General features: G+C 40.2%; 2 protein-coding genes across 11 annotated transcripts; one reads left to right on the forward strand and one right to left on the reverse strand.

The window, feature by feature from the left end:
• Positions 1-2,179: 2,179 nt before the first annotated feature.
• UCHL3 (ubiquitin C-terminal hydrolase L3) lies at positions 2,180-68,047 on the reverse strand. Of its 3 annotated transcripts, XM_008260063.5 has the most exons (10): positions 67,969-68,047; positions 67,846-67,857; positions 56,704-56,832; positions 47,989-48,145; positions 47,553-47,638; positions 45,563-45,610; positions 19,781-19,972; positions 15,782-15,857; positions 2,956-3,014; positions 2,180-2,387 (listed from the first exon to the last, which is right to left on the reverse strand). In XM_008260063.5, exons 1-10 carry the CDS (start codon positions 68,008-68,010, stop codon positions 2,304-2,306), a joined length of 885 nt encoding a protein of 294 aa, XP_008258285.3. In that variant the 5' UTR covers positions 68,011-68,047; the 3' UTR covers positions 2,180-2,303. The 3 variants fall into 3 exon arrangements, with proteins under 3 accessions (XP_008258285.3, XP_089159706.1, XP_089159707.1); XM_089303580.1 differs by lacking the exon at positions 19,781-19,972; XM_089303581.1 differs by lacking the exons at positions 15,782-15,857; positions 19,781-19,972.
• A 13,316-nt stretch (positions 68,048-81,363) lies between these two features.
• Positions 81,364-93,411, forward strand: COMMD6 (COMM domain containing 6). 8 transcript variants are annotated; one of them, XR_016212823.1, is made up of 5 exons: positions 81,364-81,459; positions 81,550-81,561; positions 82,644-82,837; positions 89,054-89,206; positions 93,206-93,411. XR_016212823.1 is itself a non-coding variant. In XM_089303592.1 (5 exons), the coding sequence occupies exons 3-5, from the start codon at positions 84,698-84,700 to the stop codon at positions 93,254-93,256; spliced, it is 267 nt and encodes an 88-aa protein (XP_089159718.1). In that variant the 5' UTR covers positions 81,364-81,459; positions 81,550-81,561; positions 84,634-84,697; the 3' UTR covers positions 93,257-93,411. The 8 variants fall into 8 exon arrangements, 7 of the variants coding, with proteins under 7 accessions (XP_089159718.1, XP_002713034.1, XP_089159717.1 ...); XM_089303592.1 differs by lacking the exon at positions 82,644-82,837 and adding an exon at positions 84,634-84,760; XM_002712988.6 differs by lacking the exon at positions 82,644-82,837.
• The last annotated feature ends 38,849 nt before the right edge of the window (positions 93,412-132,260 follow it).

The following is a 132,260-nucleotide window of genomic DNA, read 5'->3' on the forward strand; positions in this document are numbered from 1 at the left end:
GGTCCGGGAAGGCAGTGGAGGATGGCCCAAGTGCTTGGGCCCTGCACCCACATGGGAGACCAGGAGAAGCACCTGGCTCCTGCCTTCGGATCAGCGCGGTGTGCCGGCCGCAGCGTGCCGGCCTTGGCGGCCATTGGAAGGTGAACCAACGGCAAAGGAAGACCTTTCTCTCTGTCTCTCTCTCTCTCACTATCCACTCTGCCTGTCAAAAAAAAAAAAATACACTTCCTATAAACCACTTCCTCCAGGTTATGGCCTTAGGAACTGATGTATAACATCTATACTCAAGTACTGGTTCAAAACTTTATTCTGGACAAATCTGGTCTGCTCTTTCTCCTACCTATACTCATTCTTTTTTTTTTTTTTTTTAAGATTGACTTATTTATTTGAAAGTCAGAGTTACATAGAGAGAAGAGAGGCAGAGAGAGAGAGAGAGAGAGAGAGAGAGAGGTCTTCCATCCTATGGTTCACTCTTCAGATGGCCGCAATGGCTGGAGCTGTGCCGATCCAAAGCCAGGAGCCAGGAGCTTCTTCCAGGTCTCCCACGTGGGTGCAGGGGCCTAAGGACTTGGGCCATCTTCTGCTATCCTGGGCCATAGCAGAGAGCTGGACAGGAAGTGGAACAGCTGGGTCTCGAACCGGTGCCCATATGGGATGCCGGCACTTCAGGCCAGAGTGTTAACCCACTGCACCACAGCGCTGGCCCCTACCTATACTCATTCTAATTCAATGGTTTTGTGCGTGCGTGTGTGTGTGTGTGTGTTTTGTTTTAGATAAAATGTGTATACAGTGAAGTACAGATTTCAAATGTACATTTCAATGAGTTTTGAATATAAATGAATATACCCAACCAAACACTATGCCCTGTCAAAAGATATAGAACACAGCCACGATATCCACCCTGTTTTGACCCAACTCCATAATTGCCCTTTCACCTTTCTACTGCCTTTCACCTTTTCTTGAAGACTCAACTAAAGCCCTTCTTTCTTCAAAGAGCACCCCAAATTCACTCATGTATGTCCATCTAATTTACAACCACTTTTAAGACTCAGCCATCACCATCACTCACTGAACAACTCAGGGGGTTCCTGACAAGTATCCATGCTTGCCCCACTCCCTCCTCAGCAGATTTCCCTGTGAAGTTGTCAAAGTGATCTTCAAATAATATAACAAGGGCTGGCGTTGTGGCATAGAGGGTTAAGCTGCTGCCTGTGATGCCAGCATCGCACAGTGGTGTCAGTTTGAGTCCTACCTGCTCCACTTCTGATCCAGCTCCCCACTAATGCACCTGCGAAAGCAGTGGAAGATGGCCTAAGTGCGTGGGCCCCTGCACCAACATAGAAGACCTGGAAAAAGCCTCCTGGCTCTTGGCTTTGACCTGGCCCAGCCTTGGCCATTGTGGCTATTTGGGGGTGAACCAACAGATGGAAGATTGACTGATATCTCTCTTTCCATCTCTCTATAACTTTGCCTTTCAAATAAATCTTTTTAAAAATTTATACATCAAATTAATACATGGTCTTGCTTAAAACCCTCCAATGGCTTACCATCACACTTGTAATAGATCCAAATGCCTTTTCTTCTATCAGCAAGCTCCTCCTTCTCTGACCTCGCCTTTCCCTACTTTCTCCATTATTGTGAGGACTCCTCCTTGATTATTCCCTCTGTTCTTCCCACGCACCTTTATGACTGGCTACTTTCTGCCATTCAGATCTGAACTTCAAAGCTACTCCCTCACAGAAGCCTTACTGGTCAACAAAACCTAAAGTATCTATTAAGTCAGCCCCTGACACAAATCCTAATTAAATTTTCTACACAGTGTTTTCTTGATGTGTTTGTGATCCATGCCTTCTAACAGGAATGTAAGTTCCATGACTAATGGAACTAATCAATAGTGTTCGCTCCTACAGCTAGAACAGCATTCATCTAATTATAAGTAGATGCTCAGCAAATGTTTTCTAATAAACATGTTAACATTTATGATACAATACAAATTCATACTATGCAGATGAAAACTGTGCCTGGTGGCCCAATACATGACCTTCCATGAACCTGAAAAAGAATTAGAAAGCTATTGCTAGTTATCAAACAAGACAAGCTCTTCACAAAAGAGAGGGAAGAATAGAACTGCAGCTTTAATTTTGGGCAAAAGTAATATAAAACACGTGGTAAGTCAAAGTTTAATCCACATAAAGTTTAATCAGGTTAATGAAAATATCAAAATTTGTCACTTAGTGTATGGCAGCAGAAATTTAATTTTTGCTGTAAGTAATACAGTATTTGGTGTTTCCATTATTGACAAACTATGCTGCAGAAAGAGCGATCGCGTTAAATCTTAATTCATCAGGGTCACGTTCCATAAACTTCTTGCAAACTTCTATGGCATCCTATGGGGAAAAAGTATAATTTTTCATTTATAAACATGTATTTTATTTACAAATGATAAATAACAGTTCATACTTTTCTAATTCATGCTGATTTTATACTGCAGACTTCTTTTTCCAAATGAAAATAACACCAAAAATGTGAATAGTTGGTGGCCTAATTTTCCTTAAAATGCTTTTAAGAAACTTTTAACCTGAAAACTACATATTTCACTGATTCCAAGCCAAACAATTTGTCCATATTTTAATATCTCTAAAAACAGGATAAAGGTACAATTGATGGTATTTTGAACTCAATGAAACATGGGGTATAATGAGCAACTTTTTCAGTACTACTTGTCTTTTTCCAATTTGACAATTGTTCACATAAAGAGTTTTCTGGAAACTCCTCCAATTATTGTAGATTTCTAACATCAATTCAGATTTTTCTCTTTGGGTTTTCTAATAAGAATGAGGACGAAGAAGCATCCATATAAAGAGAAAGTACTACACAAAGGATCTTTACAGATATTTCAAGGATGACAAAGAATATTAACAATACTTAAAGTGAGTCAACAAGTTTTACTGTTACCTCTAATAAAGTTTCATCACTAGTTTTTCCATGGTTAATTGGAAATGGTTTCCGCCCATCTGTGGAAAACAAACAGTTGAATGCTTAGCTGTTTTGACAGGATAATGTACTTTCAACTTGCATTTTTCTCTTCCCAGAGTGAGAAAAAAAAAAACTTCAAAGATAATTTAAATAATGTCCTGCAACAAATATTATAAATGTGCTATAAATTTTTACTATTAAAGATTATCAGAGCTCGGCTTTCAAGTCTGAAAGCCTAGACTGTCCTCATGAATATAATTTTTAATAAATATTTGCTTTAATTTCCTGGGAAAAATGTGCAAAATTAACATAAGTCAATTTTTTAAAAGTGATGACCTCAGTTTTTACCCTGAGAAATATAAAAAAAATTTTTTAGCTTAAAAGTTAAGTCAGAAGATCTTAAGATTGACATGCTTAGTGGCATAGCAGGTTATGCCTCTACCTGCAATTCTGGCATCCCATGTGGGCACCAGTTCACATCCCGGCTGCTCCACTTCCAATCTAGCTCGTTGATAATGTGCCTGGGAAAGCAGCAGGGGATGGCCCATGCTCCCTGGACCCACATGAAAGACCAGGATGAAGCTCCTGGCTCCTGACATCGGCCTGGCCCAGTCCCTCATGTTGCGGCCACTGGGGAGTGAACCAGAGGGTGGAAGATCTCTCTGTTTCTCCCTCTCTGCCTTTCAAATACATAAATCTTAAAAAAAAAAAATTATTGACATGTTTACCCCAATAAAAGATAGCCATGCTGTTGTGGCTTACATAGTACTACTATATATCAACTTGTCACCCACATGGGAGACCAAGAATAAGCTCCTGGCTCCTGGTTTCAGCCTGGCCCAGCCCTGGCCATTGTGGCTATTTAGAGTAAACCAGCTGATGGAAGATTTCTCTCAGTCTCTCCTTCCCTCTCTGTAACTCTTCCTTTCAAACAAATAAATACATATTTTAAAAATATATATCCTAGGGCTGGCATTGTGGCATAGTGGGTAAAGCCACCTCCTGTAGTGCCAGCACCCTATATGGGCGCTGGTTTGAGTCCTGGCTGCTCCACTTCTGATCCAGCTCTCTGCTATGTCTGGGAAAGCAGTGGAAGATGGCCCAAGTCCTTGGGCCCCTCCACCTGCATGGGAGACCCAGAGGAAGCTCCTGGCTCCTGGCTTCGGATTGGCACAGCTCCAACTGTTGCAGCCAATTGGGGAGTGAACTAGCTGATGGAAAACCTCTCTCTGTCTCTCTCTGCTTTTCTTCCTCTCTCTGTGTAATTCTGACTTTCAAATAAATAAGTAAATAAATAGATAAATAAATCATTTAAAAATAAAAATATATATCCTTTTTGTGGCAAATGCTTTTTTTCAATATCCTATGTATTCTTCATTTATAAGAATCTATTACACTCAAAAGGTACACCCCATTTTGTATTGCTACATTTTAGTTTCTGCATGAAAGCAAAGGTATAAATAAATAAAGGTTTTTTTACCTTTTAATTAAATTATAAAACAATATATATTTATTTTTAGTATAATTTATTAGATTCTAGAGAGCTAATCGACTCTAGGTTTTCCTTCTTATGCAAGCTACTATTAAGTAATGTATAATTAGTTTCAAACATTAAAGTATAGATTAAAATTACTAAACAATTGATCTTAAAATGTCAAAGGAATAGAAACAAAATTAAACTGTATACTATTTCATACACAGCAGATTAGAGCAAAGATTATGATTTGTATTGTCATTGTTATACTGAGGTTGGCTAACTATATCCTACGGGCCAAATCTAACCCTCATCTGTTTTTACACACCCCTTAAGGATGGTTTTTTCAAGGGCTGGCGTTGTGGAGTAATAGGTTAAACCTCTGCCTGCTGCACTGGCATCCCATATGGGTGCTGGTAGGAGTCCTGGCTGCTCCAGTTCCAATCTAGCTCCCTGCTGATGGCCCAGGGAAACAGCATAGGATGGCCCAAGTGCTTGGGACCCTGCACCCACGTGGGAGACCCAGAAGAATCTCCTGGCACCTGGCTTCGGATTGGCCCAGCTCCAGCTGTTGCGGCCATTTGGGGAGTGAATCAGCAGGTGAAAGATATCTCATTCTCTGTCTCTCCCTCTCTCTCTGTAACTCTGCCATTAGAATAAAATAAATAAATCTTTTCTAAAAAAGATTTATTTGGGGGGGGCAGGTGTTGTGGCACAGGGGGTTAAGCCATCCCTTGGGATGCCTGCATTGCTATTGGAGTGCCAGTTAAAGTCTCAGTTACTCCACTTCCAATACAGCTTCCTGCTAATGCAGAAGATGGCCCAAGTACTTGAGGGGGCCTGCCACTCATGTGAGACCAGGACAGAGCTCCTGGCTCCTGACTTCAGCCTAGCCCAGACCTACAGAGGGGGTGAACCAGCAGATGGAAAATCTCTTTTTCTCCCCCCGACCCTTTCAAATAAAAATATAAATCTTTAAAAAGAAGGAGAATAAGAAGGAAGAGGAGGAGGAGAAGAGAAGAAGAAGAACAACAACAACAAAAAGGGACTAAAAAAAAAAGAAGAGACAAGTGTTTGGCCTACCAGTTAAGACACCCACATCTCATATTAGAGTACCTGGGTTCAAGTTCCAGCTCCACTCCCAGTTTCAGCTTCCTGCTAATGCACACTCTAGGAGGCAGCAGGTGATAGCTCAAGTGGTTATCCCAGCAACTCACGTGGGAGACCTGGATATTTGAGATCCTGGCTTTGGCCAAGCCTAGCCTCCATCATTGGGAACATTTAGAAAATGAACCAGTGGGTGGAATCTATTTGTCTCTCTGTCTCTCAAATGAATAAAACATTTTTTAAAAAATATATGATAGAGATGGTATGTAGCCCATAAAACCTAAAATATACTCATTTTTACATAAAAATATACTCATTTTTACATATACTCAAAAATATAGTCATTTTTACATAAAAGTTTTGCCAAAACAATGAGACCGGAAAGTCTAAACACCACCACTGTGCATTTAAGAAAATGCAGGCCCTGGAGAAGAATCCTTGGGGCTCACAGACTCACCACTACAGGCTCCTTCTAAAAAAAGGCAGGGAAGGGTGGGCGCTGTGGCACAGCAGGTCAAGTGAACATCACACTGGATGCCTATATTCCATATCAGGGTGCCTAGGTTTGTCTCCACTCCCTTACTGATTCTAGCCTCTTGCTCATGTGTATCCTGGGATGCCATAGGAGATGGCTCAAGTACTTGGGTCCCTGCCACCATGTGGGAGACCTAGACTGAGCTCCTGGCTCCCAACTTTGTGTTTCTCTCTGCCTTTCACATAAGATATAAATAAATATATCACCATCATCATCATCAAATGTCAGATGTCAGACAACTTTGGAAAAAGAAAGACTAAAAGTCTGCAGGATTTTAGGGGAGGAACAGGTGACATACAAAGGATTAAGAAGCAAAATAACTTTAGGTTTCTTAACAGCAATTCAAGTAAGCTAAAATACAACAGAGCAAGACCATCATAATATGAAAGAGAATTATTCTCCAACCTAGAATTTTAGGCTCAGCCAAGTTATACAAGGATAGACTTCAAGGTCTGGGAATACTTACTTTGCTCCCATCTTTCCTTTTGGTAAAGTACTTGGGGTTGATATTAAAAAAAAAAAAAAAAAAAGTGAGTGAGCAGACTAAAGGATGAGGGTGACATGGCATCCAGGAACAGGTGTTTCAACAGAGGAGTGAGTAAAGGGCACCCCCAGGATGATGATTGAGACACATCCCATGATGACAACTGTATGTAAGGCCCAGGGCACAGTCTGCAAAGACTGGAGCAGAAAAGGCATGGAGAAATTTCTCCGAGGAGATGCAGTTAATAGAATGCCAGATGGTCTGAGACATTGAAAGGAGATTTAGATTATGGAAAAAGAACTTGAGAGAGACTTAGTGTTATGTTACTCCCCAAACTATCTCCTCCCCGACTCACCCCAAAACAAAGCCAATAGCAAAACAAGAAAATTATTAACTCTGGAGAAATAAAAAAGTTAAGGAGAAAAGTACATTGGTTACGGCTCAATTGAGAATAATGTTTCTGTGGTCAGAATTAGATAAACAACTCTTAAGTACATTTAGGAGAACAGGAAAAAGGAAAGTATGTATGTTGATGTATTTTGTAATTGGGAGAGAGAGGTAACAAAAAACCATAATGGAAAGCTTAAATCCTCAACTTCCATATGGGGAAGTCAACAAATAACATTTAAGCAACTTCTACCTCCAACCATGGCACAGAAACTGGCATTGGACTAGGAGTCCTGCTAGAAACAACTGAAAACATGAGCAAAACATATGAAACGGTTATTTGTCAAGAGTGGGAAACAGGTGCCCAGAACTGTAGGTAAGTCCTACAATAAGACCAGCTTTCTGCTGGGAGACATTTACTGGATTCTGGTGTGGAAAGAGAAATCTGAGCAGAGCACAATATTCTCAATGATCTGAGGAGGAAAAGAGTAGAATTTAGAGACTGGGGTAGCTGGAATCCGCAAAAGAACTGGTAAAAAGCAAACCAGATACTTTGGAGAGCTTCTGCTTCCTCTAGACCAGTGCATGATCAGTGTGCCAGGTAGGTGTGAGGAGTAGTGAACCTGGGACTGAACTTTGAATGAGTGTGGCCAAGAGATTGTTCATTTACAAGGGGAATGGGTGAACCAGAAAATCTATGAAGAATAATAGGAACCAGATTTCTCACTTTCAGAAAAGGGAGTTGAATCATAAATACGGAAAGAATGCCAGAATAAATTCATTGTATTATGTTAGAATTACAATTTAATTTTTAAATGTATTTGTATTTATTTGAAGGGCAGAAAGAGAGAAACAGACTTTACATCTACTGGTTCACTCCTCAAATGCCCACAACAGGCAGGCCTGGGCCAGGCTAAAGCAAGGAGCCTGGAACTCAATCTGTGTTTCCCACATGGGTGGTAGGGACCCAGCTACTTGAATTATCACCCACTGCCTCTCAGAGTATACAAGACTCGAATGAGAAGGGTTGATATAAATGAATGTGTTTTTAGTACATAGGTAGAGAAAAAGTAGGTATAATTGAGTGTACGTATACTCATATTCACATACTCATATTTCCTGGCTCTGGCCTCTGAGAAAGCCTAGAAGTGATGACATCGTGGTAGGAGAGTACATGTAGCATGACTCAGATCCTGGTTTGAAATACCATTTTTCCCTAAAAGGAATATGGTCTTCTTGAAAAAGTGGTTGAATATAGTAGGCTAGGGAACAGAGAATAAAAGATGACCCTGGAAGACCCTATTTCACTTGAAAGAAAGTACTCACACCATATCAAAAGGACACAGGACTTGTTTTCTTCAAAAGTCAAGTATGGGATAATCCGAGCAGCAAAATACATGAAATAATAGGTTATACACGTAATATGAATCAATGAGTCCATGCTGACAATAATAAATGAATGAATTTCTTGAGAGAAAATGGAAAGCTGCTAGTGTTGGAAAAATTTCTTTTTTTAAAATCACCATTGGACAAATATCATCATGACAATTCAGGTAAGAATCATGGATGGATGCTAAGTTTGGTAAATAAAAGCTTGATGAAAACCTGCATATTGATAGAGTTGCAAAATATCTTCTGAAAAAATACTTCGCAATGAAGAAATCAGATAATTATCATCTAAACCAAGCAGCAAAAGTTAGCATCACCAGTGATGAGACAAACTGACATCACGTGCCTCCTGATATGATGCACTGAGAACACAGCTTCACTTCTAGGGTATTCCTCTGCCAACAATACATACATCATCAGGAAATATCAGACAACCCAAACTGAAGGCTCATCTCAATTTAACTGCCCAGTATTCTTAAAAATAGATACAAAAGAAAACAGTGAGGAAGTGTCCTGAATTAAAGGAGACAAAAACAGCTGAATTTGAAACAATCCTACTGACTGGTTCCAGATCCTAAAGGATATTATTTTGGTAATCAGTAAAATCCGAAAAGCGTCTGTTGCTCAGGTGGTAATAGTGAGTCAGTGTTACTTTCCTGACTGTGACAGTCATACTCCCATCATAGAGGAAAGTATTGATGTGTTTTGAGGAAAAGCAGAAGTATTAAAGGATAATGGGGTACTATGTCTGCAGCCCATTTTCAGCTGGTTCAGAGACATTAACTGAATCTGAGTTATCAAGGGAGTGTAGGAGCTCTGTATCTTTTTTTTTTTTTTTTTTTGGTATACTATTTTTGCAACTTCTATGAACATTTAAAATCATTTTATAATAAAAAAATTATTAGCATTTCCAAGCTCCAAGTTTCTTTGTAGATGGGAATTCGTTAGTTAACAATTTTTTTAATATGATTGTTCAGTCAATTCTGAAGTTACTACCAAACCCCAATGCACTAATTTATCCATAAGGAGTCCACTACATCCATTTTAAAACATGTACTTCCTCTTTACATATGCCAGGACTGTGTGAGGCCCCAAGGGCAAGGATGGGTGATAACAAAGAGAAATTACTCAGTCTTTTCAACAATTAACCTTATAATTTGGTAGGAAGTGAATATATTAAAGACTACCATCATCCTCTGTTAAATAGTTGTTCTATCGACATTATTCTATAGGCATTAACTTGCACCATGTCTATACTCATATAGCCTTATTTTTTAAAATAAGATTACTCTGAAATTAACTTGTTCTTAAAAACTGTAAGGCTGGTGCTGTGGCGTAGCAGGTAAAGCCACTGCCTGCAGTGCCAGCATCCCATATGGGCACTGGTTCACTTTCGATCCAGCTCCCTGCCAATGTGTCTGGGAAAGCACAGAAGATGGTCCAAGTTCTTGGGCCCCTGCACCCACATGGGAGACCTGGAAGAAGCTCCCAGTTCCTGGCTTCAGATCAGCCCAGCTCTGGCACTTGCAGCCATTTGGGGAGGGAACCAGCGGATGAACATTCCCTCTCTCCCTCCCTCCCTCTCTCTCTCTCCCTGACTCTTCTTCTCTGTAACCCTGCCTTTCAAATAAATAAATCTTAAACAACCAAACAAAAAACTGTATACTGTTCTCTTCATCATTATTTTTTAAAAAAGATTTACTTATTTATTCGAAAGGCAGAATGATTGAAAGGGGGAAAGGGAGGAGAGGGGGGAGGGAGGGAGGAAGAAAAGGAGAAAAAGAGAGAAAGAAAGAGATCCATCCATTTTCCATCTGGCTGACTCCCCAAATAGTGGTAACAGACGGGACTGGGCCAGGTTGAGCCCTGGGGCCAGAAATTCTCTCTGGGTTTCCACATGGGAGACCAAGCACCTGAGCCATCATCTGCTGCCTCCCAGGTGTATTAGCAGGAAGCTAGACAGGAAGCAGGGCAGCCAGGACTTGAATTGGTTCTCTGATATGGAATGTGGGCATCCCAAGTGGTGGTCCAACCTACTGTGCCACAACGCCAGCCCCTAATCACTGTTTTTTCTATACAGTTATTCAATACTCCTCTTGCTTAATATTCCTTTTCAATGTGTTAGGTCCAGATAAGGGTTGCTGCCAGTTTCCCTTGCAAAAAATTAGCAACTGCTCACTTTCATTTGTTTTATACCTACCCTCCTTCTCTATGACCCCTCAAAGATTATGATTTTCTTTAAAACTCCAAAATTTTTAAAATTCATTTCAACAATCTAATCCCCATAGACCTCTAGTTCTCTTATCGGCCATATTGATCATTCATCTTGCTAAAGAACTTACGTTAAATTGTACATCAACAGTCAGGACAAGTGACTTGATCAGCCCTTGTCCTGACTGTTGATGTACAATGTAATACTTTATCCCTTTTAGTATTTGTTGTTGTTGTTGTTCTAGTTAATACTATTGGTTGAACTCTGTAATCAACACACATTTATTCTTAGGTGTTGAAATTTAACTGAAAAGTGATCCCGTTAAATATATGAGTGGGAATAAGAGAGGGAGGAGATATACAATTTGGGACATGCTCAATCAGACTTGCCCCAAATGGTGGAGTTAGAAATGTGCCAGGGGATTCCAATACAATCCCATCAAGATTGCAGGTACCAATGCCATCTCACTAGTCCAAGTGATCCAAGTGATCAATTTCAGTTCACAATTGATCATACAGATAGTTCTAAGAGTCAAAGGCATCACACAAACAAGACTAGTGTCTGCTAATACTAACTGACAGAATAAAAAAGGGAGAGAACGATCCAACATGGGAAGTGGGATACACAGCAGACGCACAGAATGTCCTAAATAGCACTCTGGCCTCAGAATCAGCACTTAAGGCATTTGGATCTGGCTGAAGAGCCCATGAGAGTATTTTAGGCATGGAAAGCCAAGACACTCTGGAAAAAAAAAAAAAAACACCTAAATGAAAGATCTCTGCGAGTGAGATCCCAGTAGAAAGAACGGGCCATCAAAGAAGGAGGTACCTTTCTCTGAAGGGAGGAGAGAACTTCCACTTTGACTATGACCTTGTCTAAATAAGATCAAAGTCAGCGAACTCAAGAGGCTTCCATAGCCTTGGAAACTCATGACTAGAGCCTAAGGAGATTACTGACGCCATAAACAAGAGTGTTAAGTTGTTAAGTCAACAACAGGAGTCACTGTGTACTTACTCCTCATGTGGGATCTCTGTCCTTAATGTGTTGTTCAATGTGAATTAATGCTATAACTAGTACTCAAACAGTATTTTACTCTTTATGTTCTGTGTGGGTGCAAAGTGATGAAATCTTTACTTAATATATACTAAACTGATCTTATGTATATAAAGATAATTGAAAATGAATCTTTATGTGAACGGAATGGGAGAGTGAGTGGGAGATGGGAGGGGTACGGGTGGGAGGGAAGTTATGGGGGGCGGGGAGCCATTGTAATCCATAAATTGTACTTTGGAAATTCATATTTACAAATAAAAGTTTAAAAAAAAAAGAACTTACGTTAAAAAAAAAAAAATCTCATCAGCTCTGCCTCTCTTCACTGAAGTTACATCAAACAAATTTTAAAATCCTTTTATGTTGCTCTCTGCCTGCTACAAGACAGCACCATTCTTTACATGTAGTTTGCTCTTCATATAATGGCCTTCCTTCTTCTTTTTTTTCTTAAGATTATTTTATTTGAAAAGTAGAGTTACAGACAGAGGGAGAGACAGAGAGAGATCTTCCATCCCCTGGTTCATTCTCCAAACTGCTGCAACAAGCTAGAAACCAGGAGCTTCTTCCAGGTCTCCCACATGGTTGCAGAGGCCCAGGGATTTGGGCCATCTTCTGCTGCTTTCCCAGGTGCATTTGCAGGAAGCTGGACTGGAAGTGGAGCCGCTGAGACTCAAACCTGCACCCATATGGGATGCTGGCACTGCAAGCCAAGGTTTTAATCCACTATGCCACATCACCAGCCTCAGGGTCCTTCCTTCTAACTGCCCTTTTAGCCCCGGAGTTCAGAGACCTATCTAACCAGCCAAATTGAGTTTTTAAAACAACACTCTCCTTCCCATTAAAATTAATGGATTTTTTTTTTGATCCAAGTATCTTTTAGTTGTTATTGTTTGCACAATGAGTCTCTCAATCCGAAAATCACCATCACTTTTATAATCTCTGGTTATGGACTATATTTATTTTTTATCTGGCCTTTTATAAATCTACTTTTTTTCCATGCCTGAAATACTCTCATGGGCTTTTCAGCCAGATCTGCATGTCTTAAGGGCTGATTCTGAGGCCAGAGTGCTGTGAGGACATTTGCCATTCTATGGGTCTGCTGTGTATCTCACTTCCCATGTTGGACCATTCTCTCCCTTTTTTATTCTATCAGCTAATATTTGCAGACACTATTCTTGTTTATGTGATCCCTTTAGTTCTTAGTCCTATCATTATGATCAACTGTGAACAGAAATTGATCACTGGGACTAGTGAGATGGCATTGGTACATGCCACCTCGATGGGATTGAATTCGAATCCCCTGGTATGTTTCTAACTCTACTGTTTGAGGTAAGTCAGCTTGAGCATGTCCCGAATTGCACATCTCTTCCCTCTCTTATTCCCACTCTTATATTTAACAGTGATCACTTTTCAGTTAAGTTTCAGCACTTAAGAAGAATTGTGTATTGATTACAGTATTCAACCAAAAGTATTAAGTAGAACAAACAAAAAAAATATTAAGAGGGATAACATATTAAGCTGCTCATCAACAGTCAGGGTGAGGGCTGATCAAGTCACCGTTTCTCCTAGTGTTCATTTCACTTTAACAGGTTTCCTTTTTGGTGCTCAGTTAGTTGTCACCTATCAAGGAGAACAAGTGGTATTTGTCCCTTTGGGATTGGCTTATTTCACTCAACATAATGTTTTCCAAATTCCTAACAGGGATCACTTTTCAGTTAAAATTTAAACACCTAAGAATAATTGTGTGTTAATTATAGAGTTCAACCAATGGTACTAGAACAAAAAAAAAATACTAAAATGGATAAAGTATTACATTGTACATCAACCGTCAGGACAAGAGCTGATCAAGTCACTGTTTCTCATAGCGTCCATTTCACTTCAACAAGTTTCCCCTTTGGTGCTCAGTTAGTTGTCGCCAATCAGGGAGAACATATGATATTTGTATTTCAGGCATGGAAAGCCAAGACACTCTGGGGGGAAAAAAAAAAAAACCTAAATGAAAGATCTCCACGAGTGAGATCCCAGTGGAAAGAATGGGTCATCAAAGAAGGAGGTACCTTTCTCTGAAGGGAGGAGAGAACTTCCACTTTGACCATGGCCTTGTCTAAAAATTATCAGAGTCAGTGAACCCAGGGGGCTTCCATAGCCTTGGCAGCTCATGATAAGAGCCTAGGGTGATTACTGATGCCATAAACAAGAGTGTCCATTTGTTAAGTCAACAACAGGAGTCACTGTGCACTTACTCCTCATGTAGGATCTTTGTCCTTAGTGTGCTGTACATTGAGATTTAATGCTATAACTAGTACTCAAACAGTATTTTTCACTTTATGTTTCTGTGCGGGAGCAAACTGTTGAAATCTTTACTTAGTGTATGCTAAACTGATCTTCTGTATATAAAGAGAATCAAAAATGAATCTTGATATGAATGGAAGGGGAGAGGGAGTGGATAAGGGGAGGGTTGCAGGTTGGAGGGACGTTATGGGGGGGAAGTCATTGTAATCAATATTCTGTACTTTGGAAATTTATATTCATTAAATAAAAGTTAAAAAAAAGAAAAAAAGAAAAAAAATAAATACTTTTTTTAAAGTTTAAAAAAGTTTGCTTATTCATTTATTTTCATTTTTACTTGAAAGGCAGAGAGAGAGAGAGAAAGAGAGAGAGAAACACACAGACAGGTCTTTCATTTGCTGATTCACTCCCCAAATGATCACAACAGTCAGGGTGTAGGCCAAGGCCAAGTCAGTATCCTGGAACTCAATCTGGTGCTCCACAGAGATGGCCAGGATCCAAATACTGAGCACATTAGCAGGAAGCTGAATGGAAGCAGAGTAGCCCAGAGTAGTCAAAACTGGAAACAGGCAACTCCAATGTGGAATGCAGGCATCCCAAGTGGTGACTTAAGGCCCAGCCCCAATCCTCTTTCTTGAGTCAACAGAATGTGTCTAGTAATTCTCACTAGTCTCTTTACTTCATTATCCACTCGTTATTCCATATTTACAAAAAATTCAGAATAGAAACTGCTTCCAGCAGTCAGACTTTGACATCCCCAGTCACTGTTATGCCCTGTTTGTGCATATTTTGTAGACAGAATTAACAAAGTATATCTTCCAACTGTTTTGTGAATCTATTACATACTCCCATAACATTTTTCATTTTAGTTTTGACTACTACTCAAATTACTCAACTATTGCAGACAACAGTTAGGGCTGTGCATTTCTATAAACATTTTTCTTTTCTTTTTCCCCATTAAAAGAGCCATTTATTTTCAATAAAGTATATGACCCTGTTGCTATATTCCAAACACAAAATCCAACTATATTGTATGGATCAGTTTCAGTCAATTTGAGTTCTTTCAGAACTCTTGTGCATTTAAACAAGTTAAGAAAAATCAAAGTGGCAAACTAACACAGAGATAGCAAATGAGAGGTAAGAGAACAAAAAATCATGATATCTAGCATTACTGAAAGGGACTTCCCTCTTGTTTCTTTATTTAGCTTTAAATGCAAGGAAGCTTTGTGGAAAAGGATGAGAAGTACCTATAATAAAAACTGCCTATCAGTTATGAAAAAAAAGTTGGACATTTCCTCTGAATACATTCATTAAAATTATGTAATCTCCTCTAACATGCCCTGAAATAGTCCACATATAGCTAACCCTAAAACAAAATAGGATAAAGTAAAACAGGTGCAGATACAGGCCAAAATCCCAAGTAATTAATCTTGGGTACTCTGACATATGCCTGAGGAAATTACTACTAGAAAACAGAAGCTTTTAAAACAAAATCTTAAAAAAAAAAAAGAGAGAGAGAGAGAATACACAGTGACAGATAAGAAGCCTGAAAATTAGCAATACTCATTACTGAATTTAAAACTTAATCATTATACTGTACTGTTTTAAAATTAAAGGTAGTTCATCCAAATGTTGACGTGTATTAGCTCAATAATTGATAATAACTGCTAAAGTGAGTTACAGAAGTTTCCTATAATGGTTTCTACTTTTCTGCTTTGCTAAAATGCAAAGGTGGTATGTAAGCATTCTCAAATTGTAAATTGCTTAAATGTAAAAAAAATGACCTTTTCTAGAAAAAAAATCTTGGAAGGAAAACATGTCAAGTCAATTTTATAGGGCAATCAATTAATTTAAGTAAACATAATAAATAGTTCTTACCTAATTCATAGAGATGCCCATCTACATGAACTAATGCAATAAAATGAAGATCTACTTTTTCATCTATATTTGGTGCCTGGAATAGGAGGAAAAATACATATTACATACACTAGTAGTCAAATAAACCAACCAAGTCCATATAAATACATACAAATAATATGAAATTACATAAAAGAACATTTTTGCAACATAATTCAAGATTTAATCGTTGATATAGTGGTCAACGGGTGGCCATGCTGATGTTTGTGACAATGTACTCATCCATCACAAAATCACACCTTAGTCTCTACTGATTTAAAGACCAAAAGTTGTGTTCACCTTGGAAGCCCCAGTATCAGGCACAACACCTGGTACATTATATATGTACAACACACACTTGCTGAATGAAACAAATGTATTAACTGATTTGTGTAATTTTAAAAATCTGAATAAAGTTTGAAAATTTTTAATAATGTATAAACAGAGTTAAAGAAATTCCTTTCAGTTAAATTTTAAGACATCAAGAAGGTGAGTTACTCCCTTGATGATCTTAACTTTTAAACAATGCAGAGTTGGCTTAGAATTAACTAATTATCTGAACTCATTCTACATTCAAAAAGTTTAAACATGAACAGATGTAGGAAAATAGCCCAGAAGAGCAACAGGAAGAGAAAAAGGTTAAGAGTGAATTAAAGTATAACTGACTGTGGCTTATGATTTTTCTTTTACTATGACTCTCAATAAACAATTTGAAGTTAAAACTACACCTGGGTTTTCTTAGCTTATCATATTCAATTTGGATGAACAATATCTATGTTTCTTAGTTAATTTTTGTAACATTAATGCATTAATTAATTAGCACTTTCTATGATATGCAGTAACCATACAGCTAACACCACATAGTGTTACTGACTCTAGATGATTCTGTTATGTCTCAAATCTAAATTATTTGGAATAATATACAATCACAGTTAAATCCAAGTTGAACACAAATTTTAGAGGTAAAAATTTTTAAGAGGCATAAACCAAATTATATCTCATACTACTTAACATCCTTTAAGTAATACAGATTTTATCTTAACTCAAAAGATTATACTTTTCACCCTCAGGTAATGATATATTTTCAAACAGCTGTGATATGAAGTCTTCTTACAGAAATTCAGTGACAGAACAAGCATGACTATCTTAGATTTACGGAATACTTCTACAAGATTTATAGGTAGTGGCTCACCAAATTGCACATTATCCCTTAGAGATTACTCTGAAACTATGAATAGAAGAAATTCAATATAAATTAATGTGGCAAACTAGCACTTTAATCTAGAACTACAGAATTCCAGAGTTGGTAGGAATCAGTTATCCAGTTTTAGTATTACTCCACTACTGCACTCCTCTCTACCACAGCCCCACCTTGTGGTAGCCCCTCCTATGAGAGGAACTGCCACCAGGTTTTGAGGCAGTTCATTCCATTGTTAGATCGTTCTGTTAGAACTACTCCTCATCCTGAAGCTAAAAGATGTCTCCTTGCATTTTCCCATCATCATAGAAAAAAAAAGATTAATCACTGTTGAATTTGATATTTCTTCAAATACTTAAAGACCATTATAATGAGTACTTTTTTTTTGTTTTGGTGAGGCAATCAAAAAAATACTAGTGATTACTGAATCCAACACTCTCATTTTTGAATCAATGACCACACCAGAAAAGAATCCAATTTGTGAAGGCTGTTGGCAATTCTACAAACTGTAAATTAAGTTCTATTACAAAAATATTAAAAAGAGTTCCTTATTCAGCTATGAAAAGGCTTTGTTTTACTCATTTTAAGATAATTTTCCAACAGGATATCACATATTTTAAATCTTCTGACCTAATATGTTTTCATGAAATATTAGTTAATTTCATATCCTCTCTCCTCAAAAATGAAACATCTCCTATCGTCTGTTTTTATAAGTTGCTAGTAACTACAATTGTGCCAGAGGTAAAAGCAGTACAGTTGGAATCAGAGAACTGAATATGTTCCCAATCCCTGTGAGTCTCTAATAAATGTTTAAGGTTTCTAAAAACCTCAGTACCTATTATGAGCTTTTTCCATTGGTCAGCTTCAGTCGGTCAGAGTCTAAAATTTGCAATTATTCAATTGCTTAAAATAGTGCTATGAAAAAAATAAATAAAAAGCAAATCAGAGCATGTCTTCTGTTTCAAAAAAATGAACAAAAAATAACTATATAAAAGAGAAAAACAGAAGCTATAGATTAGAACACTTTTGCCTATATTTCACACAAGAGCACTTTTAAAAATTTGTGGAAATGGAATTAAAACGTATATTTATTTTGGTGTAAAAACTTTTGAAATCCATGCCTTTGAGAGGTCTTAGTTAGCTGTTATATAAACCCAACAAGGTAGGTAATCTAATCATACCATCTTACTCTCAAGAAAACACAGCACAGAGGTATTAAGCAACATGCTCTAGGTCACAAAGCTGTTAAGTAATGGAGTCTGGATTCACATCCAGGTAGTGTGGTTCTGGAATCCATGACCTTAACCACTATGCACTGAAAATAATAGAGTTTTAAGGCAATGGAATTAATATGGAGCAAAGATCAACATCACATAAAAACAAAACTGAAAATGTCAACATTTATGACATGTTCATTTATACTTATAATATTTTAGGTACAAAAGAAATTATTCATATTTAGAATTAAATGTGCTCAGTTCAGAAATGACAGAGTTAGGATTTTACTTTGATCATCTAATATCTTATATCTCTCACTGTCAAACAGTACATGGCACAGTAAGGATGCAACAGATATCAAATGGATGAATGAATAAAAATGATAGATGTGATCCCATGAGAATGAAATACAGACAGAGAAACACCAATCTGTTGATACTCAGCACACATGAGAGGCTATTTGATGACCATACTGATATCTGGTGGAAGCAAATGTCTAAAGAAAACTATCAAGACTCCATTTCACAGTTTGAGTATAGCTCTAGAAGGGTGAGTAAGGAGGGAAAAAGAATGTTCAGCACTAATTTGTGTTTTTAAGTGCTAAATGTTTGTGTAATCAGACTTCCTCTGGCTTCTAAAGCAATGATTTAAGAAATGTCAAGTTTCTCATAAATGTATGACACACACCAAATTTTTCAGGTACTGCAATTCTAGGTAGGCTTTGCCAAACCAGTTATTGCCTTTAATAGTCTAAAATATAGAAAAACAACAGCTGCAGTTGCTTTATTGTGTAGTTTGTGTCAATTTCAAGTAGAAACCATCATCAATTTCAACATTTTAGAAAATGAGCAAGATGATGAGAACTAATGTACTTTTTAAGAGTTTGCTGATATTATCAGCCTACGTAAGAGAACACATAAAATTTGTAGGAAGGCCACATCAAAACACAAGAACATCTTCACTTCCTACTTGGAAAAGATCTTTAGAAATTGAATAGTCAGGGAAGATCAGATCAAGATTACACCATGTACCTGAGCCACCTCACGGAATAAAATAGCTGAGATGAAACACCTTACACCATGAAGGATTTAGATTGAGGGTAGAGGAAGTAAAGTGACTCCAGAGCATGGCAAGAGCCTACTGTCATGCTCAGAAACATGAAAAAAATAAAGTAATAGATGGCAAAGAACTCAGGATGCACACAGCTTTTGTTGACCTGAGTCAACTAAACGAAACCAGAAAGCTGAAGGGCAAGAGAACACATAACTCATTTTAACAACTGACAGGAAGTTAAACATTATTATGAATGTCCATAAGTGCTCATCAAAAGCAGGCGCCCTGACGTTGGCAGGATATGCAGTGGAAAGATGGATGTTCACCACAGTACTGGCAAAAGTCAAGCTAGACTGCAAAGCATTGAAGTATGCCTGCAATCTTACTGGGGGAGAAAAAACTAATGGTTGAGTGAACCAAGAGAAAAGCACTTTGAAGACTGAGAGTTTCAAGGAAAAAAAATGGACTGCCCTTGTCACTGGGAGAAGAGATGGAAGATTGACTACACTTACAACAGAATGGAGACCCAAAGATGGTAGGCGTAAGAAGGGTCGCCAGCGACGAAGACGGAGAGATGGACTGGTTGCCTTTGCAGGGCCTACATGGTTACGTTTGACCCAGGGCAGGGATGCATGGTGACACAATGATGAGGCCTTCGTTCTGCAGTGGCTAGAATGAGGCTGTGATGAGGATGGCGAGGACGACTACATAATTAAAAAAGAAAATATTTTACTTAGACCACGTTACTGAGTGATCATTTATTCTTAAAAGCAACGTATGGTCATACTTGTATTCATATGGTCTAGTAATTTTAATAGCTCAAATCTAGTACAAAAATCATGTGAATATTTGTTAAAACAGAAATGTGTAAATATATAATCAAGTACATCAGGTTATATGGCATAGCTTCTATAAGTGCACATCTGAAATATGTATACATCCTCATTTGCATAGCACAGACTCATGGAACTGAATATTTAAAAGCCACTAAAATAGGATTGTTAAACAAGTTTTTTTAATGCAACACTGTGTAACTGTAACTGTGTTTTATTGTGTAACACATGTAAAACAATGGATAATGAGTAGAAAAAAAGTAACATGATGGGCATTGGTAAAAAGAATTCCTTTAGAGGGCTTAAGTTCTAAAGAGAAAAAAAAGCTTTAAAAGATAAGCAAGAGTGAAATTAATTTCACTGAAGCTGATGACTTGAACAAACCATACTAATACTTGGGCTGACAAGTTAAGTTTTATGGAGAATATGATCTATTAGGCATCTTGTAATGAATATAACATTAGTTAATATATGTATCACTTATTTTATACCAGGTAACATTTAAGCACTATATATATATATATATATATATATATATATATATATATATATGAATTCATTTAAGGGCTGAGATTCAAATCCAGGAAATCGAGTTCTTTTTTTTTTTCAGTCTAACACTCTCCCAACTGAGTTATTTCGGCTCCAGAAAATCGAGTTCTATATTCCAGTGATCTTAATGACTATGGTGTGAAGCTCAAGTGACAAAGATTTCAATGCCAACTTACTAGAGCATATTCTAATGAATAGAGCAGCAGCTCTCACGAGGTCTGATATTTTCAGATTCACTTTATTGAACACTATTTTACCACAAAAGCTAAATGTGGTTCAACAGTTTGTGATAAAATACATATGGGTACAATAACTAACTTATTAATGATAAATGAAATGATTTTATAATTGTCACTTTTACTAAATTAGTACCAGTACATGAAACAAAAAATTTAAACCATGACAAAATTATAATAAACATGAGACTAAAAAGAATAGTAGTATATATCTTTGCTTAGTGATAAGATTTCACTATGACCTATTCTCTTTAAGAAAATGAGGTTAGTCTTCTAATCCTGAAGTTCTATGAACCGCCTTAGTATTTTCAATTTATGCAAACAATACACTAAACTAAAGCTATGATTTCAAACAAAGTTAAAAAATAAGTTTGTGTGAATACTTCATCTGCTTGTAATAAGAATAAAAAATATAAATGAACCCTGTATTTGGTTTTAAATGGGGATAAAGATGTATTTAATACAGTGTTCTTAGTCTACTCAATATTCAATATTATATTTAAATAACAGAGGAGAAAGAGAGGGGTAGGGAAAGAGGGCAGGGAAAATGAAGGAAGTAGGGGAAAGAGAGGGGCTGGGTGACTGACTAGTAACTAAGAGCTTGAGGAGGTGAGAGATATTACTAAGTGACAGAATGTATATAAGGTTAGGAAAGGTGAAATTAGAGAGGCTTTCCAGATGAGAATAAAGAACAGAAATGGGACCATGTTACTCATTCAAAGGAGCTGGTGAATGACAAGAGATTCCTGGGTCAGCAGAGGACTTTATTACTCATAGCACAAGGAATATGATCCTCAATGTGCTTGTGTCCACTCACATGAGGGTAATGCAGAGAGTCTAGATGGAAGTTGGCACTTCCCAACAGGAGAGATACAAGGAGCTTGGAGAAATGCTATTTTGGGGGCCTCTCTCTCTCTCTCTCTAACTCTGCCTTACAAATAAAAAAAAGTCTTTAAAAATAAGAACCTTAAAAAGTTTTTCTTTCAGAAATAATTCAAATTTACGAAGAGTTAAGAAAAGTAAAAATTGTGTAGGCAATACCCAGATTTGCTCTCACTTGCTGTATCAATTGCATTTGTACTATCTTGCTCTATCTATGTAATTGTTCCCCCTGAACCATGTAAAAGTAAATTATATACCTCATGGCCCTTTCTTTATCCATCCATACAATCATCACCTGGTATCCATGGGAGACTGATTCCAGAGACCTCTGCAGATACCCAACTTTTAGGATGCTCAAGTCTCTTATAGAAAATGGCATAGTACATGCATATAACCTATACATAATCTAGAAATCTCTGTATTAGGTATCACAAGTACTCTAAAGTAAATCTAAGCAAACAGTTGTTATACTGCATTATTTAAGGAATAATAGTAAGAAAAAGTGTGTACATTTTCAGTACAGATTTTTTTTCCTCATATTTTTGATCTGTACTTGGTTCAATCTGTGGACGTGGAACCCAAGGATACAGAGAGGCAACTGAGGTCAGTATTTCCTGACTGGCATTATTCCTATTATTGATATAATACTTTGGTTTGATCTCTTATCCATATTTCATCAATTTATCTAGTCACAGTCTTTATAGTAGTATTCCCCAGGATGTAACCTAGAAGCAGATATTGAATTACTCTTCATATCATTTTAGTACTCTTTAAAATGGAACATTTCCAACAGTTCTTGTCTTTTAGGGCATTTTAAATACCATCTCCTTCCCTAATTTTTTCTTGCTAATATTTTTTCCACTTACTACTCCAGTAGATAATTTCTCTGAAAGTGCAACACTAAATCACTCTTGTCAATGCCTCTGCTCCTTCTCCTTCGCAAATGCTTGAAAATTCAGCCTTAGAGCATCATGGGCCACAAGCTTCTCTTGGTGGGAAACTATTGCCACTGCCAGTGTCACAGGGAAAACACCAGAACAGAATAGAGACACTGGAGAGGAGCAGGGCCAATTCCAAACAGAAAATCCAGCAGGGGGCTCCCTTGCTGGTCACGTGGGTACTGGCAGAGCTTTCATCCCAACCATAGCCGTATCATATCTCAGCATATGAGGTCCATGGAGTCAAAATGAAGGAAAAGACCTCTTATGCTAGTTTGAAAAAAATAGGTTGTTTTGGACAAATTCTATCTCCCACTTAACACCTGTTAGGCAGAATCTCTGGGGAACACTGAGGTAAGACACTGACTAACAGATATTTTCTATACAAAAAGTCAAGCTCTCTGGGGCCAGCACTGTGGTATAGCAGGTAAAGCTGTTGCCTGCAGTGCCGGCATCCATGGGCGCCTGTTCGAGTCCCAGCTGCTCCACTTCTGATCCAGCTCTCTGCTATGGCCTGAGAAAGCAGTAGATGATGGCCCAAGTCCTTGGGCCCCTGCACCCATGTGGGAGACCAAGAAGAAGTTCCTAGATCTGAAGCTGCAGCTCTGGCAGCTGCAGCCATCTGAGGAGTGAACCAGAGGATGGAAGATCTCTCTCTCGCTCGCTCTCTCTGTAACTCTGCCTTTCAAATAAAATAAAATAAAATAAAATAAAATCTTAGAAAGAAAAGTCAAGCTCTCTGTGAATTCAGACAATTTTATTCCTTCCTTCCTTCCTAATCCATTATGTTCTTTATTCCTTTTCCAACCTTAATACATTGTCTAGGAATCTAGTATCATTATGAATTTCATCTCTGTTTGGTTTTACAGTTTGTCTTCCTTCTGCTTTCTTTGGGTTTAAGTTGTTCACTTACTACTTCAAGGTAAAAATTTAGATAACTGACTTGAAGCCTTTTTTATTTTTTACTTATAAGTTAATGCTATAATTTCTTTCTAACCCCTGCTTTCCTCTTCTACTGTAAATATCTAATGGTATACATTTTTCTCTAATCTCTGCTTTAGTTGCATTCTATATATTCTGATACACAAGGGATTTTCAAAAAGCTCATAGGAAATGCACATTATGAAAAAACCATTTTTCCAGGCTTATTGAGGTACCCCTAAATTTTTTAATTTCCCTTGCAAATTTGTCTTTGATCCATGAGTTCTTTAAAGTTCCGTTATTTAACTTCTAATTATCTGAGGATTTCTGAGATATTTTCATTGACTTTTAATTTAATTTTACTATAGTTAGAAAACATTCTTTGTATAATTTTAACTTTTAAAATTTTGTTAAGGTTTATTTTCTGAGCCGGAATATGGTCCATCCTGGTAAACATCTCACGTGTACTTGAAAAGAATACTATGCAGGGGCTGGTGTGGTGGCAGAGCAGGGTGAGCTGCCACTGTGACACTGGCATTCCATATGAGATCAGGTTTGAATCCTGCATGCTGTGCTTCTGATCCAGCTCACTGCTAACGTGCCTGGGAAGGCAGCAGCTGATGGCCAAAATATATGGGCCCTGTTACCCATGCAGGAGACCCAGATGGAGTTCCTGACTCTGGCTTTGGCCTGGCTCAGCCCAGGAGGAGTCATTTGGAGGAGTGAACCAGCAGACATAAGATCTCTCTTTCTACCTCTCTGACTTGTCACTCTGCCTTTCAAATAAATAAGTAATTTTTTAAAAAATAAAGAATATATATTCTGCTGTGGTTGTATGAAGTGTCCTGTGAATATCCACAGGGCTAAGCTGCTTGACAATGTTGTTCAAGACACCCATGTCCTTAACTAATTTTCTGTGTTCACTGTTCCATCAGTTCCTGAGAGAAATGCTGAAATCTCCAACAGTGTAACTGAGCATTTGTCTCCTTCTCTCTTCAGTTCCTCAGTGTTTGCCTCACATATTTAGAGTCTCTAATTTTCACCTGCAGGCACATTCTTTATGTGCATTTATGTTGTTTCCATTCTTAGGTAATATCCTCCTTTACTACGGGTGATATTATTCTTTGTTCTGAAGTCTGTTTCATCTATTATTACTATTCCAGCTTTCTTTTGATTAAAGCTTGCAATGTGTAACTTTCCCCATTTGGTTGACTGCAATCTTCCCATCTATGTTTGGGCCATTCTTTGATGCTGTTCCTATGCCACTAGCAGAGCTGGGTCAGAGGTGGAGCAGATGGGGCACAGCTGCCGCCTATCTGGGACGCCGGCATTATAGGCAGCAGCTTTACCTGCTCACCTCAATGCCAGCCCCTAAAAGTTATTTTTATAAATTTCTGACCTACACTTAGGTTTATTGTCCATACTTTTTTACCTTTTTTAGTAATTGCCATAGGATTTATAATATATCTCTTGTAACAGTTTACCTTCAAACAATATGATACCCTCACAATAGTATCACCCCCATTTCTCCCTTCCATCCTTTGTGCTCCTGTCATACGTTCATTTTTATGTACGTGATAAATTTGCAACACAGGATTACTATTTGTAATTTAGCTAGGCAACTAGCTTAAAAATATGAGTAAGATTTGTTTTATATTATTTACCTTCACTCGTTCAGTTTTCAGCACTTGCCAGTTTTTGATATGGATTCAAGTTTCTGGTATTTACATTTCTTGCAACATGGATCGGCTAATACTGGGTTCTCTTGGTGTTTATTAGTCTCAAAGATGTCATTTCTCCTTTATTTTGGAGAGAGAATTTTGTTCTACTGAATCTTTTCAGCACTTTTAAAAAAGTATCATTCCATAGTGTTCGACCTTGTGTAATTTCTGTTGAGGAATTTGCTATAACCCTTATCTTTGTTCTTCTGTATGTATGTATCTAGCCTGTTTCAGAGGGTAGAAATAAATATCCTTATCTAGTGTCTCTGGGATTCTTGAAGGTTTGGTTTGAGGTCTTTAATTCTTTTCAGAAAATGGTACATCTGTATCATATCTGAGTTTAGTCCACATGATAGCTCTGGCTTTTGGCAGTATGTTGGTGCTCTCGTTTTCTTCTTTGACTTGTAATTTTTGACTAAAAGTCAGATACCCTGTTTAGGAACATAAATAACATTTATGCCAAAGAATAGGCATATCTCATCTGCTAGGATTTTAATCTTTTGTGGCTGAAGAGTTTTAGTCAGGAGTTAAGCTGTTGGAGTTTTATTATTGCTATAGTTACCCTCAGCACACCAGTCAAATTCATCCAGCATTAACTTGTGCTTGGCATGGAACCGGGTTCCCAGATGCCTTCTTTTTCTTTCTTTTCTTTTTTCAAGATCTGTTTGTTTATTTGTAAGTCAGAGAGAGCTACACAAAGAGAGGGAGAGAGAGAGAGAAAGATCTATCTGCTGGTTCAGTCCCCAGAACTGAACCACATTGGCTAGGGCTAGGCCAGGCCAAAGCCAGGAGCCAGGTGCTTCTTTCAGGACTTCCATGTGAGTGGCAGAGGCCCACACACCTGGGCCATCTTCCATTGCTTTTTCCAGGTACATTAGCAGGGAACTGGATTGGAAGTGGAGTAGCCAGGACATGAACTAGCACCCATATGGGATGCCGGTACCACAGGCAGTGGCTTTACCCACTCGCTATGCCACAATATCAGCCCCAATGTCTTCTTTTTCAATGGTTTTATTCCACAAATAAGCTTTAGCCTTTCCCTCAAAGTCTATGCTGTAGACAGTCTCTCTGTGTTATTTACTTGTCTCCACACTTTCATCATTGCTTCTTAGTATAATGGTGGGGATGTTGAAGTATTCTTTGTTGTTCTGATTCGGCCTCTGTCATAGATAGGTCCGCTGTCCCCAGATAACAAGGACAAAGCTTATATGAGATTCTTTTCTCCACCAGTAGTAGGGAATCTCTCATAAAAGCTCCCAGGCCCCCCTCCAATGGAGTGATTTTCTCTGTTCCTTTCTCCAGGAAGGGTTCTTTGCCCGAGGGTCTTGGGCTTTGTTCTGTAGGAAGGAAGATTCCATGCGTGATGCTTTTCCCTCAGTGGCACTTGTTCCCTTCCCTAAGTCTGCACCACAGAGCCCCCTCTAGCCTTGTCTCAGGTCTAACTCAAGAGAACCCAGAGAGGTCCACGGAAAGGCAACATGAGGTATCCTTTTGAGGACACTAACAGGAATTTTTACAATCTTATTCTAGTCTACACCTGGCCTTTTGTAATCTGTTAAAATGTTTTGGCTATTTTGTTCCTTATAGAAAGGGATCATGTTCTGCTTATTTCATTGGTTATATATTTTGCACATCTATCCATCTCAGTAAGTATATCTCAGCATCACTTAGCACGCCAACACATTACACCTTATACAGATGAATCAGACATATGTTACTGTGCCTTTAGATGGTTTCCAGTTTAACTATCAGTGTAACAGATTTTCACAATTATCCTATAAGGTAGAAATTATGATCATTTCTATGCTAAAGAGGAAGATACAATTTTTGCCCAAATATTATTAGATTATCTATGGATGACTTTAGCCTTTTTGTTCATCATGGTTTTCAAGGTCAACCTACATAAGAGAGGAAGGAGGGGCAGGCACTGTGGTGCAGATAGTTAAGACACCAGTTGGGTCATCTGATTTCCATTATCAGACTGCCTGGTTAAGTACTGGCTAATCTGCACTTTTTTTATTTTTAAGATTCATTTTTATTTATTTGAAAGGCAGAGTTACAGAGAGAGGTAGAGACAGAGAAAGAAAGGTCTTCCATCCATTGGTTCACTCCCCAAATGACTGCAAGGACTAGGACTCGGCCAGGCCAAAGCCAGGAGCCAGGAGGTTTTTTGGGTCTCCCACACAGGGGCAGGAGCCCAAGGACTTAGACCATCCTCCATTGTTTTCCCAGGCACATTAGCAGGGAGCTAGATAAGAAATGGGGCAGCTGAGACTTGAACTGGTGCCTATATGGGATGCTGGTGCTGCAGGTGGGAGCTTTAACCAGCTGTGACACAGCGCTGGCCTCCTAATCTGCACTTCTGACCCAGCTTCTTGCCAATGCACCTGGGAGGCAGTGGATGATAGTCCACATATTTGAGTTCCTGACACCTAGACAAAGTTCCTGGCTTCAGCCTGGTCTAGCTCTGACTGTTGCAGGGATTTCAAATAAATCTAAATAAATAAATGAAGATGAATGAAAGAAGACAGGGTGCTAGCTCCAAAAATCCACTTCACCAAATGAGTTCTATACATTTGTGTGTGTGCCTGTGTGTGTGTGTGTATTTGGCTAGTGTTCTACATTATTAAAAACAGGATGTATGTGGGTCATTAGTTTGGCATAGCTTTGTCCCACTGCTTGGGACACTAGTATTCCATATCAGATTCAAATCCCAGCTCCATTCTCAATTCCAGCTTCCAGCTAATATGCACCCTATGAAGTAGTAGGTGATGGTTCAAGTAGTTGGATCCCTGCAGCCCACATGGGAGATCCAGATTAAGTTCTCAGCTCCTAGCTTTTGCCTGGTTCAGCCCTGGATATTGTGCACATTTGGGAAGTAAACAAGCAGATGGGAGATCTCTGTGTCTCTCTCTCACTCTCCTTGTCTCTCTGATTTTCAAATAAATAATGTGAAGTTTTTAAATGGATGGTATATTATTGTACTATATATTATGACTATTTCATTTGTAATTGCTTATATGGCTCTTGAGCAAAGAAATCTTTTGTTTACTATCTTACTGTTCCAATGCCATCATACTTAGCATTGTTTTTAAAAAGAAAATGAGAGGCTGGCACTGTGGCACAGTGGGTTAATCCTCTGCCTGCAGCACTGGTATCCCATATGGGCACTGGTTCTAGCCCCGGCAGCTCCTCTTCTGATCCAGCTCTCTGCTATGGCCTGGGAAAGCAGTAGAAGATGGCCCAAGGCCTTGGGCTCCTGCACCCGTGTGAGACACAGAAGGGGCTCCCGGCTCCTGGCTTCAGATCAGCCCAGCTCCCACCATTGCAGCCATTTGGGAAGTGAACCAGCGGATGGAAGACCTTTCTCTCTTTCTCTCCCTCTCACTGTCTGTAACTCTACCTCTCAAATAATAAATAGAATCTTAAAAAAAAAAAAAAGAAAATGAGTATGTTGAAATATTTAAGCATTAGAACCAACAGTGTTTAGTCATTTATTTACTTTCTAATGCTAAATGAATACTTACATGTTACCTTGAACTATACAATTTCAAAAGATAATTAATAATACAGAAATTACACTGTACAGCGCGTACATTTTCAGTTCCCAAAAAAGTTCATATAATTCAGGAAAAGATTTTACAAAGTATCATTTCAAGAGATCAGAGTACTTTGTAATGAAATGTAATATTATGGAATCAGGAAATTCTTGGGCTTTCTTCTTAGAAGCATGGAGATTAAAAACAAACACATCAACTTTTAACTCTTTAATATTAACTATCTTTTCAACTGCTTTAGTAACAGCTTAAATTAGGCCTGCTTTCAAATATGAAAACTGAAACTGTGAGCTGGTTCTTGAGCTAAGTATCTAATTTTTCAAATTATCTTCTATACTCACTAAATATGTATACATACACACACATGGTTTATTCCAGAGTATTTCAGAAGCAGAGTTTTAATAAAGAGCTCACTGTCTCATAAGCTTTCTCATTTTCTAGTAATTTCCATTAGATTTTCTATTTTCTATTTTCTCCAGTAATTTCTCCATCAGTTTTTTGCTTTCTCCACTAGCTTTTCAATTCTGGTGAGGAGTCCAAAAATCACTAATAATTATTTTATTTAATTAAAACTACTGACATGGGGCTCGTGCCGTGGCATAGAGGGTTAAGCTGCTGCTTGTAGTGCCAGTATCCCATATGGGTACCAGTTTGAGTCCTGGGTGCTCTACTTCTGATCCAGCTCCCTGCTAATGCACCTGGGAAAGCAGAAGAGGATGGCCCAAGCGCTTGGGCCACTGCACCCATGTGGGAGACCTGGAAGAAGCTCCTGGTTCCTGGCTCCTGGTTTTGGTCTGGCATAGTCCTGGCCATCGCATCCATTTGGGGAGTAAACCAGCAGATGGAAGATCTCTCCCTCTGTCTTTCCTTCTCTCTCTGTGTGTCTGCCTTTCAAATAAATAGATAAATTTTTAAAAAAAATAAAAGTAAGTAAAATACCCAACATCAAAGTTTGCCAGGACATTAACAATGATTTGTGCCCCCTCTAATATGTAGATATTGCAAAACTGTAGTGTAATTTCATGTACACCACTTTACGTGCAATATAAGCTTACCCATTATAGTGTTTAAAAAATCTAGCATGGGCTTTTCTGAAGCCCCACAAATGTTTACAAGCAGACAAAATGTTCTTGAGAATAATGCTAAGGAATTTAGAGATTGTTTCATGAAAGAGTTGGGTAAATTCAGTTTAAGAGACTTTTAAGCATTCTGATTCCGACTTAACTCCCCTCAGAGTTTTTAAAAAAGAAACAGGGTGAGCTCTGTGGACACAGTCTGTAAGCTTCATGGCAGTGTTATGTTTTTTTAATATGCATAGCACAAGGCCTTGGCAGACTTGCTCCAAGCCACATAACTAGTGACTGTCAGAGCCAGAGGCAGACCCATGACTCCTGGCTCCAAAGTCAGTGTTTTCCATCATACGGAAAGCCACTCATCCATCAAATGTCAACTAAATGAACTGAATCATAGAGGCACGTCTATTACTATCTTTATCTGTGTTCCCCAACCACATTTAAAACATATTCTCTAGTCATCAAACTTATAACTAGTTCAGAAGGGAAAAAAAGCCAAACCAACAAAATTTCAGGTCCTAAAAGGACAATTTACTTTCTTTCATAATGCATACAGTATATTTCATATATTTTTTAAAAATTAAGAAATTATTCTTTAAAATACTTAACATTAAGAAGGAATTAGAAGCCGGCGCCGCAGCACACTAGGCTAATCCTCCGCCTGCAGCGCCAGCACACCGGGTTCTAGTCCCGGTCGGGGCACCGGATTCTGTCCTGGTTGCCCCTCTTCCAGGCCAGCTCTCTGCTGTGGCCCGGGAAGGCAGTGGAGGATGGCCCAAGTGCTTGGGCCCTGCACCCCATGGGAGACCAGGAGAAGTACCTGGCTCCTGCCATCGGATTAGCACGGTGCGCCGGCTGCAGCGCTCCGGCCGCGGTGGCCATTGGAGGGTGAACCAATGGCAAAGGAAGACCTTTCTCTCTGTCTCTCTCTCTCTCACTGTCCACTCTGCCTGTCAAAAATAAAATAAAATAAAAAAGAAGGAATTAGAAATACTATGAATATTAACAAGAAATGATGCAGAGCTTTAAAAAGGGCAACAGAGGGGTCTACCTGAAGTGCTTCCTTATTAAGAAATTAAATGTGGGACTGGAGTTGTGGCAAAGCAGATTAAGCCATCACCTGCAATGCTGCGATACATGTGGGCATTCCTTTCAGATACAGCTCCCTGCTAATGTGCCTGAGAAAGCAGCTAAAGATGGTCCAAGTGGAGCCGGTGCTGTGGCGTAGCAGGTAAAGCCAATGCCTGCAGTGCCGGCATCCCATATGGGCTCCAGTTCGAGTCCTGGCTGCTCCACTTCCAATCCAGGTCTTTGCTATGGCCTGGGAGAACAGTGGAGGATGGCCCGAGTCCTTGGGCCCCTGCATGCACAGGGGAGACCCAGAGGAAGCTCCTGGCTCCTGTCTTCAGATCAGCACAGCTCCAGCCGTTGCGGCCAGTTGGGGAGTGAACCAGCGGATGGAAGACCTCTCTCTCTCTCTGTCTCTCCTTCTCTCTCTGTAACTCTGACTTTCAAAGAAATAAATAAATCTTTTTAAAAAAAAAAGGATGTGGTCCAAGTGCTTAGGCCCCTGCCACCCATGTGGGAGATCCATATGAAGCTCCTGACTCCTGGCTTCTGCCTGGCCCAGTCCTGGCTGATGTGGCCATTTGGGTAGTGAACCAGAAGATGGAAAATCTCTCTCTGTCTCTCACTCTCTATAACTCTGCCTTTCAAAAAAAAAAAAAAAACTTTAAATAAAAAAAGGAAGAAATCAAGTGTTTCATACAATATCAGAAGCACTTGAGTCTAAAGTATTCTGAAATGCTAAAATAAAGACAGCAGATTTTGGCTTATACCCAAAGCATTTTCTCAATTAAACTGACATGTTGTTATTAAGAAAAACATCATTATAACCATGTGATTTCCAGGAACATGAGAGATCACTAGCTGGTAGATACTTAAAAGAATTACTGTTTTCCAAAATATAAAAAACATAATTAGAACATAATTATCAAAGGGCAGTCATTGGTTTATAGATAAGATTTCAAGTTCTATATAAGAAAAAACCCACTACACTAAGCATCAACTTAGATATAAGGGTACAAAAGAACAAAGTATTCAGCGCAACTGTGATCATTTGTAATTTAATATATATAGGTATTTGCATTAAGTTAACTGCAATTTTAAATTTCAAAAACTTCATTTTCTTTCTGTTTTAGTAATTTTCATTCACCTATACATTTTGTTGCCTTAAGAGCACAGAAATAGTTGTCAGCTGTGTGACCTTAGGCAAGTTAGTGACTTCAGTTTTTCCACCTTTAAAATGGGGCAGTATCTATCTTATGGTATTGAAAGGATAAGATCAGGGTATATAAACATGTAGCCTCCCATCTAAAATGAATTCAGAAAACGGTAACTACCACTATAATAAGATGCCAGACACACTTTCAAAGTGGTGAGAATTAGAAAGGTGAGAATACTTGGAAGCAGGTAGGCACCTCAAAAAATTCCTACTGTATTCACCCATACATGATGCTTAAGGGCAGCCAAGAAAATTCTCACTGACAATGTACCATGCAGAAATGGTGCCCCATCTTTCCAACAACCCAGTCATCTCATGCTAAAAATTTTTTAGATTAACTGCCTATAATATTTGTGGCTCTCTTGTACAGAGTACAATAAGAACACAACTCATAAAAGAATAAGATTCAGCTCATTTTAAGGGAAGAATCTGGAGCCAGCGCTGTGGTATAGTAGGCTATGTGTCTGCCTGCCGCACCATCATGCCATATGGGTGCTGGTTTGTGTCCCAGCTGCTCCTCTTCCAATCCAGCTCTCTGCTATGGCCTTGGAAAGCAGCAGAAGATGGCCCAAGCACTGGGCCCCTGCACCCGTGTGGGAGGGCTGAAAGAAGTTCCTGGTTCTTGGCTTCAGAGCAGCTTAGCTCCAGCCATTGTGGCCAACTGGGGAGTGAATCAGCGAATGGAAGACTCTTCTCTCTGTCTCTCCCTCTCTCTGTAACTCTACCTCTTAAATAAATAAATAAAATCTTAAAAAAGAAAAGAACAAGAATTTTAGTCCCTTTATTATATGACCCTTAGAAATTTTGATTAGTTTTATCAATTTGTTGATAAAGTACACACTCAATGATAACAAATTTAACAGTTATTCCTTGAAAATGGCATGGCCTTTCAGATTTTGAAACAGCACTCAGTCTAAAAATTAGCAAATAAAAAGGGATACAATTGGGAACTTCTCTAAGGATGCCAAATACTATGAAAAGAAGGTTTTAGATATGTGCACACACATGGGCATATATATGTATATATATATATATATATGCATGAGAATATGTATACACATACAACAACTTTAAAATAAAAATTACAAATTAAGTCTAAATGGAATTCCATGGATTTTTTTCAAATTAAATTTCAGTACAATACTTCGGATTACAGCAAATATAAAGCTCGAACTTATTACAGGAAAGTAACATGAGATCAATGCGAGAGATGCAAACTTTCCTACAGAGTATCCATGTTCAGTTGGCAAAGAAGTCAAAGTCAAACATGGGCTAGATATCAAAACATACAAATACCACTATGTATTCCATGGAAAATCTGGATAACGGCAAATTTCTTTATTCTGTTCACTTAATATATCAAGATGGCCACAGACTCTGAGATGTTCTTGAAAAACTGTTTTTTCCTCCTACTGGATATGTAATTCTCCATGTATGAGGTCCATTTTAATAGCCTATATCTCTATACATTACATGAAAGTCAAGTTACCATTATTAAGCTCTCCAAACTAATTCCCAGAAATTCTTGGCCTTACAATTTGAGAGTAACCTCAAATAAGGTTCTAATTTATTACAAGTGAAAATAATCTTCAATACTAACATTATCCTCCATTCTAGAAAGTTTTGGTTTCAAATAAAACAAACAGAAAAATCTGCCTATCCCCAAACATAATCCCTCAACTCTATTTTTATTAGCGAAGGGATTTTGGATAGAAGAGTTACATCTAGTCAGATCTAGGAGGGTAAACGAGATAAGTAGTTTAACTACCTCCATTTCTAAAATTCTGAAACTGAAAAAGCAGAAAGAGAAAAAAAGAGAAAGGGGGAGAGGGAGAATCAAGGAGGGAGGGAGAGGAAGTGGCAGAGGGCAGGAGGATGAAGGAGAAGGGGAAGGCTCTACCTGAGGAATAATTCAATGCAAAAACAACAACCACCTAAAAAGACAGACACAAAAGTATAAGAGCGAGGATAGAACACAGACAGCATTTCTCAGTTTAAAGAATGGAATAAAATGGGGGCCTGGCACTGTGGCGTAGTAGGCTAAGCCTCTGCTTGCAGCACCAGCATCCTATATGGGTGCTAGTTCTAGTCCCGGCTGCTCCTCTTCTGCTCTCCTGACCCAGTTCTCTGCTATGTCCTGGGAAGGCAGCAAAGAATGGCCTGAGTGCTTGGGCCACTGCACCTACATGGAAGACCCAGAAGGAGATCCTGGCTCTGGATTGGCTCAGCTCTGGCTGTTGTGGCCATTTTGGGAGTGAACCAGTAGATGGAAGACCTTTCTTTCTCTCTCTCTCAAATAAACAAATAAAATGTTTTTAAAAAGAAAGAAAGAAAGAATGGAATAAAATGAAGTTGCCCCACAAATATTTACTTTCAGTCTTGCCGAAATAAAGAAAATGAAGCATGGAAAATAAAGGAAAACAAACCAACAAAGAAGATCAGAAAGCTACAGTGTCACACATGTTAACAAAGGTAGGGATATGGCCTAAACTGCATGACACTTTACATCAGTATGTCACTTACTGTTTCCACCTAATTCATCCAAGAAAGTTAGTAACTCCAATTTTATATTATGTAAGAACTAAGTTTCTTCCTATTCAAAGAGAAGAAAAGAAGGAAATAAATCCCTAAGGAAAAGAAATTAATATGTGAGCATTTTAATTTATGTGCATATAAAATATTTTTTGCTTACTGAGTTTTGCTATCATCTTGTAATTCTAACATACTGAAAACAACTAGGGGCCAGCGCTGTGGCATAGCGGGTAAAGCCATTGCTTACAGTGCTGGCACCCCATGTGGGTGCCAGTTTGAGTCCCGGCCACTGAACTTCCAATCCGGCTCTCTTAGATAGCCTGGGAAGGCAGTAGAGGATGACACAAGTCCTTGGGCCTCTGCAGCCGCATGGGAGACCAGGAAGAGGCACCTGGGTCTTGGCTTCAGATCAGCCCAGCTCCAGCAGTTGCAGCCAACTGGGGAGTGAACCAGCAGGTGGAAGATTCTCTCTCTCTCTCTCTCTCTCTCTCTCTCTCTCTCTGTAACTCTTTGCCTTTCAAATAATAAATAAATCTTTAAAAAAAGAAAATATCTAAAAACTGAACTTCAGAGTAAAATAGAGTCAGGTAAACTATAGTTATACACTGAATGAAAATGAAACTTCAAACTCTTTCCCTCTTCAGTCTGCCCTGTATGGACCAAAAAAAAAAAAGCCCAGAGGATTTTCTTAAACTAAAAACATACACACATTTACACAACATATTTTAATTATGTACAAAGGTACTTCAAATATCTCATGGAAGATATATATTGTGGGAAGAAAAAAAACTATGCTTGCATTTCAAAATCTTTTCACCAAAACAAATTTATTTTTTAATTCCATTTTCCACTATGCTTTTTAAAGTATTCTCACGAATGTATTTATGATCACCTGAAGCTGTAAGTTACCTGCTACTTTCCAGTGGTCAAGGTAAGCCTTTTTTATAGACCAATCACACCAACCACTTATTTCATTGTAAACTAATTATAAGTTTATATCATGATTTAAATTCATTTTATAAACTTTTACTAAAGCTCTCTGGAATATCGTTAGCAATCAAACATTATTTTTCTCTAGAACTCAACACTGGTAAGAACTGGACACTGTCCAAAGCTATTGTCTCCACAGAAGTAAAGGCTCTTTGAACCCACAATTAAGTCTTACTGTCTTTTCTATTTATAGCTGCTAGCACAGTAGGCAGTCAAACAGATTCTAATCAGACCCCTACAAACTACAGGTTCCATACCTATTGTTTCAACCAACTGCAAATTTAAACTATTAGAAGAATAAATTTGTGTTTATACTGAACATGCAGACTTTTTTCTTGTCACTATTCCCTAAGCAATACATTTATATAGTACTTACATTATATTATTAGGTATTATAAGTAATCTGGAGATGATTTAAAATTATAGGAGGATGGGCATAGGATATGCACAGATACCAAGCAATATTCTTAAAGGACTTGAGCATCTGTAGATTTTTATATCCTTGGGGATTCCAAACCTTGGAACCAGTTCTCAAATATTGTGGAACAATGGTATTTGGCTGATCAAATGAAAGAAAAAAAAATTCACATTACAAGAAACTTCAATATGTTCATTCCTTTGATTCAGGAATTCTACATATAAGAAACTTTAAAAAAAAAAAAAAAGATTTATTTATTTGAAAGGCAGAGTTACAGAGAGAGGGGAGAGTCAGAGATCTTCCATTGGTTGGTTCACTCCCCAAATGGTTTCAACAGCCAAGACCGGGCCAGGACGAGGCCAGGAGCCAGGAGCCAGGAGCCAGGAGCCAGGAGCCAGGAGCCAGAAGCTTCTTTTGGGTCTTTCACGTGGGTGCAGGGGTACAAGCCACTTGGGCCATCTTCCACTGCTTTCCCAGGCACATTAGCAAGGAACTGGATCAGAAGTGGAGCAGCAGGGACACAAACCAGTGCCCATATGGGATGCTGCCACTGCAGCCACAGCTTTAAACTGCTGAGCCACAGCAAGGGCCCCAAGAAACTATGTTAAAGAACCTGGGATGAGGGGCCGGCTTTGTGGAATGGTAGGTAAAACTGCCACCTGTGACAAAGGCATCCCATATGGGTGCCAGATCATGTCCCAGCTGCTCTATTTCTGATCCAGCACCTTGCTAATGGTCTGGGAAAAGCAGCAGAAGATGGACCAAGTGTTTAGGCTTCTGCCATCCATATGGGAGACCCAGATGAAGCTCCTGGCTCCTGGCTTTAGCCTGGCTCAGCCTTGGCTGTTGGGGCCATTAGTGGAGTACACCAGGAGACAGAAGATCTCTCTATGTCTCCCTCTTTCTCTTAACTCTTTCAAATAAATAAATAAATCTTAAAAAAAAAAAAAAAAAAAAAAAAAACAAACCTGGGATGAATTCTCAAATAAACAAAGATATTTAATGATGTTATATTTTGAACTTGAGAAACTGAAAATTAACAACAAGAGTTAAGGAAATGGAAAATAAATTATGGCTTACTCACATGATCATGTACAGTAATAAAGACTTAGAAAGATATTGTGATGAAATACGAAAATGTTCATGATGAAATATTAAGATAAAAATCCCACAAAATTGATCAACTGCTTTAAAGACACATACAAAGAAAAACTGAAAGTAAATGCAGATGTTCCTCAACCCACCAAGTGGTAGCCCAGTAAACCATGGTAAGTTGAAAATATCACTAAGTTGAAAATGCATTTAGTTCTACCCCAGCAAACATCATTACTTACCAGCAGAGTATACTGTAGGTGACTTTACCCTCAGGATCACATGTCTGACTGGAGGCTAAGGTTCACTACCACTGCCCAGCATTGAGAGAACACCCTACCGCTTACGGCTAGCCCAGGAAAAGATCAAAATTCAAAACACCAAAAATGGTTTCTATGGAACGAACATAGCTTTCACACCACTGTAAAGTAGAAAAATTGATAACTCACATCATCAGAAGGCAAGGATAGTCCATATTCATAAATGCTAAAAATATTTTGTTGTATTTTCCATACTGGAATGCTTATTGAAAAATATTGAATTATCTGGCCTGGCTTCAAGATTAACACAGACAAAAAAGAAACTTTTCAAAATTATTTGCTAGATAAATATCAACCAAGCAAAGGTAGAGCCTGAAGGCAAACAAAACAACCTTTTAGATTTACTGTCCTCACATTTTTCAGTTTCCATTATTGCACCAGTGATATTTATTCCCAATTTTTAAAATACATATGGGAATAATCTTCTCTGAATAGAAAAGCCTTAAAATAAGGAAATCTTTTAATCTGCTATGAACTTTAGTGGAAGCCTAGATCACATCAACTTGGAACTTCATGTAATCCATTGTTCTACAAGTCATCCTGAAAGGATTGGTAGGAATGAATATATAAATTTGGAGCAACGCTTGACTGAGCATATGTTTATCCAATTATAGTAATTTCAAAATTCAACATATTTAGTATAGGGCCAATACATGCTAGTGTATTACCATAATATATATGTAACTAACATCTTAGTTGATAGTTGTCTTTATATATCTCTTATTAATTTTTCTAACATAGTTTTTCAAAATCAAATCAAGAAACCACTGCAGAGAGAAGAAATTCATGAGAAACTGAAACTATCAATTTACCCTTTCTCACTCAGGCTGTTTCCTATCACAAGCTAGAGTACATATCACTACTTTAGACTAATACAAAGAACTGTTCTTAACAGAACATTTTGAAATCAGCTTATCAAAATGTCATTGAAAGTGATTGTTTGGAGATAGGGGGTAAGGGGAACACTGGGATTGCAACTGTACTCTGCAGCCAGACAATCTGATTTCATAATTGAAGTTCAAGGCCACTTAACAGGGATGTGGCCTTGGGTCAAGTGGTTAAACCTTTCTGTGTTTCAGTTGCTTCATTTATAAAAATGGGGTAAGTAACAACATCTATACCTCATAGGGCTGCTATAGGACTCAAATGGCACATAATAACAACTACTTCTGTAACATTGTTAAAGAGAAGCAAATCCAGTAGCACTTTTATACTCACTATCTATATCTAAAATATAGTACAAAATGGTGCTTACAGCAGGAGGAAAATCAAAGAGAAAACAAAGAACTCTTTCCAACACTGATAATTTAATTTCCTCATATTCCACTGTTGTTCTTTCATCTTTCTAATCTTAAGTGAAAAGTGGAAGGACTAACTTTCAGTGTAAGTTAATGAATCATACATGAGGTACAGCTACTATTCACATTTCTGTACTTGTCAATGTCTACAGGACAATCATGGTGCGATGGAAGGATGGGGAAAAACATGAAAGTAAAAATCACATTCTATCAGCACATCATAGCTGACCTTCTGAAAAAAGTACTGCCATTCTGATGGCTCAACTTAGTGATTCCTCACTTAGTCTACAAACCTCAGCACGCATTAAGGCTTCTGTCTCCTCTATTCCCAGAAAAATGTTCTGATATATCAGTGATGTCAGCAATGATGGCCATTGATAATACAACTGTATCATTACTGGCTCCTCTTCCTCTACTCATTTTTTAAAAATTTTTTATTTAAGTTATACAAGTTTCATGTATTTCATATATACAGAACATACTGATACTTCCCAACCTATCCTCCCTCTACCATGTGTCAACCCATCTTCTTCCTCCCTCTCCCATTCCCACTCTTAATTTTTACAGAGATCTATTTTCAGTTTACTTAATGATTGTAAAGTTAACCCTACAATAAGCAAAATAGTTCAACAAACAGTATGAAGAAAAAAAAATATTGCTCCTCAACAGAAGAGACAAGGGCTATAAACAATCACTGATGTCTATTCCACTCCAATACATTACATTTTAGGAACTCTAATAGTTACCTCAGATCAGGGATAATCTCTACTTATTCTTTTAGTATCTATGAGTCCCAGGGATTTCTCATTGGTCCTTGACTACTCTGCCTCTATAGAATTCTTCTTCTTTTTTTTTTTTTTTTTTTTTTTTTTTTTTTGACAGGCAGAGTTAGTGAGAGAGAGATAGAGACAGAGAGAAAGGTCTTCCTTTCTGTTAGTTCACCCCCTAAATGGCTGCTATGGCCAGCGTGCTGCGCTGCTCTGAAGCCAGGAGCCAGGTGCTTCCCCCAGGTCTCCCATGTGGGTGCAGGGCCCAAGCACTTGGGCCATCCTCCACTGCCTTCCCAGGCCACAGCAGAGAGCTGGACTGGAAGAGGAGCAACCAGGACAGAATCCGGCACCCCAACCGGGACTAGAACCCGGGGTGCCAGCGCCGCAGGCAGAGGATCAGTCAAGTGAGCTGCGGCGCCGGTGCCTCTATAGAATTCTGAAGGGTCTAACCACTACTCAAGTAAAAAAGACTTCATCTGTCTCCCCCTGATTTCTAGACCCTTACACAGATAAAAAAAACAAAACAAAACAAAACAACAAAACAAAACAAAAACCCTCACCCTTAACTCAATATGCTGAAAACTAAACACATCACCTGGGGTGGTTGTCTGTTGCCTATAAAACCCAAGCTCCTCTTAATCTGGTTTTACTGTATAATTTTGGCCTCATCTTCTCCCAACTTCTTCTCCCACCCAGATTCATTTTCTGGATACTTAATTAAATAAAATTACCATGTAATATTTATTGAATGCTCATTAAACACCAGGCAGCAATTTATATGATTAACTCATTAATCTTGATAGCACTCCCATAATGTTGATGCTATTATCTCAATTTACAATAAGGAAAGTATTGGAGTCAGTATGCAAGGCAAGCCTACATGCTGTGCTTTCACATTTATATTACGCAATTTCTTAAAAATGCCTCTGTATGGCCAGCATTATCCTTAGTATACAAAGTGAAATGACAAACAAGGCCCAGGTCCCCATGGAACATATATTAAGGGTGCAGAACAAACAAAAGGAAGAAAAAATTTACAATAAATTATTAAAATGTGAAAGAAAAAAAAATAAACAGGACTTTATGATAGAAAGTAAGGCAGGCAGACCTACTTCATAGTGATGAAAGAAGGTTTCCCTGAAAAATTTTTCAAGTCAAGACTTGAGAGATGAGACGACACCACCCTACAAAGAGGACAGACATACCCACAAGGGGACCAGGTCATTGGAAAGCACAATGATAGTGTTGCGGACTGAATTGTGCCACATTCTCTCAATTTGTATGTTGAAGCCTTTACTTCCATTGTGACTATATTTGGAGATAAGACTTTCAAGTAGGTAATTAAAGATAAATGAGACCATCAGGCTGAAGCCCTAACCTGACAGGACTGCTGTCCTTATAAGATGAGGCATCACATCTTTCTGTCTGTCTCTCTCCATGTGCACTGAGAGGAAAGGTCATGTAATGGTATAACGAGCAGGTGGTTGTCTTAAAGTCAGAAAGAGCAGCCTAAGATCTGGGTATTTGGTAGAAGCTGATAAAACCACCAACCTGGAATATAGAAGGCAATGGAGATAATAATATGCCAAAGACTCTTCAGCCCACAGGTGGTAGCTTAAATCTAAAATGAAATGACCAGAAAAATAATCCCTGGTATAGGAGTTTAGTTACTTGATTGGAAACATAAGGTGTGGGTTTTGTTCTCTCAGTCACTGGGAGACTAGAAAGCCACTATACTTCACCCTGGAATGAAAAAAATCATCTCACAAAACAAAGACCTGAATCTTCTCAAAATGTTAACAATGGCCTATGGAGAAACAATGGTTAACAGATATGTTTTGTATATTTACTCAGGAGACTACAGAAAACCAAGAGTTGGCCTCTTTAGGTAGTTACACTGCGGAGGTCAGTTCTTAGCTAACTGTGGTGTTGTGCCAATATGCGAAGAACAGCTGAGTAATCTGGAGCATGAATAAATGAGGCTGACACTAATCCTAGGCCTAAGAGCCACAGTAAGAGAGATATGAAGGTCTTCAAATAATTCATAAAGAATACATATTATGAGAAAAGCATGCATGCAATTCAAAAGATGTTTTGCACCATAATAAATATCTTATAATTCCAATTTCATGAATTTTTTTAAGTATTCTCATATCAACAAAATTCATCTAGCTAAAGCACCATTAGTTATACCAGGCATCATTTTATTTTCCACTAAGGGAATAGACCAAGAAAACTATGATATTAATTGTATGACAAATGTCAATTTCAGAGTTGTTAAAATGTGAAAAAACATAAACTTAGATAACTGAAGAATAATATCAAAATAAATAGCTAAAATGTAAACAGCTAAAGAGAACATACACAAAAGTTTTTAGAAAGGAAAAAACACCTCAAGACCTAATAATCAGGAACTGCTTCATATAGAAGGTCATATTTAAGGTAACTGTTAAAGAGTGGGCTGAAGTAGGAAGCAGAAAAACTGAAAGAATATTTGCAGAAAGAGGGAACGGTAAGAAGAAGAGCAACAACAAAACAAGAGATGAGGGTCAGCATATGGCACAGCAGGCTAAGCTGCCGTTAGAGATGCTGACATCTTAGGTGGGCTCCTGTTTGTGTCCTGGCTACTCCGCTTCCAATTCAGCTTCCTGCTAATGTGCCTGGGAAGGCAGCGGAAAAGGGACCAAGTACTTGGACCCCTTCTTCCCGCATGGGAGACTGGATGGAGTTCCCAGCTCCTGGCTTTGGCTTGGCCCAGCCCTGGCCATTGCAGCCATTTGAGGTGTGAACCAGCATCCAGATGAAAGATCTCTTTTCTCCTTCTGGCACTCATTTCTCTCTCTCTGTAACTCTGCCTTTCAAATAAACAAATTAATCTTAAAACAAAGCAAAACAAAACAAAACAATACCAGAAAATGGCTAAAGAGAAATATTTAAATATTAAATATTTAAATATTTAAAGTTGTTGCAAAGTTAAACAACATAAGAAAAACCTTAAATGGAGCTGGGTTAAAGAGGCTGAAGCTAACTGCATAGGTTTGAGGAAGGGATCTCAAACACTTTTTGTCATGCTAATACAGTCCAGCACTGTAATACACAGAAAAATATGGCTTACTCTAGTTGTGATTCTTAACTATGGAAGAATAGAAAAGATTAATCTTCATGGGAGTGTAGTTTGAAAAAGCCAGAAAATTCTAACTCCACCTCCATCCTACCTTGAGAATCACTACTTTATGCAGTAGGGAACATTAGAAAAATTTAAATAGCCAACTGATTCAAGTCACATTTCAGGAAAGGTAATCCAGTAGAATTGTATAAAAGTGAATGAGAATTAGAAGAGATGCTGAGGGCTGAGCACTGTGGCACAATGTATTAAGCTGTCACTTACAATGCCTACATCCCATATTGAAGTGTCAATTGTAGATCTAGCTATTCATATGATCCAGCTTCCTGCCAAAGAATTTTGGGAGGTAGCAGCTGATGGCTCAAGTGCTTATGCCCTTGATACCCACATGGAAGATCCGGATGCAGTTCCAGGATCTTGGCATTGGCCTAGTCCAGCCCTGGCTGTTAACAGGCATTTGGGTATGAACCAACACATGTCTATCTGTTGTGTGTGTTTATCTCTCTTTCTCTCCCTGGCGCTCTCTCTCTCTCTGTTGCTCTGACTTTCAAGTAGATGAAAACAAATAAAAAGTAAGCATTTCAAAAAAAAAAAAAAAAAAAGAACAAAGATTGAAAATATGCTCAAGAAGCTGATCTTTCAAACAAAAAGTTAAACAAATTTGTATTAGATTAGTGATAGTAGGGAAAACGTATGATCACACTATTATAAGAAACAGAGAAAACAAAGGAATAAAAACGTCTAAAACAGATGATAAGGTCCAACAAGGTAGCTCATCCAGGTGATGTCTAATAGGCATTCAAGATTGGTGAGAATGAGATTATAGGGCTAGAAAAAAGAGATGTGAATATCACCTAAGAAGATGTATTTAAAGTCATAATTTGTATGAAAGGGGCAAGAGAGGGTATGATAAAAACAAACTTTATTTTGAAGTAACTATATTTTAAAGCAGTTTTTATATTTAATTGATTTTTTTTTTAATTTGAGAAACAGAGAGACAGAAAGAGAAAGAGAAAGAGAAAAAGAAAGAGAAAGAGAAAGAGGAAGAGAAAGAGAGAGAGTGCTTCCATTTGCTGGTTCACTCCGAAAAGGCCTGAGGCCAAAGCCAGGAGACTGGAATTCCATTAGGTTTCCCACATAGGTGGTAGGAACCCAATTACTTGAACCATTACCACTGCTTCCCAAGGTCTGCATTAGCAGGAAGCTGGAATTAGGAACCAGGACCAGAAGTCAAACCCAGGTACCCTAACATAGGACTCAGGTGTCTTAATTGCCCCATTATCAATAATTCAAAACTATAAATCTGTACCCATCTATCATCATTAATTTTTAACATCACAAATTTGTAAGCCAAACCATAATGAAGATTAATAAGAGTATGCTCAGGATTATAGAAAGTAATACAGAAAACAAAGGATTTTATTAATTTCCAAGCTGGTCCTAAAGACATTTAGATGTGACACTTCCATGTCTATATGTATAAATATTGTAAAAAACAAGAAAAACAAAAATGTAGTATATACCTTTCAAAACAATAACAAAAGGAAGCCAGGAAAGTATGCATAATTATAGAGAGAACTATTATTTTAACTGCTAAATGATTTTAGTGTAATCATTCACAGTTATCCTGTTTAATCTAATAATTTTAGGGGGTTAAAGATGTGGCACAGCAGGTTAAGCCATAACCTGCAATGCTGGCATCCCATATGTGCACTGGTTCCAGTCCATTTCTAACCCAGCTCCCTGCTAATGCCATTGGGAAAACAGTGGAAGATGGATCAAGTACTTAAACCCTTGCTACCCACATGGGCAACACAGAGAGGGTTCCAGACTCCTGGTTTAGCCTGGCCCAACCCCAGCCATTGTGGTAATTTCAGGAGTGAACCAGCAGATGAAAGATCTCTGTCTCACTCTCTTTCTCTCTGCAACTTTGATTTTCAAATAAATAAAATAGATAATAAAAAAGAAGATTAACTGCAGTTTTATCATATTATAAAACTTTTCTTTAATTTTTTTGAATATAGAATGTTTTACAAGTATTTTTAAAGCATAATGTCAGTTTGTATATGCAGATGTGTGGTTTCAAGTCACATCTGGAAAAAGAAGTCTGTAATTCTCTGGTAGTAACTCTTAAGTGTGCTACAAACACACCATACAGCTTTAATTAAATTCTACTCATTTTGACTAAAATGCCTTTTGACATACTTTCCCCAATAATAGAACAGTGAAAGTTGTAGAGAAGGAAAGAGACAAGAAAGAAGAAATGGAAGGAGAGGATGAGAGAAACCAACAGGATGAAAAATGAAGCAGTGAATTGACCCAGCTGAAGTGGCTAACAGGAAAGAAATGCTGAAGATCATCATACTGCTCCAGAATGGACTTACAAAGAAAATGATGTATTTTTTCTGGAAGCTGAGCATGTTGAAAATCACACTGGCCATCGAACTATACAGCAGTGGAGATACAGTCCTCAAAATACTTTGAACTCAAAGGAATCTGATAAGGAAGACACAGCTACCTGTTAACCAAAGCACACAGCACACAATCCACCATCTGTCTAAACGATTAGACAAACTGAGATGAAGATATCAAAGCTGCATGCTAAGAGCTTGTCAAACCTGCTTTTGTGCTCTTGCATAAGCAAATTCTCCCAAAGGAAGAAAAAGACCAAGTAAATTCCTAAAACTACATGGCCTACAATAACACTATGGTTAAATGTACACATAGTAGAAGAATTTTGAAAAAATATGAAATACCTCAGTCTGACCTTCGTGGGCACTGGTCTCATGAGTCACTCGAATGGCCTGTAAGAAGAATACAAGGTATTTATAGGAAAAAGCTATTATATCCAACTTTTTAAATGAATGCAACAACAAAGTTTAACACTTAAAATCTTATAAATGAACAAAAAATTGATAGGAATTTGGGAACAGTTTAATATTGATATTTCAGGATGCTAACTGGATAAAGCAAATGAACTGCTGTTACTTTCCAGCCCACAAATCTCTGAATTTATTCAGAATTTATTAATTAGACACAAATCTCTGAATTTATTGTCTATTTATTAGACACTAAATATCCGACTATTTGTAATTTCCTGGAGGGAAGCAGGGTAATTTAACTTACTTAATTGTTAAAACCTGCCAACACTTAACACTTTATTCAAATGAGACTGGAATAAAGTGAGCAGCTCACGGATAGGGAGCAAAGAAGCTGATCTCATCTGCTTCTCCGGGCTCCATGCGCCTCTGCAGTTCTGCCTGTATTTATGCTTAATCATGCAACTTCAGTCAGCAGTTTAGAAACGTAGAGCAAAAAGCACGCATTTGTCAGAAGCTGGTATATCTGGTTTCCTGAACTTTCAAAAATGCTCTTATCATCCCCTCTGTTAGCAAAGATGCAGAGAAATGGGCACAACAGTAAACTGCAGGTGAAGGACAATCTTTCTGAGTGGCAGCGTGGCAGTATGTATTGAAGCCTTAAAAACATCCGAACTCACTTGACCCAGCGATTTCTCTTCTAGGAGTCTGTATATTTACAGATAACTGAACATAATTATATATAATAAAGGATATTTGTAGATTTAGTTACAATGATGTACCTAGCAGAGTTTTTAAAAATAATGAAAAAGGGGGAAACTATTAAATTTATGTATTGGTTAAATAAAACACTATTCAATGGAAAGCTATACAGCCATTAAATGATAAAGTCAAATATATACTTACTGGTATGTAACACATTTGTGATAAGTTTAACGAAAAAGAAATTTATAAAAACAATATTAGAGTGTGATCAATTTTTTAAATTGTATATATACATATATACTCCCTGCAGAAAATATTAATGGTAGCTACTTCTCATTGGTGGGGTTACTAGAGGCTTTCTATCTGTTTATTTTATTTTTATATAAAGACATTTCATGAAATCTCCAGGTTTTCTAAAGAAAAAGTCATTTAAAATAATTAAAGCAGATCAGATTGTTAAACATGATTTAATCAAATAATTTTATGGGAACAAATTCTGCAAGTGGCATTAGTTTAGTCAAATAATTTGTATATTACACTGTTAGTGCCAAAGAATTTATAATCTACTAAATAATGTTATTAGAAGGTAAGACACAAATGACAACCAGAGAATGTAAGCAGCCAATGTGTATCTGATTATGTTTTTAAATAAAGATTAAGAAAACTTGAAAAAAATAAAAGTTAAGACACCTTCAAAAGAAAAAGCAACCTCAAACATGCTAAACTTCAAGGAACCATTGTAAAATAGTGCTATGAAATGAGACAATCACTGAAAATTACGTTAAGTGACCCAGCTTTTAGGCTGATAAAATTGCTATGGTATATTGTGCGGTCTAATGTCTACCTTTAGATCTTTGTTTTTTCCTTTCACCTTCAGTCTAGTTCTAAATGCCTGGTGAAAGACATAAATTATTGCCGGAATACATTTATTATAGGGAGAAAACAGCAAGTAACAGTCAAACATAAGATGTTTTATTAATTCATAAATCAAATTGCTTTTATGTGCACCTTCAGCTCTGGATGTAGAAAAGAAGTAGCAATTTATCAGTATTTATGGCTAGTTTAGATTAAGTTACCTGAGAAGTACAGAAGGTTTTCTTAATAGACAACATAAAATCCATAATTACTCAAAACTAGTTTTTCTGACAAACTCCCTAAGAGAATCTACAATCCCACAAAACTTTGCCCACATACAAGATTGAGAAACAAAGAAGGTACCGACGTCATAGTTCTCCAAGTACTTGGCTCGTTCTTCAGGGCTCATTGACACAGACTCTTCCAGGAATTTTTTCAAGGTTGATCCAGATTCTGAGAACATCAAAGATAAAATTGAAAAGCCTTGATATCACAGAGACTAATTTGTGGAAATATTAGAAGTATGCTGGTTTTTAAACAAAATACTTTTATTGGTTAATCAGGAATATAAGAATATTGGGATAAATGACAGGGCTTAAGTTAAAGGTTTATTTGCGGAGTCTGTTTCTCAACAATATAAAAGAATTGAAAGGATTACTGCTTATTTCTATAGTACGGAAGGTCAGAGGATTCGGAGAGCCTACTTATACTTTATAGTTTGAAAGAATTAGAGCACCCCCTAGTGCTCGTTGACATTAGCTTACCTTAAGGAGGTAAAATAGCAGTAAGGAAAAGTTATTTACCAAAGTGCATCTTGTCTTTATTGTTCGCAATAGCATGGATCAATCCGATTGTTCCACAGGCATTGCTGATTGTTTGCTTCATGAAATATACTGATGATGTCACATCCTGTCCCTGAGATTTTATTTTTTCCTCTTCTTCTGTTCTGAATATTTCATACTATTAAAAAAAAAAAAGTCAACAGTCTACATGTAAAAAGTAACATAAAAAGGAGTCAGGGACAGGTGTTTGGTGCAGCTATTGAGACACTGCTTGGGACATCAGTATCCCAGATTAGAATGCTGAGGTTTGAGTCCCTAGCTTCCAGCTAATGTGCACCATGAGAGGCAACAGGTGATGCTTAAGCACCTAGGTTCTTACCACCTCTGTGGGAGACCTGGATGGAGTTCTAGGCTCCTGGTTTTGGCCTAGCCCAGCCCAGGCTCTTGTGGACATTTAAGGAGTGAACCAGAGGAAAGATCTGCCTCTGTATCTGTCTTTGCCCCTCTTTGTGTGTCTCTTTACCTTTTCATTCAATTTTTAAAATTTGTTATAAAACAAGAACTCAAGGTGGCATTTGGCCTAGCAGTTACTATGTCCACAAAATCAGCTCTAGCTTATGGATAATACGCATCTTGGGAGTCAGTGGTGTTGGCTCAAGCAATTGGTTTCTATCACACATGTGGGAGACAACAAATGAAACACTTTTTAAAAATAAAGATTTAAGTATTTAAAAAATTAATTTATCACCTACCAAGCTGACAAAATACAGAAGAAAGAACAGCAGTACTCAGTGATCATAAGGATATGGGTGAAAATACATTTTACTATGCCATTATTAAAAACATATAAGCAGGGGCTGGCGCTGTGGTGCAATGGGTTAACACCCTGGCCTGAAGTGCCGGCATCCTATATGGGCACTGGTTCTAGTCCCAGCTGCTCCTCTTCCGGTCCAGCTCTCTGCTATGGCCTGGGAAAGCAGTAGAAAACGGCGGAAGTCCTTGGGCCCCTGCACCCATGTGGGAGACCCGGAAGAAGCTCTTGGCTCCTGGCTTCGGATCGGCGCAGCTCCAGCAGTTGCAACCAATTGGTGAGTGAACCAGCGAATGGAAGACCTCTCACTCTGTCTCTACCTCTCTGTAACTCTGTCTTTCAAATAAATAAAATAAATCTTAAAAAAAAAAAAAAAAACATACAAGCAGGGCGGGTGCCGTGGCGCAGTGGGTTAATCCTCTGCCTGCCGCGCCGGCATCCCATATGGGCACCAGTTCTAGTCCCAGCTGCTCCTCTTCCAATCCAGCTCTCTGCCGTGGCCTGGAAAAGCAGTGGAAGGTGGCACAAGTGCTTGGGCCTGCACCCATGTGGGAGACCAGGAGGAAGCACCTGGCTCCTGGCTTCAGATCGGCACAGCTCCAGCCATTGCGGCCATTTGGGGAATGAACCAACAGACGGAAGACCCTTCTCTGTCTCTCCCTCTCACTGTCTGTAACTCTACCTCTCAAATAGATAAATAAAATATTTTTAAAAAATACTACAACCATATTAGAGGATATTCTGCAACATTTATAAGTCCTTTAAATGCTTATATCCTTTAACAGGAATTTCCTTTGTACAGCTTTAAAACAAAATCTTAGAAATGTGCAATTACATACATATAAACATATATACAGGTATTTCAAAAAGTTCATTAAAAATGTAATTCAAAGATAATTTTGGTACCAAAAACAAATGAAATCCATTCATAGTTCTTTCATAACACACATTTCCATACTTTTTGAAGACCCCTTATCTATATAATCTCACCATTTTTTTGTACCAAAATAAGATTAGCTTTGAATTCCAATTGGCCATGAAAATCTGAAGTACTCTCATTTAGTTCTTCTTCTTTTTTTTTTTTTTTTGTTTTTGTTTTTGTTTTTTTGACAGGCAGAGTGGACAGAGAGAGAGAGAGAGACAGAGAGAAAGGTCTTCCTTTGCCGTTGGTTCACCCTCCAATGGCTGCCGCGGCCGGTGCACTGCAGCCGGTGCACCGCACTGATCCGATGGCGGGAGCCAGGTACTTATCCTGGTCTCCCGTGGGGTGCAAGGCCCAAGCACTTGGGCCATCTTCCACTGCACTCCCTGGCCACAGCAGAGAGCTGGGCTGGAAGAGGGGCAACCAGGACAGAATCCTGCGCCCTGACCGGGACTAGAACCTGGTGTGCCGGCGCCGCAAGGCAGAGGATTAGCCTAGTGAGCCGCGGCGCCAGCCTGAAGTACTGTCATTTAGTTCTAAGGACATTAAACTGTAAAAATCCTAAATATTTATCAGTGGAGATTTGATTGTATGTGTATTTTATGCCAGATGATAATAAATACTATAAAGTATTTTAGAAGAATAAAGTAGATGTACATATTCTGACTTGGAAATCTGTCACACAACCATGAGGGTTTATAAGCTAGTATATATATATTTGATTCCCATTTGTGTTTTAAAACTTACACAATGAAAAGTCTGAAAGGGTATGCAAAAAACTAGCAAACATTATCTTTGAAGCAAGAAATCGTTGAAGGACTTGCATTTTCTAAATTTTGATTTCTAGGTGGCTTATTACGGCAAAAATATTTTTCTTTTCAAAAATACTATAAAGTTTATGCTGTATTTATAGTCATATAACATTCATAATAGTCCCCATTATCTGTAATAACTGGTTATAGAAGCAATTTGGTACAATAACCAAAGTCAGAAGTGAGGCTGGTATAGTTGACTACCTGGCTATAACATTATTAGCTGAGTGACTGTCGCAAATCATTTAATGTCTCTAAACCTCAGTTTCGTGATTGTAAAAAGGTGTTAAACATAACAAAGAGGTTAAAAAAAGTGAGCATAGTATAATTGTTTTGTTTATTGTTTTCTCATAATTTTCAGACTCCAACAGAAGTCAGAAAACCAAAAATCCCAGGCCACATCTGGCCCGCTGCTTGTTTACATACATAAAGTATTTTTTATGTATTGTCTATGACTGTTTTCAAGACAAAGTTCCATAAGGCCTAAAAAGCCAGAAGTATTCACTATCTGGCCTTTTCCCAGAAAAATCTGCTGGACTCATAGAATGACAAATGCCCTAAACAACACTCTGGCCTCAGAATCAGCCCTTAAGGCATTCAGATCTGGCTAAAAATCCCATAAGAGCATTTCAGTCATGGAAAGTCAAGCCACTGTGGCAAAAAGGACCTAAATGAAAGATCTCTGTGAGTGAGGTTCCAGTGGAAAGAAAGGGCCATCAAAGAAGGAGGTACCTTTCTCTGAAGGGAGGAGTGAACCTTCACTTTGATTATGGCCCTGCCGAAATAAGGTCAGAGTTTGTGGACTCAAGAGGCTTCCATAGCATTGGCAGCTCATAACAAGAGCCTTTGGTGATCATTGAGGTCATAAATAAGAGTGTCAATTGTTAAATCAACAACAGGAGTCACTGTGCACTTGCTCCCCATGTGAGACATCTGTCCTTAATGTGTTGAACTATGAGAATTAATGGTAAAACTACTCTTCAAACAGTACTTTATACTTTGTGTATCTGTGTGGATGCAAACTGTTAAAATCTTTACTTGGTATAGAGTTGATCTTCTGTATATAAAGATAATTAAAAAAATCTTAAGGAAGAATGAGATGAGAGAGGGAGTAGGTGAGACGGTTTGAGAGTGGGAGGGCAGATATAGGGGGAAGAACCGCTATTAATCCAAAAGTTGTACTTATGATATTTATATTTATTAAATAAAAGCATTCTAAAAAATCTGCTGAATCCTTATAAAAAAGAAAATAAATGATGTCTACAGAAAATACAGAATTAAAAAACCATGAATATATCTATGCTAAAATATGACTTCACAAATGTGCTTCTAAAGCAAATTTTTAAGTAGTGTTTTCAGAATAAACTCATGTAAGTTCAATTTATAAATACCGTGAAAGGTTCAGTATGTAAGTCTCATGCTGAAATGTTTTGATATAGTTTAGTCTATTGGTATTTAATACTAATGTTCCTGGCTGGCAAATAAAAATAAGATTTTATAACTTTTCAAGATTTAATGAAAAAAAACCTTAAAACAATACCAAATAAGTGTAAAGAAAAATGGAAAAATAATGAGGCACACCAAAGAGAAAACAGAAGGTCAAGGTCAAGAGATACAGATATCATAAACAAGTAAACCTATAGCTTCTTTACATATGATTCATTACCTGATAAGTAAGATTATTTAAAAACACAAAATTCAATGACAACTTCAAAGAGTAATGAGGTATCTGACAATTCTTTTGTTACTAGTATGTTTTAGTCATTCACAACTACTTATTTAATTTAAAAATTAGAGCTTGGAAGACTGAAACACTTTGTATTTCATATAACATGCACTAGATATCTTCTGAATGACTTTTGTAATACATTATTTATGAGCTGAAATAGAGATCTACCATAACTGTTTAGTGATTTCAAAAAGTGGGATCTGCCAGTTATAGTCTCTCTTTAGGTAAGAATTTATACTTACTTATATAAATACTTTACAATTGTGTTCTTCCTACCAATAGGCACAAATTTTTTCAGTTCTGATTATCCACTAAATGATGACGTTCTATTGATAAAGATAACATGCTTTTTAAATACTGATGACTCACTGAATGAAGGAGATCAAATTCAATTTATTCTTTATTGAAAAAAAGCATACGTCATAAAAATCAATGTTTGGGGAAATTTTCAATTTTGATCATAATATTTGTACCACATGAGCTCAGACAGCCTTAGCTTTAAGAAACCACTCCTTTTTCAGTTTTTGCTTGCTTGTTTGTTTGTTACTGCCCTTTACAAATAGGGATTTTTATCTACTGGCTTACTTCAGTAGTCAATGCTTCAGACCATGAGAATAAAAGAAGTTTTTGTCTTAACTCTTCCATAAATTTCAGAATAATTACAATCTCACCACAAAACATAAGGGCTTGATCTAATACTGAAAAATTTCTAAATTTCTAGGACTATTACTAGTAACAACAAATAAGAAGAATTACAACCTCGCCCTAAAAGTAAGGGTTTAATCTAACAGTGGATAATCACTAAAGAATTTCTAACTCTTAAGTATCTATGAATATTACAAGTAATGATAAATATGAAGAAGAACCATTTCTTTGATTCAGTATAGTCATGGGCTGTATAATGACATTTCAGTCAACAACAGACCACAAATAATAAGTGATCCCAAAAGATAATGATGGAAGGGCCAATGCTGTGGCACAGTGGGTTATGTGGCTGCTTGTGATGCCAGCATCCCATATCCGAGTGCCAGTTCAAGTCCCAGCTGCTCCACTTCTGATCCAGCTCTGGCTCAAGCACCTGGGAAAGCAGCAGAAGATGGCGCACATGCTTGGGCCCCTGCCATTCATGTGGGAGACCAGGATGGAATCCTGACTCTTATCTTTGGCTTGGTCCAGTGCCAGTCACTGTGGCCATTTAGGGAGTGAACCAGTGAATAGTTTCTTTCTTACTCCAGCTCTTTCTTCCTCTCTCTCAATCTCTCTCTCTCTCTCTCTCTCTCACTCTCTCTCTTACTCTGCATTTCAAATAAATGAAGAAATTGTAAAAAAAAAAAATTATAATGGAGCTGAATAGTGCCTATCACCTAATGAATTCATAGCTGGTGTAACATCATAAGCATAATGTATTAGTCACATGTTCAGGGTGATAATGGTATAAGCAAAACTGTTCTGTCAGTCACATAAAAGCAAGGCACATACAATTATGTATAATACACAACACCTGGCAATGACTAGGTTTCTGGTTAATGTATTTACCATACTATACTTTTATCACTTAAAAAATCATTTACTATAAAATAGCGTGCTCTATTAATTCAACAATAGCCTCATACAGCTCATGTTTACCACATCTCTTGAGTGCATCAAGAGACTGGCCTAGTGCTTGACCTATGTCATCTAGGTTTGTGTCAAGTACACTCCATGATGTTCACACAATGAAATCAGCTGATGACACATTTCTCAGAATGTATCATTCATCATCAAGTGACCCATGACTGTAATTTGTTTTGCAGAACCCTCAAATAGAAGAAAGAAAATGTTCAATGTTATTTATCTTGAATTAGGGCTAATCAGTTATGGCACAAACAAAATGATCCAGGTATTCCCTAATTTTAATTTCTGTTAGATTTGGCTACATTTATTCCTAAAGGTAGGATGACTTGACCCTATATATGCCATTTTCCCCCATATTCTCCCAAGCATGTACTCCCTTTTTACAGACACTGAGTTCTTCCTATTATTTCTAAGTTTAAATATAAAAATTAGAAGGATATAAACTCAAAAGCTGTTTTACAATGCATCAAAGTTCTGACTCCACCAAATATCACTCTAGAACAAAGGACTAAAATATGGATATTTGAATTCAAATACAGAGATCTAAAAATAACTATTACAATCACCAACACATGCTAAATCTCCCAATTAAATTGCATTTAAACATAGTGATTCCCACCCAAATCAAGTTAATTTTGAAAATAATGAAATTAGTGTCATTTCCCCTACTTCCTTAAAATTACAGACTTTCTAGTATAAAATTTTTTTTAAGGTGTTACCTCTGACCTTAGAATCAGCCCTTAAGGCATTCTGGTCTGGCTGAAAAGCCCATGAGAGCATTTCAGGCATGGAAAGCCAACACACTGTGGCAAAAAAAAAAAAAAAAAAAAAAAAAAAAAGCCTACATGAATGATCTCGGTGAGGGAGACCCCAGAGGAAAGAAGGGGCCATCAAAGAAGGATGCACTTTTCTCTGACAGGAGAACTTCCACTTTGCTTATGGCCTTGTCTGACTAAATACTGACAGAGACTGTGGACTCAAAAAGCTTCCATAGCCTTGGCAGCTCACATCAAGAGTCTCGGGTGATCACTAACATCGTACATAAGACTGCTAATTGTTAAATTAACAACAGGAGTCACTGTGCACTAACTCCCCATGCAGGACTTCTGTCCTCAATGAGTTGTATGATGAGAGTTGACTGTAAAACTAGTTCTCAGTTTTATGTGTGCGTGTGCATGTGCATGTGTATGCAAATTGCTGAAGTCTTTACTTGGTATAGAGTTGGTCTTCTGTGTACAAAGTTAACTGAAAATGAATCTTGGGGGCCGGCGCTATGGCGCAGCGGGTTAAAGCCCTGGCCTGAGTGCCGGCATTCCATTTATTTGAAGACAGAGTTTAGAGAGGTAGAGACAGAGAGAGAACGGCCTTCCATCTGTTGGTTCACTTCCCAAATGGCTGCAATAGCCAGAGCTGAGGCAATCCAAAGCCAGGAGCCAGGAGCTCCCATGTGGGTTTAGGGGCCTAAGGACTTGGGCCATCATCTGCTGCTTTCCCAGGCACTTTAACAGAGATCTAGATAGCAAATGGAGCAGCTTGGACTTGCACTGGTGCCCATATGGGATGCCAACACTGCAGGCTGGGGCTTTAACCAGCTGTGCCACAGCACCGGTCCTCTAGTATAAATTTTTTTAATTATATATTTTATATATTGAAAACTTGACTACATATCCTTTATTCATGTATTTCAATACAAATTTAAAATTATTCTACTACTTAAAATTTCTTAATAATCAAATTGTGATTCAATGTCTCATCAACACAGTTGTAGCAAATTAATTTTTTAATTTTATTTAATGAATATAAATTTCCAAAGTACAGAATATTGATTACAATGGCTTCCCCCCCATAATGTCCTTCCAACCCGCAACCCTCCCCTTATCCACTCCCTCTCCCCTTCCATTCACATCAAGATTCATTTTCGATTCTCTCTATATACAGAAGATCAGTTTAGCATACATTAAGTAAAGATTTCAACAGTTTGCTCCCACACAGAAACATAAAGTGAAAAATACTGTTTGAGTACTAGTTATAGCATTAAATCTCAATGTACAGCACACTAAGGACAAAGATCCTACATGAGGAGTAAGTGCACAGTGACTCCTGTTGTTGACTTAACAAATTGACACTCTTGTTTATGGCATCAGTAATCACCCTAGGCTCTTGTCATGAGCTGCCAAGGCTATGGAAGCCCAAAAGAGGTATCAAATGATATATTTTCTTCAAATGTGAAGGCTTAATAATAAACACTGGAATCATACTGAACACATAAATGTCTAACCTAAGTCTTTTTTGTCTCTCTATAAATCAAATTCTAAATATCATCTCTTAACATTGCTAAGATTTCCTCCTTGCCTAAATTGCCTGATTTTATGCAAGAGGGGGATGACAATTTGTTCTTAAAGACTGTGTGTATGTGTGTGTTTAAATATTTATTTATTTATTTATTTGAAAGTCAGAGTAACAGAGAAAGAGGAACAAAAAGAGAGGGCGAGAGAGAGACATGGAGAGATATGGAAAGAGAGATCTTTCACCCCTTACTTCAATTCTCATATATCCACAACAGCCAAGGCTGGGCCATGCCAAAGTCTGGAGCCAGGAACTCTATCCTTGTCTCCCACATGGGTGGCAGGGACCCAAGTATCTGGGCCTTCCCAGGCATATTAGCAGGAAGCAGGATTTGAAGTACAACAGTCAAGACCAAAACTGGCACTCCAATATGGGATGTGGGCTTCTGAAGCCGTGGCTTATACCTCCACACCACAATGCCTGCCCAAACACTATATGTTTAATTCAACAATGAAAATGATTTTGTCTTTATCAGAAATCTTATATCTTACTTAACACTTACCTTTTCTGTAATAGGGAAGAGAAGTAACACTGCACAAACTGGTCTTGGTACCATGCTAAGAAGTTCAGGATCCATTCCATATACATCAACAAACTGCCAGTTAGGATGCAGACCTAATTGCTTGAGAAACTAGCAAAAGAAAAAAAACAAAACAGAATATTAACTTATAAATTAAAAAATCAGTCTAGTGTTAACAGGGAAATGATCAACAATGATGTACTTTGTACTACGTATCTAATACATATAAAAGGATATAATATAAATATTACTGATGTTCAGAAAGAATACACTCAAGTAGCATACATCAAAATATCAGGTTGTACAACATAATGCATGCAATTTTACTTGTCAATTGCAATTTAATAAGGCTGGGGCAAAATGATACTGTAAACCAGGCAAAAAAAGATAGAAACTTATTTATATGATATAACATTTGAAATTCATAACATATGAAACAAAATCCCTTTTTCCAAACGCATTACACTGGGATTAAATGTAACTGCCAAACCTCATCAAATATATACAAGTTGGTTTGGCTGATGTTAACCTCATTTCCAGCACATGAAATTTAAGATGTTCTCAGTTCTTGCAAATAATTATTTCAGTAGATCAACACGGCTTATCCTGTTTACCAAAAATTATATCTGAGGTCTAAAGACAGTTAAGAATTAAATCAATGAGCAACAAATAAGATAAGCCAAAAAAATCTAAGTGTTTTGTGCGAACATCAGAAAATATTGGCTTTCTGACCACTAGTACACAATAAAATCTACTCAGAGTCAATGTCTCTTTCTTATCTGGCAAATGACTATAACAAATGATTAGTGTCTTTTAAAACTCTGTGATTTCATTATAAAATATCAGACCTTAACCTATCATACAAAAAAAAAAAAAAAAAAAGAAAGAAAGAAAATGAGAATGATGTCAATTTCACCACAAATTCTTCACAATTGTCTGTATTACAAGCTGATGATTTTTTTAAAGTAAATCATCACAGAATAAATTTTAGATGATAGGAAAAAACATAAGAAACAAAAATCATATTAAAACTGCATCATTAGGGCACGTATTGTGGCTCAGTGAGTTTACACACCACTTGGGACACCCCCATACCCTAGTGGCATACTGGTTCAAGTCCTGGATACTGCACTTCTCATCTAGCTTCCTATTAATACATCCTGGGAGGCAGCAGAAAATGGCTCCAGTACTCCCACCTCTGGCACCCAAGAAGACCTGACTGCTACAGGTACTTGGGGAGTGAACCAGCAGGTTTGTCTGTCTCTCTCTGTCACTGTGCTTTTCAAATAAACAAAAGTAAATAATAAGCATTTTTAAAATGCATCACTATATCTTCACCTCAAGAATACATGACAGGGGCCAGCACTATGGCACAGCAGGTTAAACCACACTTGCAATGCCAGCATCCCATATTGGAATACCAGTTCAAGTCCCAGCTGCTCTACTTCTAGCTCCTGGCAAACGCAGAAGACAGTGCAAGTATTTGGGCACCTGTCACCAATGTGAGGGACTCGGAGTTCCAGGCTCTTGGCTCTGGCCTGGCCCAGCCCTGGCCATTATGTCCATCTGTGGGTGAACCAACAGGTAGAAGACCGCTTTCTCTCTCTGTCTCTTCCTCTCTTTGTCACTCTTTCAAACAAAATAAAATCTTAAAAATAAAAAGTACATGATAGCTCTACCAATCTAACATCAGCTGAAAATTTAAAAATATTAAAAGGGGGTACCTTGTGCAACTGCCTCTGAAGAATAACATGTACTTAGACTATTAAATGAAGTCCTGTGAAACCAATGGAAGCCACATCATACTACCTAAACAGTATATTCATCTCACTCAGTTTCTGTAAGATAAGACCGTCCTGTTTAAAAGGTTACTCTCCATTTCCTCCATGTATCTCCCTATAGAAGAGACTCAACTTAACGGTCAAGATCATTGGCCAAAAATAAAGTCCTAGGACAGCATTTGGCCCAGCAGTTAAGATGTGGGTTAGATGCCCATGTCCCACATTGGAGTACCTGGGTTTGTTCCCCGGCTCTGGCTCCTGATGCCAGTTTCCTGCTAATGCAGCCTTTGGTAGGCAGTGGCTGAAGCAAGCTGGGTTCCTGATACTCATCTGGGTGACCTAGATTGAGTTCTCAGCTTCCCAGTTCTGCCATTGTTGGTATTTGGGGAACAAGCCAAAGGATGGGAGCTCACTGTGTGTGTCTCTGTCTTTTGACTTCTCAAAATTTCAAAAAAAAGAAAAAGAAAGAAAAAATAAATGTACTGAATTTTAGGTCTCTCCTGGAAGAATGTACTCATCTACTTAGTTACACAATCTAGAACAGTCCAGGGCTATGGAAAACAATTAATTCATCTACACCTATCCATTCTACATATGACTCCTATTCATGACTCTATACTTTAGTAAAATTCAATAAAACACTCCCAATTACTTCCTCTTCCCTTCTTTATGTCCTCCAAATTTCCAACTCCAGGTCCTTCACAATAATCGATTCTCTCTACAAATCAAAAAAGAATAAAAACTGACTGAAAGTCAAAGGAAGAAATTCATACTTAAGTTTTTAATCCCACTGCCTAGCACTGTATCTGGCCAAACCAGAGACCCTCAAGTTACATTTATGGAGCTGAAGAGCATACCTAGATTCTAATAGATAACTTAGTCACACCTATACTTCCATGTATGTCAGCAAAGCCTATGTTCATAGTGAATTCTTAATAAATAGATTTCTTCTCAACTTAAAGAGGTAGGAATGACACATTTAGCAATCATCTAAAGTTGGCATGCATTCAATCAACTCTACTACCTGTACAGAATTGACTGTCCTAAAAATCAAACCATTAAAGAAATTAAGATAGACCCAAGTAACAGGATTCAAATTAGTTACTGTCAACCAATGTAATACTGCTATAAAAATACATTTAAAATTCCTCTGATGTTATAGAGATACATGCACACTCATTCCCATCTCTGCTAAAATTACTGCATGACCAAAAAAGTGTACTTTGTCAAGGACAGGTAACAATTCTATGTTTTGGTTTTCTGGATCTTGTTGTAAGGCACTTCCTTACAAAAAGTACCAAGTCTATATTAGTAAACCAACACTAGGGTTATGGAGATAGAGAAGTGGGCTTTGGTTTTCAATCTTTTGGGTCCAGATCTCTGGGATAAGCAGAAAGATCCCAAGGCATCTGAGTAAAGTCACCCTATTTCAGATTTTTGCTTTCTTCCAGCAGTGAACTTTTCAAGTGTACTTTGCTTAGCATGCATTTTGGGGTTTCTTTCCTCAGAAGAAACTCTGGAGTGTATAATAGGATAATCAGTTTATTTTTAAATCTCTTTTTTTAAAGTGAGAGAGAGAAACAATTGAACAAAAAGTCATAAAGTTATAAAACAGGTAAAGCTGCCACCTGCGATGCTGGCGTCCCATTTGGGCACTAATTCAAGCAGTAGCCATCTGGGCAGTGAACCAGCAGATGAAGATTTCTCTCTGTCTCTTTCTCTCCCTTCCTTCCTTTCTTTCTATAACTCTGGCTTTCAAATAAATAAATAAATCTTTCCCAAAAAGTTATAAAATAGGATGGCATATGCAACAGAGTAATTTCATATCAGTGATGCAAACTAAAAGTAAGTTAAACATTTTAGTGAAAAAGCAGTCTAGAAAAAAATGGGTAATTTACTATCAAATAGAGGACTTTCCCTGTGAATCAACTCCATGTCAGTCTAAGCTAACCAGTACAGAAAGTACCAAGATCCAGTGCAGCAACTGTAGTGAAATTGGTATCCAACTGAGACACAATAAATGATATGATTATATTTTAACCAGAAACATACCTTATCTTTCTACACACATCACCAATCAAATGTGATCAATGCACAGAAATCCAATCCAATTAATATCTATTAAGTACATTACTAACGTCTTCTGACTCCAGATTGCCAGGAGTCGGACTCACACTGAAATCATCATATGAATAAAAGCGGCTTTCAACAGCAATTACCTCCAGCACACAGGAAAGGGCAGGCAAGAGGGTCTTCAACTGAATCTCTTATTTTAAAAAAATCATGAAAATGTCTACTTTCATAACTTAAAAAAAGAAATATGCTTAAGATGACCCTATCCAAATGAAGAAAATGAGAAGGAAATTCTCTAAAATATGAACAGCAGGTAGTCTGCCTGGTATAAACCCAACTTTTCACTTTCCGGTGCCTAAAAAATGTTATCTTTATAACAGTTAAATGTGGTTTTTAACAATCTGTAAAACTGACATATATGCATTTTATTTAAATTTATAAAGCTGGGAGTAAGTCCAAAAATGATAGTCTTAAACCTATGCCAAAAATCATTTCTCCAGACTACTTACAAAGAAAATGTTCTATATTTGCATTTTCAAAACCATCTGCATACTTAACTGGAAGCATCTTGTTTACTCAAGCAATATAAAGGATTTTGCAACCTCTACTACCAGTCTTCTGGTTTTCTACTTAAATACTAGGTAATAATGCAACAAAAAATTCTGACTGATTAGCTCACTAAATTTCAACAATGCCTTGAAAATGCTGGCCAATCAAGAAAAGCAATTAATAAACTATATATATATAGCATAAAAGAAACTCTAGACAACTTATTCATTTTATTCTAGGGCCTAAAGAGAAATTTCCCACCAGATAAAGGATATTTTACATTATTTTAAAGTATTTTTTGAGACTATCATGTGTCAGGAGCTAAGAGCTTCACTAAATCCCCCTTAACTCCCACTGGCAAGGCAGGTTTCATTAGGTCCTTCTCCCAGTGAAAAAACTGAGTCTGAGAAGTTAGGTGGGTTTTCAACTGCCAGAACTCACATGGAAGATTCTCAATGTTCTGGTATCTATTTTCTTTGCCAACCTCATCTCTCAATGTTCAGAGTATTTTTCGGTGCCTTGTCCTCAACTTGATTCAAATGTCTGTAACTATATTTTTCCTACATGTTTTGCACACAAACTAGATTGTTCTCTCTGTAAAACCGTTACCCTTGCCTGAGAATGAATTATTCCTCATTCTTCAGGTGATATATACAAAAACTCTGATTTTACAAATTTTTAAACAAGGAAAAATTAAATTTATTTGCCTTTCAAATTTGTTTTAAAGTTACTTTTTCCTGTCTTTAAAGAACTACTCAGAACAGCCACAGATTCTGCATTGTTATTAATATTTTAATCATTTGAATGACAGAAATTATACTTAACTAGTAATTGCTTAATATTCTTGCCAAACAGTGAGCTCACTAGGCTAATCCTCCCCCTTGCAGCGCTAGCACACCGGGTTCTAGTCCTGGTCCGGGCACCGGATTCTGTCCCGGTTGCCCCTCTTCCAGGCCAGCTCTCTGCTGTGGCCAGGGAGTGCCGTGGAGGATGGCCCAAGTCCTTGGGTCCTGCACCCCATGGGAGACCAGGAGAAGCACCTGGCTCCTGCCTTTGCATCAGCGCGGTGCGCCAGCCGCAGCGTGCCGGCCGTGGCGGCCATTGGAGGGTGAACCAACGGCAAAGGAAGACCTTTCTCTCTGTCTCTCTCTCTCACTGTCCACTCTGCCTGTCAAAAAAAAAAAAAAAAAAAAAGAGTATACTAACAGTAATTGTTAGATTTAGAAATATGACAATCTATATTGCTAAATTTAGAAATATGACAATCATTAATAGTTAAATGTGAAGTGGTACTTTGGAAACTAGCATAAGAGATTGAATAAAAAATAAAACAAAAATCAATGATTTAAGTACAGAATGAGGAAAACACTGAAAAGGTTTTACATGGGGATTAAGTAAAAAGGGGATTCAGTTCATGCAGGCTCTGTGTGAACTTACTACAAAATTGCCAATAAAGGTGCTATAGCACTAGTCTGCTTTAAAAGCAGTACCAGGGCTGGCACTGTAGCTGGTAAAGCTGCTGCCTGCAGTGCTGGCATCCCATATGGTCACCAGTTCGAGTCCCAGTTGTTCTACTTCCTATACAGCTCTTTTCTATGGCCTGGGAAAGCTGTAGAAGATGGCCCGACTCCTTGGGCCCCTGCACCCACGTGGGAGACCCAGAAGAAGCTTTTGGCTCCTGGCTCTGGATCAGCACAGCTCTGGCCATTGCAGCCAACTGGGGAGTTAACCAGCGGATGGAAGACCTCTCTCTCTCTGCCTTTCCTTCTCTCTGTGTAACTCGGACTTTCAAGTAAATAAATCTTTAAAAAAAAAAAAAAAAGCAGTACCATTCTAGACAATAAAGTAGCAGCCCAGTACACTCAACACAGACTATTCCGCATGGAATATATCAGCTCTAGGAGGCATATTTTCTGAAGGTCAGTGACAGAGAAAGCCTAAAGGAAGGGGACCAGGAATGACAGGGTTTCAGAAGACACCATGGCTGAAGATCTTGGGCATGATCAGAAGACTTGAATCATTATGACCCCTTTTCCGAAGGAATTTTAGTAATATTCATGGAAGAACAATTAGATTTACTAATGGTATGGCTTCTAAGGAAGGATAATTAGAGGAAGTTACCAAAAAGCAGCTTTTATTTCAATAAAAATATAATTTTTCTGATTATATATTATTATTTTTATAATCTGAAAAGTCACCTTATGAGACACAATACTGCTCACTGAAATATTCAAGCAGAGACTTCGGGGTCACATTAAAGATCATCTTGAGGCAGCTTTTCTAGAGCAGGTAAACAGCCTTATAAGATCTACTCATTCGTCTGCTTGTTAGCTGAAAGCCCTTTATGAGTCAGGAGCCATTCTCCATACTTCAGACAAGTCCCTGACCTCACAGAACTTAAGAGCCTCGTGCTAAGATGCACACAGTAAACCAGCAAACATGTTAACAGGATAATTTCCAAAGATGGCAAAGTATTATGAAGAAAATCAGACGGGATGACTGAACAGATCTGGGCTATACCTTAACCGTACAGAAACTACTCAGAGTAGAATGATCCAGGCAAAGGACGAGCAGGTAAACAGACTGAAGCACAACCAGGCTGGGCATCTGAACCTGAGGCATGCCATGAGCGGGAGAGAGGTGGGCCACAGTAACAAGCTAAGAGCACCCTAGATACAGGCATGGAGAACCACCAGAGTGCTTGATGCAGATGCAGAAAGGAGATCTGCATTCTCATAAGACCACTATGAGTGCATACGGAGAATAGATTTTAGGTAGGAAAAAGACGAAAAACTAGTGAGGAGGCTACTGCAGTTGCCCAAGCTAAAGGTGGAGGTGACTAATGTTGTGGTGTTAAAAAGGAGAGAATGGCCAGATTTCAGATAAATTTTAAAAGACATGTCCATAACAGTTACAGATCAAATGGATCTGAGGAACGAGGGCAAAAGCATATTAAAAATTAAAGTGCTTGGGCCCCTGTACCCTCGTAGGAAACTCAGAAGAAGTTCCTGGCTCCTGGCTTCAGATTGGCTCAGCTCCAGCTTTTGCAGCCACTTGGGGAGTGAACCAGAGGATGGAAGACTTTCTCTCTCTCTCTCTATCCCTTCCCTCCCTCCCTCTCTCTCTTTCAAATAAATAAGTATTAGAAAAAAAAGCTAACATTCATAGAGTACATGCTTTTTTCCAGCCATCATTCTGTACATTTTACACACAATTTAATGCCCACAAAAATTTTTTAAGATAAGGTGACTATAAGAAATTAAGAGGAGTGGGGCCGACACTGTGGCACAGCGAGTTAATGCCCTGGCCTGGAGTGCCGGCATCCCATATGGGCGCCGGTTGGAGACCCGGTTGCTCTACTTCCAATCCAGCTCTCTGCCATGGCCTGGGAAAGCAGTAGAGGATGGCCCAAGTCCTTGGGCCCCTGCACCCACGTGGGAGACCCAGAGGAAGCTCCTGGCTCCTGGCTTTGGATCGGCGCAGTTCCAGTGGTTGCAGCCAACTAGAGAGTGAACCATCGGATGGAAGACCTCTCTCTCTCTCTGCCTCTCCTTCTCTCCATGTAACTCTGCCTTTCAAGTAAAATAAATACATCTTAAAAAAAAAAAAAAAAAAAAAAAAGAAAGAAATTAAGAGGAGTTATTGCTGCAGGTTAACGCCCTGGCCTAAAGCACCAGCATCCAATATGGGCACTAGTCCTTCCTGCTCCACTTCTGATCCAGCTCTCTGCTATGGCCTGGGAAAGCAGTGGAAGATGGCCCAAGTCCTTGGGCCCTTGCACCCGTGTGGGAGGCCTGGAAGAAGCTCCTGGCTCCTGGCTTCAGATTGGTGCTCCAGCCATTGTGGCCATCTGGGGAGTGAACCAGCGGATGGAAGTCCTCTCTCTCTCTCTCTGCCTCTGTCCCTTCCTCTCTGTAACTCTGTCTTTCAAATAAAACAAATAAATCTTAAAAAAAAAAAAAATTAAGAAACTGAAGAACAAAAAGTGTCTTTAGTCATGAGGGATACTGATCTGCGTTTTTTCTTGTTAGGGTCTGTCTGATGTCAGAGTAATGTCGGCCATAAAATGAGCTGGGAAGTTTCCCTTCTTTGTATATTTATGCAGAATTGGCATTATTTCTTCTCTAAACAATCATCATCAGAAATGCAGAAAAATCATTTGAGGAAATTTAACATTGATCCATAATAAAAATTCACTGCAAACTAAGAGAAGAAGGGAATTTCGTTAGCCTGGTAAAAAAGGATCCACTAAAAACTTTTAGCTTGTGGGGATAGAGCAATGTTTTCCCACTAAGATCAAAAACCAGACAAGGATGACCCATCTCCCTCTTATTCAATTTTATATGACCCTAACTACGGCATAGGACAAGAAAAGGAAAAAAAGACATACAGATAAAGGAGAAATAAAACAGTCCATGCAAAGAGAACATGACTGTCTATATCCAACAGCACCTATGAAAAGGAGGAGACAGACAGAACTAATAAATGAATTTTCCAGGGCAGCAAGATACAAAGTCAGCATATAAAAAAATCAAGTCTTCATACAGCAACATACAACTAGAAATTGAAATTTTAAAACAGTACCATTTTCATTTTCAGCAGCACCAAAAACTATCAAATACATTAGTATAAATCTACCAAAATAGACCAAGATCTACTGAAACTACAAAACACTGATGAAAGAAATCAAAGACCTAAATGATAAGATGCACCACCTTTATGAGTTACAAGACTAAATAATAGTTAAGATACTAATTTTCCCCAAGGTCTATCTGCAGATTCAACAAACTCACCATCAAAATCACAGCAGGACATTTTGTAGAAACAGACAAGCTGATTCTAAAACTTGCACAGAAAGGCAAAGTAACTAGGACAGCCTGAACAATTTGCAAAATGAAGAACAAAGTTGAAGGATTCATAGTATTTGATTTGAAGACTTTCTATAAAACTACAGAAATCAGAAAAGTGTGGTACTGGTAAAGGAACAGACACAGACCAACAGAACAGAAAAGAGCTCAGACATATGGTAAACTGATTATTCTCAAAACCATAGAAGAGCTTTGGGTTAGCCTATGAAAAACATGCTTTCTCTTTTCCTACGGCACCAAACCACAAACTGCAAACACCAATTTCTTCAGCCTTAAGATTTTTCTTTGCAAAGATGAGAAATTATGTAAGGAAAAAAAATGAAGAGTGGATTTCAAAGTGGCAAAAAATGAAAGGAAAAATGCACCAACAGAATAATATAAAAATTATGTGCTGGGTTTTAAGCTCTGTACACTTATAGATGTCATAAGAAGTAAAGTCACAAGGCCAGCACTATGGCATAGCAGGTAAAGCCACCACCTGCAATGCCAGTATTCCATATGGGCACCAGTTCGAGTTCTGGCTGCTCCGCTTCCAATCCAGCTCTCAGCAATGACCTGGGAAAACAATGGAGGATGGCCCAAGTCTTTGGGTCCCTGTACCTGCCTGGGAGATCAAGAAGGTCCTGGTTTCAGATTGGCCCCACTCAGGCCATTGCGGTCATTTGGGAGTAAACCAGTGGATAGAAGACTTCTCTCCCTCTCTCTCTATCTCGCTCTCAGTGCCTCTGCCTCTCTGTAACACTATCTTTCAAATAAATAAATAAATCTTAAAAAGAAAAAAAAGTGGTAGAGTCGGGAGAATAGTAGTCATTTCAATAACATGATACTCTCTGCTCTCTCTCCTCTGTCTCTTCTCTCTTTTTCCTTCCTCGCTCCTTCCCTCTGGCCTGCTCGGTTTTCCCCAGTAAACTCTTTCCCTTAAAAAAAAAAAAAAGATAAATCTGAATAAGAAATTAAAGATAATGCCCATCAATCTACTTTCTTTATGTAGGGAATTTGCTTCAAATTTGGACACTGAAAGTCCGTTTGCAAAGCTGCATAATGAATCTATTTGTTGGTGATGAAAAGACACTGAGGGGAGGAGCAGTAAATTATATGATAAACAAAGAGAACAGTAAAAAGTAAGCGAGCTGTTGAGAATACAAAACCAAGATGACAAGACAGACCTCCGAACACCAAAAGTCTACACCTCACAGCACTTAAATTCTTTTTATCGACTATGATTAGACACTCCCTCTGCCCTCCCCAGACCTCAACCTCCAATACCTGAAACGAACTTTAAGGGTGGTGGGCGACAAAGGGTGTGGGAGCTACTCAGGTGAGCTCTCTGGGGTAACAAAACACAGCCAGATTCCCTGTTTTAAAAGACTGGAGGAGAAAGGGGGCGTGGTGAGGAAAAGCAGCGACCTGCTGTAGCAAGAGATGAGTGGAAGATGATTTCACAGTGCAGGCGGTGGATGCAATACAAGGGCTGGGTGGGCGAGTTTACAAAGCTTGGAGTCAGGAAATGCAGGCAAATTAGTCATCCAGAAGGTCCAAGGGTAGGAAAACTATGGAACTGGCGCCTGCAGGTGGCAAAATATAGAGGGGAAAGGGATGGGAATACAGGGTGAAAGTTCCTCCCATCTCAGAGCCAGGGACCCCGGCGGGCTGAAGCAGCTGGGAGCATCCCCGGGAGCCAGGTGGCTGGGAGACGGCCCTAAAAGGGGCGGACCCGCCCACAGCAGAACCGAAGCGCCCTCACGGTATCAAATCCCAGAATCCTTGGTAGCGTGGAGGCGAAGGCCAGCAGGGACGCTGACCGAGAAGGCAGAAAGGACTCCGGGCTCCAAAGCGACAGACACCTCACTCACCTGGTTGGTGACCTGAAACGAAAGACAGAACACGATTTAGGAACAAGCTGCCCCGCACCCAGGCAGCAGCCCGGCTCCCTCCGCCCGGCCGGCGACCCCAGCCCAGGCCCAAGCCCCGCCCACCTCTGGATTAGCCTCCAGCGGCAGCCAGCGCTGACCCTCCATGATCGCTCTGCCCGGCCCCTCTCCAGCTCTGACAGCCGCCGCCGCCGCTTCCGCCCCCGCGCGCCCTGACCTGGGCTCTTCCAATTCCCCAATATGCAGGGGGAATACAGAAGGATGAAAAGAAGCCTGACAACGCCCTGGCTCCTTTAGCACCCCCTGAAAAGCCAAAGATCATGTACCTGTATTTTAAACTAAGACAAAGTCTAAAAGAAAAGCAGCACCTGCCACTCCGCTATTTCGGGACAGAAACAAAACCTGACTCCATAGCACACTCCCCTCGAACTTGGATTCTCCCAATCCCAGCCGAGCGCTCGCGTTCTACGCATGCGCCATGTGCTTGTGTGGGACCGCGTGCTCCCCGGCGCCCTCCTATTCTTGCACCGCCAGCTAGAGGCGCTAGGGGGCGCGCCTCTGAGTTCCAGACAGCCAAGGCCGGACGAGTCACACCACCCGTCAGAAGGCAGCAAGGCCTGAGGAAGCCCCCGAGTTATTGCTGTGTTGCGCTTTACGAGCAGGTCTTCTCTGCTGTTGCAGACTGGGGAGCTTGTCATGTATCTATTCGGTCCTGTTTGACCAAAAAAATAAAAAAATAAAAAGATTGAGTACCTACTATTGGACCACGTACTAAGTGTTGGGACCCAAAGCTGTCCCCTGTAGAGGGGAGGCAGACAGGAGAACGGACAATCGCAATAAAGCATGGTTCTTGTGCGGTAGTGATCACATAACATGTGCTGGAAGTACAGAGAAGCGCAGCGCAAGGGGGGAGGGAGCATCCGGAATATTTCCTGGGGAATGTGGCTTGCTAGAGTGAACCCCTAAGAGATACTGCACGGGCAGAGAGGAGGGAGAGGAGGATGCCCTAAAGAAGGGAACAGGGTTGTGGCAAAGCGAATTAAGCAACTGCCTACACCACCACCAACCCATATGCGTGCGTGTTTTGAGTCTGGTTGCTCCACTTGTGCTCCGGCTCCCTGCTGATGGAGTTGGGAAACCAGCAGCAGATGGCCCAGCTCTTCCGGCCCCTGCATCCATGTGGGAGACCCAGATGGAGTTCCAGGCCCCTGGCTTCCACCTGGCCCAGCCCTGGCTGTTCCAGCCATTTAGAGAGTGAACCAGCTGATAGACCATTCTCTCTCTCTCACTCGCTCGCTCTCCCTCTCTCTCTTCATAATTCTCCCTCTCAAATAAATAAATAAATCTTTTTTTAAATGAAGAAGGGAAGCTGTCCGTGACTGCAGAGCCTGCTAGAGTGAAGGTCACTGGTTAGAGATGATGCTGGAGAGAGAAGCAGGAGCAACCCTGGGCTTCATACAGAAAACAGCAGGGAAACACTGAAGGATTTTAAGAAGGAATCATGGTCTCTGCTCCATTAAGCTATAAATTCCGGAAGGTCACAGCAATGTCTTTTTTTCCTCTTTACATTGTTTCCCGAGGATCTGATACACAGTTGATGTTCCATAAATATTTGCAGAATGATTGGCATTATCAGGTATGCAGAAACATCGTTTGTCAATAACGTGGAAAATCTGCAGGAGAGAAATGCTGAGAGGGTGAAGGCAGTAGCCATGGTGATGGAGAAGCAAATCCAGACAAAAGGGGTTACCCTTTGATGAGCAAGAGAAGAGTCATCAACTGATAACTCCTGAAAAATGACCCGGAATAGAGTGCATATTATTGCTCTGCACCCAAGAGAGGTGCTCTGGGGAGAGAGTCACTAAGGAAGTGAGAGATCTTTGGTTTATGCTGAGGTTGCTTTTGTTGGTAAATTCCATCTCTCCTATTCATATTTTGGCTACGTTTTTCCACATCGGTGGCATTTCCCATAGCATGACTCCTCTTTCTCCTCTTTGTCTTTATCTGCTGGGTTGCAACTACACCCACCCAGCTCTTTGACTTGGTATAGCGACAATTGAGCAGCTTTAGTTGCATAATCTCTTGCATTGTGTGACAGGATCTCAGTCTCTACCAGAGCCCAGGAGCACATTGCTTTTCACATGAATTTCTGCCAGATGAATGCTTTGCTCCAGACCCCTAAGGTTCTGTGGTGTGACAGCTTACCTGACACTGCACATACCACCTTTATGCACCATGGTCATCGCGAATGCCATTGGATCTGCCGAGACATTTAGCTGGCATCCCAGCATGGACTCTTACTTGAGGACCCATTCAAACTGGTAGCCCACCATACTATTGAATAAATGTGTTGGAGTTGTTTTCCCAAGTGAAGTAAGTACATGCTATCTCCAAAAGCTAAAGCAGCCCATCAGTGCTCTGCCTCTTTCCCATTAGGAATCGCAAGGTGCAATAGTGTCTTCCAACTTGGTGAGATCGACCTAGCACACATAAGACCTTTGGGCCCTTAAAGGTTTCACAAATGTATCAGGGATCTAATCTTTGAGTGGTTTAACTTCCACCCCCTAGCATAGATGTATCTCCCATAGTATCAAGAGCAGTAGTTCTCAGACAGTTGGATAGTGTGAAATGCACATATTGATTCAATAAGTTGGAGATGGGGCCCAAGACTTGGCATCATTGGCCCCAATCTTTTAACCTTCCTTTTACCCACATCCTTTGCCACGTAACTTTGAAATGTTTTGCACTCAGGAACAAAGTTTTGCCTATCCTTATTATTTGTGGATTCTGCATTTTGAATTTGTTACTTGCCAAAATTTATATGCATGTAACTCCAAAATCAATCATTATGGCTCTGTTGCAGTCACGCACAGACATGCTTAGAGTGGAAAAAATCTGAGTTCCCAGTTGAGGTTGAACAAGGTGATATTCTGCCTTCCTTTTTGAGCTCCCGTGTTGGAAAGAAGTGTCCTTTTCCTAATCTAATGCAATGCTTTTCTTATTTTTGTATTTTTTAGTGATGTCACTGTTTAAAATGGCTCCCAAGTGTGTTCTCAAGTGCTGTCTATATTTCTGTATTCTTTTGCCCATAGTTGAATATTAATGAATCAGAAACACTTATATCTATAAAATAAATATTGTGGTTTTAAACAGAAAAACACCTAAAATAGGACGATCTATTGATCATCTGCTAAAGATACAACCAGAGGCTCACAGGATCCTAGCCTGAATTTCCTCTAAGAGCAATGATTTCTTTATTAGCTGACTCAGTGTTTGTGACAACTTTATAGACCCTCAGCTCAAAACTGCTCAGCCTATTCTTCTGAATATGCCAAATGTCATCATGGGGCAAGATGTCATCCAATGTCATTTTACAATTTTAATTATTCATTTTTCATTTTATGGGAAAAACAGAGAGACAGAGACAGGTCTTGCACCTGCTGGTGCAAATGTCTGGACACCAAATGTCCAGAACAGCTAGGTCTCTGCCAGGCTGAAGCTAAGATACCAGAACTCCATGCAGGCCTTCTGAGTGGCAGGAGTCAAACTACTTGATCCATTACCGGCTGTCACCGAGGGTGCACATTAGCAGACAGCTGGAATCAGAAGCAGAACTATGACTCAAACCCAGGCACTCTGATAAGGGATTGGGAGCATCCTAAGAGGTGGCTTAACAGCTGCACCAAAAGTCACTCCAATTTTATAGTTTTAAATTAAAAACTGTTTGCCTATGCATTGTATCATAGTGACCAGCCACTTATTTATGTAAATCCATGCACTTTAATAATGACAGTATAATGTTGATGGTATCAAAAAAAATGTTCGGATTTATCAGAATCTTCTGCTTGACTAGATGCATAGTTTCATTTTTTTAGCAACTGGTGAATCACGCATCTTTGGAAATTCAGTAGGTAGTGTTCAAAAGACAGGAAGAAGTTTCTGACAAACTAATGTTTGATGCCTTCGCAAGAGTACATGTGACTCAAAAACTCCCCTTAATCCTTGTAAATTTTTTTCTTTTATTCTGAGGGCTTTAGTGGTTTCCAACCTTGAACTGAAAGAAGCAACGTTTTTGCTATGTTTGTTCAAGGCTTTCCACCTTCCTTTAGGATGTAAATAATTTAATTGCTTTGCAAGAGAACATAAAACTGTGGTCATTCCTCCAATAATTCACATTTGCCTTACCACTACAGCTTTACAAGTCCACACTTTTGATTCCATGTGGTTTCTATACCCAGTAACCTTAAGATTAAGATTCATTAATTAGAAAGGCAGAGTGATAGAGATGAAGAAAGAGTGGGAGAGTGAGGGAAAGAGAAATATCTCACATCCACTGATTCACTTCCCAAATTGCTGCAGTAGCCATGGCTGGGCAAGGCCAAAGTCAGGACCAGGAACTCCATATTGGCTTTCTATATGGATAGCAGGGCCCCAAGTGCTTGGGCCATCCTCTATTGCCTTTCCGGGCATATTAGCTAGAAGCTGGATCAGAAACTGAGTAGCTAGGACTCGAACAGGCCACTCCCGCATGGCATGCTGGTGTCACCAGTGTCAGCTTAACCTGCTGTGCCATAACACCAGCCCCACCCAGTAACTTTTTGTTATGCCAAATCACAGCTTAATCTTTTAAAAGACACTTTGAATAGTAATTACACATAGTGTGGATAGAGCCAGCAATACTCATCACTAAATAGCAGCGTTGAAGAGCTGTGACTGAGTGGAAAGATGCACCTGCAAAAACAACTGAGTCACAGTCACTGCCTGGCTAAGCCTCGTTGAAGAAGCCATCTGATGCAATGTGCAGAATCATTTCTGAGACGTCAAATGTGAAAAAATAGGTGTTGAAGAACTGATGAAGTGCAGACCTTGTACCACACTTGACTTAAGTTTGTCATCACAATTGTAATCAGCCCAGGGAGTCTTCCAGGGCTGTCTCTGGGGATATGAGGCTCATTCTGGCTGTACACCTGTAACTTTTTCACAGCAAACTACCTAGACAGTGCACTATGTCATTTATCGTCCTAGGACTATAAGCGACTGTCTTCCTGCTGTGGGTATACATAGCCTATTATCTGGCTTCAGCCTGCATTGCACTGCCAAACTACCATCCCTAAACACAACCTTTCTGCAGTACCCAAAAGCATACCAAAGCCTTACATAATCTGGCCTCAGTATAAAATGATAACTCTTCCCCACTTGGTCAGAAATCAAAACTCCCGTGATTAACTGTATTTTCATAAGCCAGGAACTTAAGCTATTTGGGTCACATGTTTCAAAGAAGAGACTCTGGAAGGTCCCTTTAACTCAAAGATTGAAAACTGTGTCAGGCAATTTTCAAGTCAATATGTGAATTGGCCAGATGAGTGAAGCAATGTGAGAGGCCTGTGACAACTGGAACAAGGAAAACCTTTCTAAAATGACTACTTCAGAGCTTCTGGTATGGTTTGTTTAACTTTGTTTACTATGTGGGTAGGCCAGATTTGGTACACACACACACTCACACACACACACACACACACACAGAGAAAGAGAGAGAGAGAGAGAGAGAGAGAGAGATACCTTCCATCTGTTGGTTCACTCTCCAAACGGCTACAAGAGATATGGACTGGACCAGGCCAAAGCCAGAAGCTGAGAACTCCATCTCGGTCTCCCACATGGCTTTCAGGAGCTCAAGTATTTAGGCGATTATCCATTGCTTTCCCAGGCACATCAGCAGGGAGATGGACTGGAAGTGAAGCATCCAGGACTTGAACTGGCATTCCCATGTGGGATGCCTGCATTGCAAGCAGTGGCTTAACCTACGATGACACAATGCAGAAACCAAAGCTAAGAATTTTAAGCCCTGGTTAAAGCTTGGCAATGTCTGATTCTAGGATGAGTGATCATACTTTCTCCCAGTTCTTCTTTGTTTATGCTGCTCATTGATTACCACCACCACCACCACACACACACACACACACACACATGCACACACATACATTCACATTTGTTTTTAAATGGCCTAGAGTATGGATACAACACTCAATTAGCAGAAAGCATCTAAAAAGGATTCAGCAATTACTCTGGAATTTCCCTGGGGTTCTGTCAAGTTAGAGTGCAGACTGCAAATTAAAACCAGACTATTTAGAGTTTTCTCTTTTAGGTAGATGATGATGCTTAACATTCCTGAGCTCCTGTTTCCCCATCTTTAACATGGGAATATGTTTGATGTAGATAACCTACAGGCCTCTTTGGAAGGTTGACTCCATGAAGGTAACAGTACTTGCTTGCTATTTATTCAGTAGTTACTATGTCCAGGAACTTTAACACGAGCTTTATATACATAATCTCATTTATCCTTTAATAAAGGCCTGGCAAGACAAATATTACTGGCCCTATTTTTACAGATAAGAATTCTAGGGGCTATTGTTGTGGTGTAGCGGATAAAGCTGTTGCCTTAAGTGTTGGCATTCTATACTAGTTCTAGTCCTAGATGCTCCACTTCTGATCCAGCTCCCTGCTAATAGACTGGGAAAAGCAGCAGAGGATGACCCAAGTGTTCTAGCCCCTGCTACCCACGTGGGAGATGCTGATGAAGCTCCTATCTCCTGGATTTGGCTTGGTCTAGTCCTGGCTGTTGCAGCCATCTGAGGAATGAACCAGTAGATGGAAGATCTCTCTATCACTCTGGCTTTCAAATAGATAAATATCTTTTTTTTAAATGTCACTTGGGATGCCCACATCCTACATCTGAGTACCTAGGTTAGAGTCTCTGCTCCATTTCTGATTCCAGATTCCCACTAATGTATACCCCGGGAGGCAACAGGTGGTGGCTCAAGTACTTAGGTCCCTGCCACCCATTTGAGAGACCTGGGTTGAATTTCCAGCTCCCAGGTTTGGCCTGGCCCAGCCCTGAGTCCTACAGGAATTTGAGGAGTAAATCAGCAGATAGGAACTCTCTGTCTGCCTGTCTCTCTGTTTCACATAAAAAAGAACAAATAAATGAACAAAATAAAGGAAAAATTTACTGAAGTCACATGCTGAGTGCTGGTAGAGGGACTTACATTTGGGCATAGGTGATGCTAATGCCCCCAGTGCTTGATCATTATCCTCCACTATACTATTCTCCTGCCGTTGCTGTAACACATGACCAATTTAGTGACTTCGAGCCATACAAATCTATTCTCTTCCAGTCTGAAGGTCAGGATGCTAGTTGTTTCTCACTGGGCTAAAACTGAAGATGTTAGTAGGACTCTGCTCCTTCTGGAAACCATATGAGAAAGATCTATTTTCTTTCCTAATCCAGCTTCTAGAGGCAACCTGCCTTCCATGGTCCCATTCTATACTGAAATCCAGGAAAGGCCAACAAAGTCCTTATCTCATGTTATCACTCTGACATTCTTCTCTCTTGCTCTTCTGCCTTTAACATTTAAGGACCATTCTGATTATATTGGGCTCACTTGGATAACCCAGGAAAATTTCTTTCTTTTAAGGTCAGTAGACCTTAATTTCCCCTTGTCATGTCATAGTATAGTCATAGATTCTGGAGATTAGGATGTGGATATCTTTGAGGAGCCATTATTCTGTCTCACACATTTACTGATTACATAGGGTAGTAAAGTATAGTACAGTATAAATAAATGTGCCCTGTGGATATGTATTGCTTTGGCTTTCTCAGCATCTTTCCATCCAACTTTTGTTGCATTATCCTCGCCTCTGTCTTTAAAAAAATGATTTATTTATTTGAAAGCCAAGTTACAGAGAGAGAGAGAGAGAGAGAGAGAGAGAGAGAAGGGGGGGGAGGGAGAGAGAGAGAGAGAAATTGTCCAGTCCATCTGCTGGTTTGCTCCCTAATTGACTGCAATGGCCAGGGCTGGAGCAGGCTGAAGTCAAGAGCCCAGAACTGCATCTGAGTCTCCCATGTGGGTGGCTGGACCCCAAGTATTTGGGCCATCTTCTGCTGTCCTCCCAGGTGCATTAGCAGGGAACTGGATTGGAAGAGGAGCATCTGGGATTCTAATGGGTTTCCACATGGGATGCCAGCATTGCAGGAAGCAGCTCAGCCCACTGCCACAACACTGGCCCCGCCTCTCTCTCTTATAGGGTGTATCTTCTCACTCCTCATATTGCTAATTAGGCTCAAGGATCACTCAGTTCTGTTCTTTAAGAACACCACATGGGCCTTGGGCAAAAATAGTAGTGCATCACCATAGTCTTGGCTCAAGGAGCAGGGATCAACTGGGCAGATCAGTCAGGTTCTTCCCTGAGGCCTGAGATGGAAGAGCAGATGCTGCTTTCCTGGTGGATCATATGGCTCCAGAGAAGCCGGTGGCCATTTGTCTGTATGTGCACAGCCCTCTCCTTCCTGCATGTAGAAAAGTCAAAGTGAACTAAGTCACCAGGCAGGCAGAAAGCCTGAGCACAACTGAGAAAGTGAGACTGGGCCTCTTCACTACTGAAATCACACAGTTCTGTTGGCCCCACAGCTGGCTCCGACTCTTGAGAGGCTGCCCTGTGAGACGATACTTTCTGTAATACTGCTCAGACTAGTTTGAGTTAGATTTAGATCAACGGGCCCAGAAAAGCCTCGAATGCTTAGAATGAAGCATTACTTGCTTCATGCGTGTCAATTTTGTTTTCTCATTTACACATTTACCTTTTTGAGGCCAGAGTTCATGCCATCGTTCTGTGAATGTCCTCCTATGTATATGACAGTAATAGGTTAATTGGACGAGCTCCAAAATTGTTTTTTGTTGATTTATTTTATTTAGTTGAAAGACAGAGAAAGAGAGAATATATATATATATATATATATAGAGAGAGAGAGAGAGAGAGAGAGCAAGATCCCCCATCTGCTATTTTACTCTCCAAATGGTCTCAACAGCGGGGGCTGGACCAGGATGAAGCCTGGAGCCAGAAACACAAGCTGGGTCTCCCAAGTGGGTGTCAAGGACCCAATCACTTGGACTGTTATCTGCTACCTCCCAAGGTGTACATAAGCAAGAATCTGGATTTGGGAACGGAGCCAGGACTCAAACTCTGGCATTGCACTGAGATGTTGGCATTCCAAGCAATGTGTTAACTGCTGCAGCAAGTGCTCACACCTCCAAAAATACTATCTGATTTATATGCCCTCCTTTACAGGTCATTGGATAAAAATAAATATAAATGAAACAACAGTTATACCCATGCATTTTTGGCTTTCAGATTTTTCTTGACTCTGTTAATAAAATCTCTATTTACTTTCCTTTTTTTAGAAAGCTCTTGTTTAATAAATATAAATTTCATAGGTACAGCTTTTGGAATATAGTGGTTCTTCCCCCCATCCCCACCCTCCCACCAACTCAAAACCATCCCACCTCCTACTCCCTCTCCCATCCCATTCTTCATTAGGATTCATTTTTAATTATCTTTATATACAGAAAACCAAGTCTATACTAAGTAAATATTTCAACAATTTGCATACACACAGACACACAAAGTATAAAGTACTGTTTGAAGACAAGTTTTACCATTAATTCTCATGGTACAACATGTTAAGGACAGAGGTCCTACATGGGGAGCAAGTGCACTCTGACTGCTATTGTTGATTTAACAATTGACACTCTTATTTATGACGTCAGTTATCACTCGAGGCTCTTGTCATGAGCTGCCAAGGCTATGGAAGCCTTATGAGTCCACAACTTTATTTTCTAATTGTGGAGCTTGCATAAGTTCGGAACTATTGTAAGATGGAGGACTTGGAGCTGACATTGTGGCGTACTGGGTTAAGCCGTTGCAATGCCAGCATCCCATATGGGTGTCAGTTTGTGTCCGGGCTGTTCTGCTCAATCAAGCTCCATGCTAATCGTCTGAGAAAGCAGCAAAAGATGGCCCAAGTACTTACACCCTTGCCACCCACATGGGAGACCTGGATGAAGCTCCTGGCTCCTGGCTTCAGCTTGGACCAGCCCTGGTTGTTGCAACTATTGGGGTGTGAACCAGTGGATGAAAAGTCTCTCTGTGTGTATGTGTGTGCCCCTCTCTCTTTAACTCTGCCTTTTATTTTATTTTATTTAATGAACATAAATTTCCAAAGTACAGCTTATGGGTTACAATAGCTCCCCCCCCCCGTAACTTCCCTCCCACCCACAACACTCCCCTCTCCCACTCCCTCTCTCCTTCCATTCACATCGATTAATTTTCAATTATCTTTATATACAGAAGATCAATTTAGCATATATTAAGTAAAGATTTCAACAGTTTGCACCCACACAGAAACACAAAGTGTAAAATACTATTTGAGTACTAGTTATAGCATTAATTAAACACTTAAGAGTAATTGTGTATTAATTACAGAGTTCAACCAATGGTTTTAAGTAGAACATAAAAAATGCTAAAAGGGTAAAGTATTAAGTTCCTTTTTTTCTTTTTATTTTTTTGGTTATATAGTTATTTTTTTATTTAATAAATGTGAATCTACAAAGTGCAACTTGTGTATTGTTGTGGCTTCCCTCCCACAACCTCCCTCCCTCCCGTGGCCCTCCCCTCTCCCACTCCCTCTCCCATCCCGCCCTTCATTGAGTTTCATTTTCAATTACCTTCATATACTGAAGATCAACTTAGTATATACTAAGCAAGGATTTCAACAGGCTGCACTCACACAACCGCACAAGGTATAGGGTATTATTCGACTAGTAGTGTTGTTTTTAAGTTTCATAGTAAAACATATTAAGGACAGAGATCCTATGTGGGGAGCATGTACCCAGTGACTCCCATTGTTAACAATTGGCACTCTTATTTATGGCGTCAGCAATCACCCGAGACTCTTGCTATGAGCTGTCTAGGCTATGGAAGCCCCTTGAGTTCACCGACTCTGAATTTGTTTAGTCAAGGCCGTATCACAGTGGAGGTTCCTTCCTCCCTTCAGAGAAAGGCGCCTCTCTCCTTGATGGCCTGTTCCTTCTTCTGGGGTCTTGTTCACCAGGATCTTTCATTTAGATTGTTTTTTGCCACCGTGTCATGGCTTTCCATGCCTGTGAGACTCTCATGGACCTTTTAGCCATATCCGAATGTCCCAAGGGTTGATTCTGAGGCAGGAGTGCTGCCATTCTAGATAACTCTGCCTTTTAAATAAGTAAATAAATTTTTTTTTTAAAAAATGACATAAAAGGCTGGCGCCGCGGCTCACTTGGCTAATCCTCTGCCTGCGGCACCGGTACCCCGGGTTCTAGTTCCGGTTGGGGCGCCGGATTCTGTCCTGGTTGCTCCTCTTCCAGTCCAGCTCTCTGCTGTGGCCTGGGAGGGCAATGGAGGATGGCCCGAGCGCTTGGGTCCTGCACCCGCATGGGAGACCAGGAGAAAGCACCTGACTCCTGGCTTTGGATCAGCGTGGTGCGCTGGCCACAGCAGCCATTTGGTGGGTGAACCAATGGAAAAAGGAAGACCTTTCTCTCTGTCTCTCTCTCTCTCACTAACTCTGCCTGCCCCCCCAAAAAAAGAAGTAATAAGAAACTTATAAAAATATGGAGGTTTTAAGTTTATCATACGTGCTTCTGGAGTGTCAGGAGCACCAGAACAAGAAAGAGGCATTTTTTATGACTAAGAATAATAATTTTAAAAGATAATTTTTTAAAAAGGAATGCATGATAACCACAGAGAAACAACAAATATTAACTTTTGGAAAACCTTTTTACTTTTCTTATCACTTTTGTTCTTACAAAGTTAAGATTTGTGTGTGTGTGTATTTTCCTCCTTACCTGTGTACCGCGGCCATAATGCATAAATATGACAGCCAAGAGATAAAGAAAAAGTTCCTGACAAATGGAACAGATGCACCGGCTAACTGGATAAAGAACAGTGTTCTTTTAAATCAGAACTCCTTAGGGAAGAAATAATTTCATTCATTTAAGGACAATGTTCCCAAGCTAATTAATGTATTTAACAAGGTCCCAGAATCTCAAATCAGTGTCTTTTTCCAGCTTGGGTTCTGACTGCTACATGCCAGGCAGCTTTAGGTACCTTACATACATTAACTAGTGTAACTAGTGCATTAACTAGTGTAATTCTCCAACAGTCCTGTGGGAGGAGTGTGTGGTAAGCAGTGTTCTAGAGATGCTGCCCCTCCTAAAGATTCTCATCCTTAGATAATTCAAGGAAACACTAATTTGGGTACTTCTCTGAAGGGACTTTGCAGATACGACTAAGTACTTTAAAAAGAGGGAGGTTATTCTGGCTTATTTGATTATGCTTGATCTAACCCTTTGATCCCTACAGCACAGAGAACTTGCTCAGGAGTCAGAGAGATGCAGCTAAAGAAGGCACTGGAGAGGACGATGCAGAAGTGGACATTAGAGGGAGCTCAAGTGTGAAAGGACTTGACTTGTCACTGCTGGCATTTATGGAGGCCGCAATCCAAGAAATGCAGGTGGTCTTTAGAGCCTGAGAATCACCATGTAAGACCATCAAGGAAAACGGGAACTGCTCAGAACTGAGTTCTGCCCACGACTTGAATGAGCCTCACAGCAGGTTCTCCTTCAGAGCTTCCAGTAGGGAATGGATAGTCCTGTGTCACTTTACCCCTGCAGGTCTAGATAATAGGCTCGAGAGATACAACCACTCCATTCAGCAGCAGCTCCTGATTAGGTTCTGGTTGTGGGTGGAATAGGAAGATTTTCAAGAATATTGTTGAAACAATTGGAGTACTTTTAACTTGACCTATTTATTAGGTAATCGTATTTTATCAGTGTTAAATTTCCTGCGTGTGGTTGAGGTGGCGATGTGGGATAATGTCTTTGGTCTGAGGAGATCGGTGCTCAAGTATTTAGGGATGAAGTATCATCATTACTATGTACGGAGGCAGAAATAAAGCAAATGTGTATAAAGGCTCATAACTGGGGAATCTAAATGAAGTGGTGTTCACTGAACTATTTTTTTCATCTTTCAATATATTTTTTTGTTTTTCAAAAAGCTGGGGAAAAAAAGTTTCCCTCTGCATATTCTGTGAAGAATGGATTTGCGAGTGGGAAGTCAGGAAGGAACTGCTAAGGTCGAGGGTTGGAATGGGAATAGACCCCAACCCTCTTCAAACACACAAGCCAGTAAAGTAAATCCAAGCGACGAAACCTCATCACGCAACTACAGCTCGCACAGGCATCTGTCTCACAGAGATAAGGTCCACGGGAGGACCTCTGGTCTCCAAGTTGCTTTCAAACTCGGTCAGGATCAACTACTCCTGCAGGCACAGTCTGCGCATGCTCAGAGTCTAGCCCGTGGGCCCTCCCAGACTGGAAGAGCCCACCTTTGCAGCCTACGATGGGGGAGGCAGCAGCATAAATTAAATAAGCCTTCCCTTCGCAAGACATCTTCCAAATCTACGGCCTTTTTAGCTCTACTTGTAATTACTTTGTTTCCATTTCTCTCCTTAGAACTGTGCTAATTGAGATAAAAGATGAGTTACGCATAGCTGTCGGTCTCCGCCTCCCCACTACGTCCACTGCGTGCGCCGGGCCATGAACATCAGGAAGAGGAAGCGGAAGTGTTAGCCGGGGGGCGGGGGTCCGGCGGTGTCCGCGCCGCGAGCCCTGGAATCCTGCCATGGAGGGGTCCAGCGAGCCGGTGCTGGATGCCAGCTCCAAAGTAAGTTCCGGCCGGGAAGGCGAGACGACAGAGGAGCTCTGGAGCGAGATCTGTCCCTAAATTGAGTTTTTTTTTTTTCTTCCGTTTCAGGTTACCGACCAGGTGAGTGAGTGGCCGCCCCGTCCTGTCGTCAGCCGGCCTCCCGTGGGCAGGGGGCGGGCCGCAGCACCGAGCCCGCCTCGCCGCCGGCGGACGGTGCCTCACCCAAGTCTGTGAGCCGGTGACCTTTAACCCGCCTTCCTGCCTGCTCTTTCCCCTTGCACCTGACGTGGTATCCGCTGCCACTGTGGTTTAAGCTCCGCCACCCACCCCATCCCGAAGAACTAGAGTAGGAGATACCCTACAGCAAAAGGGCTGAGATAAGAAATCTTGAGAATACAGAGTTTGAGAGAAGTCAGTTGGCTACTCTCTCTCATTTGCTTCCAACTGATCTTGCTCTTGCTTTTGAGGATACTGGAAGGTAGCAGAATGCAGGGAGATAGTAACACTTGCACTACCTGATTTGCTGTTGCCCGAGTTAGTGTATTTTTAAAATGTATTTCTTTGAGAGACAGAAGCCCATCTGCTGATTCACTCCCTCTGTGCCTTTAACTGCAAGGATGGCTGGGCCTGGATTGAAGCCAGATGTTCCTTGTTGGTAGCAGGACCCCAGTTACTTGAGTCAGCACCGCTGCCTCCCAGGGTTTGCATTCACAGGAGTATGGAGTCAGGAGCCAGAGTCTGGAATCGAACCCATGTACTCCAATATGGGATGCAGTCATCTTAACTGCTAGGTTAAATGCCCACTCTGATTTAGTGCAGTTTGATTTAATTTCTTAGAACTCATTTTCTCCATGCACTTACATCAAATCATGTGTAATCCTAAAACCAAAAATCCCAAAATCAAATTATACTAGATCAGGGGTTTGGGGAGCTGGCATTGTGGTATAGCAGGTTAAGCTTCAGCACCAGCATTCCATACGAGTGCTGGTTAGAGTCCTGGCTTTTCCAGTTCCAGTCCCACTCCCTGCCAGTGTACCTGGGAATGCAGTGGAAGATGGCCCACGTATGTGGACCCTGGCCACTTACATGGGAGACGCAAATGGAGTCAGAAGTCCAAATCCAATCTTCCTGTGCTTGTGGTGAGGCCAAGTTCTTTTTGGCATTTTTAGGAAATGACCTGTTTCTTTATCTTCTGCTCTTAGAGGCTTCTGAATTCTTGGCTGTGGCTGCTACTTCTGTTTTCGAAGCACATCATGCCAATCCCTGCTTCTGTAGTCACGTTGCCTTCTCTGATGTTCCCTCGTGATTCCATTGGATCCACCTGGATCATCCAGGAGACGCTTCTCTTAATATCCTTACTTTTGTCACATCGACAAAGTCCATTTTGTCACATAAGGTAGCATAGTCACAGTGTTTGGGAATTAGGGCATAGACAGATTTGCAGAACCCTCATTTAGCCTACTACACATGCCTTCCATGCAATGATTCCCTCAGAGGTTTTATGATAGTTTACATGAGAAAAGCCACAATAATTTATAAACAGACTGTTAAATTAGCCTGAGGGCTTAGCAGTTGCATGTCTACAGTTCAGGCACAGAGTTGGAAAATATAATTTTTAAAAAGATGACATTTACAATATTAAATAAATTACAGTGTACCTTGTGATAAATTAACAAAAAAGGGACAGATGTTTAGCCTAGTAAATAAGATGCTGGTTGAGACATTTGTGACCCACGTCAGTGTACTTGGGTTTGATTTGCAGCTCTGGCTCCAAACTCCAGCTACCCGCTCTTGCAGACTCTCCGAGGCCGAGGTGATGGTTCAAGTAATTGGATTCCTGCTGTCAACCTGGGAGAACTGAATTGTGTTCCCAATTCTTGACTTTGGCCGTGGCCATAGCAAGCATTTAGGGACCTCTGTCTACCTCTCAAAAAACAAAAAAAACAAATAAACTAAAGATGTTTAAAACTTTTATGAATAAAATTATTAAAAAAATTATAGACTTCTAATTTCTGGTCGAACACAAAAGGAGTTTGGAAGTCATCACTGTTCAATCAAGAAGTAAAAGCTGAACAAACTGAAAAAATGACTATTTTTGGATCTGTCAGAGAATTGAGGTCATAGAGCAAACCTCTGTTCCCTGAATCAGAAACAGGCCTAAGAGTACAGAGAATCACCATTTACCAAGGAGAAGCTCTGCAGAAACCAGTGCCTGAAGTTCAGCTGACAAATCGCTGTAGGCCCAGTGTGGATGAGTCTGAGAATTAAAAAAGCGGAGGGACCCCCCATGCTTTTGTGAGCTTCACCTAAAGAATGTGTTGAGGACTGTTAATAAGAGCAAAGTCTGAGAAAGTTTGGACTTTTTCTAGGAAAATTAGCTAAGTTGTATTCGTAAGAACCAGTCGTGGTTCTGGAATTTAGACTTTTTCAAAGCTTTTTCTTATGAAGTATGATCTGCTTAATCTCAGCTCTACTCTCTTTAAAAAGTTACTGAGATTCCGTTTGCTACCACCTGGTCCAAGCCGCTATCCCATTTTCTAGGCTGCTACAATAGCCTCTCAGCTGGGTCTCCTGCTTTCTCTGTTTAACCTGAGTGCCCCATCGGGCAGTGGTGATGTGCCTTTTGCAGTCTAAGTGAGCCTTGTGCTCTGTGCTGCTCACAGCTTTTCAAGAAAGAGATTCCCTTCACATTATAACAAAGTCTCAAATGTTTACCTTGACCTACAGGAGCCTTCCAGAGATGATCCCTCACCATTTACCACTCTTGCCCCCAGCTCATGCCTTTCCTGCCACAGGCTTCATTCCTCCAACGCACCAGGCTCGTGTGCTTCTCCCGCTGTCCAGAATAGCCCTTTCTCCAGATAGCCTGTCATCTTCTCCTCAGAGACCACAGTCCGGGCAGAGATCGCCCTCAGCCTGTATAGCATTCCTTGTCACTCTGTTACCTTACCCTACTTTTTTTCCACACTGTGACGTGTCCTACAGCTTCATTATATTTTTATTGTTTGTCTTCCCCACTAGACTGAGAATTCACGGGGTCAGGAGTTTTGTTTTAATCTTTATACCCCCAATGCTTAGGACATAGTATTACTCAGTCAATTGTTCCTGAATAATGGGGACTCTTGTGCCTTACTCAAAACACAGGAGTTGTTCATTTGATCTTTTTTGTTTTTTGTTTTTTGTTTTTGACAGGCAGAGTGGACAGTGAGAGAGAGACAGAGAGAAAGGTCTTCCTTTGCCGTTGGTTCACCCTCCAATGGCCGCCGCGGCTGGCGCACTGCAGCCGGCACACCGCGCTGGATCCGAAGGCAGGAGCCAGGTGCTTATTCTGGTCTCCCATGGGGTGCAGGGCCCAAGCACTTGGGCCATCCTCCACTGCACTCCCTGGCCACAGCAGAGAGCTGGCCTGGAAGAGGGGCAACCGGGACAGAATCCAGCGCCCCGACCGGGACTAGAACCTAGTGGCTGGCGCCACTAGGCGGAGGATTACCCTAGTGAGCCACGGCGCCGGCCTTCATTCGATCTTAAAGTGATGATGGTTTTATCTTAGCAATAATGTCAGCCTCCATATCAGTTAATTTTCAGTATAACTCACCACAGATAATTTCTTTACCTTGGTATTTGCTTTTTGGTTGTTTTTCTTTGTATTCTTTTAACTTTCATTTTTAAATATTTTTACTAGCTTTTTTTCTTTGCATATAATCCTTTGTAAACCACTTTCTCCATTCTGCAAGAATTTGGGGACTGCCATGCATTTTGTTTCAGTGCTAATACTCCATATTGGTGTGTGCTCTTCTGATTTTTTTTTCTTTTGTCTTCTCAAAATCTTTCATGCAGTTGGTTCCTATTTAAGACTAAACCATCTTTATTAGAAGATTTGCTTTTATTTGCATTTCAGTATTGAGTTTAGAACTTTGGAAATTCTAATGTCATGTACTCAATCCTTGCTGTCTTTCATTATGAATATTCACTGCACAATAAATGTCTTGCTGGTAGCACTCCTTATGTCTTCACCTGATAGTCTCACTGCTCTGCTGGGCAGTGGAGTCCAACATTGTGCTCCTCAGTTGCTTTTCTGCTTGAAGTATTCTAAATGACCCAGTTTTATCTCAGATCCTGGGAGTCAAATAGACAATATTTTACTCTACTGTTTTATTGTGTGAATGGAACTACTTCCATCAAGGACTTCTGCAGGCTAAACAAGGTTAAAAGTAAGACATTTTGGCTTTTATTTTTGAATATTACTGTTGAACTGAAATAAAAACTATCTCTATTTACGAACTACTATGAATTCTATTTTTAGATTGTTAGCCAAATATGAACATTCCTATTTAGATTTCCCTAACATCACCTCTTAGTGATAACTTTGTGCGTAAAATACGTAGAATCTTGCTTGATCCCTGATAGCAGCATTCTCCCGTCATCCTATGGTTGTATCCCATAGCTATGTTGACTGTCTTCAAGATCTAGTATGCCTCCTTCTTGGGATCAGTTTAATCCTGCTTGTTGGATACTTAAAACTTCATGCTTGTATTATTCTGTTCTACTGCCACCAGGTGAATATATCTCACCAATATTTTGATATCATTCTCTTTACTAAGAAGTTTTCAGTGAGTTCTCATTGCCTACAGGAAAAGTTAAGTTAAAATGGCTTAATGTTCAGATGCCAGCACCACAGGCCGGGGCCCTAATCCACTGTGCCACAGCACTGGCTCCTTGTTGAATTCTTTATCTAGTGGAAGGTTAAGCTTGTGATTAAAACATAAATTGAAAGTGTGTCATTGTAAAAATTAATTAAAAGAAAAATAAGGAAGGAGGGTAGAGTGGGAAGTATCATTATGCTGTTAAAACTGTATATATGAGGCCGGCGCCGTAGCTCACTAGGCTAATCCTCCGCTTTGCGGCGCCGGCACACTGGGTTCTAGTCCCGGTCGGGGCGCCGGATTCTGTCCCCAACATTCCAATATGGGATGGAGGCATCCCAAGCAACAGCATAATAAGCTGCACTACAATGTCTTACCTAAACTTACTTTTTAATTTTACTTTTTGGGAACATTTTAAAGTACCCTCATATATACAATAGACAGTTTTAACAGATCATTTTAAAGTGAACCTTGTCTAACCACGGTCGAAAGTCAAGAAATGGAGCATTCCCAGTACTCCCAGAAGTCCACCCCATCCTTCTATAGCCACTCTTACTTCTGCCATTCAAGAGGTGTGATTATCTTTTTGTGGTAATTATATTCTCTTACAGCCACCTGCTCCTCACGTTTAAGTGAATGGAATAGCATAACTTTTCATTTTTAAAAAACATTAAAAATATTTTGGTGTTGAATGTAACTGAAGTTTATTCATTTTCATTGTTGTGTAACATATTTCTTTTTACTGATGAACATTTGTGGTGCTTCTAGGTTAGGACTATTATGAATAAAGCTGTGTGTATGAGTCTTGTGTACAAGTGTCCCTAGTAGAATTGCTGGATCACGGTTCACATTACTTCACTTTTCCTGGAAAAAGCAGTTTTCCAAAAGATGAGTCCAGTTTAGACATCCATCAACAGCATGTGACACTGTCATTGCCTCACATCCTTCGTACCCAGCACTTGGAATTGTCAGACTTACTTTTTTGCCATTTTGGTAGGTGTGTAGTAGTTGGTATCTTATTGTGGTTTTACTTTGCATTTTTCTGATTGCTGATGAAGGTGAGCACCTTTTTGTTTATTAGTCATTTATAGTATTTCTGTGCCTATCTATTATCCTTTCTCTTTGTGTAGAGAACTTTTATTTAAAATGATTGTGTACATTTTTTTACGTATTAAGGATGTTAACCTTTTATCAGCACCTCTCTGGCCCTAAGGCTGTAGCAGATTGGTCTAGAGTCATTCTAAGAGAGGAGGAAATTTTTTTCTCCATACCAATCTCATCTTTTGTAAAAAAGTGTATTAAAAAGCAAAGCTTTTTGGTCAATATGAGTGTGGTAGCAAAAGTTATCAGCATTTTTTTGAGTGGTTGGTGTGTATTAAGTACGTGTTCGCCCTTTGGAATCATGACCAACAAAATTCTTCCATCTGTGGTTTTGTTTTAGAGTCAGTATTAAGAGTTGGATTTAGGGGTAGGTGTTTGACCTGGTGGCTGAGCTGCTGCCTGGGACACTGGCATCCCATATCAAAGTAGAGTGCATGAGATCACGTCTCACTGCTGCTTCCAGTCCAGCTTCTTGCTAATGTAACCCAGGTACAGTTGGTGATGGCTGAAGTGCTTGGGTCCCTGCCACGCACATGGGAGACCTGGATTGAATTCTTGGCACCAAGCCTGGCCCAGGCCCAGGTGTTGACTTTTGGGGAGTAAACCAGAGGATGGAAGAGATTTTTTTTCTCTCCCCCAACTCCATCTATTTACCTCTGTCTCTGCCTTTGAAATAAAATTTTACTAATTATTAGAAGAAAAAGATGCATTTATCCAATTATTTTTTTTTAAAGATTTATGTATTTATTTCAAAGGCTGAGTACAGAGAGGCAGAGAGAAAGAGTTCTTTCTGCTGGTTCACTCCCCAGATGGCCTCAATGGCTGGAGCTGCACTGATCAGAAGCCAGGAGCCAGGAGCTTCCTCTGGGTTTCCCACGTGGGTGCAGGGGTCCAAGGACTTGGGCCATCTTCTGCTTTCCTAGGCCATAGCAGAGAGCTGGACTGGAAATGGAATAGCCGAGACTCAAACCAGCGCCCATATGGAATGCCAGCTGAAAGGCAGTGGCTTTACCTGCTACGCCATAGCGCTAGCCCCCCAGTCATGTTTTGTACCATGGCAACACTGAATAATCATTGACAGGACCTAAATAAAAAGGATTGAGGGAGTCAATAGTCAGTAAGCCTGTGTCTTTGGAATCAAACAGACTTTGGTTTCAGAGTCTGAAAATGTGTGCCTTTGTACATATTACCTACTCTCTGAAGTTATATTTTGTCATCTGCAAAATGGAATAACCTATTGATACCTCTTTCTTTGGTGATCCAGTGAGGTATTTCATACTGGTAAACTGTATAGACATCACCTGGAGAGTTCCCTTCATGAGCACTGACCAAATGTAGAGCCACCTTATCACTCTTTACGCTAATGTTAGGCTTGACTTGTGGGCGATGGGGAAGCAAGAAACTGGAATGATTGCTGTGAGTGCCACCATCACTGTGAAGATGATAGCCATCTTCTATTCAGGACTTTTGGAGTATGGAACAGGAAAGCATGTATGTAACAGGAAGTAAGGGGATAGATACTCCAAAGCATTTAGAGTCCTTTTAAGTGCAGGAACAAAATGTGAAATCTGCTACCTCATCTTCCTTCTATTTCATTATACACCCACGGGAGATATTCTCGGCTTTTCACTTTTTTCTTTTTGCCTTTATAGTGTTGCTTTCTGTTTATATTCCTATTAGTTTGTATCCCTATTACCTCTCTTTTCATTTGATTGTTTTTTCTCTAGCAGCTGTAAAATGAAGATTTTTCTTTTCCTGTGACCATCATTGAAACTAAGAGTTAAGTGTGAGAGCAGTAATATTGAGTTAAGTATCTGCATTGAAGGCAGTGTGATTACTAATTATTACTTTGTACTGTTTTATTAAAGCTTATAGATTTTCAGTGGAAACTTGGTATGGCTGTGAGCTCGGACAGTTGCAGATCTCTTAAGTACCCTTATGTTGCAGTGATGCTGAAAATAGCAGATCATGCTGGCCACGTAAAGAGCAAATCCTTTGAAATGACAATTCCACAGTTTCAGGTTTGTGATTTAACTCATTCTATTTTAGTTCTTTTTTCCTTATCGCTGCTTAAAAAGATACGTGAAATCTTTCTTAAGGGAAAAATCTTAATTGTTTCTATTTGCAAGTTCATATGCTTTAAATTTATTAGTATACACAAAGATGTAGATTTGTGTTCTTTGGGAATTTAATAAATTATTTTCAGTATAATGTTCTGAATTTGTCTTCTGTGACATTTGGTCACTTTAACAGTATGCCTTTGTGTGATTAGGGAATTTTTGTCTTCTGAAACAGAATATTTACTTTGCTTGTAAGTAATTTATGCTTATTCCTTCAGGTTTAAAATGCAATAATGATAAGTTTAATGAAAATTTTCTTTGAATAGCATTGACTAAATTTTCTGACTAGTGTTTACAAGGTAAATATTAGAGCAACTGTACTCATTGGCTGGTTTTATCAACTAGAGGTTTAAGTAACTAAGCTGTGTGTGTGCCTCTTTCCTGTAACCAAGGAGGTTAAAAGGGTTTCCTTTTCAATGTGCACACCTGGAGGTCTGTTGTCCTTGACTAATTTAACTGCCCATACACTTTTGTTTTGTTCTTTTGTTCCCAGTTAGAACTCTAGGAAAAGTCAGGTACTCCAAGAAAAGCAACCATAGTAATAAAATGGAAATAAAATATGAATTACTTATAATACTAAAAATACATTAGTCCTAGGCTTTTTTAAAAAAAAAAATCTCACTGACACTGTGGCTTAGAAGGCTAAGCCTCTGCCTGCAGTGCCGGCATCCCATATGGGTGCCAGTTCGAGTCCCAGCTGCTCCACTTGGAATACAGCTCCCTGCTAATGCACCTGGGAAAGCAGCAGAAGGTGACCCAAGTGCTTGGGTTCCTGCACCCACATGAGAGACCCAGAAGAAGCTCTTGGCTCTGGCTCCTATCTTCAGCCTGACCCAGCCCCACTGAGGAGTGAACCAGTGGATAGAAGATCTCTTGCTCTCGCTCTCACTTTCTCACTCCCTCCCTCCATTCCTCCCTCCTTCTCTCTCTGTATCTCTGCCTTTCAAACAAATAAATAAATCTTCGAAAAAGAAAAAGAAAAATCTCCTCATATATATTCTTTATAAAACTTTTTATTTCTTTTATAGACTTTAGTTTAAAAACATTTTTATTTATTTGTCTTTGAAAGGCAGAGAGAGAAAGAGAGAGAAAGAAAAAGAAGCAAATAGAGTGCTAGATTCAACCCCCTGATTCACTCCCAAAATGCTAACAATGGCCAGGCCTAGGCAGGGCTGGGCTGAAGCTTGTACTCAATCCAGCTCTCCTACAGCGGTGGCAGGAGCCTTATCACTTGGGCTATTACCTGCTACCTCCTAGAACCTGTACCAACAAGAAGCTGGAGTCAGTAACCAGACCCCGGCATTGGATTCAGGCACTGTGATAGGAAGCAAGGTATTTCAACTAGCATTCTACCAGCCAGCCTAATACCTACCCCCTGTAAGCTGTATTTTAAGGAGTTTCTTTTCTTTTGGTTAATTTTTTTGAAAACAATTAGTGCTCACTTTAAAAATAATAGTCATAAGTTTAACATGTTTACTGTTGATGAATGTCTTATGAGCAATTGGGGCTTGGTGAAAAGGAAATAAGTGGTGTATATTACACAATGTGAGTAGTCTTCAATTGAATATAAAGACCAAACCGGCCGGCGCCACGGCTCACTAGGCTAATCCTCCGCCTACGGCACTGGCACCCCGGGTTCTAGTCCCAGTTGGGGCGCCAGATTCTGTCCTGGTTGCTCCTCTTCCATTCCAGCTCTCTGCTGTGGCCCAGGAGTGCAGTGGAGGATGGCCCGGGTCCTTGGGCCCTGCACCCGCATGGGAGATTGGGAGGAAGCACCTGGCTCCTGGCTTCAGATCAGTGCGGCACGCCAGCCGCAACATGCTGGCCGTAGCGGCCACTTAGTGGGTGAAACCAACGGAAAAAGGAAAAAAAATCACAGATGAGACAACTCTTTTTTCCTATTTTTATTTAGGTAATATTGCCAAACTAAAATAATATATTTTAAGGTATACAACATGATGATTTGAGAAATGTATATATTATGGAATGATTACTGCAATCATACAGTTACTCTTTTTTTGTATGTGCATGTGGGGAAGAAATTTAAAATTTACTCTTTTAGCAAATTTAAAGTGTACAGTGTTATTTTTTTAAGATTTTTTTTGTTTGAAAGAGTTAGAGAAAAAGAGAGAGAGGGAAAATCTTCCATCTGCTGGTTTACTCCCTAAATGGCCAACTGAAATTCCATCTGGGTCTCCCATATGGGTGCAGGAGCTAAAGCACTTATCTTCTGTTGCTTTCCTAGGCACATTAGCAGGGAGCTGGATCAGAAGCAGAGCAGGGGGCAGCTTAACCTGTTGCACCACAACGCTGGCTGCAAGTATACAGTATTATTAACTAGAGTCACCATGTAGTATATTAGACCCCCAAGAACTTAATCTTCTTTTTAAAAAAATTATTTATTTATATATTTACTTATCCGAAAGGCAGATAGCCTGGGGTGGGTCACACCAAAGCTGGGAGCCAGCAGCTCCATCTAAATCTCCATGGATCAAGAGCCTAAACAATTGAGCCATCATCTACTGCCTCGCAGGTACATTAGCAGGAAGCTGGATCAGACGCCTGGAGTAGCGTGGACTTAAACCAGGTGCTCCAATATGGGATGCTGGAATAGCAGGTGGCAGCTTAACCCATTGTACCTCCATGCCTGCTCCACCTTTGTTCATTTTATATCTTAAAGTTTTTTTTATACCCAGTAACTTCCCATTTTTTCCAAGCCCCAGCTGCTAGAAACCACTGTTCTAATCTCTGCTTCTAGCTGTTTGACTTTTTAGTTTCCACATACAAGTGAGATCATATTGTATATGTCTGGCTTATTTCACTTTGCATAATGTCCTTTACAGTCATTCATATTGTGACAAATGGTAGGATTTCCTTCCTTTGTATGGATGGATGATATTCTATTATATATTTATGATTTATATACATATATTCTGTATACATAAAGAACACTTTCTTTAGTGGGAAACTCTTTTAAAATGGTTTTTACATAGCTTACAGCCAACCACACAGCCGGTCTGTTGGTCTCATTATGTGGTTTAGAGCTAACAACATTCTTGGAACTTTCAATTTATACCTTTGTGGTAGCTGAAATTTTAACCATCAAAATACATTTTTAAAGAAATAGTTACACCTGGCTTCATCCCATAGCAAATTTACATATAAATTAGAATAAAATATACATGTTGTTAGATACCAAGATAGAAAATTAATACCAAATCAGAAGGAAAATTCAAAAAAGTAAATCATTAGACAGTATCCTGATTGTTGAGCTAAGTGAAGTTTGCCTCCTACCTTTGTGGCAGTCATTGGAGAAGAAAGGAAAAAAAAAATTGTTTATCTTTCTCTTAGCTGAGATTTTAAAAAAGAAGATGGCATGTGCAGGAGAACCATTATACCAGCTCAATTTTTAAATGACAACAAAATAAATTAATACAGTATAAGCCATTGTCATTGTTGGGTCTCTATTACTATAATTGAATTCATGATTTTAAACAGTCTAGCCCTTCCCACTCTGAAATGCAGGCTTTCCCTTGACTTAAAAAATGACTTGAGGCCAGGAACCCAAGATATATTTGTCTTTATCTTCAGTGTCTAAGACAGTGCTGGGTATTTAATGAATCTTTCTGGTATGATCTTCAAAAAACTTTATTTTAGGCTTTTTAAAAAAATTTGTCATAAGCTCATTATCCAACTCTATAGTAGCATTTTTGCTTGACTACAAAACTGCACCTTTTGTTCTTGAGAGCAAGTCTCCATAGTTGAGGATGTAGCATTAAAATGCAAAACTTATATGCTATATAACCTCTGGTATCTAACCTCTGGTTAGATATACTTTAATAAACTACTGAAATATCTTCTAAAAGTAAAGTTAATATTATTTTCCCCATTTCTCTCCAGAATTTCTACAGACAGTTCAAGGAAATTGCTGCAGTTATTGAGACTGTGTGAAAACTGATTATCTCATGGATAAATTGCCATCATCATCCTAAAGTCATGGACTTCACTTGCTGCAGCGACTGCATAAGGTTCAAGTCATATTTATTGAATGAATATTGCACTTCTGTTCCTTTTTTTAAATAATAAAAAAATCAGACAAGCACAAATTCTGTACTAGTGATCAGTGCACAGCTTTTTGATGTTCTGAAAGTGACTGAATTGGACACATGGAAGTGTGTACTTTGTGAATTATACTTCGATTTAAAAAACCAGACAATTTAACTGATACTGACTGCCACATCTGTTTATACATTAGAACAATAGTTTTTAAACTTTGAATACTTTCTATAAATGAAACTTTATAAATATGTGAAATATATACAAATCAGAAAAGTAAATCTTTTAAAAATTTTTCTAGTTGGAAAGCAGAGGCCCCTGCCTCCCCACCTCCCCACCCCCACTGACACACACACACACACACACACACACACCCCTTCCAGCTGCTGATTCACTCCCCCAAAATGGCTGCAACAGCCAGGGCTGGTTCAGGCCAGAGCAAGGAGCCTAGAACTCCATGTCTCCCACGTGGGTGGCAGGAATACAAGACCTGAAACCATCATCAACTCCCTCCCATGATGCATGCGCAGGAAGCTGGATTGGAAATGGAGTAGCTGTGACTCAAACTGGTCACTGTGATGTGGAATGTGCATGTCCCAAGGGGCAGCTCAACCCACTGTGACAGTGCCAACCCCAGAAAAGCAGGTTTTTTTTTTTTTTTTAAGTTGATTTATTTGAAAGGCAGAATGACAGAGAGAGAGAGAAAGAAGGAAGGATCTTTCCTCTGCTTCTTCACTCCCCAGATGCCCAAAATAGTTGGGCTGGGCGGGTCTAAGGGTAGGAACCAGGAACTCCCTCCAGGTCTCCCACCTGGGTTGCAGAGATCCAAGTACCTGAGCCATCATCTGCCTCCTAGGGTGCTCCCCAGCAGGCAGCTGGATCAGAAGCAGAGGCAGGCCTCCATCCCAGGCACTCTGATGTGGGATGTGCACATTCTAAGCCTGCTGTACCACACAAGCCCCAGGAAACTAGATTTTTTATTTAAGTAGCTAAATATTAACTATGTAACATTGACTTAGTATAAAGACAATCAACAAGAATGAGGCGTCTTTTCTCAGACATTTGGAATTGGGTTAAGATGGACCACTGCTCCCTTTAGCCTAGCATTCAGTTGTTTCTGTGACTAATATTTGCAGAGCATTCACTACCAGTAATGTCTGGTGTTTGTAGCACAAAGCAGGACATCACCTAGAGGCCATTGTACATACAAGTCTGCCATGTGTGGTATATCTTCCAAGCATGTACACTGTGGTTATGGCTGCTAGCCTTTTTGCCTCTCCTATTTCCACACTTGTACCTCTCATTGGTAAGGTTAACCCAGAACCTTTAGACACAAGAATGTGGTCACTTCAGTCTCCATGCTTTTACCACCTATAGAGGGGAGATTTAGAAGAGCAAGAATGGGTTGGGTGTTCTTAGTCTGTTGCTAGATATAGGACTCATTACGGTCTTTTTGCAAACAGTTACACATATCCTATGGAAATCTCAGTCTAGAAATTTCAGTCTAGGAATATATTGAATGAAATAAAGCACTGATATGTAAAGAAATTTGGGGAGAACTACCTAAATGTTTAATTGTTTCCTTTTGGTACACAAGAAGGCTGCTTTTCCCAGCCTCCCTTGCAGTTAGATCAGAACCACCTGGTTGTAGACAATGGGAGCTGGATAGGAGTGTCCTAAACTATAGCCAGTCTTGGTCATACATTATTCCTTGCCAGTTTCCAAGTGAATTACCAGGGTGCTGGATTAGAAGTGGAGCAGCTGGCACTGTGGTATGGGATGTGGGCAACCGAAGCAGCATCATACACATCACCCACCCTGGTAACTTAATTTTATAAAATACTTGAATAGAATTCTTCTCAACAATTAAAAAATTTACTTTAAATACTTAGAAGCAATTTTTTTTTAGAATATTTAGGTTTATAGAAAAATTCTGGAGACAGAACAGAAAGATCCCATATATTTCACACCCAGTTTCCCCTATTAGCAACATTTTATGTTGGTATAATACAATTATAATTAATGAACTAATATATTAAGTTTCTTTAGGTTTTACATAATACCTTGTTCTATTCTAGGATCCCATCCAGAGTACCACATTGTATTTAGTTGTCAAGTCTCCTTAAGCATCTCTTGGCTATGAAAGTTTCTCAGCTTTTCCTTGTTTTCGATGACCTTGACAGATCTGTTGAGTAGTTGGCTCAATTGTTAATTGATATGATAATAACATTAACTGAGTTCAGGTCATCATCATCACTGATCCTAAAGAAAGCTGAGCATTGAGGCCTGACCTTTCTCAGCAACAGATTTTTTTTTTTCTTTTCAACTTCTAAATTCTTAATGTTTTCAAAATCTAAAATACAGAACAAATGTAGCACCCAGTTCTTTATTTCTAACCCCATTGTCCAATCCAAAAGTCAGGGCTCCTGGGAGAAATGGATGATTTTAGGTCTGGGGCAGCAAATGACAAGATGAGCCTGGAACACCTCATAGTGTTGGAAAATAAGAGAATGCTCCAAAAGGGAGGAGGGTGAGATATGTCAGAGAGGCACGGGAAGTCAACTGAAAGGGGCCCCAAAGGAAAAGTTGTAAAAATTTCAACAAGGAAAGAGTATTCAGTGATAACCCCAAGTGTCCAGAAGTCCATCCTGATAAAGAAAATGATTGGATAAATTAGTAAATGAGGTAGAAGAGGCAAACTTCCCTCACAGCTTTCCAAGTAAAGTGTGTAGGTGCTCCGTCAGAGAGGAGAAGCGTCGTGATTCCCTGCTTCTTAAGGGTGGGCTGCAGCTCGTGACTTCTTAGACTAACATCGCCATGTAGAAACATGATGAGCACTGTTACAGGCAGGGGATCAAGGTTGCCATCAACAATCATAAATCATGGTTCTGGTATGTGCTCTTGATAAGATGTGAACAAAATGACACTTTATTTATGTGATCTTCCTCCTCGAACACATAACTGGTCCAGAAAAACATCAGAAGAATCTCAATTGAGGGGTGTATTAGTAAACTTACAATATAGGTTAGATAAATTTATTCATTCAAAAGGGAGAGTGGAAGAGAGAGAGACAGACACACACACACACACACACACACAATATTGCATCCCCTAGTTTATTACCCGAATGCCTGCAACATCCAGGGCTGGGCAAGTCCAAAGCCAGAGCCCAGAACTCCAGCCAGGATTCCACAGGGGTGACAGGAACCCAAGCACTTGGGCTATTGTGTGGCAGGAAGCTGGACTAGAAGTGGAGTAGCCAAGACTTGAACCAGGCTCTCTGATACACACAGCTAACTGGCTGCATTACAACACCTGTTTCTGTCAGCTTTTTCTTTTGATATAATGAATACCTAAAGAAAGCATTTATAAAGAGAAAAGTTTGGAGCTGGCATTGTGGTGTAGTAAGTAAAGCCACTGGCTGCAGAACCAGCATCCTATAGGGGCATAAGTTTGAGACTCAGCCGCTCCACTTCTGATCCTACTCCCTGCTAATGCGCCTGGGAAAGAAGTGGAAGATGGCCTAAGGACTTGGGCTCCTGCACCAAGGTGGGAGACCTAGAAGCTCCGGGCTCTGGCCTTTGGCTTGGCATAGTCCTGGCTGTTGTGGTCATTTGGGGAGTGAATCAGCCAATGAAAAGATTCTTTGTCTCTCTCTCTTTCTCTCTCTGCAACACTGACTTCCTGACTTTTTTTTTTTTTAATTTGACAGAGTTATAGACAGTAAGAGAGAGAGACAGAGAGAAAGGTTTTCCTTCTTCTGGTTCACTCCCCAAATGGCTGCTACGGCCGGCGCTGCGCTGATCTGAAACCAGGAGCCAGGTGCTTTCTCCTGGTCTCCCATGCGGGTGCAGGGCCCAAGCACCTGGGCCATCCTCCACTGCCTTCCCGGGCCACAGCAGAGAGCTGGACTGGAAGTGGAGCAGCCGGGACTAGAACCCAGCACCCATATGGGATGCCGGTGTGCAGGTGGAGGATTAGCCAAGTGAGCCATGGCACCAGCCTGCAACACTGACTTTCTTTTTTTTTTTTTTTTTTTTTGACAGGCAGAGTGGACAGTGAGAGAGAGAGACAGAGAGAAAGGTCTTCCTTTTCTGTTGTTTCACCTGCAATGGCCGCTACGGCCGATGCGCTGTGGCCGGTGCACCGCGCCAATCTGAAGCCAGGAACCAGGTGCTTCTCCTGGTCTCCCATGCAGGTGCAGGACCCAAGCACTTGGGCCATCCTCTACTGCCTTCCCGGGCCACAGCAGAGAGCTGGACTGGAAGAGGAGCAACCGGGACAGAATCCGGCGCCCTGACCGGGACTAGAACCCGGGGTGCCGGCGCCGCAGGTGGAGGATTAGCCTATTGAGCCGCAGTGCCGGCCCACAACATTGACTTTCAAATAAATTTTAAAAAGGGAGAGAGAGGAAAGGTTTAGTTAGCTGACCATTCTAGAGGTTCACAGTCCAAGATCAAGGGATCCCCACTTGATAAGTCTCGGATGAAAGTGTTCTTTCTAGCAGGGTCCCAAGGGGACACAGAGCATCACATGTGAGATGGGAGGGCACATATATCTATGTCTAAGTGTACTCACAAGGCTGTCAGTACTTAATTATAGGGGTCTCATCCTAATGACCCAATCAAATCACTTTGCAAAGACCCCACCTCCAAACACCATAATTTAATTGTTTCTACCCTTTTAGTACCATAACCATAAAACTGTGGGAACCAAATCTCTGAGGTTCGGCAACAAATATTCAAATTGTAGCAAAGGGCATCCTACAGAACTTGCAAAAAATGCACTTTGGCAACGGAAAAAAAGAAAAGTTCCATAACTGTTGGAAAGAAAACAGGTATCTGAGGGCAAATACTTTCTCCTCTAAGTGTTAAGATAAAGGAATATATGGAATATTATTTGAATGCAGAATATAGTAGTTTATTACTAGAGGCATCTTAGAGCCTCTAGTCAAAAAGGAAAAAAAGGGGCCAGCGCTGTGGTGCAGCGGGTTAACGCCCTGGCCTGAAGCGCCAGCATCCCATTTGGGCGTGGGTTCAAGTCCTGGCTGCTCCTCTTCCTATCTAGCTCTCTGCTATGGCCTGGGAAAGCAGTAGAAGATGGCCCAAGTCCTTGGGCCCCTGCACCCACGTGGAAGACCCAGAACAAGATCCTAGTGCCTGGCTTCGGATCGGCACAGTTCTGGCCGTTATGGCCAACTGGGGAGTAAGCCATCAGATGGAAGACCTCTTTCTCTCTGCCTCTTCTCTCTGTGTAACTCTGACTTTGAAATAAAATAAATAAATCTTAAAAAAAAAAAAAAGATTACTTACTTTTACCTGTTCCTTAGCTAAGCAAGTAGTGGACATTCTTGTCTGAGATCCAAGCAAGTTGTGACTTGAGTGAGAACTTGGTGAGCAGGGATTTCTGGACTGGCTGGTGAAAGGAGAGGAAATTTGGACCAACTTCATACTTAAGACCCCCCAAAGCACAGGCAACAAAAGCAAAACTAGACAAATGGGGGTATATCAAACTCAGAAGCTTCTGCACAGCAAAGGAAATGAATAACAGTGAGAGGAGACAGCCAACAAAATAGAAAAACATATTTGCAAGCTATCTATCTGACTAAGGATTGACATCCAGAATATATCAGTAACTGAAAAAACTTAACAAAAAAAAAAAAAGTCAAGAAATGGACAAAGACCCTCAAATGACATTTCTCAAAAGAAGAAGTGCAATGGACAACAAATATATGAAACATGCTCAGTATCACTAGTCATCAGGGCAATGCAAATCAAAACCTCAATGAGATATCACCTCACCCTTGTCAGAATGACTATCATCTGAAAGACAGAAAATAACAAATACTGGTGAGGATATGGAGAAAAGGGAACTCTTAATATACTATTGGGAGAGAATGTAAATTAATATAGCTACTGTAGAAAATAGTGTGAAGATTTCTTGATAAACCAGAAATAGACTTGCCATATGATCTAGCAATTCCACTCCTGGATTTATACCCAAAAGACATGAACACATTGTATCAGAAAGGTACCTGCACCACCATGTTTACAGCAGCACTGTTCACAATAGCCGAAATATGGAATCAAGCAAGGTGTCCATCATCAGATGAGTGGATAAAGAAAATGTGATATATAAATATATATGTATACACACACATGTGCACACACAATGGGATATTATTCAGCTATTAAAAAGGATGACATTCTACCATTTGCATAAAAATGAATATGACTGGAGGACATCATATTGAATGAAATATGTTGGACACAGAACAACAAATACTGCATGTTCTCTTACATTTGGAAACTAAAGTTGAAAAAAAATGCAAGCAAAAACAAAAAGGAACAAAATGCCTGTGTGTATCAATATTGCTGCAACTAAAAACATTGCTTTACATGTTTGTCAAACTAGTATACTACTATAGTTTTAATAATCTGTGATTATTGCAATGTTTACTGTGTATGGATAAAATGGACATATTTTCATTTTATTATTGTTTACAACCCTTTCCTATACTTCCACTGAACTAGGACTTTTTGTTTTTACTTGTTGATCTCTTTATTTAGTGGGCCATTAAGTACTTGATGGTAATGTAAATTAATAATGTTTTCTCAAAAATCAAAAATGGAAGGAAAGAACGAAGGAAGGAAGGAAGGAAGGAAGGAAGGAAGGAAGGAAGGAAGGAAGGAAGGAAGAAAAGGAAGAAAGTGTGAAGGTGGGAGGATGGGAGGAAGGAAATATATTCTTAGAATTAATCTATGAACTACATTGTATTTTTTCTCTTTGTATTAAAATCACATTAATATGAAAAAAAGAAAAAAATAGGAAGAGATTATGCAATAACAAAATTCTATCAATGACAATCATGTTAAAACTATTATATGTACTCAAACATGAATGCAAAATTCATTACTGTAAACACAAAATAATTGTTTGACATTGCAGTCTTCTTTTTTCTCTTTTTATTTGGTCATTCTATAGTGCTGGACAAATATTTTCAAAATTAGAGATTTTGACATTTACATAGAGACTTGGTATTTCCCAGCAAATGAAAATATAAATTTCAGGGAAAACATGAGATAATAGTAAGGGGACTGTGAACATTGCTGAAGGGAGTATGCATGGGTACAGCCACTTTGGTAAATGATATGGGTTTTCTTGTAAAGTTGAATTATGTATGTCCTGTGACTCAGCAGTTCCACTGCCAAACTCATTTCTCTTCAAGGATGTTCATAGCTCCTGGTTCACAATAGCTGAAAACTGACAACTGCCCAAATGACCATCAGGAAAACTGACAAATAGTGGTATATTTCCATAATGGATGATTGTACTGTCCATAATCAGTTATCAGTTAGTTTAAAGTACACACAAAATCAGAAATGAATCATAGTAACATCATTTCATATATATATGTGAAAACTTATCCAATAAATAAACGAAGGAGGAGAATTAAAAGCAAAATTGAGGACAATGGTTGCCTCCCGTCCACAAATAGGGAAGAAGTTAGGGACAGAATATAAGAGGAGCCCATAGTAGATAGAAACTACTGGTAATGTTCAAGTTTTCAGATTAATAGATTCATATTTTTATATTGATAAATTAATAAAAGAGGGCTTAGACCAAAAATGAAAGTGCACACTAAGCCAAGGACTATGATTAAATAATTAATCCAAGTTTTCAATTCTGTGTTTCTGAAGATAAAATAAGCAAATAACCATATAACAAAATTTATGACATACAGCATTTTGCTATGGATATTGTAGCTATTTGTGTTAACAGAACTCATTGGGTCTACCAACCAATATCCAGAGCTTAGCTTTGTAAGTCAAGAAACTCAAGCTGCTAGTGGTCTTATCTCAGGAGGAACGTTTCACCCTGACCAATTTCAGTGAAGATTGATTATATGCTTAGAAGTCCTACTTGTTTTATCATAATGAAAAATGTAATGGCTGTGCCATTTGTTCATTCAGGAACATTTATGGAACATCTCTTCTGTTCCAGACAAATCACTAGTCACTTAGAGGTGAATGTGACAGTTTCACAGGATTAATAATCTCCTGAGAAACTCAAACATTTAATAACTCAAAATCATAAAACTCAGTTGATCAGCATATTAATTTCCTTATACAATGTGATAGAGGGGAAAAATTATTCATTTTGAAGACTAAACAAATGGAATTATCTATGTGACCTTGGGCAAGAAGTCTTCACCATACCTGCTTTCCAAATTCCAATGTTGCTATGGACCAGTAACTGCTGTTTCTCATCCACCTCTTTCCAAATGTGAATCCTGCTTGTGTTATCCCTTATCTACCAGTGTGTATACTGGTTGTAAAAGAGGTTGGAAGATCTATTGACTTTTGGTCTCTGGGTTGCTGTACAACATGAATTTACATTTAAGTATTTTACATCAAATGGAAAACGTATTTTTTTAAGATTTATTTATTTGAAAGAGTTACACAGAGAGGAGAGGCAGAGGGAAAGAGGTCTTCCATCGGATGGTTCACTCCCCAATAGGCCACAACAGCCGGAGCTGTGCTGATCTGAAGCCAGGAGCCAGGAGCTTCTTCCGGTCTCCCACGCAGGTGCAGGGGCCCAAGCACTTGGACCATCTTGTACTACTTTCCCAGGCCATAGCAGAGAGCTGGATTGGAAGTGGAGCAGTGAGGTCTCGAACCGGCATCCATATGGGATGCTGGCGCTTCAGGCCAGGGCGTAAACTGGCTGAGCTGCATATACTTTTATAAAGACGTGTTTTCTAGGTGTGGGAAGAAGAGCGTTATGGAGGCCAGAGGGGCTGTTCCTGGCAGAGACTGCCAGCTATTTCCTTAGCTGAAAAATAGGAAAAGCAGCTCCTTAGGGTTGCTGTTAAAATTAGATGTTACATGTAAAACACAGGAAAACAGGTCAATACTCTTAAGAATTCTAATCAGAAGGATGCTCAACGAACACAAAATCAGAAAATGGGAAATTATGCAAGCCAGGTAGAGCCATCTGCATAAAATATCTCTGCCCAGCAGGTCCAAGTCCGTCTAACAGCTGGTCAGCCTTGTCTCACCTTCCTGTAGGGCTTAGGAGACACACTAATTCTCAGCCCTTGGCTTTCTTTTCCCAATATTAACCGCTTGCTTCCTTTTTTTTTTTTTTTTTCACATACTTTCTCTCCTATCGTATCACAGACTCAATACTCCTCTTTCACGTCTATGCTATCTTCTTACATGGCTTATTTGAAAAATTGTCTGGCAATAGTAAGAAGGGCTAGAAAAATACTCAAGAAACTAGGCCACATGAAAAACATCAACAGGAAAAGGGTAAACCAAAGGTGAGCCCAGCACAGAGAAATGTATGTACGGGGTACCATCCTGGACAGTGTGTGTCAGATGGATTGCAACTCATAGACTGACAATGAGTTTTCTGAAGTTCAAACAAACAATAAACAAACCCCCAACCACTCACTGTAGTCACTGCATGTAAAAGCAAACATACAGTGCCAGATAAACTTAATTTACTTAAGGAAAGAGATCCTCCCAGAGAGTATTCCACAGTGAGTCACATGTCATCATGGACAACATCCTGACACCAGTTAAATGTGTCAGTGGCCTGTGGTTGTGATGGTGCAACCACAATTAAAATGAATTGCAGCTGTAGTCAGTTGTTACAGCATCTTGTTGCTTCTTGAATCACAAGGTTTAGGGTATCCCTACACTTTCATTAGTAATACACGCATTTAGTATTTATCATGCTAGGGTGCAAACTACTGGTCCTCAGAGCAAATGAGTCCAAGTAGTTTAAGGGATCATGCTGGTGGTCATTCTGTAGGAGAGCTCCCAGGGCTAGAATACAATTTAATTCACTGGAAGAAGACAACCAGCGAAGGGAAAACACACGTGGGGCGAAGTCCAGCTGCCAGCTGCCAAGAGTCCTCTCCTAGTGGAGTCCCAGGACATGCTTCATTCTTCAAGCAACACGGTATGATATGGTGTGTGAAATGTGCCAACCGCAATTGGTGGACACTCAACACCACATTTTATTGGGGACTGGTCACAAAGGCACCCTCTGTCTGGCATGTGCCCCAGTTTCAGACTCTCAGAAGCAAAGCAGGTGTTTGCCTAAACAATACTGGTTGTACAAACAGTTCAGGTATAGCGAGACAGTCATATCTGTTACCTTTGGAATTCTTTAGAAATCAAGTTCCCAGAAGCCCACTGAGGGCCAACCTTGTAAGCAGGCCGTTTTGAGGATAACCAGTTAAGGGGCTTGCATTGTGGTACAGTAGCTTTAGCTGTCAACTTGGCATGCCAGAATCCCCTATCAGGGTGCCTGTTCAAGTCTCAGCTACCCTGCTTTGCTCCATCTCCCTGCTAATTCACCTGGGAAAGCAGAAGATGATGGTCCAAGTATGTGGGCCCTTGATGCCCATGTGGGAGACCTGGATGGAGTTTCTGATTCCTGGTTTCAGCCTGTTTTGGTCAGCTGTGATCATTTGGGGAGTGAACCAATGGATGGAATCTCTCTCTCTTTCTCTGTGTGTCTCTTTTGCTGTCTCTGTCACCCTGCCTTTCAAATAAAGAAAGAAATCCTTTAAAAAATGATAAGTAGTAATGACTGCTGTGTAAACACTTTTATTCACAAGGACAACAATACAATTTTGGAGGTATCTTGCTGTATGGCTTTTTATGTATTACTTTACAAATGATCTGCTCTTGTGCTACTTCATTAATATTAACCTATCATAAATTCTGTTGAATGAAGGATAACTGTATTCCAGTATAGATTTTGCCCATATATTCTACTATGTTTGTCAAGAATTCCAGAATTTAAATATTAAACATTTTAAAACTTGAATAAGGTATTTGTTATGGGCGTCATCAGTTGAATGAAAATTTTACTATTTCATGTGACATTCTCAAATGAGTGTGCTGATTTTAGTAGGGCCTAAATTTGATAAGGGAAATACTGCAGCTGCTGATTTAACCTCCGCTTCATAGCACACAGAAATACTGAGTATAATGGATTGCATCTCGTGATGAACTTGCTCTTGATTTATGTTCTTTTGAATTACAAGCGTCCCAGGAGAAAGAGGCTATTAATCTTTGGCTAGTTACTATTTCAGCACAGGAAGAACATTCATTAAGGAAAAGCACTTACATGTCTTACTGTGTTTCACATTCTTGTGCCACGGGAAAGGGCAAAGGAGTATCACTCTGTGCTTAAAGCACTGTTATTATCAAGACAATAATGGCAAGATGTAAGGGGACCTCAGATTCTAAGCCACGATGAGGCAGACAATAAGTTTGAGGATTCGGACAGATATTAACATTCTGGTCCACAAGAGTATCCAACTGAATGTCCAGGATAGTAGTCAAATCGAGCCGTATACGATGCTTTTGATGCAGATACTAGATAGTATTGGCCCTAGTCTCCTAGATAACATATTGATGCTGGATCTTGTCTTGAGGGTTTCCCAACCCCAGCCCCTGAGCAAAATAAACTTCCACCCATAAGTATCCCCAAGACTGACTCCCACTTTGCTTCATCAAAATTCCCCAAAGAACACAGTATTGCTGACCAAAGGAGGACCATAAGCATGGGAGACCAATCTGAGACTTGCATTCAAGCTAAACACGCATCTCTCAACCCCAACTTCAATCTGCAAGATCCTTTGCCCTCAACCCATCCAGAAGCCAAGAATGAAGGGGCAGGTGCCCAGCTTTTTTCTCTCTGTTTTGCAAACATCTATGCTTTTCCATCACTCTGATGTCAGCGATTGGCTTGCTGCACATCAAGTGAGAGGACTCAGACCTGGTGGGTCCCACAACAGCAGACAATGCTAAAGCAGGTAGACCCTGGTTCCTCCCTCCTTCTAGTACATACAACCACCCTAAAATACTATAGAAATGTCTGCATTTCAAGATGGCAAGTGGATTTTTTTTTTCATTTCCATCTAAACATGCCAACCACAGTGGTAGGGGAGGGGCTTGCTTTCTGATATAGACAGCTAATCATTTGTCAGTTGTATTCTTGGTGCTTGTACCATACCAAACAGAAACCAAGAGACAAGGATAGATACCGAGATGAATAAAAGTGACCATGCCATTGAGGATCTAAGAATCTATGGCAGCAGCTTTCCAACCAAAGAATGTGTATAAGGAAGTATTTGCACTGCTGTTATGGCAACATTTTTTTTTTTTTAAAGGAAAGGGTTTATTGGTAGGGAAACTTGACAGACTGGAGGGAAGGGGCAAAGAAGGAAAAGAGGGAGAAGGATAGTTAGAGAGAGATCAAGGGAGAGAGAGAGAGAGAATCGAGAGAGGGAGAGCCACATGTTCAGGAACAGGTCCTCTTAAAACTTTGCCGGGGGTGGGCCAGGCAAGGAAGTAGGAGCAATGAATCCCATTAGGATGAGGGTGGAGCTGACACTGGTGAGTGGACCATGGGGTTACCTGGCTTTCTGCAATGGCAGCGTGGGCTACAGCCAACAATGTTGTCAGGGTGTAGATCGCACCATGGATAAGACTGCGCCATTTTACTAACATCCCCCGCTTTTGTTCTTTATAAAGCAAAAGTTGTATGGGATTATATTAGCCCCAAACGTCCAAAAGGGGTAGAGGCACAATGATCTGTCTTTACAGCTACTTCCTGCTGACATGGGGCAACGAGGTACTTTCTATGGCATGGGGCGATGTCTCAAGCCGCTGTCTCCTGGGCGGGGAGCCGAGTATATCCCTGTAGCAGCATTTGGTTAACTGCCTGGTTGGTGAAGGCTTTGGTTTGCTCCAATATCACCTCCTGTAAAAACTCAGACAGACACGGTAGTATAAAAGACAGGGTCAGAATAGCAACCAGCAATCCTAAGAGCAGCATTAACCAAGTAATGAGAGGATTTCATAGAGAGGAGATGTGGGGTGTGTGTCTCTGGACCCTTGTGAGGACTGTTTGATGGACATGGTTTAAAGCTGATCCCAACCAAGATTGAGAGAAAGAACCGCTTATCTCTTGCAGGTGGAGGGCTTTGTCTGTGAAGAAAATCCTGAAAAATCACACAACACTAAGTGGGGGAGAGGACCATCAATACACACAGGTCGAGAGTAGAGCCACTGATGCTAAAGTAGAGGCTATGATTACAAAGGAGTGTGGCCTCAAGTGGGCTAGATAGGGTCTAGAACAAAGGACAGAGTCATTATTGGAGAACCGAAGAAAACTGCTGTCTAAACATGAATACATTTTCTGATTGAGAGGCAAATAGAACCTGACACAAGGGGCCTGATAATAATCTGGTGAGCTTTAAGGCCTTGTCAGTTGTGAGGCCGACCTTATCTATCTCTTCACATAGGGTGTGGACCTCCTTGGGGAAGGCACCCTGTTGACTCCCATTATCTAGCTGGCCTGGGAGGAGAGCTGGCCAGGTAAAGGCAGGTGGCAACTCTAACAGGAAGTTTACAGTTCTGCCTGCAATGTTGCTGACCCTACTTGGCCGTCCCTTCAGCAGCAGTGGTTACATTGGAAGCTGGGCGGAGTGAAGGACTTTTCAGCTTGGAGCCAGCAAGATTTGTGGGTCTGTCCTGGGTGTCCTTCGACTCCAGGGCAGTTTCTCTTCCCGTGATACACTCTTGGCTGGCAGAGCTGCCAGGGCTCTTCATAAGCTGATTTCCTGCAGCATTATTCATAATAGCCACAATGTGACAACCTAAATGTCTATCGGCAGATGAGTAGATAAAGAAAATGTGGTATTCTTACAATGGAATATTGTTCAGCCTTAAAATGAAAGAAATCCTGCCACATGTGACAATGCAGATGAGCTTTGAAGACATTATGCCAAGTGAAATAAGCCAGTCCAAGAAAGACAAATACTGAATGATTCTCTTTATGTCAGATATCCAAAATAGCCAAATGGGGATGGGCATTTGGCACAGTGGTTAAGATAACAGTTCAGATGCCCATATCCCATATCAGAGTGCCTCGATTTGAGTCCTGGCTTTCTTCCGTTTCCATTGGAGGTAGCAGATGATGGTGCCAGTAGCTGGGTCCTTGCAACCCACGTGGAAGACCCAGAGTGAGTTCCTAGCTCCTGGTTTCAGCCTGGCCCAGCCCTGGCTGCTGTTAGCACTTGAACAGTGAACTAGCATTCATTCTCTCTCTCTCTCTTCCTCTCTCTCTCTCTCTGTTCCTTTCAAATAAAACAAAAATTCACAAATATAAAATAAAATCGTAAAAATAAATAAATAAAAAAAAAAATAGTCGAGAACACAGAAACAGAAGCAGAGAATAAAGTGATGATTGCCAAGGGCTAGGCAGGGAGGGAGATGGGTAGTTGCTATTCCGTAGGTATAATATTTCAGTTATACAAGATGATTAAGTTCTGGATAACTGCTGTACAAGACTGAGCCTATAGTTAACAATACTGTATTAGACATTTAAAAACTTAAGAAGATATGTCTTATGTCAAATATTCTTAGCATAATTTTAAAAAAATTGACCAGGATTATCTTCCAGACACTTAATCTCCCTGGTTCCTTTTCAGTTAGGCAGCCAGCATATACTCATACTTGATTTCTGTCAATCAGATGTAGCAGCCCTAGACTTCAAATAACAATCCAGGGACAGGAATTGTGATTTTAGTATCAGACGAAAAATGACAATTTTACTATTCTCAGATATTTTGATAAGTATCCAAATTGCACAAATACTTTTAAAATTTAAAATGTTCAAAATTCAAATGCTTAAATATACAGTGGTGGGTTGGGGGGTGGCACACAGGCGTTTGGTGCAGTGATTAAGATGCTGGTCAGGCCGGCGCCGTGGCTCACTAGGTTAATCCTCTGCCTGCGGCGCCAGCACCCCAGGTTCTAGTCCTGGTTGGGGCGCCGGATTCTGTCTTTGGTTGCTCCTCTTCCAGTCCAGCTCTCTGCTGTGGCCTGGGAGGGCAGTGGAGCATGGCCCAAGTGCTTGGGCCCTGCACCTGCATGGGAGACCAGGAGGAAGCACCTGGCTCCTGGCTTCGCATTGGCAAAGCACTGGACATGGCGGTCATTTGGGGGTGAACCAACAGAAAGGAAGACCTTTCTTTCTGTCTCTCTCATTAACTCTGCCTGTCCAAAAAAAAAAAAAAAAATACACTGGCTGGAAGTCCTCATCCTATAATTGAGTGTTTCGGTTTGAGAGTCACAGTTCCACTTTCAGGTCTAGCTTTTGTCGATGGGCATCCTGGGAAGGAGCAGGTGATGATTCAATAGTTGGGTCTCCACCACTATCATGTCTGACCTGAATTGATTTCTGGGCTCCTGGCTTTGGCCTAGGCCAGCTCTGGCTATTGCAGGCATTTTGAGACTGAACCAGAGTATGGACGATCTTGCTCTGTTTGTTTGTGTCCCCTTCTCTCTGTCTTTCTGTATTTCTAAGAAATAAAAATAAATAAATATTTAAAACACTGAAAACAGTGGAACTCAATAATAAAAACATAATCACATTAAAACGTCAAATAGAGTATACATTTATAAAATATGATCATTGGAAATATGTTATTCTATAACAAAACACTTGTAGTATAAGAAATATGACAAAATATTATTTAAAATAACAAATCATGTGCTATATGAAATGAAAAAATTACACATGATAAAATGAAAATGAAATATTATTTATCTTTTTTTCTAAAGGAGCTTTTAAAAGATAGTAGGTCAGTAATATCCCTATTGTGTTATCTTTGTATTTTTTTGCAAAATATCCAGCTGCTATTTCACATTCTTTTGGACTTCTACTCATTGTATGGTAAGGAGAAACTGGAGAGTCTGTCACATTAACATGATTTTATCTTTTCAATATTTTTTAAACTTTTTATTCATATATTTTAAAATTTTATTTGAAAGGCAGAGAAAGAGACACACAGAGAGAGAGAGAGAGAGAGAGAGAGAGAGAGAGATCTTCTATTTGCTGGTTCGTTCGGCAAATGCCCTCAAACAGCCAGGACTGGGCCAGGCTGAAGCCAGGAGCCAGAAACTCCACTGAGGTCTCCCTGTGGGTGGCAGGGATTCAAGTACTTGAGCCATCACCTGCTGCTTCGCAGGGTGCGCATTAGCAGGGAGCTGAGTCCGAAGCTAAGTATCCCGTTGTTGAAGCAGCAGCTCTGCTGTGGGATGCAGGTCTCCCAAGCAGCAGTACAAGCGCATGTGTCAAATGCCTGACCTTCCAGACAAATGTCTTTAAGAAGCTCTTTTCTTTCTAATCCAATCCTTTCATTTTGTTATATTATAGGTAAAAGGCTCTATTTGCAGGAGAACAGGAATCTGATAAATAGGCCAAATCCCATGTCATCACCTGACTCTGGACTCGTTTTTCTTGTCTTTCTTGGCCTGTGCTGCAGTGGAGCGGCAGGAGCTACAGGCCCCAGGCAGTAAAGACAGCCACAGCCCTAGCAGCAGGTGCTGGCAAGCTTGCCAGTCCCCTGGGCAGTAACATCTTCAGTGTGTTCTCCATTCAGTTCACTGCTGACCTTGCCGAACTTGTGCTTGCATGCCTCGATGCCCATGCTGCTAAGGATCTTTTTGTACTTGGCACTGGGAGAGGGGCTGCCCCAAGGGCAGGCAGCTGGCAGATAGGAGGTGACGTAGTACAACTCAAAAGGTCTCCAAGCTGTTCTATTATTTTAACAGTTTTTTGGGGACATATTTTCACACTCATAGAAAGTGCAAGGAAGGTCATAGAAAGTCACAGGGATTCTCCTACACTCCTCACTGCTTCCCTCAGCACCCTTAAGTACTGCAGTGAATGTTTTCTTTTATAAACAGAATAAGTCTTTACATAACCACAGTGATAGTACCAAAATTAGAAAATTCACGCTGATAGATTATGCGCATCCGCATTTCAGTTCTCACTCATTTGCTGCCTAGGTCCCAATAATAACCTTTACTGCAGAAGAAAACCCAAAATGCTGTTCAGTGCCTTATGTGTTTAATATGGAACAGCTCCTCCACCTCTCTTTGTCTTTCATGTTACTGACGTTTTTAAAATTTCAGGCCAGTTATTTTGTTTTTTTCTTTTTTTTAGAAAACTCTTATTTAATAAATATAAAAGTACAACTTTTGGATTATAGCTGTTTTTCCCCCTGTAACCACCCTCTCACCCACAAACCATCCCATCTCCTATCCCTCTCCCATTCCATTCTTCATTAAGATTCATTTTTAATTATCTTTATATACAGAAGATCAATTTAGTATATTCTAAGTAAAGATTTCAACAGTTTGCTCCCACACAGACACACAAAGTGTAAAGTACTGTTTGAAGACTAGTTTTACCGTTGATTCTCATAGTACAACACATTAAGGATAGAGGTCCTACATGGGGAGCAAGTGCACAGTGACTCCTGTTGTTGATTTAAGAAGTGACACTCTTCTTTATGACGTCAGTAATCACCTGAGGCTCTTGTCATGAGCTTCCAAGGCTATGGAAGCCTCTTGAGTTCACAAACTCTGACCTTATTTAACCAAGGCCATAATAGAAGTGGAAGTTCAGAGAAAGGTACCTCCTTCTTTGATGCCCCCCCCCCCTTTTTTTTACAGGCAGAGTGGACAGTGAGAGAGAGAGAGAGAGAGAGAGAAAGGTCTTCCTTTGTCGTTGGTTCACCCTCCAATGGCCGCCGCGGCTGGCGTATTGCACTGATCCGAAGCCAGGAGCCAAGTGTTTCTCTTGGTCTCCCATGCGGGTGCAGGGCCCAAGGACTTGGGCCATCCTCCACTGCACTCCCTGGCCACAGCAGAGAGCTGGCCTGGAAGAGGGGCAACCAGGACAGAATCCAGTGCCCCGACCAGGACTAGAACCCGGGGTGCTGGTGCCGCAGGCAGAGGATTAGCCTAGTGAGCTGCGGCGCCGGCCTGATGGCCCCTTCTTTCCACTGGAATCTCACTCACAGAGATCCTTCATTTAGGTCATTTTTTTTTTTTTTTGCCACAGTGTCTTGGCTTTCCATGCCTGAGAAACTCTCATGGGCTTTTTAGCCAGATACGAATGCCTTAAGGGCTGATTCTGAGCAGGCCAGTTATTTTGTAGAACGTTTCTCAATGTAAATTTGCTGGATTGTTTCCTCATGGTTAGATCCAGTTTTACACATTTGGCAGGGATATTGCAGAGTTGAAAGTCTTGGATTCTGTATCCGAAGAGTTCACAAAGAGACGTTTTTTGGAAATGCCTTCTTATATATATATATATTTTTTTTTTTGAGGGGGAGGGCCAGGAGCATAAATCTTCGTTGCTATGAGGAGCTACTTGCTTACAAAATCTGTGTATTTGTCTAAAGAGATGATTTGTGGTGCCTCTTGTTCTTCCTGTACTTCTTCATGTGTAGCTGCATGTTTGGCTACAGAGTTTCTTTGAGCCATTTTAGAACTGTCAGGCTGTTAACTCCGTTTGCTCCGGAAACCTCTGCACTAGAATGAGAACTGCTTTTGTGAGAGAAATGTTATCAACTGTCACTTTCTTGCTCCTCTTGAATATTTTGGTAGTTTAGAAGATTTCCAAAACAAGTCACAATTTGTTCAACCTAAAAATGTAAAATGCGGGGTGGGGTGGGGGCCTGTGCTGTGGCTTAGTAGGTAAAACTGCTGCCTGCAGTTCCGGCATCCCGTATGGGCGTTGGATCGAGTCCCAGCTGCTCCACTTCCAGTCCAGCTCTATGCTGTGGCCTGGGAAAGCAGTGGAGGATGGCTCGAGTCCTTGGGCCCCTGCACTTATGTGGGAGACCCGGAGGAAGTTCCTGGTTTTTGCCTTCAGATTGACATAAAATACAAAATATTCAATTATAAACTACAGTCGCACACTATGCTACGGATCACTAGAACTTGTTTCTTCAGTCTAAGTGTGTTTTGGCACTCGTATAATCTCCCACCATTCTCCTTCTCCACACTCTTCACCTCTAATGATCACTTTTCTTTTCTACACTCAGATTGACTTTTTTTTTTTAAGGTTTCACATATGAGAACATGTGGTATTTATTTTCTGCGTCTGGACTGTTTCACTTAATGTTCTCCAGTTCTATCCATTTTGCTGGAAATGACAGAATTTTATTCTTTTTTATAGCCGAATAATATTCCATTGTGTACTTTTTTCCTTATCCATTAATCTATTGATTAATATCGTGATTGATTTATATCTTGGTTATTGTGAATAATGTTGCAAAAGACAAGGACATACAGTATCTCTCTGATATGCTGATTTCAATTCCTATTAGGAATTATGAGATGATCTGGGCTCATTTTGTACTTTGCCTTCCCTGGCCTTAGAATCAACCATTTCTCTCAAGAAATTACAACAGGATTTTAACATATGGAATTATATGAGACATTTTATTTATGGCATATTCAAACCCAGGGGATGAATCCAAATAGAATGCAAATGTATAATATCCCAATAAATCTGTGCAGACCTGTTGGAGCCCTTTCCCATCCACAGAGACAAATTAGGAATTTCAGAAGAGATTTTAGTTCTGATCTATCTCAGATATCTGCATCTATAGAAAGTAATTGATGTTATAACTCAGATTCAAGTAGATATAAATGCCACCTCTCATCAACATAAAATCTGAAGACTATCCACTGGTTTTTGGCTATTTGTCCAAAACCAGGGTGAATAAACTGAGATTTATTGAAGCAAATGTTAAAGTAACTTATAGTAATGAGTCAATGTTTTCATTACCACCAAATACGGAATTTCACCTAATCTATAAATTTTCCCCTAATAGCATAATACCAGAAAATTAGCTCTGAAACATGGTTGTTTCAATGTAAGATGGTACCTTGAAAATGCTGTGGCATTAATATACTTTTCATACATAAAAGGTTAAGTTTTGGGCAATCAAATTAAAAATTAGTTTTCATAATTCCACTCCAGTAAAGGAACCCAAGTCATTAAACAATTGCCCTAGTTCTTTAATTATTTCATGTTTATTTGGATTGTTGTCAAGGTTATTGACATCGATTTTCTTAATTTTTTACTTTTTATTTATATAAAGGGAACACAGTTCATATATTTCATATATACAGTTTTAGAGCATATGGTACTTCCCATACTCACCTCCCACCTTCCCTCCTTCTTTTCTTATTTTTCTCTTAATATTTACAATGATAAACTTTCAATTTATAATCCAAGCTTAAGTCTTCACTTAAGAAATAATTCCAACAAGTAGTAAACAGAAAAGCCCACTGTTCCCCAAGAGTACAGACAAAGGGTATAAACAATAATCAATTCTCAGAATGTCAATTTTGTTCATATACTTTTTTGTTCTCTGTATATTAGTTACCACAAGTCAGGGAAAATATATGATATTGCCTTTTTGGGACTGGTTTACTTCACTTCAATTGCATCCATTTTGTTGCTAAAGACAGGATTTCATTCTTTTTTAATGGCTGAGTAGTATTCCATTATACACACACACACACACACACACACCACTTTCTTTATTTCACCATCAGTTGATGGACATATGGGTTAATTCCATATCTTAGCTATTGTGAGTTGAGCTGCTATAAACATGAGGATACAGATAACTCTTTCATTTGCTGAATTTATTTCCTTTGGGTAAATTCCCAGGAGTGGAATGGCTGGGTCATGTGGTAGATCTATTTTTAGACTTCTGAGGAATCTTCATACTTTCTCTCTTAATGCTTATACTAGTTTATATTCCCATCAACAGGGTATTAGGGTACCCTTTTCCCAACATCCTTGCCAGCACTTGTTATTTTTTTGATTTTTGGATGATAACCATTCTAACTGGGGTGAGGTAAAACTTCACTGTGGTTCTTATTTGCATTTCCATGATAGCTATCATGAGTATCTTCTCATGTGCCTGTTGGCCATTTGTATTTCCTCCTTTAAAAAATGACTGCTCATATCCTTAACCCATTTCCTAATTGGATTATTTGTTTTGTTGTTGAATTTCTTGAGCTCTTTAAATCTGTCAGTTGCCTTTTTAATTTGCTGTTTCCTTTGCTGTGCAAAAGTTTCTCACCCTGATGTAATCCCATTCATCTATTTTGCCTTTATTGTCTGTACTGCTGGGGTCTTATCCAAGAAGTTTTTGCCTATGCCAGTATCATGCAGTGTTTCTCCTTTGTTTTACTCTAGTAACTTGATGGTTCCAGGTCTTAGATTTAAATCCGTGATCCATTGTGAGTTGATTTTTGTAAGGTAGGAGTCTTCTTTTTAAAAAAGATTTTATTTATTTATTTAAGAGATAGAGTTACAGATAATGAGAGAGAGAGAGAGAGAGAGAGGTCTTCCTTCCATTGGTTCACTCCCCAGTTGACTGCAACGGCCAGAGCTGTGCCGATCCAAAGTCGGGAGTTAGGAGCTTCTTCTGGGTCTCCCACATGGATGCAGGGGCCCAAGGACTTGGGCCATCCTCTACTGCTGTCCAAGACCACAGCAGAGAGCTAGATCGGAAGAGGAGCAACCTAGACTAGAACCTGTGCCCCTATGGGACGACGGCGCTGCAGGTCAACCTACTGCACCACAGCGCTGGCCCCAAGGTAGGCGTCTTGTTTTATACTTCTGAATGCAGACATGCAATTTTCCCAAAATCATTTGTTGAAGATACAACCTTTTCTTCAGGTAGTTATTTTAGCTCAATTAGTTGTTGTAGATGAATGGAATAATTTCTAGGGTCTCTAGTCTGTTCCATGAGCTGACATGTCTTTTATGCCAGTACCAATCTGTTTTGATCATAACTGCCCTGTAATATATATTGAACTAAGGTAGTGTGATGCCTCTAGCTTTATTTTTAGTGTGGGATCACTTTAACTATTTAAGGTCTCTTGTGAGTCCATTTTTCCAGATTTGAGAAGAATGTCTTTAGGGTTGGGATCACATTGAATCTGTAAATTGCTTTGGGCACCATGGACATTTTGAAAAAATTAATTCTTCCAATCCATGAACAAGAGATATTTCCCATTTTTTGTGTCTTCTATTTCTTTCCTTATTTTTTTTTTAATTTTTTATTGTAGAGACCTTTTGCTCCTTGATTAAATTTATCCCAAGGTATTTAAATATTTTAAAATTTTTTTTATTTGACAAGTAGAGTTATAGACAGTGAGAGAGAGAGAGACAGAGAGAAAGGTCTTCCTTCCGTTGGTTCACCCCCCAGATGGCTGCTGTGGCTGGTGTTGCGCTGATCCGAAGCCAGGAGCCAGGTGCTTCTCCTGGTCTCCCATGGGGTGCAGGGCCCAAGCACCTGGGCCATCCTCCACTGCACTCCCTGGCCACAGCAGAGAGCTGGACTGGAAGAGGAGCAACCGGGACTAGAACCTGGTGCCCATATGAGATGCTGGTGCTGCAGGCGGAGGATTAACCTAGTGAGCCACGGCGCCGGCCCCTAAATGTTTTTTGTAGCTATTGTGAATGGGACTGATCTTACAAGTTCTTTCTCAGGCGTGGAATTGTTTCTGTATGTAAAGGCTATTGATTTTTGTCTGTTGATTTTATATCCTGCAACTTTGCCAAAGTCTCTTATGAGTTCAGTAATCTCTTAGTGCAGTCTTTTGGTTCCCCTATGTACAGGATCTTATCATCTACAAATAGGACAATCTGATTTCTTCTTTTAACATTTTTCTTTTTCTTTTTCTTGTCCAATAGCTCTGGCTAGGACTTCTAAAACTATATGAAAGGGTAATGGTGAGAGTGGGTTTCCTTGTCTGGTTCCAGATCCTAGTGGGAATGCTTCCAGCTTTTCCCCATTCAATATGATGCTGGTTGTGGGTTTGACATATACTACCATGATTGTGTTGAGGTCTGTTCCTTTTATACCCAATTTGCTTAAGTTTTTTTTTTTTTTTTCATGAAAGGATGTTGTATTTTATCAAATGCTTTTTCTGTATCTATTGAAATAATTGTTTAGTTTTTATTCTTCAACTTGTTAATGCAACATATCACATTTATTGATTTGCCTATGTTGAACCATCCCTTCATACCAGAGATAGATCCCACTTGGTCTGAGTGAATAATCTTTCTGATGTGTCGTTAGTTTTGATTAGTTAGTATTTTTTGAGGATTTTTCCACCTATGTTCATCAGAGGTATTGGTCTACAGTCTTCTTTGTTGTATCTTTTTCTGGTTTTGGAATTAAGGTGATGCTGGCCTCATTGAAAGAATTTGGGAGGAGTCCCTCTATTTCTTCCTTCCTTCCTTCCTTCCTTCCTTCCTTCCTTCCTTCCTTTAGATCTGTTTATTTTATTTGAAAGTCAGAGTTAGAGAGAGAGAGAGAAAGAGAGAGGTCTTCCATCCAGTGGTTCACTCCATAATTGGCCACAATGGCCAGAGCTGCACCTATCCGAAGCCAGGATCCCGGAGCATCTTCTGGGTCTCCCATGTGGGTGCAGAGGCCCAAGGACTTGGGCCATCTTCTACTGCTTTCCCAGGCCATAGCAGAGAGCTGGATAAGAACCAGCACCCATATGGGATGCTGGCACCGAAGGTGGTGGCTTTACCCGCTACTCCACAGTGCCGGCCTCGACCCTCTCTTTCTCTCTCTCTTTCTTTCTCTCTCTTTCTTTCTTTCTCTTTCTTTCTTTCTTTCTGATCCTCTTAACTTAATGCTGAAAATCAATAGAAACTTACTTTTAGAATTAAGGGCATGTTACTGATCCCTTAATGAATGTTTCTTCAAATGTTAGTGCTTAGAACAGAAACAATAGCTAAGGAATAGATATTTCATTGATAAATACAGAACTAGATCAGAATGTCAAAAAGATAATGATTTGGAAATAAAATTTTCTTAAAATATTAGATACTTTCGCATTATGGTAGTACAGCAGTAAAATAAACTCCACCTCCCAATGGCTTTATCCGAAAATGGCTTTCTTTTGGCACTCACATAAAATAAGGCTCACCACACTTCTGACATCATTCCTGAGCTATTAAACCCATCTAGTTCTTCATGGCAATGGACATTTTTATTTTGTGATTTTCACCATTGGTTTCAGCACTGTCAGCTATTTACTCACACAGGGGGGTGTCTCCGGATCGTTTTAGACATCAACTATCTAACTGGCCATTCTGCATGTAGGAATCACTTTTGCACTTCAGTTTTTGCCATAAGGAGGAATTCGTTCCTGCAAGGAACACTTACTGGGAGCTGATTCATATCCCAGAAGACAAGTGTTTCCACAACACCGGGCATCCAGTGGAGGTTTTTTACCACCCTGCTCTCTATTGGCTTCACTTAGGTCTCTGATAGCTGGAAGACTTTTGACCTCACCTGATCCATCAGGTCGAATATCTGCATTTCTTTCCACTATAACTCTCCATCTCTTTCTTTTCATTGTATTTTATAATCCTCAGTCCTTTTGTTAACACAAGATAGCCTATCTCGATATTTTACCTTTCTGTTGTCTCTGTTTCTTTTGCTTTTTCACTGGACTCTTGTTCAATGAAAGTTTCATGTGCTTTATCTGCCATTACTTGTTAATACTGTAGAGGGCTGAGGCGAAAGTGAAATTGTTCTAGAGAATAATGGGCTCAGGTCCAAGCTCGAAGTTCTAGATTAAAAAGGGATGACAGAAGTTCAGGAGACGTCTCAGCATGCTTACTTTATGACCCCATATTCTGTTCCAATATAATTCAAATTTCTCTAATGTGGGTCTGTTATTCTTTCATAGCATGTGTATTTTTCCTAATTTTATCTTAGTTTATTTTTCAATGTTGTATTTTATGATTTCACATTTTGTGGCATGTCTTTTTGAAGTGTTTCCCTCAGTGTTTATGGGGATGCTATTCTGCCTCTTATTTTTCTTTTTCTTATAATTTTCAGGGATGTAATTACATTTTTTTCTTTTCTTTTTTTAAAGTATTTTTTCATTTTTTTAGATTTATTTATTTATTTGCAAGTCAGAGTTACAGATAGAGAGGAAAGGGAGAGAGAGAGAAAGAGAAAGAGAAAGAGAGAGAGGTCTTCCATCTGCTGGTTCACTCCCCAATTGGCCACAACGGCTGGAACTGTGCCGATCCAAAGCCAGGAACCAGGAGCTTCTTCTGGGTCTCCCACATAGGTGTAGGGGCCCAAGGACCTGGGCCGTCTTCTATGCTTCCCCAGGCCATAGCAGAGAGCTGGATCAGAACTGGAGCAGCTGGAGCTCGAACCGGAGCCCATGTGGGATTCTGGCACTGCAGGCCAGGGCATTAACCCACTGTGCCACAGTGCCGGCCCTTTTTCCTTTTTCTTACTTTAAAATGCAGTAAAATAGGCAAGAGGACCCAAGAAAGTAGATTTTCTAGCTTCCTTCACTCCCTCTTCTTCTGTTACTTTTGCAAGTAACAATTTTAAAAAATAGCCTCTTTTAGAGATCCTCTTCTCACTATCTTTAATGTAAAGAAAGCAATTGATCACTTAGCAAGGCAGAATTACTTTAAATTATGGAATATTATCATGGGTAGCTTGGAGACAAGTGGAATTTCAATCAAAGTTATATATGGAGCTTAATGATCCAAAACAGAGATTAGCGATTCTTTAGAGTTATAGGCCATAATCATAAAATACATTGTCTGGTCTAAATAAGTTTTCTAATACACATTATAGCGAAATGACGAGAAAATTTAGCATCCATAGAGGCTGTTCTACTGTGTCGTGGAGTGTTTTAACTCCTCAGACATAATTTTGTATTTCTTCCATTTCTTCCCACACTTTTGCCCAAAGAAAATCTGTCCAGTGTTTTTAGTGCTTTCTCTTAAGCAATCTCATTACTAGATAATTACTTCAGCAAAATTCTCCATGAAACTACGTTATTCAAGGGTTTGTTTAGCATCCTGTGCAATTTTGATGAGAATTGAATTAAAATTTCCTAGAATTGCTTAAAAAATACTTTACATGTATAATTTTATGTGATTAAAACAACCTATGGGGGCTGGAGCTGTGACATAGCGGGTAAAGTCGCTGCCTGCAGTGCCGGCATTCCATATGGGTGCCGGTTTGAGTGCCGGCTGCTCCAGTTCCAATCCAGCTCTCTGCTATGGCCTGGGAAAGCAGTGGAAGATGGCCCAGGTCTTTGGGCCCCTACACCAACATGGGAGACCCAGAGGAAGCTCCTGGCTCCTGGCTCCGGATCGGCACAGCTCCAGCCATTAAAGCCATCTGGGTAGTGAAATAGTGGATGAAGATCTCTCTCTCTCTCTCTCTCTCTCTGTGTGTGTGTGTGTGTCTGCCTTTTCCTCTGTAACTCTGCCTTCAAATAAATAAGTCAATCATTAAAAAAAATAAAACCAACATACAGTTATTTTCTTCATTCCTGTGTTTGATTTTCACATAGGGTTGTAATACTTATCCTTACACATATTTGGGAATTTGTCTGTTAAAAAAAAAAACCCACCTGTTATACAACTATTTTCTCCCTCAAAGAGGTGGTAGATTTTCTGCATTATATCCTGACAGAGATTTCTTATCGGGGCCATAGGCGAAGATCACATTTCTCTGGACTGGTAGAAAAATCTCTTAGGGGAGATGTCCTTTCCAGTGTCCGCCACGTGTGAGACTAGAGCAGAGGTCAAGGGCAGGTTTTCACTGCCCTTTCATCTCTCCATAAAGGTGACACAGACTCTGGGGGAAGTTTGAATAATCCATGAAGCAGGCCTACTGTCTCTTGGTTCACAACACTGTAACAAAAATGCCATAGGTTGGGTGACTTAAAGAATAGACATTTGTTTCTTGTTATTCTGGAGCTTGGGAAGTTCAAGATCAAAGTGCTAGTAGACCCCACGTCTGGTGAGGGTCTGCTTCCTTGCTTGTAGACACAAGTCTACTTCCGGGATACTCACATGGCTGAGAGAGGAAGCAGATTCTTCGTGTTTCATCCAAGGGCACAGCCTTGATGATCTTACTTCCCAGAAGGCTCCTCCTCCAAATATCATCACACTGTGGATTAGGACATCAACGAATGAATTTGGTGGGGAGGCAGGGCACACGCATTCAGTCTTCTGCACCCCACTTCTTGCCCTTTATTTTCTAGTTTGTTGCTTTGAAGTTTGGTGCCCAGTGTCTGGGCAGGCAAGTCTCAGAACTGAGCTCTAAGAAATCTCCTTGAGGTGGAATGACAAGGGAAGCAAGATTTTCCAAGGTTGTTTCATCCCATGGAGCGATCAGTGTGCATTCAATCTGGTGCCACAAAGCAAAGGAGAGGACAAGTACTGAGTTCTGGCCTAAAGGAACAGGAACAAGTGCCAGCTGATGATGCAGCCTTCTGACTCAGCCCTGAAGCCCTGTTTGGGTAGTATCCCCTGGGTGACCCCTGTTGCTTGCCACTGTACACACTGCAGGGTTTGGCAGCTGTTTGAGGGACGTTTATCCAAAGCATCCTTTTGGAGATTATTTCATCAATCTTTGTCATTCTTCTCAGTCCTCCCAGTTTATCCTCCTCTTTATTTGCCTCAGAGGACCTCATCTTTCATTGCACAGAGAAAACGGAAGTCAGCAGATGGAGAAGTAGGCATTATGGCACAGCCAATAGAGCTGCCACTTGGATGCTTGCATCCCATATCAGAGTGCCCGGGACCCGGTCCCACCTCTGCTTCCAATCCAGCTTCCTGATACTGCACCTGGGAAAGCAGCGGATGATGACTCAAACGCTTGAGTCCCTGCCATTCATTTGGGAGACCCAGGTGGAGTTCTCGGCTCCTGGCTTCGTCCTGGCACAGCCCTGGCTGTTGTGGGCATTTGCAGAGTAGACCAGCAAATGGAATATTTATTCATCTCTCTCTCTCTTTCAGTCTCTGTCTTTTAAATAAATAAAAATGAGTAAGTAAACGTTAAAAAAATGAGAAGTCATCAGATGGGATTTTCTTAAGTTTTTGACAGCTTACCTATCAAATTACCTGCATCCACACTTATTTTCTTTTTGCCTTTTTAATGGAACAAGTATCTTGTATCTTGTCTACTGATAATTTTTTCACTGTTTCTGGATTAAATGCCTTCGTGCCTTCTCAAGGAATGCATTCCTGTATTTAATAATACTCAGTGAGCATCTACCTTCTAACAGGCACCATGCTCCACGGAGTGATGGACAGCTTTCTGTTTTGTAGATGCATGTTCTTTTCCTCTGCTAGTTGCTTTTTATTAACATTTAACCAGGCTCAATGTTTTCTCCCAAACAGAAACCAATTTAATCAAGCCAAACTGAAAACACAAACAGAAACAAACAGTACTTAAACTATAGTCCCTTCTTCAGGTAGTATCCTGTGATTGTTTTTCTCTTCAAAGTCAGGCACTACAGACATTGTGCCTGTATTCAGCATTCCCATGTCTTCATCTTGCATTCAAACTACAGTCCATAGAATTGGGACTTTTGCTTCTCTGGCGCCCACTAAATGCACTTTCACTGTGGTCACCAACAACCTGCCCATAGTTTTCCTGCATGGAAACGTTTCAGTCACTACCTCATTTGATGTGCAATGCAACATGTAGGAATCTAGTCCACTTTTCTTTTTTCTTTTGGCTTGGTTTTCACATTACTCCTATGTCTCTGGTTCATCCTTCTAATGCTAGGTTTGTGTCTGTCTTTTTCTTAAGTGTTAATGTCCCTTGGGGATTTCCCAGGCAGTCTTTCTTTCTCATTGTTAGCATTCTCCATGGTTGATGTCACTAGCTCCTAAAATAGTAATTATTATCCATACCATATGCTTGGCAGAAATATGCTTGGCATTGTGTTGAGAAACGAAGTTGTTGGAATCACAAACAGCATCTCATCTACAGAGAAAAAGCCAAAAAACCAAAATATGTTGATTAATGCTGATCAGCAACTCACTGCTTACCAATTAAATATTGGTGGAGTGACAGAACAAAGTTACTAAGTTTACAGCCAGTGTCTCAGTCACCACAATCATAAATACGTATTACAATTTCAATTTGTATAGTTGATTCTTACCATAAAGATTGTAATGGAAAAAAGCTTACATTTCCTACAGCTTTGATGTAGTACATAAATATATCATCATAAAAACATGAAAATGGAATTTTACAATATCAACTGCCTTTAGGGGACATTCCAAAGGAGATGATGTTTGTGATGATGATGGTATTCCTTTTTCAGTTAAAAGACAGGTTTTTTCCTTCCCAGGAAGGAAAAAAATTATATTCAGATCCAGTATATAAAGATTGAATATATCCTCGCCCCTCCTGGCTGCTGATAAATATTCTTTGTGCATTTATGGCATGTGATTTACAAATGTTGTTGAACCCTTTCCTTTACCTTAAAACCTGTGCTAGTTCTTCTCCATTTGCTCAACCAGATGCACTCTCTGCCTTTTGTTTCCCAACAACCAGGGACTTTGTCTTCTGAGAATTGTATCACTTGTACTTTCATTTGTTTCTGTTTGGAAGCACACCAAAATCAGATGGAAAATAAGATAACAGGTCAGGATGTTTCTCCCCTTCTCCCTTGCTCCCCAGTATAGACGTACTGCTACTTTGGGTTTAGGTTTCCATTGGGTGCATCTTTAAACTTCTAGGAAACCTTTTAGTTGAGTAGAGGAAGTACCAACTTAAATTCCTAGGAACCATGAAGAAGAGTCTTGTAGATACACATTCCTGAAGTCAAGTATTTTTTGTTGTTGTTAAATTTTATTTATTTATTTGAAAGGCATAGTGTGTTTGTGTGTGTGTGTGTGTGTGTGTGTGTGTATACAAGAGAGAGCGAGAGCGAGAGCGAGAGAGAGACAGAGAGAGAGAGAGAATCTTCCTTTTGTTAGTCACTCCTCAAATGCCTGCAACAGCCCAGGCTGGGCCAGATCAAATCCAGCAGGCAGGAACTCCATCTAGATCTTTCACATGGGTGGGAGGGACCCAAGTACTTGGGCCATGCATTGCTGCCTCCCAGCACATATTCTCAGGAAGGTGGATTAGATGCAGAGACAGGACGCTATCTGAACCTCTCCAAAATGGGATGCAGCTGTCTCAAGTGGCAGCTGTACCCACTGAGCCACAACATCTGCCCGACTTGGGCCATTTCCCTTCCTTCCTCCCTCCCTCCCTCCTTCCCTCCCTCCTTCCTTTCCTTCCTTCTCTCTCTCTCTCTCTCTCTCTTCCTTCCTTCCTTTATTTCTGTTTTTCTTTCTTTCTAGTGGTAAGCATGCTAGTAAATTTAAATGAAGAGAAAGAATGTGGAGAGTACATCTGGTGGATCAGCTGGGTATCTCAGAATTGAGAGCCCAATCTGCATTCAGTTGCATGTTGGGTGTGGGCCCTCTTTCTCCTCCCCCTACATCCTTTTTGGAATATTGCTGGGTGGAGGGTTTTCTGGGCATGGAGTACCTCCCAGAACTTCAAAATAGTCCCCTTGGTGAAGAGCCGATGAGATTCCCCTAAGCTGCTCCTAGAGGGAGAGGGCTGGGACCCACCCAACCAGGTTACTGAACAATGGCAGGATTTTTGATATGTAAATGCTGGTTTGCTTTCAAGGCTTGCTTCCTTGTTCCATAACACAGAAATCTTCTGGGGAAACATGGATTGGTCATATCGTCTTAAGGGATAGACTGGAAGCCCTGTCTCATGACCACCTGGAGCTGGATGGCGTATACTCTGTTAGAGACAAAATGGACAAGAGCATTAAAGATACATGGTCCAAAGAGAAGCAGCAAGTGGATGGAGGTTATAGGTACACTGAGGAGCAACAGCCAGGATATCCATGAATGTAAATTAGGCCAAAAATTCGAGCCTTTGTCAGCTTGGTCCTGGAGTTGTCTGACCTTATGCAAGAAACTGTTAACATGGTTTTGTGCCTCTCTGGAAAGTTTGATTGACGCCCCACCCCCCAAGAAACAAACAATTTTAAAGCACAAAACAGATGCCCCGTTGGGCAGCATTTAGCGTGTCCAATGCTTGCTTGTTTTGAAGGATTGGGTTTAGCAACCCTACTGCAAGGGCCCCAGTCAAGACAGCCTTTAACTGGGCAAAGGAGGGGACCCTGTTCTGACTTGCTCTTGAGAACCTGATATAGATAGTTAATCTCTTAACTTGAGAATCTTTAGTTTTGGAAATAAAAGATAGTTTATTCCAGGCTGGCAAATTTTAGTCCTTCTTTACTTCCTTAAATTCTACTTGCATATTTTACAGTTATTTTCTATGTCCATCTCTTTCTTGAAGTACCTTATCATATAAAGACAGTATAAACCAGTGACACTCAGTTTGTGTCTTGGAAATATCTTTACTCAAATCAAAAGCCCATCATGGTATTGCTTCCTTCCCGTTTGCCACATGGTCCTGGCATCAATGTCACATACTTTAGAGTTTTGTTATGGCACCATCCCAGTTCTACATACTGCACAGAACTTCCATTACTTTCCACTTGTCTGCACCCCTTATTAGCTGAGTTCTATGAGGATGACAACAGTGTTTCCAGTGCCTGGATCACAACTGATAATTCAATATACTGCTAAATAAATAAATATTCTTAAATTCCTAAAAACTGGTGCTAGTGTTGTGGTGTAGGGGCTTAAGCCACCACATGCAATGCCAATATCTCATATGCGCAGCAATTTGAGTCCTGGCTGCCCCACTTCTGATCTGTTAAGGCACTTGGGAAAGCAGTGGAAGATGGCCCAAGTACTTGGGCCCCTGTATCCACATGGAGACCTAGAAGAATTTCCTGGCTCCTGCCTTTGGCCTGACCAGCTCTGTCTATTATGGCCATTTGGGGAGTGAACCAGTAAATGGCAGATATGTCTCTCTTTCTCTCTCTCTCTTTCTCTCTCCACACACCACACACACTTTCTGACTCTGTCTCTCCCTCTCTGTAATTCTTTCAAAATAAATAAATAAATCTCTAAAACATTCCTAAAGACCTTTAAACAACACATCATTGCTATGTTCTGTCTCATCTGTTATTCTAGTATCTACTAACCTAGGTCAGCTAGAATCTTTCTAACTCTTCTCTTTAGTATGGTACCTAATAGCATGCAACCTGCACAAACCTGAGCAGTGGTCTTTATTTCAACCAAAATTCTTCCATCTCCAAAATGTGATTCCTAAATTTTTTTTTAAACATCGACATGACACAGTTCTTCTTCCTGTAAAACAAGGAGACTAGTAGTGGTTAGATGATTGCTGTGAGGGTGACCCAGTGAAGAAAGAGCTCAACACATGGTGGACATTACTATTATTATTTAATTTTTATATCCACACATAGAAAACTTGTAGTGCTAGCTGTTTCTCGAAAAAACAATTGGGGAAAAGAAGTATCTGGGGAAAGAAGTGGACAGAAGTCTTATATTTTGAAGCAGTTTTACATCACATTTACATGTTTTGGTGAATAATGTACATATATGAATGCAAACTATTGAAAACAATGATTGATTTAGAAGAATATTGCATGTGTATTTTCATTTTAATCTCTATTATTTATCTCTGATTATCAAATGCTGTACTTTTTAAATTTCATTTTTCATTTATAATTTGAAAGGCAGAAAGACAGAGGGAGGGAGGGAGGGAAAGAGAGAGAGAAAAAGAGAGAGAGAGCCGGCGCCGTGGCTCAATAGGCTAATCCTCCACCTTGCGGCGCCGGCACACCGGGTTCTAGTCCCGGTTGGGGCGCCGGATTCTGTCCCGGTTGCCCCTCTTCCAGGCCAGCTCTCTGCTATGGCCAGGGAGTGCAGTGGAGGATGGCCCAGGTGCTTGGGCCCTGCACCCCATGGGAGACCAGGAAAAGCACCTGGCTCCTGGCTCCTGCCAGGATCAGCGCGGTGCGCCGGCTGCAGCGGCGGCCATTGGAGAGTGAACCAACGGCAAAAGGAAGACCTTTCTCTCTGTCTCTCTCTCTCACTGTCCACTCTGCCTGTCAAAAAAAAAAAAAAAAAAAAAAAAAAGAGAGAGAGAGAGAGCTAAAGATATATCTTCCACCCATTGGTTTATTCCACAAATGCCAACTACAGGCAGGGTTGGACCAGGATCCAGGAGCTCAATCTGATTCTCCCATGTGCATGGTAGGAATTCAATACTTGAGCCATCCCCTGCTGCCTCCCAGGGTGCACATCACCAGGAAACTGGATTCAAGGGCAGAGAAGCTGGAGCTCGAACCGTGGATTGTGATATGGGATACAGGCATCACATGTGGCTACCTAACTGCTGTGCCAAATGCCTGCTCCCATGTTTAACAACTATACATATTTATGTGGTACCGTGTGGTATTTCAATACCTGTATGCATTGTGTAACACCCAATCAGTGTAAATAGCCAAAAGCTTTTAGTGTGAAAACAATAAAAATCTTACCTTCTTGCTTTTTTGTGAATATACATCAATTTAATGTGTACAACACATTAACATTATAGTCATTCCTACTCCTATGTAACTGCAACTTTGTATCTGTAAATCAACCTTTCCCCATCCCTCTTTCCCCTCTTCCCTTTCCAGGCTCTGGCAACCATCATTATACTTTTAACTTCTATGAGACACCCTCCCCCCTTTTTAGACACCACATATGAGTGGGATTAAATGATATATTTACGGGCTGGTGCCGTGGTGCAGTGGGTTAATCCTCTGCCTGTGGTGCTGGCATCCCATATGGGCGCTGGTTCTAGTTCTGACTGCTCCTCTTCCAGTCCATCTCTCTGCTGTGGCCCGGGAAGGCAGTGGAGGATGGCCCAAGTGCTTGGGCCCCTGCATCCACATGGGAGATCAGGAAGGGGCACCTGGATCTTGGCTTCAGATCAGCACAGCTCTGGCTGTTGAGGCCATTTGGGGAGTAAACCAACAGAAGGAAGACCTTTCTCTCTGTCTCTCTCTTTCACTGTCTATGACTCTACCTGTCAAATAAATAAAAAAAATCTTAAAAAATGATATATTTAAAAAACAAGCAAGAAAAATTTGGACTAACTTATCCATGAAAAACGCAAAAGAGATTTATTTTTAAGCCTTTTAGAGCCCATCAGAGATGGTAATTAAAGAAGAAGGCTTTTTACAGGGGATAATACTTTTACTGAGGCATTACTATCACTTTTAGTTGTAAAGATTTTTATTAGGTTAAAAAGAAAATGGCTGGGGCTGGCACTGTGCATAGTAGGTAAAGCTGCTGCCTACACTGCTGGCATCCCATATGGTCATCAGTTCGTGTCCCGGCTGCTCCACTTCCAAACCAGCTTCCTACTATTGTGCCTGGGAAAGCAGCAGAAGATGGTCCAAGTACTTGGGCTCCTGTACCCATGTGGAAGACCCGGAAGAAGCTCCTGGTTCCAGGCTTCAGATCGGTCTAGCTCTGGCCATTGCAACCATTTAGGGAGTTAACCAGCAGATAAAAGATCTTTCTCTGTCTCTCCCATTCTCTCTCTGTAACTTTGCCTTTCAAATAAGTAAATAAATAATTCTTAAAAAAGAAAATAGTCAATAGTATCAATATAAATCCACTTAATTTTTTTTTTTTACAGGCAGAGTGGACAGTGAGAGAGAGAGGTCTTCCCTTTTCCGTTGGTTTACCCCTCAGTGGCTGCTGCGGCTGGCACGCTGTGGCCAGTGCACCTCGCTGATCCGAAGCCAGGAGCCTGGTACTTATCCTGGTCTCCCATGGGGTGCAGGGCCCAAGGACTTGGGCCATCCTCCACTGCCTTCTTGGGCCACAGCAGAGAGCTGGACTGGAAGAGGGGCAACTGGGACAGAATCCGGTGCCCCGACCAGAACTAGAACCCCGGGGTGCCAGCGCCGCAGGTGGAGGATTAGCCTATTGAGCCGCAGTGCTGGCTAATCCACTTAGTTCTAATGAGCATGAATGTGAGGTTTGAATCAAGGACTAAGGAGTGTATAGTGGGGGGAAATATTTAATCTTTCCACATGAACACCCTCATTCTAATATGCAGTGATTCACTGAGTGTGGTTTATTTCCCCTGCGTGGCTGATGTGCAGTTGATAGCTTGAAAGCAGGCATTTTAATAAATGCTCATTCTAACTTTGTTTCCTTTCATCTCTCAACAAGATTTTATGACAGCAGAGTTTTCAGACAACTTGAGGCACTCCAGCCTCAGCCAAACAGATTTCTGAATTATGCAGCAAGACAAAAATGGGTATTGGTAAAATTATCCCAGGCTCATGGTGGGAGAAGAATCTGTTTCCGCTATAGAAATTTGTTACTTCCGAATCCAGTTGACAGGTTTTTTTTTTTTTTTTTAATGTTCAAGAAGGCTTTAAATTAATGTATTGGCCAGACATTTATTAATCACCTCTGTCTCTAACACTGTGCCTGATGGGCAATCTTTTCCTAGGTATTCCATTCTCTGCAATATTACTCTCTACTCACTTATACTCCAACTTCCTCAGCTAAAAAACAATGCCACTAGTATAATTCTTACTGTACATTAATCTGTATGGGACATTAAGAAGTAGCACCAATGCTCGAAGTCTGGGCTGAATAAGCAATTACTTATTTTTTATCAAGCTATCATAAGGGATGGGCATTCTGTCTAGTGATTAAGATACCGGTGAGGATGCCTGGATCTCACATCAGAGTGCTGGCTTGGATTCTAGGCTCTGGCTCTTGATTCCAGCTTCCTGCTAATGTGGACCCCGGGAGACAGCAAATGATGGCTCAAGAAGTTGGGGTCCTGCCACCCACGTGGGAGAGCTGGATTGAATCCCAGGTCTCTGGGTGCATGTATGTGATCATACATGTGCTGCTGCTTTCTCAAATAAATTAATCAATTGAAAAATATTTGTTTTCTATCATACCTAGCATTTTAATGTGTTTGGATTATGGGTATGTGGGAAATTTTTGTAACTCAAGCCAATCTCTCATATGAAATGGGAATTCAATCATAATACACATTTTTTTTAAAGATTTATTTATTTATTTGAATGGAGAGTTACAGAGAAGCAAAGGCAGAAAGAGAGAGAAAGAGAGAGAAGGAGAAAGAGAAAGAGAAAGGTCCTCCATCTGCTGGTTCACTCCCCAGATGGCCACAATGACCAGAGCTGTGCTGATCTGTAGCCAGGAGCACCAAGAACTTCCTCTGGTCTCCCACGCAGATACAGGGGCCCAAGGACTTGGGCCATCTTGTACTGCTTTCCTAGGCCATAGCAGAGAGCTGAATTGGAAGTGGAGCAGCCGGGACTTGAACCAGTGCCCATATGGGATGCTGGCACTGCAGGCAGCAGCATTACCTGCTATGCCACAGTGCTGTTCCCCATACTACACATTCTAAGTCATTTCCCCCTCCCCCTCCCCCAATAGTAAATATATGTTTTGATTTGTAGAATTTTGTGGGAGGCTTCTGCTTTCCAGCTTTGGTCTGGACTGGATGACTTCCAGACCTCCTATAGGGCTGCCATCCTGGACTGCTACTGTATGTCCTTGGAGGTAGTCAGTGCCTCAGCACACAACACACTCACAGTCTTGCCCTCTTGTGCTTACTGCAGGGCCTTTTCCATTGGCTGACTGTGGCTCATCTGCATACTTTCCCCAGGGCCACATGTTCCTTTTGCCAGGCAAGCCATGTGAGTGGTTTCCAGAGGTCGTTTCTAGTCTTCTACTTGTGTATCCTGCCTCCTTCTGCTCCCTGTTGGCGATGGGCATGGGAAAATGCTGAGGTCTTGCAGGTGTGCTGAGCTACTCTAGGGAAGGGGCAGTGCTATGGCCCCTTCTCCTGGCTCAGACAAAAGAGACAGAGCCAAGATCCCTTCACTGGATATCCACAGAACCTCATTTTCCTTCTTCTGCACCATCTCTTAAGTCTGAGAAAACTCTGGTATCTAGCACTAGAGAAAGTGACTCTTGGGAGTGTGTATTCTAAATGCTTTGTCTCTTCTAGGTCCTTAGTTTTTGAAGCATGAAAGCTAAGAATGGACTCTTTTGTTCCCTGTGTTCTGCTGTGTCATCTCTTTCCTGGAGCAGCCAGTGGAATTCTTGGCTGCCTGGACTGGGAAGGTCACAGGGAACAACGGGGAAAAACCGTTAATATCTCAAAATTCTATGAAGTCCTGTGTGTCATCACCAGCCAGAGATCAATCACAATTTTTTGAAGGCATCCTGTTACTTTTCTAGTGTCTTATAATTAGCTAATGGATACATTTAGTATGTTAACTTGAATAAGCTAATAAAATCTTTTGGTATATCATCTCTGAGATAAAACTCTCCTCTTTAGTTTTTCTTTCTTTTTAAGATTTATTTTATCTATTTGAAAGGCAGAGTTACAGAGATAGAGGGAGAGACAGACAGGGCGAGAGAGAACTTCCATTCACTGGGGACTCCCCAAATGGTTGCAATGGCCAGGACTGGGCCAGGCCAAAACCAGGAGCCAAGAACTTCATCTGGATCTCCCATGTGGATGCAGGGATCCAAATACTTGTGCCGCCCTCTGCTGCTTTCTCAGGCACATTATCAGGGAGCTGGATTGGAAGTAGAACAGCTGGGACTCCAATGGGTACCCATAATGGATGCTGGCATCGTAGGCAGCAACTTAAACACACAACACCACAACACCAGCCCCAATCGTTAGTTTTCTAAGTACTAATTTGCTATTTCACTCATTCATTCAGTATTTGTTAAGAACCTAGTAAATGTCACCCACTTGATTTCTGTTAGAGGAAAATATGAGACAAAACAAACAATCCCTTCTCTCAAGATGTTCTTTCTGCAGTGTGAACACAGACAAGTCACCCAATAATTACTAAGAGTGTGACAAGACCAGTAGCCATGGCATGCAGAGAAGAGATAACCACTAATGTTGCCTGGGAGAGAAAGAAAGCTCTTCACACAAGAGTTGACCTTGGTTTGGCTCTTGAAGAATGAATGGGTATTCCAATAGCAAAGGACAGAGGACAGTCAAGTTCCAGGGCTGTGGGAAGAGAAAGCCCTCCGGGGGAGGAAGGAGCCAGTGAAGCCCCATACAGTCAGGAGCATGCAATATGTTCAGAAACAGAGGGGTTGTCTGGATTTGAATGCTGGGGACTGGGGAACAATAATGATAACTTGTAAGATCCGAGCTTTGTGCTTCAGGACATGGATCTTTCTGTAGAGAGTTTTTTTTTTTTTTTTTTGACAGTCAGAGTTAGACAGTGAGACAGAGAGACAGAGAGAAAGGTCTTCCTTCCATTGGTTCACTCCCCAAATGGCCACTACAGCCGCCGCGCTGCGCTGATCCAAAGCCAGGAGCCAGGTGCTTCTTTCTGGTCTCCCATGCGGGTGCAGGGCCCAAGCACTTGGGCCATCCTCCACTGCCCTCCCGGGCCACAGCAGAGAGCTGGCCTGGAAGAGGGGCAACCGGGACAGAATCCGGCGCCCCGACCGGGACTAGAACCCGGGGTGCTGGTGCCGCAGGCGGAGGATTAGCCAGGTGAGCCGCGGCACCGGCCTCTGTAGAGACTTTTAAGTAGAGAAGAGGAGTGGATGGGGGCACAGAACAGAAGAGAGAGAGGGAGAGTGACAGCAAGCGAGCATGCTTTTGCTCGGGAACAGGGGAACTAGCTGAGTCTCCAACAAACTTTCCAATCTTTCACCACCAAAGAAGCTCAGGCCCTTGTATTTCTTATGGGTATACATTTGGTTGCTAGGATATGACTATGTCTTAACAGCTTTCAGTTAGTGTTGGCACCATCAATTTAGATGGGACATAACAGGAACACTTGAATAAGACTATTCAAGAGATGTTTCCATCAGGGTGCTGCAAATGCTTTTCATGGACATATGCTTTGGAGCTTTGCTAATGACAAATGTAGAAGAGCTGAGAGTCAGAGACTGATTTATTGCCTGATCCCTTAGTAAGCACTGTAGACCTGCATACTGGATAGAATACTTTTTTTCTTTTGCAATGTGATTTTTTTTATTAAGGATTTATTTTTTTGAAAGTCTGAGAGCTTGAGAGAAAAATCTTCCATCTGTTGGTTCACCCCCCAGATGGCCACAAAAGCTTGGGCTGGGCCAGGCTGAAGCCAGGAGCCAGGAGCTTCTTCTGGGTCTT

The sequence above is a fragment of the Oryctolagus cuniculus genome, chromosome 9 (genome assembly GCF_051225735.1).
Source record: "Oryctolagus cuniculus isolate XC-2025 breed Fujian yellow rabbit chromosome 9, ASM5122573v1, whole genome shotgun sequence".
In the NCBI taxonomy this organism is placed as follows: Eukaryota; Metazoa; Chordata; class Mammalia; order Lagomorpha; family Leporidae; genus Oryctolagus; species Oryctolagus cuniculus.

What these genes read in the sequence shown, in the direction of transcription:
- UCHL3 (XM_008260063.5), bottom strand. Translation starts at nt 68,010, where the DNA reads ATGGAGGGTCAGCGCTGGCTGCCGCTGGAGGCTAATCCAGAG. An exon ending in CCCACGAAGGTCAGACTGAG is followed by an intron (nt 19,973 to 45,562) that starts GTATTTCATATT and finishes TTAATTATGTAG; the next exon opens with TCGTCCTCGCCATCCTCATC. An exon ending in TGGGCATCTCTATGAATTAG is followed by an intron (nt 3,015 to 15,781) that starts GTAAGAACTATT and finishes TGTTTTCCACAG; the next exon opens with ATGGGCGGAAACCATTTCCA.
- COMMD6 (XM_089303590.1), top strand. Translation starts at nt 81,418, where the DNA reads ATGGAGGGGTCCAGCGAGCCGGTGCTGGATGCCAGCTCCAAA. An exon ending in AGTCCATTTTGTCACATAAG is followed by an intron (nt 82,838 to 83,203) that starts GTAGCATAGTCA and finishes TTTGATTTGCAG; the next exon opens with CTCTGGCTCCAAACTCCAGC.